The sequence below is a fragment of the Papaver somniferum genome, chromosome 7 (genome assembly GCF_003573695.1).
Source record: "Papaver somniferum cultivar HN1 chromosome 7, ASM357369v1, whole genome shotgun sequence".
NCBI classification, from domain to species: domain Eukaryota; kingdom Viridiplantae; phylum Streptophyta; class Magnoliopsida; order Ranunculales; family Papaveraceae; genus Papaver; species Papaver somniferum.
In genome coordinates this window covers 17,327,859-17,472,037 of record NC_039364.1, presented here as the reverse complement: position 1 = coordinate 17,472,037, position 144,179 = coordinate 17,327,859, and the positions used below count along the sequence as shown (strand labels likewise).

Here is a 144,179-nt window from a genome sequence, read left to right as displayed (position 1 = left end):
TGTTATTGGGAGGGTAGAAATATTTGTCTAAAAAAAATTTATACAAGCCTTGAAAGTTTTGGAGTGCAACACTTTCTTCTCTGATTCATTCATCCTTTGTGAAACCCAATTTTTTCCAACACTTCTAACATCGATGCCTCTCTCATTATCAATATTAACATTGCCAGATGGCGTAGGAAAGGGTTAAGCTCTCCACGCCTGTCACTCCTTCAAAAACAAACCCAATTTCAATCCTTAGATCTTTATATGTTTTTCATGGTAGAGCCACATGGTTTATGCACGCCTATCTTACGCTCATGCCCAAGGCCATCTTGAATACCCCAATTCCATTTCATCTTCTTTGTTCATAGTAGCACTATAGAGGCCGTGCACGCCAAAACTCTTGTTTTTAGTGATATGATAGTGGTCATGCACGCCCAAACAATATCCTTTTCATGGGTAGTGTACGCCAAAGATCTTTCCTCATGGCCATGCCATAGGGGTCATGAATGCATAAACTAGTCTTCATCTTATTTCTTATTAAGTTTTCCATACTTTGCTTCCGGCCATGTCATAGGGGTCATGCACGCCCAAACTAGTTTTCATCTTCTTTCTTGCCAAGTCTCCCATAATTCGCTCGCGATGATGCTATAGGTATTGTGCACACCCAAAACATAGTCACACCACAAGGGTCATGCAATCCCAAATTCTCTTACTCCTTCTAAGGTTATAAGTCATATTCCATCCTCATTCTAATTTTGGGTATCTACATATTAATGTTGAAGGAGTTCATACACACCAATGCCACCTTTTGCTCATGGTAACATTGAAGGGGTTCATACACGCCAATTTCACCCTTTTTCTCATGGTAACGTTGACGGGATTTACACGCGCCAATGTCACATTTTTCTCATGGTAACGTTGAAGGTGCTCATACACGCCAATGTCACCCTTTTGATCATGGTAGCGTAGAAGGGGTTCATACACACCAATGTCACATTTTGCTCATGGTAACATTGAAGGGGTTCATACACGCCAATGTCACCCTTTTGCTCATGGTAACGTAGAAGGGGCTCATCACGCCAATGTCACTTTGTGCTCATCACCATATTGGGGTTCATACACGGCCATGCCACCTTAACTAGCTCATGTCTTTTTTTTCATCAAGTTCTTCACACCTTACTCATGGTCATGTTGAAGGGGTTGTATACTGCCGACGCCCAAATCCAATTTATTCCTTTTACCTCATTAAAAATCTTTCCTCTTCTGCATATTCCATTCGTTTTGGTAGTCTAACTACTGTTATGCCCTTATCCCAATTTTGGGGTATCTACACATGTTCTACCGGAATATTCATTTTCAGTATTATAAATGAGCTAACGTATCTTTATAAATATATTACTTTGGATGAATTTCACTGAATTGAACAGATTTAATAGGATGAAAAACTAAATGGCAAATAACATTATAGAAATTGAGTTATTGGAGAAAACAAAAAATAATTGTACGAGACATCCATTATTTTTTGTCATTACTTTAGGCTTTCATTGTAATGGTCTTCTTTAGATTTGGTACAACATCTTAAGAACCAAAGGCCCAGAACATAGAAAATCCATATAATCATAAAATCTATGCGCTATTCGTTTTATTCATGTCATGTCACACAACAACCTATGGATGCATAACACCTAAGACTTAGAAAATAAAGTGCAATAGAATCCAATTCCACAGAATTAAGGATTGATATAAGAAAATTACCAACGACTCCTTGCTAAATAATCGACCGAAGAAGCTTATCTTTATTTTCCAATGTTGAAAGAACTACTTGATATGGAACCATGGCGAATTTCTTCTCGAGATCCTCATCTTTGTTTAAATCCTATATCTTTACTGATTGACATATTGATTTTCAAATCTTAAAACATAATCTCATCTTTTCTAACTATTAAACATTTAATCTTAACTAAGTTATTTTCAGTTAGTTTGATAACTCTGTGACCCAATTAGCTAAACCAATCACTTATTTTCTCAAAAGGGAATCGTATAGAGGATTCACCGAGAAAAGCACTTGCCGCTCGTTGGTTATTTTAGACTAATTTTAGTTGATTTTCGTAGAAAGAGATGCTAAAGAATACACAGCAGAGTATTTTATTTGATGAGTATTGATTAGGAGATAAAATAGCAAAAAAAATACCTTAAACTTAGTTACATTAGGGGCATAGTAAAACCTCTATTTCACGATAACATTAGACTATATAAGATTATTTTATATATAGGTAACTTTTACAAAGATTAAGACAAGTTGGAACCATAATTTTATTCATATACTTAGTTTATTCCTTTATGGAGTAATTCTTGTATAGAAGTTTTACTATATTACAAGGAATTCGGTTTTTACTTTTTAAGAACTCACGTATAACCCTCTTGCTATTGGTTGATTTGTTCTGAAAAATATAATATTCCGATTGCAAATATGAGATAATAAATCAAGTATCCTATAAAAAGAGGCTACTTGTGCACCTCTGTTTCTAGGGGTGCAACAGTTTACACTCGTACCCAACGAATAAAAAATTTATTATTTATTCACTCTTAAAGTGTACCAGAAGACCCTAGATTTAGTTAGATATAAATGTTTTTGTTCCTCGATCACAATTAACCAACCGAGATTGTCACTATCTCTCCATGTTTATCTTAATTAATTTGATAAATCACACGATTCATGCATATGGGCTCTCGCACCTAAAACATAGAAAACAAAAGCAAGATACAACATACGTATTCTAACAGAGGAAGCATAATTAAATATTAAAAATAAATTAAGGCCTCTTTATATATTTACTACTATGGATGATTCTCAATTCACTCGATTGAACATAGTTAGTTAGGATGGAAAAAGGAAAAAACAAAATGACAGACAACAATATGGAAAATTGAGGTAGTGGAGAAAACTAGATATGATAATCTAAACATATTAAAATGACTAAAAAATGGCTACCAATTTACAAAACTCAGCTTCAGGTTGTATAGAAGATTAGGGAGATCACCTTCACCATCAAGATTATTTCTCAGTTTGTACGTAATGTATTTTGTCATCAATGTGCAACCTACGTGATGCAGTGTGCCTCTTTTTTTATAGTGTAGTTGTTGTCGTATATTTGATTCCCCTGTTAACGAAGCAATGCATGTTTTGGAGGAGGACACTAATGTGTCGTGCGAAGTAATGTTTCGGTTTATAAAAAAGATTGTTGGTAAGATTACGAGACTTCAAAATTTAACATCTAAAATTCTTAACGCATTTACTAACTGAAATGCCAAACCTTATTATAAAAATATTAGAAATATATACAAAGAAATGTTAGGCGTTAGAACGACAAATATGGACCCTTTTTATATGGGCTTTGGACATTGACATTTTTAGCGTGTTTTTTCTTTGTATTTGTAACTTGGATGATGTAAGCCTATAACTATTTAGCTCGTAGTTTGGTTTTTCGTGTCACTACTTCATTGACACTTTTCAATAAGATTCTTCCGTTTGTCTATCAATATTTTTTATTGATTTTTGTTATCCTTGAAAGAAAAAAATATTTTATTTAACTACATTAAAAATCGGCTTTTCTTTTTTCTTTTATATTACATTAGATCCTTGGACAACGAACAAATATTATACATAATCATCAAGTGTTTCGTCAAGCCGTTTAGACTTCAGACATTTACTTAATTTCACTAGGTATCACCCTATGCATCTCAAAAATTACAATGAATGTTTTTGCTTTCCAATTATCATAATTAACCGAAATAGTCGCACTCTCTACCTATTCATTTTAAACATGATACGTCACATGATTTACACGCCCATATGAGTTTTGGTACCAAAAAAATAATAATTTGTGCACCATACATGTTCTTACAAAATAGTTACAATTACATACATGAGTTGAGCTATGTTTGTATATTACTAGTTTAGATTAGGTCTACTCAATTGAACATAGTAAGTCAGAATGGAGAATGGGTAAAACAAAATGGTAGATAACAAGATGGAGATTGAGGTATTGGAGAAAATTAAAAAGGATAACCTAAAAACTAAAAACATGGAACAATGCCAACTGGTTTTATCAATTAATACGAAACTCATGATTGTAAGGCAGAATAATTTCAGGCACAAAATATGTTGAGCTCTGGGGACATCATTCTAATCATAGTCAAGATTATTGATCATTTTGTACATCATAATCCATATTATTAATGCCGAACCTACTGGATGCATAGTCCTTTTTTCTATACTAATTTGTTGTCCACAAGTATATCTTTGATTCTCTCGGTCAGTGAAGTAAAGCATGTTCTAGAGGAAGACATCAAAGTGTCAAGTGAAATAGTGTTTTCGCTTAATGTACAAATTTACATTGGTATGTCAGAAATTATATATTCGATGATCATACTCCGAGTAATTTTTTTCATCATTGGGATGGAGTTTTAGGTCCTCTGTATTCTTTTCTTTTGAGCCTATAATGAACATTTTCCTTTTCCGTTTTGATTGTATGCTAGTGTGTTGCATTAGCTTAGCTTGTATTCTTGTGGCTCTACTATAATTATAATTGAGCACAAAATTTTAACAAATAACCACCTCTTTGGTTGGATAAATGTGTTTTTCTTACTATTTATTACTTTCGCGGCAACGAAAAGAAAAACCAAATTTGTTTGTAAACTTACATGACTTCACAATTTATCATTTAAATAAAAATGCATTTCCTAAAAGCAAACACCAAACCCTGATACAGATATTAAAATATATATAAAGATTGTTCTTCTGAATGCGTGCATTAATCAATGACCATATTAAAGGAAAAACATAACTGTCAGTTAGCCAATTTGATCAGGTCATGTTTTCGTACGTACCGCGAGAGGAAAATAAGGCTGCCCATCTTCTAGCTGCCTATGATGTCAGGCATATGTTGAATGTCAGGTAAAAATCTTCCCAACCTTCTTGTATTTCTTCTCGTCTCTCTTTGGAAGAGATTATTGATTCTTCTGTTTAAGTGTTTCTGTTTTGCTTTGCCTGCTGTTTTAGGCAATCTGTAATAATAAAAAAAAAACATCCATACGCGGCGTTTAATGTGTAGCTAAGCAATTATGTCCTTCGTACATCCGGTATTTTTGTCTTTAAACTATTCCCCATTCAGAGAAAACCACTCCTAAGCTTAAAAGACTGTGTCATTGAAGATATATTTTCAACTATGCAGAGTCTTAAATTTTATGTCATGATTAAAATTAAGATTTTATCTTATTACTGAAGATGCTCTTAACTCCTAATGTGATTATTAGGCCGACCGGGCCAACTATATATATGGTGACTTTGTATCAATGGACTTTTTTTTTCTCCAATTTAACACAAAGAGATTGGATTTGTGTGGTTTGGAGTTATATCCTGAAAATTTCCAAATTGTCCTTCTTTTTTATTCCAATTACTATAAGTGTATCCTGTTTTTTCAGGGGTATAATTGGCAACCAAACCTTAATCTAACATATTTAAAAATCCGTGCTCTTGGATAAAAAACCGTGTCTTAGAATTTTACAAATTTTATGTCGTTGGAATGGTTGTAGAAAACTCTACGCAATGAGTACAAACAACAATATCAAATTTAGAGTTTTTACCAAAAATTCGGAGGTGTTTATCATTTTAGGCATAATTTCTAAAAATTAAACGTATATTCATTGTGCAAACCACCACAAAGGATACATAATACTTTATGTAGCCATATTTTGGTTTACACATCAGTTTCTTTTCCATTGCAACTAATAAAACTATGTACTCCTTCTGTTTTAAAAAAAATAGTGATACTTTCAGTTTACCCACAATTTTCGAAAATTAAATGCCCATTATGCAAACCACTACAAAGGATGCATAACTTTATTTAAAGCAGTCATATATTGGTTTTTGCATCGACTAATTTTCCGTTCCGGCAAAAGTGATATGTAAAGGGAAAACGATACTTTCCCCCATGTCAGGAAAAATGATACTTTCACCCCCTGTCAGGAAGAATGGTATTTTTACGTCGTGTAATGGGAAAAATGATACTTTCCCCCCGTGTTAGGAAAAATGAAACTTTCACGCCGCGTCAGGAAATATGATTCTTTTCCCGACGTGTCACGAAAAAAGATACTGTTGCGCCGTGTCAGGAAAAATGATACGCTCGCGCCGATTTTTTCGGTCGACCGTCCCACCGTGGTAGCGGTCATCTTGTTTTATTGTAAGACTTTAGTGATTTTTTTTTGGTAACTTTTTCCCCTTTGCTTCCGAGATCTTTTTATGAACATGCAATTGAAGGATACATAAATTTATTGGGGGATATCTTTACTATATCCGTCGACATGGTTTTTCAATGAAATCGACATGGTCGATGGATTTCCGGCATTGGAAAACCATGCCGGCGGTTACAGTGAAATATCCCCAATTAATTTATTTATGTATCCACCAATTAATTGCTCTTTTTTATTAATAGTTTTTTCTCATTCGGCTTTTTTTCCATCTCTTTTAATATCTATCAATTGCTTGATCAAGACGTTGAGACTTAGACATACACTTGACTCCCTAGATAACACTTTGGCCACTTAATTTTTGTATTGAATAACTAGTGGTGGTTTTCAGTAATACACTGTATTCTATCCGTATGTATCATAAAAAATCATACTAATCATTCTTTTCTTTAAATAATCACAATTAACAAAAATAATCACACACTCCATTCATTTTATACCAAAAAAGTCACGCAATCTATGCACATGGGCTTTGACACCAAACAATAATAGCAAAATGCATTATACATGTTCCACTAGAGTAATCACATCTAAATATTATAGATGAACTGAACTATCTTTATAAATTTACGACTATGTACGGTGAATTGGAAAGATTTATTAGGATGGAAAAAAAAATGGCAAACATAATGATGAGATTGAATTATCAGAGGAAACTAAAAGCAGATATCTTGAAATTGTAACCATGCTTACCAATTTTATCAATTAATACAACATTAAGAGGTTCATCTTGATGAATTTCAGCTAGAATAGAAGCTTGGCGGACATTATATCCATCATCAACGAGATTATTGCTCATCTTGTATATTTCTATCTTGTTATTAACGTGCGACCTACTTGATGTATAGTGTAATTCCTCTTTTGTATAGGGAATTTGTAGTCAATAAATGTGTTTTGGATTCTTCTGTTAGAGAAGTAATACATGTTATGTTTTGGAGGAAGACATCAAGTACCAAGTAAAAAAGTAGTGCGTTCGTTTATATAAACAAGGTAACCTGTTATAGGTACGGCATGGTTTATTAGAGGGGCGATAGTGTGATAGTAATGTCCCTCTAGTTGGTTAGGAGATGTCCTATAAAGGGTGTAAATTAACTAGATTACCCTCCCCATTTTTTAACCTAAATCAAAGCTAAATTGAAAATTTGTTTTCTTTCTTCTTCTCTTCTCCTCCTCCAATCAACCGTAACCTCCATTAAAACTCAAAATTTCATCATCTTAGATTAATCGACGATTCGAAAATTAATCAAGTGTAGTGTAATGACTTATATGAGGTATGTTTTGAAAACCCAGTTACGATTTGGTTTATTTTGTTCGACTTAAGTTTAATTTCTATCAAAAATTAGGGTTTTAAATGAAAATTGAAATTTCTGGGTTTATGTGAGTTACGATTGATTTTAACTCAATTACGAACCGTAACCGGATATTTTGATGTTGTTACGGTTGGTAATAATTCACTTACCAACCGTATGTTCTTATATTTGAGAATTTTTATCAGTTACGGTTGGTAACCATTTTAGTTTACGAACCGTAACTCGGTTGGTATCGAGCATTTAGTTACCAACCGTAACTGGTTTTACGATTGAGTTTTCTTCAAATTTAACCAGTTACGGTTGGTAGTTCATCTTTTACGAACCGTAACTTTGATTTACGGTTGGTTATAAGCAAAATTCCAACTGTAATTAGCTCTGAAAATGTAAAAAAATTAATTTTTACGTATTTTAGATAACTTTGAGCAACAAAAAGCTAGTTGGGACTAATTTAGAAGTATACCCGATCATTTTCAGGTCCTGATTCTTCATTTTGTTGGTTAATTTCTTCAATTGATTGAGATTGACCTTCTCCTCTAAATTTTTTTTTTAACTCTAAAAATCTGATTTTGATTTTGATTTTGAGTTAATATAAGTGAAATTAATCATTAACACTAAACTTGATTATCATCATTAAACTAGATTATTAATTATGAGGATTAATTTGTCATTTTCAATATTTTTTTTATAAGGGACACCTTGAATGATCATGTGATGATCCTTTTTGTCCTATTAGAATACCACCTCTTTAATAAACCATGCCGCCCCTGTAACAGGTTACATAAAAAACTGTCCGCAAGCTTATAAGACCTCACAATTTATCATTTTTTTCTCTTTTTGATGGATACACAATATATCATCTAAATGCATTTACACAAAAATTTGTACACTTTCCACAATCCGAATACAAAATAATAAAGGAAAAAATAAAGAATCTAGTTTCACTCATAACGGATTTCATGCAAATTGTAGTTTCTAACATCAAGGGTAAGATGTCCTAGATCTACAAGACAAAAAAAGGTCATGAAATAACAATTTATGGTTAACCCTTATCCCAATATTTTTTAAATGTCCAAACTATCCCTAAATAATTAGTGTTAATTAAGTTGGTAAGTTAAGCTAATTAATTTGTTTAAATTAAAATCAGATTTAGGAGTTAAAATTGGGGGGGGGGGGGGGGTCAAGTAGTGTTTTTGTGTGTTGAGAAGAAGAAGAGGATTTTTTGTGTTTTTGGTGCAAATGAAGTTCCCATTGCTCAAAATGAAGGGACCAACCCTCAAAATGAGGAACCCGAAGCTCAAAACAATCAGGAAAACATCTTTTACTCTTCGATTTTGTCTGTTTGTTTCTCCAAGTGGTCGAATCATCCACACTATGGAACAACTCAGTGTAAGGGTCGTCATAGTCGGGGGGTGTATACCCAAACGACTCTATAGTGTCGTCACTTTATTGGCACTACCAATAACGACTCAAACCTGCAACTTTTCCAGGTTATGAAAAATCGTTAGGTTGGTCTGATAAACATTGACGACTCAAACCTGCAACTTTTACAGATTATGAAAAATCGTTAGGGTGGTCCGATAAACATTGATGACTCCAGCTAGCTAACTAGGTCACTTAGCGTCGTTACTTTGTTTTGTTTATACCAATACGACTCTAAAACCAAAAACTCTAGGTAAATGTAACTCTTAGGGTCGTCATTTGTGTAATCATATTCAATAACGACACTAACCAACCATTTCATAGATAGCTTAGAGTCGTCATTCCCGATATATATAACAATAACGACTATGAAGGAGTCGTTATTATGCTATATATATTGTTGACGACCCTTAAGCTTCCATAGTATAAAATCTTATCAGCTTCAGAGTCCTTATTCATTCTAGCCAACATTTATACAAAGAACTTCTAAACAACGTTCTAAAATCTTGGGAAAGCAAAATAATTTCAACAAACCATCCAAACCAAACCCCAAGTATATAATGGACAAAATAGTTGCATCTAAGAAAAGTTAAGAAACATAAGTTCAAGTCAAAAGTAACATAAAACGTAAGTTCATTTCGGCAGCAACCCCTAGTACCTCCCTGATCGGCTAACTTTCCATCTTCTATTAGGACCCTGAGTTGCAGAGCCCCCTGGGGAACCACCATCTTATCTACTTCCTTGTTAATCAAGAGGATGATGGCTACCTTGTCCCTGTTCAACACGTTCTTCTCCTAGTTAGATACATGTTTTCTTGGTCCTCTTACCTTCCTTAGCCAGCCCAGCAAAAATTTTCTTCGCATTGGGATTTTCAACGTGTCTGCAGTAATCAGCGTACCGACGTTGTTTGTCAGGATCGAACACTTTCCCTTTGTCGTCCGAGCAACACAGTGCGTTTGCAAAAAGATTCATTCGTTCCCTCTATTTGCATTCAAATACAAATTCACATTAACAAACTTATATTTGTATGTGGATGACGATGACAATTACAATTATAAAAATAAATACTCACCACAAGCTTAAGAATGGTAGAATCATCCTCTTCATCCTCCTTATCACCAACATCATTACCATCATCATCATCATCCTTATCACCACTACCACCACCATTTCCATCATCCTCATCATCATCATCATTGCCTCGATCCTCCTCCTCCTCAATCTCCAAATCCTCCCTACCACCACCACCACCATCACCTCGACCAGAACCATTGTTACCAGCATGATCATGATCATGATGATCATCATCATCACAAACGACCCTTCAACATAAATGACGACTCCAAATTAGATCATGACGATTATCAAATACATAATGACGACTCCACTTCTTTTAGATAACGACACTTCTAATTATTTGGACAGTAAACAAGTTATTTATAATACAGAGTCGTTAGGTTCTAAAAATGGGTTGTCATAAGGAATCGTTAATGGTTTATATATTAAAACTAACGACCTTTTCAATATTTTAGACAGAGAGGTAGTTTTGTTTAATATAGAGTCGTTTGGAAATAAAATAGGTCGCCAACATGAATCATCATCGGGGTACTTAAAACATCCTACTCTCTAACTTAGGGTCGTTATCTCCCTCAGCATAAACATTAACGATTTTTCATAATATCAACATGTAGATGAAAAATCGTTAAGAAATAAGGACTTAGACTATGACGACCCTAGAACTGAAACTGCAATTTTGCAGTTGATTTCATAATATCAAAATGCAGATGAAAAATCGTTAAGGAATAAGGACTTCGACTATAACGACCCTAGAACTGAAACTGCAATTTTGCAGTTGAAAACCAAAATTTTCAATCAGAAAATCAAATCAAACGCAAAACCAAGTTAGATTAGGGGGTTATAGTTCACATACCTTTTGATTGTAGCCATACGCTTCTCCGATTCCGCCTTAGTACGTGTCATTTTTATAGTAAAAGCTAATCGTGCCATGTTTGAAAGAAAAAAAAAATCGAATCGTTAATGGCGGAGGAGGGAGCAGAGAAAGGAATAGGGGAGGAGAAGAAGAGTTTTTTATTTAGATAGGAAATGAATATGAGGGCCATGAGTTAAGGGCTGATAGGATTTTTAGATAAGTTATTATGAAAGGGCATAATAGTATTTTCACCATCTTTTGAAACTTTCTTTGGTGTGGGAAACATATTGGTCATACCCCTAATTATTTTTTGGGGCCCCCAATTAAACGAGGATATAAAGGATTTACATTTTTCCATACTTTTCCATACGCAGAATCTTTATAGTCTTTGTGACATAAATATTTCCAAGCCCCGAGCCTTTTGTGTTTTCCTTGCAAGTAAAGTGTAGGTGTAACTAGGTCTGCAGACATAGCCCTGGAAACACCAATATCAAATCCATGAAACAAATATATACAAATATTTTTTTTCTCTGCTGGATACGTGCAAAGACAACCATATCTCAGCCGTCATTAACCATATTCACTTGGACTCCTATTAAATATACTCTTAACTCCTAATGTGGTTATTGTATTATAGGACTTTAGTGATTTTTTTTAGTAATTTTTTTTCCCTTTGCTTCTCATATTTTTATCATTAGCTTTTCTCTTCTGTTTCAGTTTTTTTTTCTTCTCTTTTAATAATCATCAATTGTTTGGTCAAGCCATTTAGACTTCAGACACAAGCCTGACTTCCCTAGATAACATTTTAAGTGCATTTACCACGACCAGTTAATTATTTTTTGTTGAATATAGCTAGTCGTGGTTGCAGCATCTACTGTATTCTTTATTATATGTATCTTAAAAATTATACTTCATCCGTCCCTATTATACAGGCTTAGAGTTTAAAATCTTGTAGAATAAGAAATTGTTTGGTTTTTAAAAAACAATTTCAAATTTTATCCTGTTTTTGTTTTTTGTCTTATTCTAAATGCAATTTCCATACAATATAAATAAGGCTATACATGTCAAAACGCATTTTGGAATTAGAATTCCTCCTATTTAGTGGGATTAGGAAAATCCAATATTTCTCCTATATAATAGGGACGGAGGTAATACTAATTGTTTTTTGCTCTTCTAATAATCATAGCAGAAATAACCACTCACTATATTCATATTATACATAAGTCACACAATTTATGCACATGGGCTTTGGCACCTAAAAATAATAGCAAAATGCATCATACATGGTCCACCATAACACTCATATTTGAATATTGTAAAAGAACTTATCTCTATATAAATACTTGGGATGATGTTCACTAAACTAAACAAATTTATTTTATTAGGAAAGAAAACAAAATGTCAAACAATATGAGGGAAATTGAGTTATTGGAGAAAACTAAAAACAATATCCCGTAAATATCCTAACACTAGGACAATACCTACCAATTTTATCGATTAACACAAGACTAAGAGGTGAAGTAGGATGAATTTCATCTACAAGCTCCTGATTGAGGATACATAGTGACATAATTTGTCATGGTATATTGAATTAAGGTAAAAGGTACAAACGAATTATACATGTGCCTGGTCTTATATACAAGAACCAGAGATAAAACAGGAAGGAAATAACTTGGTGTACAAGTCAAGTAATGTACAAATATAACAGATATGCTAGAATAACAAATATGGTACATCTGCATAACAGATTATGCATACTGCATAACAGATATGGTACATCTGCATAACAGATTATGCATACTGCATAACAGATTATGCATCTGCATAATATCTCGTAATACCCCCCCTCAAACTCAACATGGGATAGAGCACATGTTGAGTTTGGAAATTAAGATCTTAAGGCGTGCAGAAGACAACGCCTTAGTAAAAAGATCAGCAGGTTGCAACTCAGAAGAAATAAAGGATAAGTTGATGATCCGTTTCTTGTACTGATGACGTACAAAATGACAGTCAATTTCAATGTGCTTTGTACGTTCATGGAAAACATCATTATGAGCAATGTGAATAGCAGCCTTGTTGTCACAGTACAATGGGGTTGGTTCTGACAGAGTAACTCCCATATCTTCTAGAAGCCATCGCAGCCAAACAATATATGAGGTTGAGTGTGCAAGAGCTCTATACTCTGCTTCAGCACTAGAGCGGGAAACTACGTTTTGCTTCTTGCTGCGCCAAGATATTAATGAACTTCCTAAAAATATGCAATAGCCTGTAGTTGAGCGTCTGTCTGTAATATCTCCTGCCCAATCTGAATCTGAATATGCACGAAGTCAGAGATCAGAAGTGGATGAAAACGTAACTCCTTGATACAATGTCCCTTTGATATAACGTAAGATTCTGAGTACAGCTGCATAGTGAATGGATCGCGGAGCTGCCATGAACTGACTAACTATATGCACTGCATGACTGATGTCTGGTCGAGTAATAGTTAAGTTGTTTAGACTTCCCACAAGCTGACGGTACAAGGTAGGATTAGAAAGAAGTTTTCCATCAGAAGGACTAAGCTTGCTGTTCAATTCAAGAGGTGTGGATGCAGTTTTATTATCCGTTAATCCTACACGTTGAAGAATGTCTGATGCATATTTTACTTGAGAAATGAAACAATCATCAGATGAGTGATCAATTTCTAAACCAAGAAAGTAACGTAAGAAGCATAGATCCTTCATTTCAAAACATGAACTAAGATGTGTTTTAAGAGCATCAATGCCTTTCATGTCATCACCTATAATAACCATATCATCTACGTAGAGAAGTAGAATAACCATACCCCTTGTTGTTGAACGCTTAAACATGGCTGAATCATATGCACTTTGAGTGAACCCAAATCGTAGAACAGCATTGGAAAATTTTTCAAACCAAGCATGAGGTGCTTGTTTGAGTCCATAGAGAGGTTTACGGAGCCTACATACTTGATTAGGTGAGTAATACATTCCAGGTGGAGGTCGCATATACACTTCTTCTTGAAGATCTCCATGAAAAAAGGCATTTTTCACATCCATTTGATGTAGATTCCATTTTCGAGCAACAGCAACAGCAAGAAGAGTACGAACTGTAGTCATACGGGCAACAGGGGCAAATGTTTCTTCATAGTCTATACCATACTCCTGAGTGTATCCTTGAGCAACTAGACGGGATTTGTATCTAACTATCTTGCCGTCTGAGTCAGTTTTAACTTTATATACCCATTTACTTCCAATTACAGACTTTCCTGGAGGTAGTACAACCATATCCCAAGTATGAGCTTCTTTGTGGGCAACTAATTCTTCATCCATAGAGTGTTGCCAGACTGGTAGTACAGATGCTTCCCTGTAAGAAGTTGGTGCATGCACAGATAAAATCGATGATAATGAGCAATGATAGTCTGCAAACCTGACTGGTGGTCGACGATTTCTTGTTGGTAAAGTAACATTGTCAGATATAGGATCCCCTTCTGGAGAAGCTGCGTCAGGACTAACCATAGAGTGCTCTTGTATTGCTTCACTAGATTCAAGAAGAGTAACATCTCTGGAGGGAAGCTGAATGGATGTTGATGGAGAATTGAACTGAGGCATATCCTCAAAAGGATCTAGATAAGAGAATTGTTCTAGGTTGGGAGATTTACTAGTGGGAAGAGCCAAAAGGGTATATTCTCCCAGAATGTAACATGCCTGGAAACACGTAATCTTTGACTCTCTGGATCATAGCATCGAAAACCTTTTTGTTCTATGCCATAGCCTAGGAATACACATATAGCAGTCTTTTTGCTAAGTTTGGTTCTTTCTCTCTCAGTGAGAAGAACGAAGCAGGTTGACCCAAAAACACGAAGCTCAGAGTAATCTGGTTTCTTGTTGTATAACCGTTCATATGGAGACATTCCTTCTGTAACTATGGACGGAATACAGTTTATGTTGTAGACTGCAGTCAGGACTGATTCACCCCAAAAGTTAGAAGGGACTGACACTGACAAGAGTTGTGTTCTAGCTGTCTCTATGATATGGCGGTGTTTTCTCTCTGCAACACCATTTTGCTGTGGAGTTTCAGTGCAGGATAATTGGAGAAGGGTACCTTCTGTTGCAAGGAATTCTCTGAAAGGAGTTGATATATACTCTCCCCCTTGATCAGCTCTGAATGTTTTGATGGTTTTTCCAAATTGGGTCTTGATCATTCTAGAAAAGGTTGTGTAAATTTTTAAAAAATCTGATCTAGAACTGAAAAGATATATCCAGGTAAAACGGGAGAAATCATCAATGAAAGTAACATAATATAGTGCTCCTCCCTTAGAGATAATAGGATATTTTCCCCATACATCTGAGTGGATGAGATCAAAAGGTTTCACAGAATGAGTTATACTATTACTGAAAGGAAGAGCAGTTTGTTTTCCTAATTTTCATGAGATGCAATAAGGTTCTTTATCAACCTGAATAGTTCCTAACAATCCACTATTTATCATATGACTGAGACGAGAGAAGGACACATGTCCTAACTTAGAATGCCATGACATAAAAGGAGACACAGACTGAGAAAAGGAATTTGCAGTTGCGGCAAGCTCACTCTTTCACAGCCTAGGAGAAATCAGTCTATCGAGAAGATACAATCTTCCTACTCTACGGCCTATCCCAACAAGCTTCTCTGTCTTGGGATCCTGTATCACACATCCAGAATAGAAGAAGTGAATGTTAAATCCCTGATTACATAATTTTCCAATTGATATAAGGTTCATTCTTATTTTTGGAACAAGCAACACATCAGATATATGTATCTTGTCAGATATTTTAATTTGACCAATATGACTGGAAGCCAGTTCAGATCCATCTGCAGTTTGGATTGTAGGTATAGTAATAGGACTTTTCTGCTCAAATATGCTAGAATCAAAAGTCATATGGTTAGAGGCACCTGAGTCAAGAAACCAACCATTTGAAAAGTTACTTGTGGAAGTAGATAGTGCAGATGCTGCTGTAGAGTTATTGTTACCCATTGAGAGTGCTTGCTTGAGCATCTCTTGTATGTCAGCTAGATTGTTTGGTGTGGATGCAACTGCATAACTGGATGGTGATGCAGCTGCATAACTGGATGGTGCAGATGTGTATCCAGTTCCATTAAACTTTCTTCGTCCTCTCATATTTCTGGAAGTAGGGGATGTACAGTTTCCTACTGTATGCCCTGGTTCCTTGCAGTAGTTGCACTGGGTTGGGAAGCTTGATCCTTGCTGGATTGTTTGTGTGTTTGAGCTTTGTGATCCACTTTGCACTGATGGCACGGTGCAGTTCTTGGCTAGGTGGCCTGGTTTCTTACAGTTGTAGCACTGGATTTGTGAGAAATCACGATGAGTTTTCTGAGAGTTGCAATGAGTGTTAAAGTTTGCACGTGAATTGACTGCAAACACTGCTGGTATGTCTGGTTTGATTCTTTTCCGAGTTTCTTCAGTGATGAGTTCTGACAATGCGGCTTCGACAGACGGAAGAGGTGATCGATGGAGGATTGAGGCTCTCACAGTCTCAAAGTCATCTCTTAATGCCATTAAGAGCTGAACTAATCGAGACTCTTCTCTGTAATTTTTCCATAACTCTATATCAGCTGTCCAGTTCGGTTCCATTAGTGCTAACTGGTTCCATATGATTAACATCTCAGAGTGAAAATCTGAGACAGATTGTTCCATCTGTTGTTTCATAGATCGAATATCCTTTTCTAACTTATAACGTTGAGCAAAGTTTATCTGGGTATACCTTTTTGAGAGAAACTCCCATGCATCTTTGGCAGTCTCAAAGCTTGTAAGTTGCATGCTTATAGATGTTACTACTGTGTTGCTTATCCAGGTTAATATTTTGTGATTATTGATCTCCCAGATCTCTGCAGTTTTCTCTCCTGTATCTTTTCCTTTGTCAGTGATAAAGACTCCATTTGCAGGCTTCTTAGCTTTGCCGTCAATATATTTCCACATGGCTTTTCCCTTGAGGAAACTTCTCATTAAGAAAGACCAATGATTGTAGTTTGTTCCATCAAACTTCACAGTAATGGGTTGATAATCTTCACGTGACATGTTGGGATGTGATGAAGAAGATATGACACTAGGGTTTTGAGTTTTATGATTCTGATACTGGTTACTGGTTATCGTTTGTTTGTTGCAGCGGAAACACGATTTGATTTAGATCTTGACTTGCTCTGATACCATGACAGAATTTGTCATGGTATATTGAATTAAGGTAAAAGGTACAAACGAATTATACATGTGCCTGGTCTTATATACAAGAACCAGAGATAAAACAGGAAGGAAATAACTTGGTGTACAAGTCAAGTAATGTACAAATATAACAGATATGCTAGAATAACAAATATGGTACATCTGCATAACAGATTATGCATACTGCATAACAGATTATGCATCTGCATAATATCTCGTAATACATAGAAGCTTGTGGGAGATCATCTCCATCATCAACAATATCATTACTCATTGCGTATATTATATATCTAGTTATTAAGGTCTGACCTACTTGATATAGAGTGGCCAATGTAGTTAATATCGGATATCGGTTCATCTCGGCCGGGACCGATACACTGGTACGATTTTATATCGGGGATATTATCGTTGAAATATCGGTATAATATCGGTTCTAGATTTAGAGACTATAATTTTATATTAAACATTTTCTCCACACATTTTCGGATAAGATATAATAGATAACATCAATTTTATCAAAAAAATAAAAGAGTAACTTTAGTAACTTGCTTCGAGAGCTACATGCACCTCTACTACCACCTGGAAGACTTTCTTCGCCAAAATTAACCTTAAACTTTATAGAAAACGATGGTGGGCCCGGGAAAGCGTGAAAATTAAGCGCAATAAAAACGGGCCTACAGTAATACCGCAAGTGCACGGTCGTCAGTTGTAGCTCGTGCAAGTACGGGACGATCCACAGATACTAGGAGTGTTTTGGAGTTTTCTAGCTATTTTGGGCTCCTAAACTGTTGTTGGTTAACTATGAAGCCTTTTGGGCTTTGGGCTTAGGGTACCTTTGGATTATAGGCTTGTTTGACAATGAAGTGAACTGAGCTTGGGCTCAGTTGGTTTTGAAGTGCACTAGGCTTGGCCTTTGAAGTGCACTGGGCTTTGAGTGTCAATGGGCTTCTAGATTAACCCAAGACTGAATGAACTGAACTGAGTTGGGCCTTAGGTTTCTAAGCAGATACAGTGGGCTTTTGTAATGACTGGACTTGTAGCCCAGAATTGAACTGGACCTGGAGCAACAGCAGTGGTGGCTTCAGCAGCAGCAGAAGCAGTGCACAGCAGCAGCAACAGCAAGTAGTAGCAGCTGGGGGAGAACTGGCAGCAAGGCCAGGGAAGGAAAAGGGCAGAAAAGCCAAAAAAAGACCTAGTGCAGCTGGAGCTAAACAAGGCAGCATAGCACTAGGCCAAGGTAAAACATGGATATTTACAATGGCAAAAGCAAACAGCAAACAACAATGATGATGGTGAAGGTGACAATGGCATATACATGGAAGCAACACAGGGAAAAAGGATGCGAATTTACAATGGCATGGCAGTGATAAATCAAAGACAATGGCCAAGGGCCAAAGGCAAAGGAAGAACAGGGCACAAAACAGTTATAAAAACAGCTATAAAAACAGTGATAAGAAGCCACAAAAACAGATAGATAACAAAGAAGAACAGGAAAGATGCTAGGCAGTGGCTGTTTTTGGTTAAATCCTTGTCCCTAATGAAGCTAGGTGGAGGTTCTAGCCTGCCTATGTTCCAGGGCATACATAAATGGAATGGAAGGAGAAGAAGCTTGTCCAACTGTTTTACTCCTAGCATTGACTGTCTTTTAACAGCACAATCAATCACAAGCAACAGTGGACACTAAATTCCTCCATTTCTCAATCAGCTCAATTTACATGAATTCTAACCTAAACTTCCACCACTAACAGTGAACAAACTTAACATTAAACACTAAACATAACAGTGAACTAACAGGGATTCACAGTTAAACATTGAAATTGCACTAAACATGATCAATCAAAAATTAAATTGAAATTAAAAACAAACAGAAATTAAAAGACATAAAATCAAAATTAAAAACAAACAGAAATTGAAATTGAACTTAAATTAAACTAACCCTAAACTGAAACTGCAATTAAATTAACCTAACCCAAACTGGGTGGAAACTTGGCTAGTCCAAGAACACCCTTCATCCTCTACACCATGATCTATTTATACTTCAAAAGCCCCAATAATTTATAAACCCTAAAATTAAAATTAGGTATTTTCAGTTCCGAAATTGCTCACCAAATCCGCTGAATTGGTGGTGACCCATGCCTCTTCTCTTCTCTCTCGATCCTTCTCTGCCCTCAATTTCAATCTATAGCCTCATCTATTTCATCAACTCTTCACGCCTAGGGTTCCAGCGAGAAAAAGGGGTGATGGGATGATAATAGATGGCTAGAGAGTAGGGGTGTATAGGTGATTGAGACAGAGGAGTTGGTGGTAGAGATGGTGACAGGAGCGATGGATGATGGAGTTGCAGTCGGGAAAGGTGGTAGCAGGTCGGGAGAAAGAAGAAGAAAGAAGGAGGAGAAATGATTTGGGTTAGGGTTCTCACTTTTGGGGTATAGGGTAATTAATGTTTGGGTGTGAGGCAGTTTCATCAAATTTCGATGTCTTGCGATGCTTAGCCGTGGGGTGTGGAGATGAAGACTGATCTAACGGCTAAAAGTGAAGAGGCTGGCATCGACCGTTGGATGCAGATATACAACGAAACTAACGGCGCCAGATGGAGTTAGGTGCTGTAGTGTTAGACAGGAGCTTCCGATTTCGATGAACGACGATGAAACGACCATTGGATGATGAGATGGATCCAATCCGACGGCTGAAAATGGAGGCGGTTTTGGTTATAGACAATGGGTTTGGGTAAGGGTTTTGGGCCTTGGGTATGCCAAGCCCATATCTTCTTTAAGAGCAATTCTTCCTTCTTGAGCCCATTTCTAGTCTTTTGGGCTTATGCGCACCATTCTTCGCGGCTTCCTTGCGTAATTTCTTCCGGCTTTTCACTACTTTTCTGCTCTTTTCCGCTCCGCAAGTCATCCAAACTTTATTTGGTACCTAAAAATGCAAAATTAATTAAGAAAAATATTTATTCTTGAAAACAATGAAAATACAGAATATGCGATAAAATGTAGAATTAATGCACAACATATGAGTTAAATGCCAACAAAAAAGGATAAATATATACAATATTTGGCACTCATCAAATACCCCCAAACCTGAATTTTACTTGTCCTCAAGTAAAACAAAACTAAGGAAATCCTAACTATACCACTGTCGCTGGTTTCTCGAATGCATTTAGCGTATGCACTAAGCCTTTTAAACCACTAAGTGTCCCTAGTGGATGATGAGTGCCAAATATTGTATATATCTATCCCTTTTTGTTGGCATTTAACTCATCTTTTGTGCAGTAATTCTACATTTTATCCCATATTCTGTATTTTCATTGTTTTCAAGAATAAATATTTTTCTTACTTAATTTTGCATTTTTAGGTAATAAATAAAGTCTGGATAACTTGCGGAGCGGAAAAGAGTTGAAGAGTGGTGAAAAGCCGGAAGAAATTACGCAAGGAAGCCGCAAAGAATGGAGCGCAAGACCAAAAGGCTAGAAGTGGGCTTGAAGAGGAAGAATTGTTCTTAAAGAAGATATGGGCTTGGCATACCCAAGGCCCAAAACCCTTACCCAAACCCATTTTCTATAACCAAAACCGCCTCCATTATCAGCCGTCAGATTGGATCCATCTCATCATCCGATGGTCGCTCCTTCATCGCGCATCAAAATCTGAAGCTCCTGCAAAACCCATAGTGCCTAAATTCCAAGCCTTCAGATTAGATCACATTTAGATCCTACGGTCGCTTCTTTGCCAGATCATCAAACTCGATATTTCCGCTTAACACTACAACACCTAACTCCATCTGGCGTCGTTGATTTTGTTGTATTATATAATCCAGCGGTCGCTACAAGCTTCACTCCATCTCGCCGTCAGATTGTTCTATCAACTCCACATCCCACGGCTCAGCGTCGCAGATCATCAAACTCGATACCCCGCTTAACACCAATACCAGAAACTATAACCCAAACAACTACCCTTCTTCTTTCTTCCATCGAGCTCTCCTTCACCACCATACCCTGTTTGCAGAACCACCACCACCTACTCTGCCGTACCAGTTCCATCGCCACCTCCTTCTCCATCAACAACTCCCCACAACAACCCAATCCATCATATCCCTCAATACCCCCATCACCTATTAATCTATTTCAACAACTCCACCATCCTCATCACTGTTAGGGTTGGATTTGGTGAATTAGGTTGATAGATGAAGCAATTGGCGCGTGGGAATGGAGCAGGAAGAGATTACAAGGTATGGGTCGACATCAATTGGAAGAAATTGCATCAATTTAGGTGAGGTTCAACAACCCTAATTTCAACTGTCCAAATTAGGTTTTTGGGGATTTTTATAGAAAACCCTAATTTCTGTTAGGGAAAGCCTGGAGACGAATAGAGAGAAACATGGGTTCAAATTGTACTATCAAATTAGGTAGAATCAAATACCTAATTTCTGTGTTGTTTGATTTTGGGATTTGGGTGAAGAACCCTAATTTTGTATTTTGGGGAAATGGGGTCTGCGGGTATAAATTGGGACTGTGGGTGTGTGTGAGAGAGTATGCTGGAATAGCCAGTGTCCAGAACTTTGTTCTGTTAAAGAATTTTCACGCTTTCCCGGGCCTACCAAGTTTTTGGCGCCGCTGCCGGGGACCATTTTGCATTTAAATATAATATCTTTGAGGCCTACCAAGTTTTTGGCGCCGCTGCCGGGGACTGGTGCTGTGTTTTTCTTGTTGTTTTATTAGCTATTTTTGCATTTCACTGCATAGCATTTGCATCTGCATCTGCTTCACTTCATTTGCTATTGGACCTGCTGTTCTGAACCTGTTTTTCCTCTGCTGGGACGCCACAAGGAAAGAACCAAAGCCCAACTGGGTTTTTGCAACAATATCAGAGCAGCTGGGCTGTGCTTAAAAGGTAACCCATTTAAGAGAACCCGAATGTGGGCTTCCAATTTTTAATTGTGGGATTGTAATATTAAAGCCAATTTTTGGGCTTTTTATTTTTTGTTGGGTTTGTAATTAATTTCTGTGGGCTTGTTTGTTTAATTTGTGGGCTTGTATTTAATTTTTGTGAGCTTGTTTACTTTGGACTTGTATTTTGTATTCTGGGTTTTTAAACCCAGCTGAGCTTGTAACCGATCACGCTAGTTGAACTCGTTAGTGGGCCGAGTACCCAAATTCTAGGCCGAGATTTTGGACTCAGTTCCACAAAAAGTTTTCAACCAAGCGGAGCCAAAGCAGACACAAACAAACAGTGGGCTTGCTCCCATTCAAAAACCAAATTTTATTTTCTTTTTCTAAATTAAAAAAAAAAAAAAAAAAAAAATTCTTTTGCTCCCATTCAAAAACCAAATTTTATTTTCTTTGTTAAAAAAAAAAAAAAAAAAAAAAACCAAAGTTTTCTTTTGCTCCCAATTTCAAAACCAAAAATTTCTCCCTAAAAACCAAAGTTTTCCAAATGTCTCCCGACAAAACCAAATTTTTCCCAAAAAGTCCAATCCCATTAAAAAAAAAAAAAAAATTTGTTCCTTTTGTATATATTTGCTAATCCAATATGATCTCGGCTGAAATATGTTGGATTTTTGCCTTGAATAACGGAGTTTTAATTCTGCTTTCGCCGAAATCGGGTATTCTCTCTCCTTTTACTCTACTCAGCATGTCCCTTTCCATATGTTGCATTTTAATTCTTTCCATATTTTGAAACATTGAGGACAATGTTTAGTTTAGGTTTGGGGGTATAGAGTAGATACCATGATAATTTGCCATAATTGAAAACGAACTCTCTTCTTCTTTTTGAAAAAATTGAAAAATTCCAAAAAAATTGAAAAATCAAATTCAAAAAAATTAAAAATTGAAAAAAATCATAAAAATGGAGCTCATTTACCTTGAAATGTTGACTCTTGTGCAAATATGTATTTTAGGAGTCTTAGTCTAGATATTTAGGCACCCTGATTCTAGCACAATTCACATAGTGATAAGAAATTTGCACGCGCACGATCTACCAATACATGTATGGCCTCGATCTTCAAGGTGTTTGATAGGAAGTTACGATTGCCAATCACTTTAGAATACTGAACGAAACTTGACTAGCTTGTTCTTTGGTTGGTTGGGATAGAAGGTGGAGGTTACATTAAGAAAACAACCATCGAATTTAACTGGGTGCATCAAAAAGGGCTACCTCTTGCAAAGTGTCATGTAATTTTTGTTTCCTTTTGTATTGTATCAAAAGTGTTTCCTTATTCAAAAAAAAAAAAAAAAAAAAAAAAAAAAAAAATTATATATTCAGAAAAAAAAAAAATATCAGAAAAATACAAAAAAAATCAAGTATTTATCAATTCCATCATCTCTTGTTCCAAAAATAAAAGAGAATAGTCAATGTAAATAAGAGTCATGTAAATAGTCATTTTGTTGTTTCATTGTAATAAGCAAGGAGGGTGTATGCCATTGATGTACAACGCGAGTAATTGTGAAATACCTCCAACTCATTCACAATTCTCGTAAAGTCCGGACAGCTAGCTAGATTTCGACCTCAGTTCTTAGCCTGAGAAACTATCTCTTGGTGATTAGTAGTCATAACTTCAGATCTTTCTTTACACATGTGTAGATACACTTTACACTCTTATCACATGTCTTTTTTTGTTATCAGTGCTAGGATTGTGCCTTCGATAGCTAGATTGACATCTCCATTTTGCTGTGAGCTTAAACTGTTTTGCACATGTCACATTTGATGGAATCTGAGCTTATATTTTGACCTAGAACTTTGTAGGTACGTTCTAAGCAAACCTTCACGAGACTTCAACTCGTCCACTAGGGACACTTAGTGGTTTAAAAGGCTTAGTGCATACGCTAAATGCATTCGAGAGACCAGCGACAGTGGTATAGTTAGGATTTCCTTAGTTTTGTTTTACTTGAGGACAAGTAAAATTCAGGTTTGGGGGTATTTGATGAGTGCCAAATATTGTATATATCTATCCCTTTTTGTTGGCATTTAACTCATCTTTTGTGCATTAATTCTACATTTTATCCCATATTCTGTATTTTCATTGTTTTCAAGAATAAATATTTTTCTTACTTAATTTTGCATTTTTAGGTAATAAATAAAGTCTGGATAACTTGCGGAGCGGAAAAGAGTTGAAGAGTGGTGAAAAGCCGGAAGAAATTACGCAAGGAAGCCGCAAAGAATGGAGCGCAAGACCAAAAGGCTAGAAGTGGGCTTGAAGGAAGAATTGTTCTTAAAGAAGATATGGGCTTGGCATACCCAAGGCCCAAAACCCTTACCCAAACCCATTTTCTATAACCAAAACCGCCTCCATTTCAGCCGTCATTGGATCCATCTCATCATCCGATGGTCGCTCCTTCATCGCGCATCAAAATCTGAAGCTCCTGCAAAACACCATAGTGCCTAAATTCCAAGCCTTCAGATTAGATCACATTTAGATCCTACGGTCGCTTCTTTGCCAGATCATCAAACTCGATATTCCGCTTAACACTACAACACCTAACTCCATCTGGCGTCGTTGATTTTGTTGTATATATCCAGCGGTCGCTACAAGCTTCACTCCATCTCGCCGTCAGATTGTTCTATCAACTCCACATCCCACGGCTCAGCGTCGCAGATCATCAAACTCGATACGCCCGCTTAACACCATAGTACCAGAAACATATAACCCAAACAAACTACCCCTTCTTCTTTCTTCCATCGAGCTCTCCTTCACCACCATACCCTGTTTGCAGAACCACCACCACCTACTCTGCCGTACCAGTTCCATCGCCACCTCCTTCTCCATCAACAACTCCCCACAACAACCACAATCCATCATATCCCTCAATACCCCCATCACCTATTAATCTATTTCAACAACTCCACCATCCTCATCACTGTTAGGGTTGGATTTGGTGAATTAGGTTGATAGATGAAGCAATTGGCGCGTGGGAATGGAGCAGGAAGAGATTACAAGGTATGGGTCGACATCAATTGGAAGAAATTGCATCAATTTAGGTGAGGTTCAACAACCCTAATTTCAACTGTCCAAATTAGGTTTTTGGGGATTTTTATAGAAAACCCTAATTTCTGTTAGGGAAAGCCTGGAGACGAATAGAGAGAAACATGGGTTCAAATTGTACTATCAAATTAGGTAGAATCAAATACCTAATTTCTGTGTTGTTTGATTTTGGGATTTGGGTGAAGAACCCTAATTTTGTATTTTGGGGAAATGGGGTCTGTGGGTATAAATTGGGACTGTGGGTGTGTGTGAGAGAGTATGCTGGAATAGCCAGTGTCCAGAACTTTGTTCTGTTAAAGAATTTTCACGCTTTCCCGGGCCTACCAAGTTTTTGGCGCCGCTGCCGGGGACCATTTTGCATTTAAATATAATATCTTTGAGGCCTACCAAGTTTTTGGCGCCGCTGCCGGGGACTGGTGCTGTGTTTTTCTTGTTGTTTTATTAGCTATTTTTGCATTTCACTGCATAGCATTTGCATCTGCATCTGCTTCACTTCATTTGCTGTTGGACCTGCTGTTCTGAACCTGTTTTTCCTCTGCTGGGACGCCACCAAGGAAAAGAACCAAAGCCCAACTGGGTTTTTGCAACAATATCAGAGCAGCTGGGCTGTGCTTAAAAGGTAACCCATTTAAGAGAACCCGAATTTGGGCTTCCAATTTTAATTGTGGGATTGTAATATTAAAGCCAATTTTTGGGCTTTTTATTTTTGTTGGGTTTGTAATTAATTTCTGTGGGCTTGTTTGTTTAATTTGTGGGCTTGTATTTAATTTTTGTGAGCTTGTTTACTTTGGACTTGTATTTTGTATTCTGGGTTTTTAAACCCAGCTGAGCTTGTAACCGATCACGCTAGTTGAACTCGTTAGTGGGCCGAGTACCCAAATTCTAGGCCGAGATTTTGGACTCAGTTCCACAAAAAGTTTTCAACCAAGCGGAGCCAAAGCAGACACAAAACAAACAGTGGGCTTGCTCCCATTCAAAAACCAAATTTTATTTTCTTTTTCTAAAAAAAAAAAAAAAAAAAAAAAACTTTTGCTCCCATTCAAAAACCAAATTTTATTTTCTTTGTTAAAAAAAAAAAAAAAAAAAAAAAAAAAAAAACCAAATTTTCTTTGCTCCCAATTTCAAAACCAAAAATTTCTCCGTAAAAACCAAAGTTTTCCAAATGTCTCCCGACAAAACCAAATTTTTCCCAAAAGTCCATCCCATTAAAAAAAAAAAAAAAAAACCCTTTTGTTCCTTTTGTATATATTTTGCTAATCCAATATGATCTCGGCTGAAATATGTTGGATTTTTTATTTTTGCCTTGAATAACGGAGTTTTAATTCTGCTTTCGCCGAAATCGGGTATTCTCTCTCCTTTTACTCTACTCAGCATGTCCCTTTCCATATGTTGCATTTTAATTCTTTCCATATTTTGAAACATTGAGGACAATGTTTAGTTTAGGTTTGGGGGTATAGAGTAGATACCACGATAATTTGCCATAATTGAAAACGAACTCCTTCTTCTTTTTGAAAAAAATTGAAAAATTCCAAAAAAAAAAATTCAAAAATCAAAAAAAATTAAAAAATTGAAAAAAATCATAAAAATGGAGCTCATTTACCTTGAAATGTTGACTCTTGTGCAAATATGTATTTTTATTAGGAGTCTTAGTCTAGATATTTAGGCACCCTGATTCTAGCACAATTCACATAGTGATAAGAAATTTGCACGCGCACGATCTACCAATACATGTATGGCCTCGATCTTCAAGGTGTTTGATAGGAAGTTACGATTGCCAATCACTTTAGAATACTGAACGAAACTTGACTAGCTTGTTCTTTGGTTGGTTGGGATAGAAGGTGGAGGTTACATTAAGAAAAATAACCATCGAATTTAACTGGGTGCATCAAAAAGGGCTACCTCTTGCAAAGTGTCATGTAATCTTTTGTTGCCTTTTGTATTTGTATCAAAAGTGTTTCCTTATTCAAAAAAAAAAAAAAAAAAAAAAAAACGATGTATATATTCAGAAAAAAAAAAAAAAAAAATCAGAAAAATACAAAAAAAAATCAAGTATTTATCAATTCCATCATCTCTTGTTCCAAAAATAAAAGAGAATAGTCAATGTAAATAGTCATTTTGTTGTTTCATTGTAATAAGCAAGGAGGGTGTATGCCATTGATGTACAACGCGAGTAATTGTGAAATACCTCCAACTCATTCACAATTCTCGTAAAGTCCGGACAGCTAGCTAGATTTCGACCTCAGTTCTTAGCCTGAGAAACTATCTCTTGGTGATTAGTAGTCATAACTTCAGATCTTTCTTTACACATGTGTAGATACACTTTACACTCTTATCACATGTCTTTTTTTGTTATCAGTGCTAGGATTGTGCCTTCGATAGCTAGATTGACATCTCCATTTTGCTGTGAGCTTAACTGTTTTGCACTATCACATTTGATGGAATCTGAGCTTATATTTTGACCTAGAACTTTGTAGGTACGTTCTAAGCAAACCTTCACGAGACTTCAACTCGTCCACTAGGGACACTTAGTGGTTTAAAAGGCTTAGTGCATACGCTAAATGCATTCGAGAGACCAGCGACAGTGGTATAGTTAGGATTTCCTTAGTTTTGTTTTACTTGAGGACAAGTAAAATTCAGGTTTGGGGGTATTTGATGAGTGCCAAATATTGTATATATCTATCCCTTTTTGTTGGCATTTAACTCATCTTTTGTGCAGTAATTCTACATTTTATCCCATATTCTGTATTTTCATTGTTTTCAAGAATAAATATTTTTCTTACTTAATTTTGCATTTTTAGGTAATAAATAAAGTCTGGATAACTTGCGGAGCGGAAAAGAGTTGAAGAGTGGTGAAAAGCCGGAAGAAATTACGCAAGGAAGCCGCAAAGAATGGAGCGCAAGACCAAAAGGCTAGAAGTGGGCTTGAAGAGGAAGAATTGTTCTTAAAGAAGATATGGGCTTGGCATACCCAAGGCCCAAAACCCTTACCCAAACCCATTTTCTATAACCAAAACCGCCTCCATTATCAGCCGTCAGATTGGATCCATCTCATCATCCGATGGTCGCTCCTTCATCGCGCATCAAAATCTGAAGCTCCTGCAAAACACCATAGTGCCTAAATTCCAAGCCTTTAGATTAGATCACATTTAGATCCTACGGTCGCTTCTTTGCCAGATCATCAAACTCGATATTTCCGCTTAACACTACAACACCTAACTCCATCTGGCGTCGTTGATTTTGTTGTATTATATAATCCAGCGGTCGCTACAAGCTTCACTCCATCTCGCCGTCAGATTGTTCTATCAACTCCACATCCCACGGCTCAGCGTCGCAGATCATCAAACTCGATACGCCCGCTTAACACCATAGTACCAGAAACATATAACCCAAACAAACTACCCCTTCTTCTTTCTTCCATCGAGCTCTCCTTCACCACCATACCCTGTTTGCAGAACCACCACCACCTACTCTGCCGTACCAGTTCCATCGCCACCTCCTTCTCCATCAACAACTCCCCACAACAACCACAATCCATCATATCCCTCAATACCCCCATCACCTATTAATCTATTTCAACAACTCCACCATCCTCATCACTGTTAGGGTTGGATTTGGTGAATTAGGTTGATAGATGAAGCAATTGGCGCGTGGGAATGGAGCAGGAAGAGATTACAAGGTATGGGTCGACATCAATTGGAAGAAATTGCATCAATTTAGGTGAGGTTCAACAACCCTAATTTCAACTGTCCAAATTAGGTTTTTGGGGATTTTTATAGAAAACCCTAATTTCTGTTAGGGAAAGCCTGGAGACGAATAGAGAGAAACATGGGTTCAAATTGTACTATCAAATTAGGTAGAATCAAATACCTAATTTCTGTGTTGTTTGATTTTGGGATTTGGGTGAAGAACCCTAATTTTGTATTTTGGGGAAATGGGGTCTGTGGGTATAAATTGGGACTGTGGGTGTGTGTGAGAGAGTATGCTGGAATAGCCAGTGTCCAGAACTTTGTTCTGTTAAAGAATTTTCACGCTTTCCCCGGGCCTACCAAGTTTTTGGCGCCGCTGCCGGGGACCATTTTGCATTTAAATATAATATCTTTGAGGCCTACCAAGTTTTTGGCGCCGCTGCCGGGGACTGGTGCTGTGTTTTTCTTGTTGTTTTATTAGCTATTTTTGCATTTCACTGCATAGCATTTGCATCTGCATCTGCTTCACTTCATTTGCTGTTGGACCTGCTGTTCTGAACCTGTTTTTCCTCTGCTGGGACGCCACCAAGGAAAAGAACCAAAGCCCAACTGGGTTTTTGCAACAATATCAGAGCAGCTGGGCTGTGCTTAAAAGGTAACCCATTTAAGAGAACCCGAATTTGGGCTTCCAATTTTTAATTGTGGGATTGTAATATTAAAGCCAATTTTTGGGCTTTTTATTTTTTGTTGGGTTTGTAATTAATTTCTGTGGGCTTGTTTGTTTAATTTGTGGGCTTGTATTTAATTTTGTGAGCTTGTTTACTTTGGACTTGTATTTTGTATTCTGGGTTTTTAAACCCAGCTGAGCTTGTAACCGATCACGCTAGTTGAACTCGTTAGTGGGCCGAGTACCCAAATTCTAGGCCGAGATTTTGGACTCAGTTCCACAAAAAGTTTTCAACCAAGCGGAGCCAAAGCAGACACAAAACAAACAGTGGGCTTGCTCCCATTCAAAAACCAAATTTTATTTTCTTTTCTAAAAAAAAAAAAAAAAAAAAAAAATCTTTTGCTCCCATTCAAAAACCAAATTTTATTTTCTTTGTTAAAAAAAAAAAAAAAAAAAAAAAAAAAAAAACCAAAATTTTCTTTTGCTCCCAATTTCAAAAACCAAAAATTTCTCCGTAAAAACCAAAGTTTTCCAAATGTCTCCCGACAAAACCAAATTTTTCCCAAAAAGTCCATCCCATTAAAAAAAAAAAAAAAAACCCTTTTGTTCCTTTTGTATATATTTTGCTAATCCAATATGATCTCGGCTGAAATATGTTGGATTTTTTATTTTGCCTTGAATAACGGAGTTTTAATTCTGCTTTCGCCGAAATCGGGTATTCTCTCTCCTTTTACTCTACTCAGCATGTCCCTTTCCATATGTTGCATTTTAATTCTTTCCATATTTTGAAACATTGAGGACAATGTTTAGTTTAGGTTTGGGGGTATAGAGTAGATACCACGATAATTTGCCATAATTGAAAACGAACTCCTTCTTCTTTTTGAAAAAATTGAAAAATTCCAAAAAAAAAATTCAAAAATCAAAAAAATTAAAAAATTGAAAAAATCATAAAAATGGAGCTCATTTACCTTGAAATGTTGACTCTTGTGCAAATATGTATTTTTATTAGGAGTCTTAGTCTAGATATTTAGGCACCCTGATTCTAGCACAATTCACATAGTGATAAGAAATTTGCACGCGCACGATCTACCAATACATGTATGGCCTCGATCTTCAAGGTGTTTGATAGGAAGTTACGATTGCCAATCACTTTAGAATACTGAACGAAACTTGACTAGCTTGTTCTTTGGTTGGTTGGGATAGAAGGTGGAGGTTACATTAAGAAAAAAACCATCGAATTTAACTGGGTGCATCAAAAAGGGCTACCTCTTGCAAAGTGTCATGTAATCTTTTGTTGCCTTTTGTATTTGTATCAAAAGTGTTTCCTTATTCAAAAAAAAAAAAAAAAAAAAAAAAAACGATGTATATATTCAGAAAAAAAAAAAAAAAAAAATCAGAAAAATACAAAAAAAACAAGTATTTATCAATTCCATCATCTCTTGTTCCAAAAATAAAAGAGAATAGTCAATGTAAATAGTCATTTTGTTGTTTCATTGTAATAAGCAAGGAGGGTGTATGCCATTGATGTACAACGCGAGTAATTGTGAAATACCTCCAACTCATTCACAATTCTCGTAAAGTCCGGACAGCTAGCTAGATTTCGACCTCAGTTCTTAGCCTGAGAAACTATCTCTTGGTGATTAGTAGTCATAACTTCAGATCTTTCTTTACACATGTGTAGATACACTTTACACTCTTATCACATGTCTTTTTTTGTTATCAGTGCTAGGATTGTGCCTTCGATAGCTAGATTGACATCTCCATTTTGCTGTGAGCTTAACTGTTTTGCACATATCACATTTGATGGAATCTGAGCTTATATTTTGACCTAGAACTTTGTAGGTACGTTCTAAGCAAACCTTCACGAGACTTCAACTCGTCCACTAGGGACACTTAGTGGTTTAAAAGGCTTAGTGCATACGCTAAATGCATTCGAGAGACCAGCGACAGTGGTATAGTTAGGATTTCCTTAGTTTTGTTTTACTTGAGGACAAGTAAAATTCAGGTTTGGGGGTATTTGATGAGTGCCAAATATTGTATATATCTATCCCTTTTTGTTGGCATTTAACTCATCTTTTGTGCATAATTCTACATTTTATCCCATATTCTGTATTTTCATTGTTTTCAAGAATAAATATTTTTCTTACTTAATTTTGCATTTTTAGGTAATAAATAAAGTCTGGATAACTTGCGGAGCGGAAAAGAGTTGAAGAGTGGTGAAAAGCCGGAAGAAATTACGCAAGGAAGCCGCAAAGAATGGAGCGCAAGACCAAAAGGCTAGAAGTGGGCTTGAAGAGGAATTGTTCTTAAAGAAGATATGGGCTTGGCATACCCAAGGCCCAAAACCCTTACCCAAACCCATTTTCTATAACCAAAACCGCCTCCATTATCAGCCGTCAGATTGGATCCATCTCATCATCCGATGGTCGCTCCTTCATCGCGCATCAAAATCTAAGCTCCTGCAAAACACCATAGTGCCTAAATTCCAAGCCTTTAGATTAGATCACATTTAGATCCTACGGTCGCTTCTTTGCCAGATCATCAAACTCGATATTTCCGCTTAACACTACAACACCTAACTCCATCTGGCGTCGTTGATTTTGTTATTATATAATCCAGCGGTCGCTACAAGCTTCACTCCATCTCGCCGTCAGATTGTTCTATCAACTCCACATCCCACGGCTCAGCGTCGCAGATCATCAAACTCGATACGCCCGCTTAACACCATAGTACCAGAAACATATAACCCAAACAAACTACCCCTTCTTCTTTCTTCCATCGAGCTCTCCTTCACCACCATACCCTGTTTGCAGAACCACCACCACCTACTCTGCCGTACCAGTTCCATCGCCACCTCCTTCTCCATCAACAACTCCCCACAACAACCACAATCCATCATATCCCTCAATACCCCCATCACCTATTAATCTATTTCAACAACTCCACCATCCTCATCACTGTTAGGGTTGGATTTGGTGAATTAGGTTGATAGATGAAGCAATTGGCGCGTGGGAATGGAGCAGGAAGAGATTACAAGGTATGGGTCGACATCAATTGGAAGAAATTGCATCAATTTAGGTGAGGTTCAACAACCCTAATTTCAACTGTCCAAATTAGGTTTTTGGGGATTTTTATAGAAAACCCTAATTTCTGTTAGGGAAAGCCTGGAGACGAATAGAGAGAAACATGGGTTCAAATTGTACTATCAAATTAGGTAGAATCAAATACCTAATTTCTGTGTTGTTTGATTTTGGGATTTGGGTGAAGAACCCTAATTTTGTATTTTGGGGAAATGGGGTCTGTGGGTATAAATTGGGACTGTGGGTGTGTGTGAGAGAGTATGCTGGAATAGCCAGTGTCCAGAACTTTGTTCTGTTAAAGAATTTTCACGCTTTCCCGGGCCTACCAAGTTTTTGGCGCCGCTGCCGGGGACCATTTTGCATTTAAATATAATATCTTTGAGGCCTACCAAGTTTTTGGCGCCGCTGCCGGGGACTGGTGCTGTGTTTTTCTTGTTGTTTTATTAGCTATTTTTGCATTTCACTGCATAGCATTTGCATCTGCATCTGCTTCACTTCATTTGCTGTTGGACCTGCTGTTCTGAACCTGTTTTTCCTCTGCTGGGACGCCACCAAGGAAAAGAACCAAAGCCCAACTGGGTTTTTGCAACAATATCAGAGCAGCTGGGCTGTGCTTAAAAGGTAACCCATTTAAGAGAACCCGAATTTTGGGCTTCCAATTTTTAATTGTGGGATTGTAATATTAAAGCCAATTTTTGGGCTTTTTATTTTTTGTTGGGTTTGTAATTAATTTCTGTGGGCTTGTTTGTTTAATTTGTGGGCTTGTATTTAATTTTTGTGAGCTTGTTTACTTTGGACTTGTATTTTGTATTCTGGGTTTTTAAACCCAGCTGAGCTTGTAACCGATCACGCTAGTTGAACTCGTTAGTGGGCCGAGTACCCAAATTCTAGGCCGAGATTTTGGACTCAGTTCCACAAAAAGTTTTCAACCAAGCGGAGCCAAAGCAGACACAAAACAAACAGTGGGCTTGCTCCCATTCAAAAACCAAATTTTATTTTCTTTTTCTAAAAAAAAAAAAAAAAAAAAAAAATCTTTTGCTCCCATTCAAAAACCAAATTTTATTTTCTTTGTTAAAAAAAAAAAAAAAAAAAAAAAAAAAAAAAAAACCAAAATTTTCTTTTGCTCCCAATTTCAAAAACCAAAAATTTCTCCGTAAAAACCAAAGTTTTCCAAATGTCTCCCGACAAAACCAAATTTTTCCCAAAAAGTCCTATCCCATTAAAAAAAAAAAAAAAAACCCTTTTGTTCCTTTTGTATATATTTTGCTAATCCAATATGATCTCGGCTGAAATATGTTGGATTTTTTATTTTTGCCTTGAATAACGGGAGTTTTAATTCTGCTTTCGCCGAAATCGGGTATTCTCTCTCCTTTTACTCTACTCAGCATGTCCCTTTCCATATGTTGCATTTTAATTCTTTCCATATTTTGAAACATTGAGGACAATGTTTAGTTTAGGTTTGGGGGGTATAGAGTAGATACCACGATAATTTGCCATAATTGAAAACGAACTCCTTCTTCTTTGAAAAAATTGAAAAATTCCAAAAAAAAAAATTCAAAAATCAAAAAAAATTAAAAAATTGAAAAAAATCATAAAAATGGAGCTCATTTACCTTGAAATGTTGACTCTTGTGCAAATATGTATTTTTATTAGGAGTCTTAGTCTAGATATTTAGGCACCCTGATTCTAGCACAATTCACATAGTGATAAGAAATTTGCACGCGCACGATCTACCAATACATGTATGGCCTCGATCTTCAAGGTGTTTGATAGGAAGTTACGATTGCCAATCACTTTAGAATACTGAACGAAACTTGACTAGCTTGTTCTTTGGTTGGTTGGGATAGAAGGTGGAGGTTACATTAAGAAAAAAACCATCGAATTTAACTGGGTGCATCAAAAAGGGCTACCTCTTGCAAAGTGTCATGTAATCTTTTGTTGCCTTTTGTATTTGTATCAAAAGTGTTTCCTTATTCAAAAAAAAAAAAAAAAAAAAAAAAAAAAAAAAAACGATGTATATATTCAGAAAAAAAAAAAAAAAAAAATCAGAAAAATAAAAAAAAAATCAAGTATTTATCAATTCCATCATCTCTTGTTCCAAAAATAAAAGAGAATAGTCAATGTAAATAGTCATTTGTGTTTCATTGTAATAAGCAAGGAGGGTGTATGCCATGATGTACAACGCGAGTAATTGTGAAATACCTCCAACTCATTCACAATTCTCGTAAAGTCCGGACAGCTAGCTAGATTTCGACCTCAGTTCTTAGCCTGAGAAACTATCTCTTGGTGATTAGTAGTCATAACTTCAGATCTTTCTTTACACATGTGTAGATACACTTTACACTCTTATCACATGTCTTTTTTTGTTATCAGTGCTAGGATTGTGCCTTCGATAGCTAGATTGACATCTCCATTTTGCTGTGAGCTTAACTGTTTTGCACATATCACATTTGATGGAATCTGAGCTTATATTTTGACCTAGAACTTTGTAGGTACGTTCTAAGCAAACCTTCACGAGACTTCAACTCGTCCACTAGGGACACTTAGTGGTTTAAAAGGCTTAGTGCATACGCTAAATGCATTCGAGAGACCAGCGACAGTGGTATAGTTAGGATTTCCTTAGTTTTGTTTTACTGAGGACAAGTAAAATTCAGGTTTGGGGGTATTTGATGAGTGCCAAATATTGTATATATCTATCCCTTTTTGTTGGCATTTAACTCATCTTTTGTGCATTAATTCTACATTTTATCCCATATTCTGTATTTCATTGTTTTCAAGAATAAATTTTTCTTACTTAATTTTGCATTTTAGGTAATAAATAAAGTCTGGATAACTTGCGGAGCGGAAAAGAGTTGAAGAGTGGTGAAAAGCCGGAAGAAATTACGCAAGGAAGCCGCAAAGAATGGAGCGCAAGACCAAAAGGCTAGAAGTGGGCTTGAAGAGGAAGAATTGTTCTTAAAGAAGATATGGGCTTGGCATACCCAAGGCCCAAAACCCTTACCCAAACCCATTTTCTATAACCAAAACCGCCTCCATTATCAGCCGTCAGATGGATCCATCTCATCATCCGATGGTCGCTCCTTCATCGCGCATCAAAATCTAAAGCTCCTGCAAAACACCATAGTGCCTAAATTCCAAGCCTTTAGATTAGATCACATTTAGATCCTACGGTCGCTTCTTTGCCAGATCATCAAACTCGATATTTCCGCTTAACACTACAACACCTAACTCCATCTGGCGTCGTTGATTTGTTGTATTATATAATCCAGCGGTCGCTACAAGTCACTCCATCTCGCCGTCAGATTGTTCTATCAACTCCACATCCCACGGCTCAGCGTCGCAGATCATCAAACTCGATACGCCCGCTTAACACCATAGTACCAGAAACATATAACCCAAACAAACTACCCTTTCTTTCTTCCATCGAGCTCTCCTTCACCACCATACCCTGTTTGCAGAACCACCCACCTACTCTGCCGTACCAGTTCCATCGCCACCTCCTTCTCCATCAACAACTCCCCACAACAACCACAATCCATCATATCCCTCAATACCCCCATCACCTATTAATCTATTTCAACAACTCCACCATCCTCATCACTGTTAGGGTTGGATTTGGTGAATTAGGTTGATAGATGAAGCAATTGGCGCGTGGGAATGGAGCAGGAAGAGATTACAAGGTATGGGTCGACATCAATTGGAAGAAATTGCATCAATTTAGGTGAGGTTCAACAACCCTAATTTCAACTGTCCAAATTAGGTTTTTGGGGATTTTTATAGAAAACCCTAATTTCTGTTAGGGAAAGCCTGGAGACGAATAGAGAGAAACATGGGTTCAAATTGTACTATCAAATTAGGTAGAATCAAATACCTAATTTCTGTGTTGTTTGATTTTGGGATTTGGGTGAAGAACCCTAATTTTGTATTTTGGGGAAATGGGGTCTGTGGGTATAAATTGGGACTGTGGGTGTGTGTGAGAGAGTATGCTGGAATAGCCAGTGTCCAGAACTTTGTTCTGTTAATGTTCACTTTTTTTGCTGTTCATATTAAGTTCTGTTCTGAGTTTCTCCATTTTGTTCTCTGTTCCTGTTAATGTGTGCTGTTAATGTTTAAATGTTCATGTATTGTTCTGTTGCCGTTTATCTTGTTGTTCACTGTTATGTTTAGTGTTTAAGGTTTAGTTCCTCAACTGTTGTTTCAATTCACTGTCAAGAAGTGATGGAATGTTAGGCTAGAAGCCTTAGAGCATTGTGTTGATTGAGCATTGGGGAGAAACTAGTGCTCACTAGTGACTGTGAGCAAACTGGTTCTCTTCCCACTCTAGTTGTATGCCTAGGCTCACCTTCACCATTTCACCTTCACCATTTCACCTTCACTGTTATGTGCTTCCCATGTTATGTTATTGTGTTTAAATTCATGTTTTGTTCACTGTTAGTGGTAGAAGTTTAGCTTTGAGGCACTGTATTGATTGAGCAGTGGGGAGAAACTAGTGCTCACTAGTGACTGTGAGCAAACTAGTTCTCTTCCCACTCTAGTAGTATGCCTAGGTTCACCTTCACCATTTCACCTTCACCATCTCCCCTGCCCTTGGCTTAGGCCTTGGTATATGCTTCCATTGTTTCATTGTCTTTACCACTGTCACTTTAGTGTTTTTGTCTCACTGCTTTCTTATTCACTTCATCTGTTTTCTTTCTCTGTTTCTTTTCTGTTTTCATTTCACTGACACTCTTTGATACACTATATCTTTGTTACTCTTCCCTACTGCTGCTGTTGTGCCTCTCTTCCTTTGCACTGCTGCTGCTACTACTTGCTGTGCACCTGCTCCTGCTGTGCCAGCCACCACTGCCCTGCAACCCTGTTGCTGCTGCTGCTTTCCTTGGCTTGCTGCCTTTTCCTTGCTGCTGCTGCTTTCTTTCCCCTGCTGCTGCTGCAACTGAGTTTGGCTCACAGCAAAAGCCCACTGTAAACTGTTAAAGGCTAAGAGCCCATTAATTGTCCAAGTTCATTATCAAGCCCAGTTCAATTCATTTAAAGAATACTGAGCCCAATTCAATTCATTACCAAGGCTCAGTCCAGTACATTAAACTAAAGCCCGACCAACTGAGTCCAAGGCTCAGTTCACTTCAAAGGCCCAAGGCCCAAAGCACTTCATTATCACACAAGCCCATAGTCCAAAACAGAAGCTTAATCAAAGCCCATTGGTACTCATAACCCATTGGTACCCAAAGTCCATTGGTACCCAAAGACCAACAATAGCCATTTAGAGCCCAAAATAGCTAGAAAACTCCAAACACACCCAGTCTCTGTGGATCGACCCGTACTTGCACGAGCTACAACTGACGACCGTGCACTTGCGGTATTACTGTAGGCCCGCGTTTCATTACGCTCATTTTTATACACTCCTCCGGGCCTGCCAGTGGACGAGTGAAGTCTCGTGAAGGTTTGCTTAGAACGTACCTACAAAGTTCTAGGCCAAAATATAAGCTCAGATTCCATGAAATGTGACATGTGCAAGTCAGTTTAAGCTCACAGCAAATTGGAGATGTCAATCTAGCTATCAAAGGCACAATCCTAGCACTGATAACAAAAAAAGACATGTGATAAGAGTGTAAAGTGTATCTACACATGTTTCTAGAATGACCTGAAGTTATGACTACTAACCACCAAGAGATAGTTTTTAGGCTAAGAACCGAATTCTAAGCCAAGCTAGCTGTCCGGCTTTACGAGAATTGTGAATGTTCACCCAATGAGTTGGTGATATTTCAGTTTACCCGCGTTATACATCGATGGCTGCACCCTCCTTGCTTATTACAAGACTATTTACAACAAAAAGATGACTCTTTACATGACTCTTATTTACATTGATTACTCTCTTTTATTTTTGGAACAAGAGAGAACTATTGTCTTTAACATGACAAAACATGGAATAAATAAATACTTGATTTTTTTTTATTTTTTTCTGATATTTTTTTGATTTTTCTGAATTTTTCTGATTTTTCTGATTTTTTTTTTTTTTGAAGAAATAACTTTGATCTTTACAACATAGTGACACTTTTGATACATGAACAAAAATAAAAACATAATTACATGACTCTTAGCAAGAGGTGGCCCTTATCGAATGCATCCGGTCAAATTCTATGGTTGCTTTTCTTAACGTATCCTCCAACTTCTATCCCAGCCAACCAAAGAACAAGCTAGTCAAGTCTCATTCAGTATTCTAAAGTGATTAGCAATCTAACTTCCTATCAAACACCTTGAAGATCGAGGCTATACATGTATTGGTAGATCGTGCGCGTGCAAGTTTCTTATCACATGTGAATTGTGCTAGAATCAGGGTGCCTAAATATCTAGACTAAGACTCCTAATAATTACATATTTGCACAAGAGTCAACATTTCAAGGTAAATGAGCTCCATTTTTATGTTTTTATCATTTTTCTAATTTTTTTTTTGGAATTTTTCAATTTTCAATTTTTTCAAAAAGATGGAGTTTTGTTTTCAATTATGGCATATTATCGTGGTATCTACTCTATACCCCCAAACCTAAACTAAACATTGTCCTCAATGTTTCTAATGATAAACATATTCATAACTTGGACAAATCAGAAGAACATGTTGAGTTTTGAGAGAAAGGAAAGAGATTACCCGATTTCGGCGAAAGCAAGATTAGAACTCCGTTATTCAAGGAAAAAAATCCAACATATTTCAGCCGAGATCATATTGGATTAGCAAAATATATACAAAAGGAACAAAAGGGTTTTAAGAAATTTTATCTACTGGATTATATACAAAAAATTCACCATACACTAACAATCTAAAGAGTTGAGGATCAACCCAAAAGACAAAGTGTAGAGGTTTCAACAGTTTCACACAAATATAACAGGAAATAAACGCAAGTGAAACTGTGAAACAAAATGATCTACCCCCAAACCTGGATTTTTCAACGGATAAAATTTTGGAAACAAAATCTCGCAGTTTTGGGGGTTCATCATGTACAAGGTCTAACTCAAAGTGAACTGTGCTAGGGACGGGCAAACATGCTAATTCCAACTGTGGTTCCTCAAATGTATTACACTTAGAAGCAAAATAGTCCAAGAGGACTTGGGAAGCACACAGTTCCAAACCTAGATTAGGGACTCTCAGAAAAGTCGGTTTGACAATATGGGTACAAACCAAATCTAGGTTGGGTGGAAGGCCATCAGATTGTGACTTATGTAGGACGATAGGCACATCATTACTAATCACCTCAACATCTCCTAAGTCTTCTACACGTGTCACAACATGCTCACAATCATCAAACAAATTGGCAAGATCACAATCAGAGTCATCAACATCATCAACAAATTTACTCTCATGCATCGGAAAATCAGGAGAAATATCACAATGTGACCTAGGTAGAGAATCAGACACATCAAATATATTTTCATGCATATTAGCATTAGTGTCTACAGAAGATTCAACTATTCCTATGTCATGCTCATCTTCACAGAATAATTGTACGAATCCCATGTCAATATCAAAATCATATGAATTACAATGAGTATTAGAAAAAAAAACATTCATGAAGGTCGAGGGCGAGAAGCCATATGTTATTGAACCAACAGGTTCCACAATATTTTCATGTTCTTCTAACATATCATCATAATCATCATAATCATCATCATGGTAGCATGCATATTGGTCCTCATTAACAGTGGTGGTGTCATTAGTCGATTCATGTTCCTCTAAATTAGGTTCATATTCAACATCATTTACATGAATGGGACTAGACACTTCATTAGGGACAACATACATTTCCTCATGAATTTCCTCCTTTTGTAGGTGAAGCAAAATCTGATCTAAATATGCATGAATTCGTGATGTAGATCTATCAAAGTTTTGCTTACTGAGTCTTAAAGCTTCTGTGGTGGAGTCTAAATTCATGGGAGTACAAAATTCTTCATGTTCAAATTGTGGTGAATGGTACATGTGTGCATGGTCATTAGGGTTTACAAAATATTGATCGCAACCCTCAAAGGATTGATTATGGTCCCAATGACTACCATTCTCACAATTTATGGGCATTTCATACCTTGGATTTTCTCTAGATTGCCTAAAATTATGCAAAATATGACAATTCTCAACAGGGTGGTCTAAACTACCACATGCGGGACATGCATAGATTTCAGGTTGCCTAAGAAAATTAGATGTGACAGATTCCTCATGTGATTGCATTTCAAAGCTGTGATTCGAGCTTTTAATTGATCGATCAGTGATGATTGTGTGAGTGAGGCACTAGCAAAATGTTCATTTTCACGTTGTGATGAATGATGCATGTATGAATAGTCATTAGGGTTCATGTATTGCGGCTCGGGACTTTGAAAATGTCCATAATAATTCCTATGACTATTGACATCATGGTCCGTGGAAGGTTCATAACGTGAAGTTTGTCCATATGCAAGTTCTCTAAGGATTTGTTGTACTCCCCAACTGTAGAAAAAGATCTATTCATGATTGGCTCAAAAGCTAAGTAAAGAATGTACAAAGCTCAGAATTTGGTTTTTTAAAGGGTTTGGATTTTTGGGAAAAATTTGGTTTTGGTGGGATAAAAGAAAATAAAATTTGGTTTTTGAATGGGAGGAAGCCCACTGTTGGTTTTGTGTTTGCTTTGGCTCAGCTGGTTTGAAAACGTTTGGTGAAACTGAGTCCAAAATCTCGGCCTAGAATTTGGGTACTCGGCCCACTAACGAGTTAACCTAGCTTGATGGTTACAAGCTCAGCTGGGTTTAAAAACCCAGACTACAAAATACCAGTCCAAATTAAACAAGCTCACAAAAATTAAATACAAGCCCACAAATTAAACAAACAAGCCCACAAAAATTAATTACAAACCCAACAGAAAATAAAAAGCCCAAAAATTGGCTTTAATATTACAAGCCCACAATTAAAAATTGGAAGCCCACAATTCGGGTTCTCTGAATGGGTTTACCTTTTTAGCACAGCCCAGCTGCTCTGATATTGTTGCAAAAACCCAGTTGGGCTTTGGATCTTTTCCTTGGTGGCGTCCCAGCAGAAGAAAAACTGGTTCAGAACAGCAGGTCCAACAGCAAATGAAGTGAAGCAGATGCAGATGCAAATGCTATGCAGTGAAATGCAAAAATAGCTAATAAAACTACTAGAGAAACAAACCCGAGTCCCCGGCAGCGGCGCCAAAAACTTGGTGGGCCCGGGAAAGCGTGAAAATTAAGCGCAATAAAAACATGCCTACAGTAATACCGCAAGTGCACGATCGTCAGTTGTAGCTCGTGCAAGTACGGGTCGATCCACAGAGACTGGGAGTGTTTTGGAGTTTTCTAGCTATTTTGGGCTCCTAAACTGTTGTTGGTTAACTATGAAGCCTTTTGGGCTTTGGGCTTAGGGTACCTTTGGATTATAGGCTTGTTTGACAATGAAGTGAACTGAGCTTGGGCTCAGTTGGTTTTGAAGTGCATTAGGCTTGGCCTTTGAAGTGCACTGGGCTTTGAGTGTCAATGGGCTTCTAGATTAACCCAAGACTGAATGAACTGAACTGAGTTGGGCCTTAGGTTTCTAAGCAGATACAGTGGGCTTTTGTAATGACTGGACTTGTAGCCCAGAATTGAACTGGACCTGGAGCAGCAGCAGTGGTGGCTTCAGCAGCCGCAGAAGCAGTGCACAGCAGTAGCAACAGCAACAGCAAGTAGTAGCAGCTGGGGGAGAACTGGCAGCAAGGCCAGGGAAGGAAAAGGGCAGAAAAGCCAAAAAAAGACCTAGTGCAGCTGGAGCTAAACAAGGCAGCAAAGCACTAGGCCAAGGTAAAACATGGATATTTACAATGGCAAAAGCAAACAACAAACAACAATGATGATGGTGAAGGTGACAATGGCATATACATGGAAGCAACACAGGGAAAAAGGATGCGAATTTACAATGGCATGGCAGTGATAAATCAAAGACAATGGCCAAGGGCCAAAGGCAAAGGAAGAACAGGGCACAAAACAGTTATAAAAACAGTGATAAGAAGCCACAAAAACAGATAGATAACAAAGAAGAACATGAAAGATGCTAGGCAGTGGCTGTTTTTGGTTAAATCCTTGTCCCTAATGGAGCTAGGTGGAGGTTCTAGCCTGCCTATGTTCCAGGGCATACATAAATGGAATGGAAGGAGAAGAAGCTTGTCCAACTGTTTTACTCCTAGCATTGACTGTCTTTTAACAGCACAATCAATCACAAGCAACAGTGGACACTAAATTCCTCCATTTCTCAATCAACTCAATTTACATGAATTCTAACCTAAACTTCCACCACTAACAGTGAACAAACTTAACATTAAACACTAAACATAACAGTGAACTAACAGGTATTCACAGTTAAACATTGAAATTGCACTAAACATGATCAATCAAAAATTAAATTGAAATTAAAAACAAACATAAATTAAAAGACATAAAATCAAAATTAAAAACAAACAGAAATTGAAATTGAACTTAAATTAAACTAACCCTAAACTGAAACTGCAATTAAATTAACCTAACCCAAATTGGGTGGAAACTTGGCTAGTCCAAGAACACCCTTCATCCTCTACACCATGAGCTATTTATACTTCAAAAGCCCCAATAATTTATAAACCCTAAAATTAAAATTAGGTATTTTCAGTTCCGAAATTGCTCACCAAATCCGCTGAATTGGTGGTGACCCATGCCTCTTCTCTTCTCTCTCGATCCTTCTCTGCCCTCAATTTCAATCTATAGCCTCATCTATTTCATCAACTCTTCACGCCTAGGGTTCCAGCGAGAAAAAGGGGTGATGGGCTGATGTAATAGATGGCTAGAGAGTAGGGGGATGTATAGGTGATTGAGACAGAGGAGTTGGTGGTAGAGATGGTGGTGACAGGAGCGATGGATGATGGAGTTGCAGTCGGGAAAGGTGGTAGCAGGTCGGGAGAAAGAAGAAGAAAGAAGGAGGAGAAATGATTTGGGTTAGGGTTCTCACTTTTGGGGTATAGGGTAATTAATGTTTGGGTGTGAGGCAGTTTCATCAAATTTCGATGTCTTGCGATGCTTAGCCGTGGGGTGTGGAGATGAAGACTGATCTAACGGCTAAAAGTGAAGAGGCTGGCATCGACCGTTGGATGCAGATATACAACGAAACTAACGGCGCCAGATGGAGTTAGGTGCTGTAGTGTTAGACAGGAGCTTCCGATTTCGATGAACGACGATGAAACGACCATTGGATGATGAGATGGATCCAATCCGACGGCTGAAAATGGAGGCGGTTTTGGTTATAGACAATGGGTTTGGGTAAGGGTTTTGGGCCTTGGGTATGCCAAGCCCATATCTTCTTTAAGAGCAATTCTTCCTTCTTGAGCCCATTTCTAGTCTTTTGGGCTTATGCGCACCATTCTTCGCGGCTTCCTTGCGTAATTTCTTCCGGCTTTTCACTACTTTTCTGCTCTTTTCCGCTCCGCAAGTCATCCAAACTTTATTTGGTACCTAAAAATGCAAAATTAATTAAAAAAAATATTTATTCTTGAAAACAATGAAAATACAGAATATGAGATAAAATGTAGAATTAATGCACAACATATGAGTTAAATGCCAACAAAAAGGGATAAATATATACAATATTTGTCACTCATCAAACGACCAATACCGTCTCATATCGGGAAATGTATAAAAATTTCGTATCGACCGATACGGCCGATATTTGACCGAAACGGCCGATATTCGACCGATACGGCCGATATTATCGGGCGAATATCGTATCCCCGATATCCTTCTTATCGTATCGTTCTGGGCCGATATCCGAAATATCCCCGATATATCGGCCGATACGGCCGATATTGACTACATTGAGAGTGGCATCTTTTTATAGAGGGAAGTTGTAGTCTATTAACGTATCTACGATTCCTCTTTTGATACTTTTTTTTTTTTTTGCTGCATACACAATTTATCATCTATATGCATTTACACAAAATTCTCTACTTTCCACGATAAGGAAAAAACAAAATCCAGTTTTAATGATAACGGACTTTATATAAATAGTAGTTTCTAGCATCAGGGTAAGATGTCCTAGATATAAAGGCTTTACATTTTTCCATACGCAGAATCTTTATAGTCTTTGTGACATAAATACTTCCAAGCCCAGAGCCTTTTGTGTTTGCCTTGCAAGTAAAGTGTAGGTGTAACTAGGTCTTCAGACATAGCACTGGAAACACCGATACCAAATCCATGATACAAATACATACAAATATTATTATTTTTTCTGCTGAATACGTGCAAAGACAACCGTATCTCAGCAGCCACTAACCATGTTTACTTGAACTCCTAACAATGTACCTAAGCAATTCTAACCATCATATATCCATTTATAAACAAACATTTAGAGCATTCTCGTCTTAAAACTCTTCCCCATATACAAAAGAGAATTGTGTTGGGTTATGTGTCACGAGAAGATAAAAAGGAAGTTGTAATTAAAAAGAGTTTTAATTTTGGTAGTAACAAACAAACATTACATTGTGTAAGCAGTTTCACGCTTTATCTCTTCTTCACACCCAACAGCAATAATAACAACAACAACAACGTTATTGGCTTTTTGTCAACCTTTGTTTGTTTTTAGATTTGTGTGTCGTAACAGAGTTTTGGTTGGTTGCGTGAATAAGGTTCTAAAAATTCTGTTTTCAAGTGCCAAGGAATCAAACTCTCTTTTATTTATTTATTTCTTTATCTTTTCTTTTCATCCCACTTTCCTAATTAAGTCCAGTGACACAAGAAAAGGCAAGCATTTTGGTTTTTGTTTGTCTCTCCATTCTTTCTTTCTTTCTTTCTTGGATAGTTCTGTTTTTTAGTTATTTATTGGGTTTAGAGGAAAATTTTGAGCTGAGCAATTTTTGGTAAGTGTTCTTGTTTTAGTGTGTTGTTTGGTGAGGTATGGGGTATGGGTTTCTTGTTGTTTTCATGTTGTGAGTAACCACTGAATTTGATGATTTCAGCAGTTACTTGGGTTTGGTTCGTTTGCATCTCTTCTTGTTAAGGTATGTACTTCTCATGGGTGTTAATCTCTCTCTTTATGTTACTTTTCATTTCTCTCTTTCTCTGATCAGAGGTATTGCCATTTCTGTGTTCCAGTTAACTACAGTAATGGAGGGAAGTTCATCAGAACATTATCATCAATGGATGTTGAGAGAAAATCATGATTTTGCAGAAGAGAAGAAGCTTGAACTGACTTTAGGTCCACCAGGTGATGATCAAGTTCATCATCATCAAGTGCACCAGCCCAACTACATGAACTCATCAAGAACCCACAACTACAACAACCACAATCTTTCATTTCCATGGTGTTCTAGTTCTTCATCAACAACACCATCTCCTTCAACTTTTTTTCAGCAGCAGGAGTATCTTGATTTTGCAGCAGCAACCCCACAACAAAATCTTTGCGCAGGATCTTCTGAAAAAGTAGTAGAGTTGCAGAAGAACAACAACAGTGATAATAACAAGGCATGTTTTGCAGCAGCAACTCCTGCTGCAACAATTACAGCTGCAAACAACAATATTTCCCAGAAAAGGTACTTCACTTTTTCTTTATGCGAAATTTTTTATCTTCTTTTTTCATTTATCAAAGCTGTTTGTTTTTGGCTTTTTATGCTTGACCCTTTCCCAGAACTGAAAAGAGCTTCTCTTTTTGTACTTGCTGCTTTTATGTTGTTGGCTTTCAGGATATTTTGATTCTGTTTAGAAGATTTTGATTCTGTTGTGAGGATTTTGATTCTGTTTGGTGATTATCTGATATGGGTTTTGCTTTATTATTGTTGATAATTGCAAAAAATCAGGACTAGTACTGCTGCTGCTGCACCAGTTGTTGGATGGCCACCAATTCGCTCATATAGGAAAAACCTTGCAAATTCTGCAACAAAGACGGTTTCTGAATTAGAGAAGCGAAAGATGCCCAAGGAGAATTCTGTGAAGATGCCTGAAAATTGCCGGAGGAAAGGTTTGTTTGTGAAGATTAATATGGATGGAGTTCCAATTGGAAGGAAAGTTGATATTCAGGCTTATGATAGTTATGAGAAGCTTTCTTTTGCTGTTGATGAACTCTTCAGATGTCTTCTTGCAGGTAGCTGGTACTACTATCTCTAATGTTTCAAATATTTCTGTTTGGATATCCCTGATTTCGGATACTTCATGAAAATTGTATGGTGTTGTATGGAAATCTTTTTTCCTGCATTAGAATAACATTTTAAAGCAAATTCATAGGATGCTATGTTTATTAAATTCATTTGGATATATAGGCCAGTTCATGCCCCAGTGACCCAATTTTTTTTGAATGCTGAACCCCTTTTCTCATAACCATGACTGAAATCCTGGTGTAAGGTCCAGATTGAGATAGTCGAAAAATAGGCAAATGAATGCTTAGTTTTGTTAAGTTTGTGAGAAGGATTTCAGTTTCAAATGGGTCTTAAAAACAGGTTAGGCACAAATAGTCTGTTACCTGGGGTGTTGTTTTGCATGACTATGATCTAAATTGGTTTTGCTTTATGGCTTTGTTTAGCTCAAAGAGATGCTTCTAGCTGTGGAATTCATAACAAGAAAGTTGAAGTTAAAGCAATAACGGGTTTATTAGACGGTGGCGGGGAATATACTCTGGTTTATGAGGATAATGAAGGAGATAGGATGCTGGTTGGTGATGTCCCATGGGAGTAAGCTTTATATCTCATTAAACTTCTAATGAATTTACTATAACCAACTGAGATTCCTCTTTGAAGTTACTTAAATTGTATGTGTGCTGAAAAAGTTTCTGATTTTAGTCTTATGTTTCAAAATTGCAGTATGTTTGCTTCCACAGTAAAGAGGTTGCGCGTATTGAAGAGCTCTGAACTTTCTACATTACGCCGTGAGTTCAAAATAACCTCCTAGCGATCTCTCGTCCTGTCTCTCCTACTCTCTTTCGGTTTGATATCTAAGGTTACGCTTTGCTTATTCTCAGTTTGCAGCAGTAAGCAAGACAGTACCATACGCGCCTCTACAGTTAAATGAAGGCTAGGAGGATTCTCGCTGTTGGCAGTTCATTTTACATCTCTCGCCTAACAAATATCGTCAGCTTAGTTACAGACTTTTGATACTCTCTTAGATGGAAGAAATTTGTGTGTTTTCTTCTGTTGTTAATGGTTTGTAGAGAGATTAGAGCTACATTGTTACTTCATAGATGCAAAAGAACTCCAAGAATCTTGTCTGTCAAAGAATAGTTCTACAGATAATATAAAATTTTACTAGAGCTTGCTATATGTTAATATCTTGTTATGAACCCTGAACAGATTCAGCATATTGCTTGGGATGCCAGACTGCATAATTGGCACACAAGATAGATCCAAAAATTGCACAGAAGGTTTTAATTGAGAATTATCTTACATGACAATTTTTAAACAACTGGATTGTCTAAATTACAGTTAATCTGTGTTGTTACAATGAATTTGGGCAGTGGAAAAGTATCGGACAATTTTAAATTAAGAATCAAATAAATTCAATAGAAAGAATGAAACAAGGGAAAAGTAAACCTAGTAACAAAAAGGTGTTGTATGATATGATTTACCGGTAACTATATATTTTCACAATTGTCTTTCTTTAATCCTGGGATTGCCTGCGTTGGTGCCGTCGTACCAAACCTCCTGTCAAGTAACTGATGAATGACGCATTTTTAGCTCCTTTGTACCCATAGAGATACTTTCCTGCCAAATCTGAATACCTGAATGCCGATTCTTTCTTTCTGTCAATCTGCATTTACAGTTTCCACTTCAATAGTTAGCAAATTTGTACTGAGATTGCAATAAACGAAAAGTTGCATTCCTAGCACATACCTTGCTAATTTTTCCATTCCTCAAGTGGTATCGAACACCAGACCAATTGATGGACTGACCAAAATGAGATTTTATTGCGGATATAGGGTATAAGAAGTTGTCTACCAACATTGCAAGAAAGATCTGTTTAAAAATAGTACGATTCAGGAGGCCGTATAAACTACAGAATACATTATTGCCTTCGACAATTTCAAATTGAACTTATCTGGTGGATTGGATTACTTACAAGTACCCAGTTATAAGAACCAAGGGAAACAGGGGGTCCTTCTGGAGACAAATCGTTGCAGAGTTGAATCTCCACCTTCGTCAGGTTCCACATTGAAAGAAGTTCTATCAAAGTGGATATCGCTAAACAACCCACAAGAACCAAGCCTAGCACAGACAAAGCAATTAAGAGATGCTCTTAGCAGTGCAGTACGAACTCCAACAAAAAACGAATAAGAGTTAAAACTGATTTTGCTAATAACATTTCTTAAAGCAAAGCAATTCCACTATCCATCTCATTCATTTCTGCTGCATACAATATTTTCACTTGTAGGCCCGGGTACCAGGTCTGTCCTGGTAATGTCATATTTCATATTGTTTTCTGCAGAGGTTCCTTTATAAGGAATGTCAACTGAATCAAACCTACCTAAAAGGGAAAATTAGTTTGCTCACCACCAGTGGTAGAGGTTCCATCAAATGAGTAACCTCTGAAATATACTCGTAATGCTGCAGCCGTATGAACCATTGCCATGATGTATGGTGCAACAAATCCCCATGATAAGTAGAAGTGAACGGCAAATAAAGCACGATTCATGATCCAGTTGACTCTATTGATGTACGATTCAAGTACAAATGTCTGCTTCCTTAAATAATTCCAATACCTACAAGAAAGAACAAAGAGCAATTAGTTAAACTGACAAAATGTAAAATTTAACTGTGCTTGAACAATATACAGACCTGGGGAAACTAAGATCACTTGCAAGAGGGTGGGGGAAGACGGCAACCGGAGGTGATGTAATGAGCCTCTTATGTTGACCTGCAAAAGCATATTGATAAAAAAAGAAGATAGTAGGATGGCCAGTGTTAATTTTCTTATATGAGTAAAAGGTCATAAATGAAACGGAACATATTTGCCAACTACACACCGAAAAAATGGAAATCAAAATAAGGATAAAACGCAAATCAGATTGGACAGTATTAGATAGCTCAGTTTGAGCTGCAATCTCTTGCAGTTAAACGTTGCAGGGATTTGTAAGGGTACTCTCCACTTTGTCTTCTATACACACTAGCATCAGTACCATTAATGATTTTTTATCAGTACAGAAGGTGTACTACAATTAAGCTGGCAAATGTAGAGCACTGAGTTGTACCTGCAATTGCTGCAAGGGTCATATCATCAGAGTATCCACCATCTCTGAGTCCGGTGACTACGCCATACAGGTCCTTTCTGAAGTCATCTGCGTGCATCTGAAAAATATATCAAAAACATGATACGAACAAAAGATAGAGAGCTCAAATTTAACATAGTCATACTTAAAAGAGATTTGAGATTTTACCATCATGCATCCTCCCCACAAAAAGAATGTTTTCCCACCAGTAGCAAACCCCATTGAGCAAGGCTGAGTTTAAACACAAGAAAGTTAACATCAGACGATCAGAGACTAGACTCAAATAATCATGAACATCTCAAGTTCAGTACAAAGAGTTTTCCCATACCATATGATATTCATAGATGCAGTAACTTCCAAATGTTCCAGAAGGCAAATCCAGCGGATATCCAGTTTGAATAAATATCTGCACATAAATGCAACAAAGTTAAATGCAAAAAGAGAATATGAAGATTTCAATGGGGTTTCTGCAATCCATTCAGGCACCAAGATTTTGGCATAAGCATAAATTTAAGCATACACACCCACCAAATGGATAAATGGTCTATGAAATTAAAAAAAAAAAACTAGATTTACAAGAAATAACAGAAATGGATCCTGAGCAACAGAGTATCAGTATCGCAATACATGACCATATCATTATTATCATTTGACATCAACCATGCTCCACTAAAGTACTTGAAAGATAGTACTGGTTTGCTGACTTCATCTATGACTGGAGTGAAGTTCGCATAAAACTAACTCTTTTAATAGGGAGAGTATCAGGAATAACCAATAAACATACATCAGGATTTTTTTCCATCTCGGTGGTGAGGGCTCCAATGGATCCAGGGTGTAGCCTAACATCATCATCCAGAAACAAGACATATTTGGTGTCTTTATGCATTTTCTCGACGCCGACCTGTACAAGAGTGCCGTTAGAATATAACCACAAAAGTTCCAGTGCTGCTAAATCAACACAAATACACAATAATAGAAAATGAACACTTGACACAAAACAGAAAGCTCATAGGTACTTGATACTTCAACTGAACTATCACCCACTTCCACTGCATATGTGCTTGGGTTTTTGCAAGATACAGTTCTTTCCCCAATTGAATGACTACAATGAGTTGAACGTTTTCCATGTATTTACTCATGTAATATTCTAGCCAATAATTTAACAAGTCAAGACGATAAACTTCCTAATCTATTTTAGTTGAATTTTGAAATATAGCCTTTTCAAGCGCAGGAAGCTCTCTGGAAATTGATATATCCAACAAAGAGTCATATAACTTCCACATGTTAGTTTTGCTTATTGATAGATAGAATTACTAAATGGGTAACACTAGACAATTTCAGCTGTCTAACAAATGACTGGTGATAAGGTGTAGACACTTTACATACTAACTGATTGTGAATTTTCTGACTGCATGTTGTCGACAATCCAGCTACAACAATATGCGTCTCAATATCGTCCTGAAAACAAACATAACAAGTCAGAAACGTGTAATAAATCAGAAATGTAATAAATCCAACTAGTAATTGGCAGACATTTAATGAAAAGCATGACTGAAGAACAAAAGACAGCACCCGAAACCCTTGTTCAAACCCCAAATAAAAACGGCAATGGTACGTTGAATCAATCAAATGGGGTGAATGGGTGATAAGAAATTTACGTTAAAATTTTCGAGCAGCATACAAACAGCTTCATAGGCAGGATCTTCTGTACTTTCCACCACAAACAGAAATTCTAAAGGACCACCATAAAGAGATGTGATCTGCATCGCAATATCGTAAACATAGATTCTCAGCAACCAATAGACATATTTATTAGTTAAAATATGAACAATAACAATGGTGGAAAAAACAGTTTCAGAAAGAAAAAAAAAACAATGGTGGGAAAAAAAAAAACTGGCAAGTCAAAAAAAACAGAACTAAAGGTATCCTCTGTTGCCCTGTCCGTGACACTCCACTAAGGGAATGGTGAACTAAAAGATGAACCAAAGTTAAAATTTTCCAAACTCAAACTACGTAATGTGAATGCTCAATCAGGGAAGAAGGAAATATGTTTCATCAAACATACATTCTGACCTGGCTTCTCCAATTCTGTAGATTGTGTTCTCCAAACCCCTTTAGAGGCATGATAACAGACACTCTTGGTAACTTGCTCTGAAAAGAATGCTCGAGTTCATTGATATTATGGCAAAGGAATGCAAAGTTATTACCCTCCTTAAAACTACACCTCATACGTTTAACTTCTCTCTTTCTGCGTAAAACAGTTATTTGATTTCAGATATTGCACCATGAGATGCCAACAAAGACCCTTACAACAAGACCCTGAACCTGAAAATCTCATGTGTTGACTTTTATACCTGACATAAGCAGCCAAAGCCCATCCAAGAGCAAGTGTCAAGCAAATCAAACATCCCTGAGCAGAAAAACAACAGTCAGTCCTTTTAGAAATCTTTAGCCTGCAATGCTTGCGAACATGAAAGAGCTAGATATAATACTACCCTATAATGGTATTGCAGATTAATTATCTTTTAGGGAAGGCCTATAATCTAAGAAATAAAACATTTATTCGTCAAGTTCTTTCCTTCTCAGCAGTAAGTTACCCGAAAAAACTTGGATACTCTAAAGATCTTCTTATTGCTGTAACAACCATGCTGCGCATATATATTTCAACCCAGCCTCTTAACCAGCGCTAGTCAATCAAGGAGATGATAAACCGGGTAGTAAAGAAAACGAATGCTAGTAAAAGTATCAAAAATTAGAACGAATTCTGAACCTGCAATGCTAAGCTTCCTATTAAGCCACAGCTTATCAAAAGTCAACCCCATCAATTTCTATTCCACAGCTTATCAAAAGTCAACCCCATTTTTTCTATTTGATCTTAAAATTACAGAAACATCTCAAATTATAAAATCTCTACAAAAAGATTCAATTTATACAAGGAAATCAAATTAAACATTGAATGATGATTCATACCTGGATCTGGATGAAAACAGCAATAGAACTGCAACAAAATTGACTAGCTGAAAAGAGATAAGGATCAAGAAGTTCGAATAATGTCAACATTGCTAATATGACTTCTTCTTCTCCTCCTTGAATCAACAAAGAAAACCCTAGATTTGATTTATGTTTTTTCTATATATAATATGACGACCATCAATGGAAGAAAACATCTGAGACAGAGAATGAAACCATTTTGACCCACATATATTCTCCTTTAATTGTGGAATTAAATAAGACCGTTAACAACGGTAGTTATTTTTGGTTGTTACTAGCTTCCCAAATCAAACCCTCAATAATAGTCCCACATTGGACTTGGGGACTTCAAGCATCTCCCATATATGAGATTAGGATGGAATACTAATCGCCAATCTGTGGTGGTTTGGATGCCCAATTAATATCCCTACCTGGGATATCAGCCATCCTCTAACCAAAAGTTGTCTTGAAAACAACCAATGAAACCGGGCCTCTCCAACCACTACTGATTGGTGTTTTTTTTTTTGCAAACTAATGCATGTTTATTTTGTGCTAAACTTATGTGCTCAAGATTAGATCATCTTGCACTGTTCCATTTTAGTGAGACAAGATATGAAAGATGAATTTCTGCAGAAGCTTTTTATTAAATGTATAACCTTCAATGTCAACAGCAATCTGTAGGTTCATAGTTACATTTTGCATATAAATGGGGCAGTTGAGCGAAAGCATGATACAAAAACAGAGTTCAACCAAATGTTCTGCTATAAAAAAATTGAAAAGAAAATGCTCGAAATGTGCAGTTCGGGTGGATCATATACATCTCTTAGTTCCTGCACTCCGGTCCAGGTTTATTAGAAGAGAAACTGCAAACAGTGCATTATATCAAGTTCCCGGGCGGGTAAGAGGGTCTTAAGGGCAAAAACAGAAACTCTAAAGCAAATGTAGGAGACAAGTTGATGACGTCGAATTTACTTGACTCATCCTATTACTTTAAACCATAACATAGGCAGAGAAACAATAAGACATGCCAAGAATCAATTTTATATCTCTATCATTGAACATGCCTGCAACAACGGTCTGAAATTAGTCAATTACTAACATTTGTGATGAATTTCATTCCTATTCCTACTAATTTGGCTCTAACTCATGATTCTTGAAAGTTGACAAAAAACTTGCAAGCACAATAAAGAAAAGATGACGTATGTGATTGTCAAGATTAGAATAAAAACCTACAGATTCGAAAAACGATTCTCACTCAAGCACATTTACTTCACTGTTAGCTACTGAAGAGTTGCTGTTGTTGACTCCAACCAAATGATGAAGAAGCACACCAGCAGCAACACTGACATTTAAGCTCTCCACGGCCAGAAAAGATCGAAATTCCTCCCCCGAGGAGGCACGATCAACCTGCTCAGTGTTTTCGTCTTCAGCATCCGCAGCAGAAATATCCTCAGGAATATTTCCAGGGATTCTAATCAAGTCAGTACAAGATCTCTCAACCAAAGGCCTCAACCCAGTCCCTTCACTTCCCAATACAAGAATTGTAGGAACACCCACTGGAACCTCATTCAAAGGAAGAGCTCTTGAAGAAACTGATCCTCCAAGAACCCGCCAACCATTATCTGCAGATGATGCTAAGAACTGCATCATATTCTTGCAATCTCTAAGCTCCATTAATTCTAGAGATCCTGCACTAGCTTTACTCACCACACCACTTAATGGAGCAGAATTTTTTGCACACAGTACTACGCCTTCAGCTCCAAAGAAATAAGAAGATCGAATAATGGCCCCCAAATTTTGAGGGTCTGTAACTTCATCTAAAGCAACCCAAAGAGGGGCCTTTTCTCCTTCAACCGATACAGGTTCCAATTCCCGTACCCTTACCATCTCCAATGGGGAAGCATCTAGTACTAATCCCTGATGCGGCCGATTATCCACAATCATATTTAGATCATGTTTCGGAGTATGTATAACAGTTAATCCCAATTTCTCGGCTATCTTCAAAACCTTCTCGAACCCTTTCTTGTCCTTCTTCTTCTTGTTATTGCTACTCAAATCCAATCCTTCCTGGACATGTAAAGTATAGAACTCTCTTCTTCCAGCTGACAACGCAGCTAAAACAGGTCCAACTCCATAAATCCCTTCACCTACCATCTTCGGCAAGGTCGACTCAGTAGCTTCCTTCCATGCATTTCTACCCCAACTTTCATTATTCCACCTACGAAATTCGGGGTTTTCAGAACCATTCTCCCTATTCCCTCTACCAAATTCAGCTTTTGCAGAATCATTATCTCTATTACACCTACCAGACGCAGGTCTTTCAGAACCATTCTCTCTATTCCATCTCCCCGACTCACGCATTTCAGAACCGCCCTCTCTATTCCATCTACCGCCAGCAGGTCTTTCAGAACCATTATCTCTATTCCATCTACCAGAATCGCGTCTTTCAGAACCATCCTCTCTATTCCATCTGCCAGAATCGCGTCTTTCAGAACCATCCTCTCTATCTGTCACTCTTGTATACCTAGTTCTACCCTTATCCCCTCCAAAATCAGCACCACCAATTTTTTCATCTTTTCCGTCAGAAGCCACCCTATCCTCATCCCTTTCAATCACAATCCTTCCTCGACGATTTTCTCCAGTACCTCCAGTTCTAGCCTTAGCAATCAACTCCACTGACTCTCTTCCACCATGTTTATCAAAAAAATTATCAGCAGCATCTTCCCAAGAAGAACGAGTAGACACTTCAGTACCTGCTTTCTCCAATTTGCTAACTCTATTAGTTCTATTGCCTCCATTTCTACCTCTATTATCACCATTAAAATCTCTCTGATAAGACGAACCCCTAACTCTAACTACCGAGGAATTTCTAGTTCTACTAACAGACCCAGATGAGAATTTTCTAGGTTTCATAGTTTCAATAGGGTTTAAGAAAAACCCATTTAAGATTGAGTGAGTATTGATTGAGGGTTTAAGACATATGGGTTTTGTTGAAACCCTAAAAACTAATGGAAATGCTTGAGATTTCATGAAGTTACAATACATGATTAGCAGTACTATTTTGAAATAGATAAAGAGATAGTTATAATAAGAACCTGGGAGGAGGAGATTAGATGACTCAAGTGAAGACTGTTGAAGCAGACATTTTTATTCAGACGCCATGAAAATTGCAGAGGTTTTGTGGTGAGAGGGTCTGTTTCAGTCTCTTTTTCAAGCCCCTGAAAATTACTGATATCTTGTGAGTGTCTGACTCAGCTGACTTGTTTAAGCTTGACTCACCCGAGTTTAACTCACGTGACTTTTCCTAAATCCCGGCCAGTAAGCAAAATCAAACACCTATAACCATCAAATGCCAAGAATAAGGAGCTCTTCCCTCTCATTTCATGAGTCCTAATCTATGATTCTAGATTATCAAGTATATATTATTAAAAATATATACTTCCTCCATTTCAAATTAGATGAGCCGGTTGGCTTTAAATTTTGTCTCATGAATAGATGAGCTAGCTTACAAATTAAGAAATACTTTTAAACTAGTACAACCGTGTCACGGTAGGAGGTCGACCGAAAAAAATCTGAAGATTGGGTTTATCTGCGCCTACTTTCGCCCCATTTCAGAAAAAGTAATACTTTTGTTCCGTTATTTTCGTCCCGTTTCGGAAAAAATGATACTTTCACCTCGTTCCAGAAAAGTGATATTTTCGCCCCGTTCTAGAAAAAATGATATTTTCGTCCTGTTCCATAAACGGGGCGAAAGCAAAAGTATCACTTTTCCCAAAACGTAGCGAAAGTATCACTTTTCCCGAAACAAGTGAAGATATCACTTTTTTCGAAACGGGGCGAAAGTATCGCTTTTCCGGAAAGGGAGTGAAAGTATCACTTTTCCTGAAACGAAATGTGAATGTATCATTTTTTCTGAAACGGAAAATTAGTCGAGAATTACCTGATGTGCTATGCATCCTTTATGGTGGTTTGCATAATGGTTATGCATTCAATTTTTGAGAATTGTGCCTAAAGTGAGAGTATCACTTTTCTTGAAACGTAGGGACTACATCATTTTATTAGTTGCAAAGGAAAATTAGTTGATGTATAAACCAAAATATGGATACATAAAGTATTATGTATCATTTGTTGTGGTTTGCATAATGGATATACATTTAATTTTCTGAAATTGTGCCAAACATGATAAATACCTACGATTTTTTTATAAAAACTCTAAATTTGATATCGTTGTTTGCACTCATTGCGTAGATTTTTTATAACTTTTCCAACGAGATAAAATTTGTAAAGTTCTAAGGCACGGATTTTTAGATATTTTATGTTTAAGTTTGATTTCCAATTATATCCTTAAAAAAATTGAATACATAAGGAATTATAATAATTGGACTAAAAGAAAGGGATCATTGTGTCAAGTGAAAAAGAGCAACCATGGACACCAAATCCAATCTTTTTGTGTCAAATAATGACTTACAATTTACAAAAAAGTGGTCGTATAGAGGTCCTCGCTCGCTTCGCTCTGTCGGCCCAACTACCCTTTTAATTATTATTGTTACTATAAGAAATATGTATAATTTGATAGCCATGTTTATATTCTTTGCCTATGTGTTTTATAATGTTTTTCAACGGTATAAAGTTTACGAAAAACCATAGTATGGTTTAGGAGATGAATCATTTCTAAGTTTTACTAGTTATTATTCGTAAGAGTGTAATTGTAAAAAAATACTTAAATATACTCCCCTTTCCTCCTTGCCTTAAGAATTGTGCAAACTACAACTAGCTCATTTAATTTAGGACGGAGGGAGTATAATTATTCCTTCATTGATCCTTATAGTTCAATTATATATTACTTCTAACTCACTTGACATGAGTTGAATTTCTGATCGAATTTTTATATAGTGGTAAGAAGGTTGTCGTTCTCTCGGACTTGTGAAGATTGATTTAAGATTTAAGATTATGGAAAGAACTGAGACTATGGATTCCACCATTGACCAATTTTTAAGTGATTCAGTTAACAACAATATTTATGCAATTCATACGTTCAATTTGATTTTAAGATATTGCCAATATTAGATTTCGAAAATATTAATTGTTAATCGCAAGTATGGAACATCAAGAGCTCTAAGCTAAGCATGCACCATCAAGAGAGAACACAACTAATTAATCAAAATCTTATAATCAATTATAGTTCAGTGCAAATAATCATAAAGAAATTGCAATAATAAATTAATAAGAAAATACCACTTTATTATTGGAATAACGCTTCCTCCATAATCCCAACATGTGATTCTAGTTCCTCATTATTACAAAGAAAACTAAACAGAAGAAATAAAAGAAAATTGTGAAACTGGCTACCGGCTCACCGACTCTCCCTTAACTCCCCTGGTTTCCTGTTCTCGACATCAATATATAGATTTCAACAAAATCTAACCTTCCTCTTTTAATTCTCTTCCACATGCCATGTCCACTGGGAGTGTGCCACTTGCCTAAGAATACACAATATCATCTAATAAAGACTCGCCACATGTCCGACCACTTGCTTTTATTTTCATGGGAAAGAAAATATTATATAAGCACATACTGATCTCATGCTCAAAATCAATCTTCCTTAGTTGCAAAAGATATTTAGTTTCCTTTCTTCCTCCACCATGTCGACATACCTCGTACATTAATTATTGAGTAGGATTTTTCATTTTACGTGATACCTCCTAAATCCTTCGAGAAATAATCACCAAGTCCTTCATCCTAAAATCCACGAGACCAAAATGCCCGAGCCTGCTAATTTCTTAAACCAACTTCAGCCCATCATCTCCTTCACTAACTTAAATTGGGCCTATCCCATTTAGATCCAAAAGTATCCACGACCCATGTACTCCGTAGTCCATATTTTCTTCTACGCAGAACCTTGAAAGGCACTAAAGAATCTCCTTGGTTGGCGTACAAACATTGACTATAGGAGGAAGTACCCTGATGCGAAATTCCAATTGATGTACACGAGTTTTCACTCGGCATACTATAATTCATATATAAGTGAAAGGCTCTACTCAGATAGTTTCTAGACATCATAACCGGAGTCAACCAATCACATGGAAAGATTAAGAAGATGGATAAAGAGAAAAATAGATGGTTTAAAGTGAACGGTGTTTCCCATATCTGTCTGAAGACCTCTGCCAAGATGAACCTATCCTAATGGAATGAGATATCGGTCTGACTGATATCAACACAACTGGAAAATACAAGGGAACCAGTGGTTGATAAACCTAACTATAGGTCAAAACAACTGGCATATACAAGGGCACCAGTGGTCGACTTTATTGAATTTATTACGGTTGGTTTGATGGTCTGGTCTCAATTTTTTTGTTCTTTTTTGGAATCTCAGTCACTCTATTTCACCCTAGCAATGGTAACAACTTGAATCTTGTGCCCCACCAAATCACTTAAAAAAAATAAAAACAGAAGGATTAGGATTCAATGAGATATGGCGAAACTACCATGTTTTTTTTTTTAATTCTAACACCTGATCTCTGTGCTTTTATGAATAGACTCTTTAGATGTTTCCATCTAATCAGATTGGTTCCTCAACTCCTACAACCAAGATGTTCCAATCCACTTAGATCGGTTAGTGCCATCCTTAATAAACATAAATTTCTAGGCTTTGGAGTTTATTTATTGCAACTAAAAAGTTTCTCCCATACCCCCAAACTTAAATCTAACATTGTCCTCAATGTTTCTAATGAAAGAACAATACCAAAAAGCAAAGTAACATGAGGAATCAGTAAAGAGAGAAGTCGGAAAGATAGTACCTGGGTGAAGAGAGAAATCAAAAACTAATATACAACATACAATCGCCTCGATGGTCAATCAAGGGTAAACAAGGTCCTCCAGAGGGACCTCCTCAACATCACATGTAGGAAAGGGCTCTAAAAAGGGTTTCAATCTCTGACCGTTAACCTTCGAAGAACTACTACCATCTGGTGTCTTGATCTCAAAAGATGCAAGCGGGTATCATACAGAAAAACTTTTTGACCAGGAGAAGATGACTTTCTTAAAATATTCTTATCATGCACAAGTTTCATTTTGTTCTTATACTCCTTCGCACTATCGTAAGCATCTACACGAATCTCTTCCATTTCATTGAGCTGGAGTTTCCTATGGGCTCCTGCCTTGTCAAGTGAAAAATTTAGCTGCTTAACAGCCCAATAAGCTCTATGTTCTAACTCAACAGGTAAATGACATGCCTTTCCATACACAAGCCGATAAGGAGACATTCCAATGGGGTCTTAAACACAGTACGGTAAGCCCATAAGGCATCAATAAGCCTAGACGACCAGTCTTTCCGATTAGGATTAACTCTTTTTCTCTAATATACGCTTTATCTTCCTATTGGAAACCTCTACCTGACCACTAGTCTGTGGATGATGTGGGGTAGCTATCTTATGTGCAATACCATATTTCTTCATCAAAAGCCTAAAAGGTCCATTACAAAAGTACGACCCTCCATCACTAATTATAGCTCGCGGTGTACCAAAACGTGTAAGTATATTATTTTTCAAGAACTCAATCACAACCCTATGGTCATTAGTCTTACACGCAATCGCCTCAATCCACTTAGAGACATAGTCTACAGCGACAAGGATGTATAAGTTACCAAAATAATTAGGAAACATACCCATAAAGTCAATACCCCACACATCAAAGACCTCAACAACTAAAATAGGGTTCAAGGGCATCATGTTCCTAAGGGAAATGCTTCCTAATTTCTGGCAACGCTCACAAGTAACACAATGACTATGGGAGTCTTTAAACAACGAAGGCCAATAGAATCCACACTGCAATATGTTAGCAGCAGTCTTCTTAGCACTAAAGTAAACCCCACAAGCATGATCATGGCAAAAGGAAATAATACTGGATTGGTCACTCTCAGGTATACATCTCCTAATAATGTGGTCTGGACAATACTTAAACAAATAAGGATCATCCCAAAAGAAGTGCTTCACCTCGGCTAAAAACTTAGAACGATCTTGTTTACCCCAATGTTGGGGCATTCGACCAGTAACAAGATAATTCACTATATTCGCATACCAAGGTGCTTGGGTAACAAAGATCAGTTGTTCATTAGGAAAACTATCCCTAACAGGAGGAGAATCATTAAGGGTATCCACAACAAGCCTAGACAAGTGGTCTGCTACTACATTTTCTGCACCTTTTTTATCTCTAATGTCTAAGGAAAATTCCTGCAAAAATAGGATCCATCTAATCAATCTAAGTTTAGTATCCTTCTTGGAAAGAAGATACTTCAAAGCAGCATGATCAGTAAAGATTATGACCTTAGAACCTAAGAGGTAGGATCTAAACTTGTCTAAGGCAAACACAATAGCTAATAGTTCCTTCTCCGTAGTGGTATAGTTCAACTGGGCATCATTCAGAGTTTTGCTAGCATCGTAAATCACATGAAGTAACTTATTTTCTCGCTGACCTAGCACAACACCAATAGCATAATCTGAAGCATCACACATGATCTCAAAGGGTAGGTTCCAGTTGGGTGCCTGGACTATGGGGGGGTAGTGAGTAAATTCTTAAGCTTCTCAAAAGCCTCTAAACAAGCATCATCAAAGACAAACTTAACGTCTTTTGCAAGCAAATTGCAAAGAGGTCTAGAAATTAAGCTAAAATCCTTAATGAATCGACGATAAAAACCTGCATGCCCTAAGAATGACCTAATATCTCTTACGGTTTTTGGGACCTGTAAAGTTTTAATGAGGTCAACTTTGGCTCTATCTACCTCTATACCCTTCGAAGATACGATATGCCCTAGAACAATTCCTGAACGAACCATGAAGTGACATTTCTCCCAATTAAGCACTAAATTCTTTTCCTTACACCTAGTCAAAACTAATGACAAATGATGCAAGCTCATCGAAAGACGAACCAAACACTGAAAAATCATCCATAAAGACCTCTAAGAACCGTTCTACCATGTCAGAAAATATGCTCAGCATACAACGCTGAAAGGTCGCAGGGGCATTACATAGCCCGAAAGGCATGCGTCTATACGCAAAGGTACCAAAGGGACAGGTAAAAGTGGTTTTCTCTTGGTCTTCTGGGGCATGAAAACCTGATTATAACCGCAGTATCCATCTAAAAAGCAATAATGGCTACGTCCAGCTAATCTCTCTAGCATTTGGTCGATGAAGGGAAGGGGAAAGTGGTCCTTCCTAGTGACCTTGTTCAATTTCCTATAGTCAATACAGACACGCCAACCCGTGGTCACCCGGGTTGGGATTAACTCATTGTTATCATTCTGGACTACAGTAATACCGGATTTCTTGGGAACAACCTGAACGGGGCTGACCCACTTACTGTCTGAAATGGGGTAGATAATGCCTGCATCTAACAGCTTAAGAACCTCGGTTCGAACTACTTCTTTCATATTAGGGTTCAGTCGACGTTGCATCTCCCTAGAAGGTTTGGTGTCACTCTCTAAATAGATATGATGCATACAATCAGTAGGACTTATACCCTTAATATCTGCTATGGTCCACCTTAAAGCTTCCTTGTTATTCTGAAGGACAGTCACTAGCCTACTTTCCTGATCACTATCCAAGTCGGATGCTATAATCACAGGTAAAGTTTCAGATGGTCCTAAAAACACATACTTCAGGGAATCTGGTAATGGTTTAAGGTCCAACTTAGGAGTCTTTTCTAACGAAGGAACTAGGGTAGACTCAGAAACGGGTAGAGGTTCGAACTTAGGTTTCCAGCCATTACTAGTGTCTATCAAAGGGGTTGAATCTAACAAAGCATTTACCTCATTAATCACATCGTCATCATCAAAATCAATCCCAAAGTGGTGTAGACATTTCTCTAATGGATCTTCTAACAAAGTGTTTGGTAATGACTCCTCGACTAATGTTCCTATCATGTTCACCTCTTCTATGCTTGAATCATCTATTTCAGAGGGTAGCGTACTAATATTAAAAATGTTCAGCTCAATATTCATATTACCAAAAGACAAATTCATAATACCATTTCGACAATTAATGATCGCATTGGATGTAGCTAAAAATGGGAAATCTAAAATCACTAGTATTTGGTTCTCTGGGTCAGGGACAGGTTGGGTATCTAGGATAACAAAATCCACTAGATAAATAAACTTGCCGACCTCAATAAAAACGTCCTCGATCACACCACGAGGAATTTTAACGGACCTATCAGCTAACTGAAGTGTCATCTGGGCAAGTTTCATCTCACCAAGTCCTAGCTTAAGGTACACATGGTATGGCAGTAAGTTCACACTGGCTCCTAAGTCAAGCAAAGCTTTCTCGACACGGTATTTACCTATTGTGCAAGAAATAGTAGGGGAACCTGGGTCTTTATACTTAGGAGTAGTGGTATTTTGAATAATAGAACTCACATGACTAGCTAGGAAGTCTTTCTTCTGGACACTAAGTTTTCGCTTTCGCGTACACATATCCTTAAGAAACTTGGCATAAGCGGGAATCTGCCTAATCGCATCTAACAATGGGAGGTTGATAGTAACCTGCTTAAAAACCTCCAATATATCATTAAAGTTGGACTCCCTATTAGTTGGAACTAGCAGCTGGGGGAACGAGGCTCTGTGAACAGAGTTGGGATTAGCAGGACCCTCATTGATCTCTTTGGAGACTCTATCAGTCTCCTCATTTTCTGGCTCAGAATGGTGAAATACAACATGTTCACTATCAGACATTGCAACCTTTTTGTCAACTTTCTTTCCACTCATAAGGGTTGTTATAGAATTCACATGATTGTACGATTTCTCTCCTTTAGGGTTAGGATCAGTTTGACTAGGGAATCTTCCATCTTCTCTTTCACTAAGAAACTTAGCTATTTGGCCGACGTGAAGTTCTAAGTTAGCAAGAGACTGGGAATTATTATTAAAATTATGCCTGGTTTCTTCTTGAAAACCACAATGGTTCTTTGATAACATCTCATGGTTCTTTGCTAACATAGTAAGGGTTTCTTCTAAGTTGGAGATATTTTTCTCATTTTGAAACTGGGGTTGACCTGAAGAGTTCTTAGCATAACCAAAACCTGGGGGAGGCTGAGAATTACTATACTTTCCTTGATTCTGACCCTTAGACCAAGAAAAATTAGGATGGTTTCTCCAACCAGGGTTGTAAGTCTCTGAGTATGGGTCAAACTTCTGTCGGTTCTCAAACCTAGCATTTTTATAGACAACATGGGATTGCTCTTCAATAACTTGACCTTCCCGAAACGAGTTATTGGGTTCTACTCCACAACTAGACACTTGAGAGGCTCTAAACCTATCATCAGGTTCAACAAGAGACCTATGTTTAGGATGATTCAATTCCAAAGATTCTAACCTTCTAGACAAAGCAGCAAACTTAGCATCAGACCCGAAGCTTGTATCTACCACATTGGTGCTACTTCTATTGACCAAGAGTCTTTTGGGGGGTTCAACACAAGACTCCCACTGTTGGGATTTTTCAGCGACAGCTCCTAAGAAGGTAAAAGCATCATCAACACTTTTACTAGTTAACTCACCAGCGCACATAGACTCAACCATGGCTTTGGTTGAATAGTCTAAACCATCATAAATAATCTCTACGAGTTTCATCTTATCAAATCCATGGTGAGGACACTGGGATAGGAGATCATTGAATCTCTCTAAGAACCTATAAAGAGACTCTATCTCTTGTTGCACACTAGCACTAATTTTCTGCCTAACAGACGCAGTTTTATGCTTAGGGTAGAATTTCATATAGAAAGCAGCAATAAGTTCCTGCCATGTTTCAATGGATTCATATGGTAGGTTGTTCATCCAGGTCTTGGCTTTATCTCTCAAGGAAAAGGGAATCATCTTATGTTTCAAGACTTCATCAGTAAGGTCTTTTATTCTAATTGTCCCACAAATTTCCTCAAAGTCCCTAATATGAAAATAAGGGTTCTCATCATCTTTTCCTAAGAATATAGGGATCATCTGCAGAATACTAGGTTTTATCTCGAAATTAGCCATAGTGGCTGGCAATTTAATGCACGAAGCTCGGGTTGACCTAGTTGGGAACATGTAATCTTTCAAAGTTGTCATTGCCGGCACAGCTGAAGTACTAGGGGTATTTTCCTCACGAAGAGATAGATTCTCAAAACTGAAGTTTCCAAAAACAGGGCTCTTAAAAGAAGAGTCTTAGAGCTCCCCGCCTTCACAAGAAGAACTACTAGGTTTATCACTAATCAAACGACCTAGAGTGTTTCTTTTCCAAGCCCTCTCTTTAATAACCTTGGGCATACACTAGAAAAACAAAAGAAAAATAAAGAAATCCTAAAAGGAAGGTAAGTTCTATGCAAACACAAACAAGGCTGACTCCACCAAAGCAAACCTAAATATTTCTAGCAAACGAAAAGCATGATAGATTCACTTAGATTGTTTCTAGACCATCTTCTAATCCTTCGAAAGGGAATTCGTTACAATTTAAGCAAACCCCTCTGGAATCAATCCGAGTTAAAGTAAGTTGAATAGAGACGAGGGAAGCTCAATGGAGCTTTGATACCCAAGGCCTCACCGGCATTACAAGGCGGCGTATTCAACTCACAGAAACCATCATGCATGAACTTTGAAGCATTCTTAAAATAGTAACCAATATTTTTCGAATGACTTTCCTATTAAGCTCGTTACCTTATAGGTCTCGTTCCAGTCAAGTTTTAGGCTTAGGTTCGCGTTTGGTTTCGTTTTCCTAAGGCTGGAAAGAAGGGAACGATGATGAAATACGAACCCTTATCTTGTATAACCAGTCCTTTCCTTTTACTAGGAAATTAAAGCAGCCGTTTTCAAATCCTCAGCATATATGCAAACGAAGGAATACAGTAACTCGCTGACAGGAGATTCGTGAGTGTTTCGACAAACTTACCTCCCGTACTAGACAGGGGATGAACCGCCGAAGTCGACTCGAGCCACGACTCCTATGTCATGTACGAACCCGAGGGGCCGAGGCGATATCGTAATCGCCGTCCTTCTTTGCAAACAGTTTATATTTAAACTACCCTTCTGTAGGGTTTAAAAAAATAAAGTCCCAAAGTCCACAGTCCAAACCCCAAAAATAAAGTGCAAAAGAAAAAGATAATCTAAAAAAAGAAATTCTAAAATAAATAAATTGTCTCTCTCTCTCTTTTTTTTAATTAATTTTTATTCTCCTTTTCTTTCGCTCCTTTCGCTTTGCTTTTACTCCAAATCTTTAAGTATTCACCAAAAGCTTTGGCAAATTTTTCTTTCCCTCCAAATTCAAAATCTGTAAGGAAAAGACGAAAACCCAGAAACGTAAAGAAGAACAAATAAAATAAAAATGAAAAACAAATAAAGATCTAAAAAATATAGCCTAAAGACAAGTCCGCGTCAGCGGCGCCAAAAATTGATTGAATTTTTATATAGTGGTAAGAAGGTTGTCGTTCTCTCGGACTTGTGAAGATTGATTTAAGATTTAAGATTATGGAAAGAACTGAGACTATGGATTCCACCATTGACCAATTTTTAAGTGATTCAGTTAACAATAATATTTATGCAATTCATACGTTCAATTTGATTCTAAGATATTGCCAATATTAGATTTCCAAAATATTAATTGTTAATCGCAAGTATGGAACATCAAGAGCTCTAATATAAGCATGCATGTTACACAATGTGACATTTAGTAACAGTTCAAACTTTTATAAAGTAACAGTTCGTAAAATGCATGTTACTAAATGTTAGATAGTTAAATAACAGTAACACTTTTCGTAAGAACTGTTACATAATGTCATCCAGGTTGTATACTGTAACTGTTTTTATAGTAAGTGTTACTATATACCCATGTTACTGTAACATATTTCGTATGTCGACATTTCCATTACAGTTCTTTAAACCAACTGTTATTATATACCTTTGTTACCGTAACATATTTAATATGTCATCGTAGTTGGCATTATCGTAACGATTTTTAAACTAAATGTTACTATATATCTATGTTACTGCAACATGTTTAATATGTTACCATAGTTGACATTATCGTGACATTTGTGTAAATTATTTATTTGTATAACTAGTTTTTGGGTATCCGGTTCAAAAAAATAACTACTTATGGAAATTTAACATCTTGATTAATTTCTAAGAACGAGAGCTAGCCACGGCTCATATTGATGGTAACCTAAGGTTTGAGAAAAAATCGAATATAATACAAAATAATAAACAAGTTGTAAAAATATGTAGGAATATTAAAAATATAAATTGTGTTGTAGTTGCCTGGTGTGACGACGAAGGTGGTGGAGGTATAGTTTACTGTCTAATGAGAGTAAATATTTTATTTGGATAACATTAAACAAAAGGAAAACATGGAAGAGTGGTCCAAGAGTTATAATTAATGCAATAGGTCTCAAGGTCGAATCTTGTGAAGTGTACTTTTATAGAATTTATATTTCATGTCCAAGGCGACCAACTCATGGTAGTGGACGCGGCGGACATGGTGGTGACGGTTGTGGAGATGCTAGTGTTGATGGTTGTGGCAGTGCTGGTGGTGGAGGTAGTGGTGGCGCTAGTGGAGGAGGTGATGGTAGTCAGTAAAAACTGTCAGTTTTTATGGCAGTTTCAATAAAAACTGTTACGGTTACTCAAACAATAGCAACAGTTTGTTCCCAAACATGTTACAATAAACTGCTAACGGTAACAGTTTTATGTAAAATAGTTACAGTAGAAATTATTCAGTAACATATATTTTATAAAGTGTTACTGAAAACTACCAACAGTAATAGTTTTAGAATTTATGAGTCATTTTTCAATAGCCTTTCCGTAATAGGTTTTATAAACTTTCCGTAACAGGGGCTTTAGTAACACCGCAGAAAAAACTAAAACTGTTACGGAAATAATACAGTAACAGTTTTTAACTGTTACAGATCATCATTTTTCTACTAGTGGCACCATCAAGAGAGAACACAACTAATTAATCAAAATCTTATAATCAATTATAGTTCAGTGCAAATAATCATAAAGAAATTGCAATAATAAATTAATAAGAAAATACCATTTTATTATTGGAACAACGCTTCCTCCATAATCCCAGCATGTGATTCTAGTTCTTCATTATTACAAAGAAAACTAAATAAAAGAAATAAAAGAAATTGTGAAACTGGCTATCGGCTCACCAGCTCTCCCTTAACTCCCCTGGTTTCCTGTTCTCGACATCAATGTATAGATTTCAACAAAATCTAACCTTCCTCTTTTAATTCTCTTCCACATGCCATGTCCACTGGGAGTGTGCCACTTGCCTAAGAATACACAATATCATCTAATAAAGACTCGCCACATGTCCGACCACTTGCTTTTATTTTCATGGGAAAGAAAATATTATATAAGCACATACTGATCTCATGCTCAAAATCAATCTTCCTTAGTTGCAAAAGATATTTAGTTTCCTTTCTTCCTCCACCATGTCGACATACCTCGTACATTAATTATTGAGTAGGATTTTTCATTTTACGTGATACCTCCTAAATCCTTCGAGAACTAATCACCAAGTCCTTCATCCTAAAATCCACGAGACCAAAATGCCCGAGCCTGCTAATTTCTTAAACCAACTTCATCCCATCATCTCCTTCACTAACTTAAATTGGGCCTATCCCATTTAGATCCAAAAGTATCCACGACCCATGTACTCCGTAGTCCATATTTTCTTCTTGGAATCCTAGGTTTAGCCGATTTTCTTGGAAGAGCCCATTTTATTCATTTACCTACAAAAACACAATAAAAACCAAAATAAGCACCAACAATATATATTTTGGGTAGTAAATATGTAAGAATTAATCTCTCATCAATTTCGCACATTTGTAAGTTTGAGCAATACTTATGTCGGATAGATTGAACCAATTCTCGAGGACAAAAATTCTCGTAAAGTGGATACAATGTAAGGATTTACAAGCTCGTCAACGATGTTTGACCGGTCAAGAAACGACTTAACCTCTAAACCTGATTAATAAACATTAACAACCTAAATACTCAGTATTGTCCCTCACGATAGTCCATTAAAATACCTCTTAGTATGATTCTCCTTCTGATAAGTACTTCATTTAAATCTTGTCTTGCATATCTTTGAGTGAACACTTCCCAATTTCGGTGAACGAATTTCTTGAATGCAAAAGATTATTTGTTCTTTCGTGAAATTGTTGGTTGATGAAGTTTTCTTTTGTGCTAGTTTTCTAATAGTAGTTTTCTCGATTTTTCATGCTTGTTTAAATGCATTGAGGACCTGTGTCTTGAATTGCTAGCTTTTAGGAGATAATTACGAAAGTAGTTGACGTAGTTTTTTCAACGAAGTACCAAGATATGTATATGTTACAATACGTGAACAAAAAAAAGTATTTGTAGCTAAACCTTCTGTGTTTCCAAAGGACATCCAAATTTCTAAGAGATGTCTATGCAGATTTGGTCTAGCCATGGTAGTCAATATCGGTTGTACATGCCGATATTAAAGGTTTTTATAGTATATCGAAAAAAATATTTATTATATTGTCGTAGGAAAAATGATAAAAACGCGTGAATCATCATCTACGGACCGATATATCGGTTTCGCTTGTACACTGATAATATAGGTATCACTTATACACTGATATATAACTAATTTATTTTGTCTTTTGATTATGTTATCTTGAACTTTTAGTTCAAGAAAGTAACTCCAATAATTTTGGTAACTTCATATATGATTATGGTGGATGTAATTACTGTAAATGTGATGTTGATGGGCTAAAAGACATTCAATGCTTGGTTTCGTTGTTGATAGTATAAGGCTCTAATCAAACACCTCTTATTTTGTAACGTTTAAGTATGTTTAATACAATTATTATTTTCTATGATGGTTATATCAATATTTTTTTTTGATATAATAAATATTAAAAAAGTCCAAATGATGTATCGCCTATAAAACATATATTATCATTTGTATAGGTATATATGACCCAACCGATACGATACTGATACATGATATTAACTACCTTGGGTCTAACAGATCGATTGACCTCGTTAATGGTGGGAATACCAAATAACTAAAATGATACAACTCCCCCTTGGATGACCACTGTCATACGCCCATTTAATCGCCTAAAATTTTCATGGGACATGACCGGAAATACTCCGTGGTTCAGTGAAGTACTCAGCCTTGCATACTTGCGTCAAAGTATGCATCTGCCTTTACTCTAAAGGCTTTGCACAACAGAAGTCTTTTCTTCTTTCTCTCTAACTCTTCATGCCCCCATAAGCATAACAGGTTCTGCCATGCATCAAACCAATTGATCAACTCACACAAATCAGAACCATTAGAACACAAAGATATACTGCAACAAACCCATTTTATTGCACTAAAGGAAGATTACATAACTCGTCCATCACATGGACCAAAACAGGCCATTCACCCTCTTGGCGAATGCCTAAAACACTCTCTACATTAGTGGTTCTTCTCCCAATTGAACAACACCAACTTTATTGATTCCTAAGATATTTATACTAACTAGGATCAGGCCAAAAATTATGTGCAACCGCTTGAAAAAGCCTTGGACAACCAAGTATCCAAGTAGTTTCCATAACCGCCAATTTCAACCGCCACTTTTTTGTTGTCACGCCAATTGGTGCCACACCTGTTCTTGTTGGTTATGAATACTCTAATATGGTTATAAACACACTTTATAACCGTTCTCACTTGTCTTGCATCATTGGCACGCTTGTGAAGCTAGTAACAAACTCCTAACTGTCATTTTAGACATATTGCACAGTTCCTGCGCCTTATTGAATTGTGCCTCGCTCCAAAGCTCAGCCATCTTGACCCTGCGCGCTTATCACTCTAAGCGAATGCACGGAAAATCCTTATGCTTCAATCATCGAGGCCAACTCTTTAGCTCAATCTGGTTATCTGGTGCCATATGCTTCACTTAGCCAATCTGATTGACAATAGTAATGCGCACTCTTGCATTACTATCTTGTTTGCATTATTCAAGCTTTGGCCAGCCTTGAACTAATGCATAGACCAAATATTGGCATATTCTAACTTCTTGCATCATCCTTGAGTTTGGGCCAACTCAATTCCACGGACATGCCAACATGCCAACATCGTATGTTGCATTTTGCAACTTTGGCTTTGTCTTTCCTTCTACTTAATGAAGCTTCATTGTGTCGGACAATAGATCCATTAATTAGGCAAATGCATTTAAAATTTAATGCTACCCTTTCACTTCATTGGATCTGCTGGGTTATTCCATTCTTAGCACTTGACAGTCTATGCAGCGTCGCGCCATCCTGGCTGCACACTGACTTGGACTGCAACTATGTAACGCGTAATCATTATGCGCCACTTTCATCCTTGTTATAGACGTCCCCCACCTAATATTTTCAACGTCCTCGTTGTACGCAACCAAGTATAATCAATATACTATTTCTTCGGCATTGTACGCTTCTGAGGCACTCTCAGAATTCAACAAACTTTTTTGGCCCTCATTCTTGCCAACTCTTTCTTCCTAGTACTAGATGCCATCACTTAGCTTACTACCTTTCCATTGATCCTACTGACTTATATTGTTGTTTTCACGCTGGCCTATGCTTCAACACCCACTGCAATCGCATATCAACACCCAAATGCAACTTGGAAATCGTTCTTGCCAATTCCTTGAATTGAGATTGAACTTCGCATGAATCATTTGTGCCTAAGTGTACACAAGTAATGATTCCTCCCAACTGATCACAATGATCACTGCCATAGTCTTATGCCTTCATTCTCCGACTTTAGTTGCACCACGCAACATAACAGGACTTATACAAGACTTGGATTCATTCTTCAATCATATGCGCCTACGCAAAATCATGCCATGCCTTAAGGTATGCACCATATCATTTCATACCACTCTTGGTATGCGCCACAATCTATAGCCTTTGCTGCACTTTGCCAACATCAGCATTTTCACTAGATTTGGCTTCCAAATCATATTGCAACCTTCACCTTATTGGACTTTCCTTATCTGTATGCCAAAGAACCCACACCTTGCTGTTCTTTGCATGCACTGTCGCAACATCATGATTGAAATGCATGACTTTTGTACTAGTCATGACTTAGGATACTCGGGGAGTCCACCGTCACTTTCAAAAAGAAGTATCCTCTTCACACGCCTTTGAAACCAGCAATTTAAGCATCACTTTCTCTTTCAAACTGCTACGCTTTAACGCGGTGGAAAAACAACATCATGTTCTTCCAAACTATGAGTTAATCTTAAATCATATACTTGATGGAGTTACATCTTCATTCTTGCTGCGTTACTCCATGCTATTGCTGCCAAATATCGTCGCACTTCCACATAACTCTGAACAACAAACTCGACTATACCACCAACTCATATTTGCTTCTTTCACTTTCAGCGTATTCTATTGCATATTTTGGCTTAGTATATTATGTAGCATCTTCCGCGCGAACTAGCTTTACTTTGAACAAAAGAGGCAATATCTTTCACTTCAAATACCCTCATTCACTACTACCTTACATAGAGAGACTTCATTCCAATACCAAGGTCCACTCGACCCAAACTGAAAGTATACTCAAACTTGAGCAAATACTCATGCCAACTGATTGCAACTTGTAAGACCTAACAAGCGTTGCAATACTGACTTCATCTTCGCTTCTAAGCAAAAAAGGAAGCGACACAACACCTACTATCCCCAATGTAGCAATTCACTTTGCCACATGCACTCTTCCAACTATCAACGTTCTTACGCAACTCCCATAACGAAGCACAATATAATTAACACTTAGTTGAATACTCCTTCAAACTGATGCTACCACGTTGCTTTAGCTTTCATGAAGATTTCTCAAATAATGGACACATGCCATCTTTTTGCATCACCACTACTTTGTCCTTTTTTTTCCCATGCATCTATGATTCGCCTAATTTGCATCTCCAACCGCATCATGCATCTTTGCCATGCCCAAATCTCATTTGGCGCATGATACTGTTGCATACATGCTATGCCAATTAGCACTCAAATCTTGACACAAACTTGTGCACCTTTGCACAACTGGAACGAACTTAACTTGGTGATTCTGAGCATCACCATCGAGCTCAGCAAAGTCATATCAGTCAATGACTTTCGCGGACAAACACTTTGGATAATTGTAAACAAGGCCATAATCCTTGTAAATGAGGCGCCACTGCCTACGTTCCATGAAGGAAGAATGCCGCATTCTTCTTAAAACTTGGAGTTCATTTTCACTACCCACGCACAACTGGCAACTCTTGTCTTTCTCCTTCTCCAAAATCAGTTTTGTAACAATACTGATTTTTAGTTGACAAGAACATCCGCTTGTGGTTATGATCAAATGCAGGTCTTTAGACACTGTTGTAAAATCATATTGATCCCACTCATAAACCAGGTGCAAACACACTCCTTGTGTGTATCTAGCATCAACGAAGAACTCTTTGAAGACGCAAGACCGTGATATACCGGTTTTTCCCTAACTTGCGCTTCTGTCTTCATCCTTTCCATAATCTTTGTTCTAGATAAGAATTGGACATCCAATTCTTCGTTCATGGCATCACATTTCCACAAACGTGATGGTTCGCAACCAGAATTTCCATTAACACCAAGGTGCATATGCATTCGAGAGAGCTAACTATAATCTTCCATCAACTGGACACGATGAAAACACCTTCAATCTATCGCATAGACATGTTCTTCATCTTCTTTGCCACTGCAAAGGCCATCAACTTCTTTGAGTTTAGAAATTTTCCCAAAATTCCCATTACAACTTGCAGTGTAATCGCTACTGATAATACTACGAAACAGTGTATTCCAAATGCATAATCTTCGTATACTTGTGAGAAACATGGACTTTAACACCTGACTTGCACCATATAAGTCAGCATACTCCTTAGTTTTTTCATGCAATCACTTGAAAAACCGGATTCCAATAATTCTCGCATGTTCGTCAAACACTTTAGGCAGGAATTTTGACACATTTGTCATAAACTTTCATGGCATGTTGCTACTTCAAGCTTCAAAGTTCATTCCAATTGATCTTTCCATACAAGACCAACTTCTTGTAGTCGCCATAATAGTGAAGCCCAAATAATTCTTCACTGAATTTGACAAACAAATGACACCAACTTGAGTAAAAAGAGAGAAAATCAAGAACACTGTCCCCAAGCACCGCCATGATACCTTCTGTCACACGCCCATTTAATCGCCTAAAATTTTCATGGGACATGACTAGCAATACTATGTGGTTCAGTGATTCAACATGACCCACAAGTACTCAGCCTTGCATACTTGCATCAAAGTATGCATCTGCCTTCACTCTAAAAGCTTTGCACAACAGAAGTCTTTTCTTCTTTCTCTCTAACTCTTCATTCCCCCATAAGCATAACAGGTTCCGCCATGCATCAAACCAATTTATCAACTCACACAAATCAGCAACATTAGAACACAAAGATATACTGCAATAAACCCATTTTATTACACTAAAAAAAGATTACAAAACTCGTCCATCACATGGACCAAATCAGGCCATTCACCCTCTTGGCGAATGCTTAAAACACTCTACATTAGTGGTTCTTCTCCCAATTGAACAACACTAACATTATTGATTCCTAATCTATTTATACTAACTAGTATCAGGCCAAAACTTCTGTGCAACCACTTGCACAAGCCTTGGACAACCAAGTGTCCAAGTAGTTTCCATAACCGCCAACTTCAACTGCCACCTTTTGTGTTGTCACGCTAATTGGTGCCACACATGTGATTGTTGGTTATGATTACTCTAATATGTTTATAAACACACTTTATAACCATTTTCACTTGTCTTGTATTATTGGAACGCTTGTGAAGCTCGTAACCAACTCCTAACCGTCACTTTAGCCATGTTGCACATTTCCTGCACCTTACTGAATTGTGCGTCGCTCCAAAGCTCAGCCATATTGGCCTTGCATCCTATAACTCTAAGCTAATGCAAGGACAATCCTTATGCTTCAATCATCGAGGCCAACTCCTTAGCTGAATCTGGTTATCTGGCGCCATATGCTTTACTTAGCCAATCTGCTTGAGAATAGTAATGCTCACTCTCGCATTACTAGCTTGTTTGCATTATTCAAGCTTTGGCCAGGATTGAACTAATGCGTAGACCAACTCTTGGCCTATTCTACCTTCTTTCAAGATCCTTGAGTTTGGGCCAACTCAATTCCACGGACATGTCAACATGCCAACATCGTATGTTGCATATTTCAACTTTGGATTTGTCTTGCCTTCTACTTAATGAAGCTTCATTGTGTCGGCCAATAGCTTCATTACTTAGAAAATACAATGTAGTTCTGCCCTTGCACTTCATTGGCCCTTCGGGGTTATGCAATTCTTAGCACTGGACAGTCTACGCAGTGTCGCGCCATCCTGGCTGCACACTGACTTGGCATGCAACTCTGTAACGCTTAATCATTATGCGCCACTTGCATCCCTGTTATAACCACCATGTTGAATTAAATTGCTTCACTAAAAATTTTGCCATTAAAAACCCTACAGGAAAAATAATGGGAAAAGGAAAAAGAGCACAACATCAACATTTTAATTAAAAAATTTACGTCCACAAGATGTTTTCTCGTTAAAAATTTCGTCAGGAAAACCACATGGGACAAAATCTGAAATGAAGGAAAAATAGTACAACTTTTGACGATTTATGGATGCTAACTCAACTATCAGAGTATTATAGAAAACAAGCATCTAAATCATAACTCTAATCAATATCATAGAATAGTTTTATGCAAGCAGATCTAAGGGAAAAAAATTATATTTATGCTGCTAATACGTGGATTTTTATGTTTTTAAGGACTCCTTAAGAGTCCTATAAAGTTGATATCACTAACTAATTATTAAACCAGATTTTTGGTTTTGTACCAAATTTCTAAAAACACATAAAGGATTTTGACATAATCAAGTCAGATGGCTGCCTGAATTCAAATATATTCCTCACATTTTTTGTGTATGCAATATAAGCCCTTAAGGACTACCACGCCAAATGCATCATATAAGGTGAAAAAAGTATTATTCAAACAATCCTAGGGTTCGAGAAATAAAAAATCAAACTCTCAAATCTTTTTTACAACGATCGTATTCCTCACATAACGAATGAAGACTACACCAACCTGTAAATTTTAGAATTCAGGCTTGCACGTTTAAGGTGTTAAGTCTTGGATCCAAATTTTGCGTCATTCAAGAGATTTTAATCCAACATAATTTGGATTTTGTTCCTACCAATCACAGTTGTTTATGTTTATCTGTAGAGGGGTTCACAACCACCATCTTTAATTTACATTGATCCCACATAATTCTCTAATGTATGCATATTTTTAAAAATTCAAAATTTACTGGTACCAATGCTAACGGGCATTACAACTTAATGAGGAGATATTAATTTTGAGAATGTGAATTGTAATATGATAGACTTTATAAGAGCAATATCGATAGCAAGTGCTAAAACATTACATGCTTGCTAAATGTGGTCGGGTTTGACTTTGAAATGGCGTAAGCTTATGGAAAATATAAAATATATATTTTCACGCCTATTTGATGGCATTCTTTATGAAATTTCTCATAACGGGAGATAAATTGACATAACTTTTATAATATTAATTAACACTAACTTATTAGTGTATATCTCCCCCTTAATACAACGGAATTTTTTTCATTTCATACACGAAAACAAGTTTCGTAAAGTATTATCTGATTAATTCGAGAACATATACTTTTAATAATTCTGGATTTTAACAATTCTAGGTTGGACACTAAATTCTGACTTCAAGAGCCATAAGAAAATGTCCTAGTATTGTAGTCCACTAGACATACAAATTCAAAATCAACTATGGATTTTATTGGGTACAGACAAAAGCATATCAAATATGCAAATAAATCTCCAATAATTTCGTGACACTGAGGTCCAACGAAAAAATGATTTAGAAGGATATTATGGACATATTATTTATCAAAATAAAATTATACCAAGGTCAATATAGTCTCTAAAAAGACTAATAAAATAAGCTAACTAGCCGGGAGCGTACCCTTTGATCTTTTATGTCCCACCATGTTCCATCTTCAAGTGGAATGGTTTCAATATTGGAGATTATACCAAGAGTAAAAATCAAAAATTGCTAAATATTCCTCAAGAATACAACAATTCCTCGTTTTATTGTATCTGAAACTCTTTATCCATCATAATAACGATATCTCATTATTGGATCAATAGAGAAAACCAATTTTATTTTGCCTTAACATTTTTATTTAAAAAATAAATAAATCATTATCGTTATATTTTCCGGAAAAAAAATCCATTAGATGATCGATCTTTTTCCTTTACTCGTAACTAGAGATAACACGTATCGTAAAGGTACTCGTTGCAACATTTATCTAATAACTTAATGAACAATGAACCTAACCAAAATCACCGACAACATTGCGTTCTAATATTGTTTAATAAATTGAATATATTGGTAATATATAATTTAATTATTGCCTCTAATGGCAATGTATTTGGCCTCAAATGTATTGCATGGTTAGGCAGAATCCAACATATTTTTGATTAGTTCTTAACAAAATTTTTAAGATAATTTAGATAGCATGTACATGTGTATGACATTAAAACAAATTAATACACAAATAATTTAGAATCCAATACGTCAACTTTCCCTATCATTCCAAAATTAAAATATGAAAATTAGAGTTAAAAAAGGTCAGTACAAGTCATTAAAACAAATATACGTCCAAACGGTATTTTAGCCCAAAATTTAGGTATGCCTTTCTTTCTTTTCTTCTAAAATTACTTTCTCAAACTAATAACTTTCCATCAAATTTTCATAGATCCCCACTGCATCTTTGATTTCACTCCATATGAGTTAGTGAAAATGTTTGAAATTCTCAAGTGATGCAGATCAACTGAATGCAAATCCATTTTGATTTTCCATCTCACATCTAGTGAAAGTTTTGACAAGGGGGATTCGACGATTTTATATATCTTTGTGATCCGGGGTTGAGGAGGAAACATGGAACACTTATTACGTAAGTGTGATTCTTTATACATATTTATCAATTGAAGTGGTTGATTCATAGGAATATGAAAATGGTGGTTGTGATTCTTTGCACCAAACATTTTCATGTCACCAAGGTAATTTCCAAAAGATTTTCTATTTTTGATTTATTTCTCATCTAAGCATGCTATATGATTTTGTTCCTTATAAATGATTTGTATATGTTTAATGTTTTTTAAAATTATTTAATTTGCTTCTTGATGCCTGACTTATATAAAAAGACAATTGGTTTTATGATTAGTGTTTTTATGTACAGTTTTTCACTGATCGGAGAATGACTTAGTTTCCATTTAATTTTGTGGATTGTGACTCTTGGTTTGAAGAACTTTTGATATTTTCTCTATTTGTTTATTCGTAGGTGGAAAATATGACGTAAAAAATATCAAATATGAAATAATTAAATCTAATGGTTTTAATATTTTTTTCACATTTAATTTAGTTTTTGTTTATGATCCTAATTACGAAGGAACCCACTCAAAGTATGTAAGAGAGAGTACAGTAAAACACCCCTATAAATCCTAATCTCGTTCTTTGGGGAATTGATGGAGCTTGAAGAAATGAAGTCTGAAAATGTACACAAAAAATAAGAGCAACCAGCAGCAAACGAACAGTCTGGGAACGATGAAATCAGTATGAAAAACAATTACAAAAACAACGTTGTGGACTCAAATGAGATGGGTCGTCATAAAGGAAATAACGAAAAAGATAATAAACAAGATGTTCAAGCGGTAGTGATAGGCCTTCCTCATCAACAGGTTCCTCAACCTGGAGATTTATCAACCGAAGCTCTCGAACATTTGTACCTCAACCTGGAGATTTATCAACCGAGGCTCTCGAACATTTGTAGTACCAGTTAATTTTTGCGATTGTTGATCACAATTCCTAGTTTTATTTATCAACGTCATTTTAATTTTTCAAAACAGATGTAAACAAGAACAAGATTCATAATCCTAAATCCAAAACTCGTCTTTGTTTTTCTTCCCCATTAACTTAATGGTAATTTTATAGAACCGTTTTTGGACACCATCTCTTTTTCATGGGGACCATCATTTTAATTTTAAAAGGTCATTATGAAGTAAAACCTAAGTCATTCCTTAACTAGGCAGTTATGTTAATATCAAAATTACCCTTTCTAATTAAGTTAGTGTAAATTAATTAGTTAAATGATTAAGTTAAGTTAATTAATGATTATTTGGTTAAATTTAAAAGTAATTTTTTCTACAATAATAGTTATTTAGAGAGAAGAAGAATAGGGTTTTGATTTTTGATTTTTAGTTTTTTGAGATAGTCATTTCGAAATGTGGGTTTTGGGTACATATGTACACTTCAAATTTAGTTAATGTTGCTTGAATTGGCCAAAACTTTTGAAAAAAATGAAAATTTTATAAATTAATATTGGCTATGGCAATAAAGTTCAGCTATGACATCTGAAGAACAAGTAGATGAACTCATCTGCAAGTGGAGTTCGGATAATGTTTCTGAAGACATAGGTAGTCGAACTCAACTTTAATGGAGGTTTTTTGTTTTAAACAAAATTTCGGTTAGGAGAAAAAAATTGCGAGGTAACCGAACTTAATATATAGGTTTTAGGAGAAAAATTCGGTTAGGAGAGAAAAATTGCGAGGTAACCGAACTAAAATTTCGTCTAGGAAAAGAATGCGATGTAACTGAACTAAAGTTTGGCTAGGAAAAAATTGCGACGTATCCAAACTAAAAGTTAGGCTAAGGAAAAAAATTGCGACGTAACCGATTTTTTCTCTAAAAGGAAAAACTCCATATAAGACTCGAGTTGATCAGATATTCGTTGGGTTTGAATTGCAGAAGAAGCTTCAGTTTCAAGCCGAGAAGAACTTTCCGTTCCGACATCTTAGAAATAGCATATGATTTATGGGTTGGATTAAATCGAAATTTGGGTTAATGTGATCAACCAATTCGAGTGAAGAAATTGGTTTGAGTCGATAGCGAGGATTAGGGTTTGGCAGATAAGAAATCAGGGGATGAAGATTTGATCAGATCTGTTATGAAATTGAGTAATTGTAGGCCTGAATTAGAGAAGAAATTGAATTGTAGAAATGGACCTAGTGAGACAGTGAGTTTAATTGTTGGTTTAAATGTGTTGTTGTTGATCGAGTTTATTGGGTTTCTGAACTGAGTTGTGTTGGTGTTGTTACTGTTGAACATGGAGATAAATTAGAGAATTTGGGGAAGATTCAGAATGTTCGATGGATTATGAATTATGGGTTCGATTTTGTTCTTATCGACTGAGATTGAATAATAAGAAGAAGGTGGGATGGAGTTGTTGGTTGAGGTTCTGGTGTTGGTATGTTGTTCAGGTGGTGATGCAACGGTTCAGGTGGTACCTCCTGCTGCATTAAAGTAGGTAAAAGATGGTATAAGTTATTGGTTTGCTTGAAATAGGTTGGAAAAGATGAATGATCTGCAATGAAGGCTTTAGATGTATGTGTAGGATTGTTTGGTTGCTTTAGAGAAGAGATAACTAGTTGAAATTGCAAGAGTGATGAGAAGACATAACTAGTTGCATTGCAGAAGCTGAAGTTGTGAGATGTAGCAGGTACAGTTGTGTTATGTGGGTATGAGATGTTGCATTTGTAATGATGGTTTATGTCATGGTTAAATAATTTGTTATGCAGCTGTGAAAGTGGATGCATAACCTGTTATGCATCTAGAAAAGTTGTTGCATAACTTGTTATGTAGTCCAGAAAACGGTTGCATATAATACGTTATGCAGAAACGTTTTTGTTACTATTGAAACCAATAACACAAAGAATGTATAACTTGTCATGCACCTACAATAATATCTGCATAACATGTTATGCAGTCGTGAAAATGGATGCATAAAGCATTATGCAACCACTTTTTTGTAAGCACTGAAATGAAAAAAGTTGATGCATAACTTGATATGCATCCAAAAATATGGTTGGATAACGCATTAATTATGCATCAACTTTTTTTTTGTAAGCAGTGAAATTAACCAAAACAGTGGATGCATAACTTGTTATGTATTCGAGACAATTATTGCATAATTCGTTAAGCGTCTTTTGTTTTTTGTGATGTTATTTTTTAGGATATATATCGTTTTAGTGATTGCATAACTAAATTAGTAAATGCATGAACCAAAATATGGTTGCACAACGTTTTATGCAGCTTTTTCTTGTGTCTGCATAATGTGTTATGCATCTTTTTTTGGTGGCTGCATAATGATTATGTATCAAGTTTTCGAAAGTTTTGCCTAAAATGATGATTACCTCCGATTTTTTCGTGAAAAACAAAATTTCGATATTGTTGTTTGTACTCGTTGTGTAGCTCTCTTTAAAAGCTTTCCAACGATATAAGATTTGTAAAATTCCAAGACATGTTCTTTTAGATATGGTATATTCTAGTTTGCTTCGCACTTATTGCATGAAAATTGGGATGCCCAACCAGTTACGCACACAATTTTTTGAAATTTCAGATAATTTAAGCTGCTAATTTCCCTTTCGAGATGTACATGGTACATCCAGTAGACTGCTGAATTACTAGAGACTGAACTATGGCATAGAATCTATAGATACCCGTTGGTATAAAAAGAGAACAAATGTATAACTGTGCATGCACAAGCTTTTGAAAGTTTGGAATTACCTAATACAGTTAGTTGATCACTAGTTCATCATTTCAAGTATCTAAATAATGCGTCATCATAGCAAGATAGTTTGCTCATTATGCTAATCAGGATGCACAATCCGTCATGCAGATATTTTTCAAAATTTCAACATAATTACGTGTGTTACAAAAGCCCAAAAATGTTTAGGGCTTGACAATAAATATATTATTTTTTTGGGGCCTTAGTCTAATTTCCCTATTAATTTTTGAAACTTGGGCAATCATAAAGCCCAAAGTGTCTCCAATGCTCGGCTGCGTTTCACTGGGGCGTCAACAGCGTTGGGTGCACATTAGATTTCTGACGTTGCTTCCTCCTGATTTCACAACCGGAGGAACAGTTATCCTAATCCGAAAACAACCGGAGGAACACTTATCCTAATCCGAAAACAACCATCTTTCAGCTTCAGCATCTACGAGGGATATCAATTTGATTCGGGGGTATACCAGGATTCATATACCCCAAGCATTGAATTTGTACACCCCTCAAGAAATTAGGTACCCCTGTTAGCAATGCTGTTTAGACGTGGGGAAGAGGCTTTCAGTTTCAGAGCAGGATTGCGAATCTGAGAGGAAGATGAAAGGCTTCCAAATAATAGTCTCTGAACATCTTATAAATAGGCAAAGGATTAACCACATCTATCATACTACAATTACATTCTTTCTTTTAAGAGTATTATTATTTTCTTTTAAGAATATATTCTTCTTCTTTGTAGCGAAAACAAAAATATGCCAGGAGGAATGGATCAGCCAGGCCTGCTAATGATAAAGTCAGAAAGACTTTTCTTAAATTCTTGAAACAAAAAGATCACAAGATTTGGCAGTCGAGTCTCCTCTTTGCTAATGCACGGTTCAAGCCAATTTTCCTAGGAACTCTTCAACCTAAGACTACTTTGATGAAGCGTGTTCATGATACTCATAAACGCATTCGTGCAGCAGAACCATGTGCTGCATCTAGATGCACAAAAGCCATGTCTATACTAAAAGAATTTGAAGAGCAGTGCGCTACCCCAGTTGGTAAACTTAGACAAGTTGTTGATGCTATGCATGCTGGTCTTGCTTCTGAAGGTGGTAGTAAGCTTAAGATGCTTAATAGCTATGTCGATAATCTCCCTACTGGTGAGGAACATGGTTTATTTTATGCTTTGGATCTCGGTGGCACAAATTTCCGTGTATTGCGTGTACAATTGGGTGGAAGGGATGGGCGTGTTACTAAACAAGAATTTACTGAAGTCTCAATTCCTCTTGAATTGATGACTGCCACTTCAAGCAAGCTATTTGATTTCATCGCCAAGGAGCTCGCAAGATTTGTAGCTACAGAAGGAGAAGGTTTCTTCCTCCATCCTGGTAACCGGAGGGAATTGGGTTTCACCTTTTCGTTCCCAGTTAAGCAGTTGTCAATCTCATCTGGAACTCTTATCAGGTGGACAAAGGGTTTCTCCATCGATGACGTGGTTGATAAAGATGTGGTGGCAGAACTAACTAAAGCCTTAGACAGACAGGGAATTGACATGCGTGTCGCAGCTCTGGTGAACGACACAATTGGTACATTAGCTGGAGGCAAATACTTGAATAATGATGTTGCAGCTGCAGTTATTTTGGGAACTGGAACAAACGCGGCATATGTAGAGCGTGCACACGCCATTCCTAAATCAGGAGATATGGTAATCAACACCGAGTGGGGTAACTTCCGATCATCACACCTTCCCGTGACTGAATATGATCAGGCTTTGGACCAGGAAAGTCTTAACGCGGGTGAGCAGATTTTCGAGAAGGTTATCTCTGGGATGTATTTGGGAGATATTTTGCGTAGAGTCCTCTGCAAAATTGCTGAAGAGGCTGGAATTTTTGGTGATACTGTTCCGTCAAAGCTTAAGACTCGGTTCGTTTTAAGGACTCCTGAAATGTCTGCAATGCATCTTGACACATCCCGAGATTTGAGTGTAGTTGGAAGCAAATTGAATGACATCTTTGGGATATCTGATACTTCCCTTGAAACAAGAAGAGTGGTTGTAGATCTCTGCAACATTGTTGCTACACGTGCTGCCCGTCTTTCTGCCGCTGGGATCTTGGGCATTTTGAAGAAGATGGGAAAAGACACGGTCAAGGACGGAGAGAAGCAGAGAACTGTGATAGCCGTGGATGGAGGGTTATTTGAGCACTACACCAAATTCAGATCCTGTTTGAAGAGCACCCTCAACGAGTTACTCGGAGATGAAGCTGCACGCACCGTTATTATTGAGCACGCAAACGATGGTTCTGGAATTGGTGCTGCTCTTCTTGCAGCTTCTCATTCTCAGTATCACTAAGTTTAGGAATTCTGGTAAGACACAATGCCTGAAACTGTGTAATTGTATAACCTGAAAGTGTCTTGTGATATCGCACTTCGGTCTACTTTCTGCGCATTTTCTTCCTTCTTGCTGTAAATTACAAACTTGGTGTTTTTGCATAAGTTAAATAAACAGTATTTTTTTATTTTCCTACAAAACTTCTACAAACGTAGCAGATTACAAACTTGTAAAATATACTATTTAAGTTCTGCTGCTCACAATGACAATTGCTAACTGTACAAGAGCTCTCCGGTAAATATATAGGATCCTGTGATCTCAATGGAGGCGAAAATGACACAGTGCTATATGGGGGAACTTTAAACTTCCAGGGCGCTGTGATCCACATCTGAATGACGACTAAGAAGAAGAGGAGCGACATCATTATCAGCAGTAACCAGGGCTTTCTTTTCGTATACTTCTTGGGAAGAACAATGCCTGATTAGAAATTGCAATGCTTCTGACATGGTCGGCCTATTGGAAGGTAATGTACTTGTACACATCAACCCAAGTCTGAATACACTAGTCATTTCCGCCACGTCGCAACCTTCTTTCACTTCTTCATCTAGCAGAGCATCCAAAGGTGTTTCTAGAAACCGGTGTGCTGCCCATTCAGCAAGTCTTCTATCTTCATCTCCTTTGTTCGCTTCTCGCCTAGTAACAAGTTCCAAGAGTACTACCCCGAAGCTATAAACATCCACCTTTTCATTTACTTTGAGTGTCCGACCATACTCTGAAAAAAATGAGATCCACCCAGTACCACATTTCTAGGAAGACAGCTTAAAATATCAAATTTGAAAATATGGGTAAAAAATGGTATGAGAAAAGAAGATTACCTGGAGCAATGCATCCGAAAGAGCCTGCTACAATGGATGCTGAAAATGGTTGTCCTGCCTGAACTATCTTAGCTACCCCAAAATCCACAACTTTTTTGCTTTAAAGTCAGAATCCAATAAGATATTACTTGACTTGACATCCCTGTGAATAATCGGCGGAGAACAATTATGATGAATGTAAGAAAGTCTTTGAGCAACTCCTACCGCAATTTTCAACCTCTTCTTCCAATCCAAAGTTCTCCGTCCGTTCAAAGACAATAATCCATTATTCCTCTGATGCAATCATTGATCCAAACTACTCTCATTTTCCCTGTACTCGTAAACAAGAAGCTTTGTATACTTACTGACATATAGCCAATCAATTTCACGACATTATTGTGTTTAATATTTCCAGCGATTTCAACTTCTGGTTGAAACTGTGTTGCATGTTTCGAGTCCTATTTCCCTTTACGTGAAATCTTCTTAACCGCTATAGATTTATCTGGATGCTTAATGGATACCTTGAATACTTCCCCGCATCCACCACTCCCAATCAAATTACTCTTTGTTAAGCCCGGACAAAATCTGCGATTCACTGAAGTCCACTAATCTCTGAAATCTTATCACCTTCCATGTTACAGAATCTTCTTCATCGTCTTGTTTTCGCTTATATATACTTCTTATGGCAACCAATACCAAGATGACTGCAAGAAGTATTGCTACTACAACAACAACAACTACTATCAAAGCGATAAATTTTGGTGACAGCCTACGTGAATTTCGATTAGACAAAGAATTGCAGGACACAAGGTTTGATATTTCAGTATCGTAGCGAAGGCCAGAATTGTTGAAGAAGCTGTCGTCAAATGCTTCTAATCGAAATGGGATCTTCCCGGAGAGTAGATTTGAAGACAGGTTAAGGAAACTGAGCTTTAAGTTGCCAATATCAAATGGAATTGAACCAGAAATTTGGTTTGCAGATAAATCAAGTTTATTGAGATTAGGAAGTGAACCTATTTTGGGAGGAAGCCCGCCGGAAATCCGGTTTCTACTCAAAGTTAAAGTGTCAAGCGACTTCCATGAGATTATATCGAAAGGAATCGTACCCGAAATTTCATTTCCATCTAAAGCAAGAGAAAGAGAAGTCAGCCCCACAGGTAACTCACCAGTAAAGAGATTGTTGCTTACATCAAACACCACCAATTGAGCCGAACTTGCAATGTCCAAGGGGATCCTTCCTGTAAACCTGTTGTTCTCAATTTCTAAGCGCTTTGTTGGAAAGTGAGTTCAATCAAGATTCTATGGAATTTTATCTATAACAGAAAAGTGAAGCTTTTGTTCTATAAGAAACTAGATCCGTAGTTTTTGGTTTGCGTAGGAAGTCTTAGTTTGCTTGCTTAGTACTAATTCTTGTTAGGAAGTTTTAATATTTATGGAAGTCTTTTACACGGTTTGTTTTTAGTGCAAGTATAGTCTTTGAGCCTTTGAGTTTTGTAAGCATCAGTAGAGAGATTTTAATTGAATCTTTTGGCTTCAACTTCTTTTGTTTATAGTTTTCTCTGTAATTTGTGTGCTGCATTATTCTTGATCAGTAGGAGAAAGATTTGGGTTCAACATTTGGCATCGAGAGCCAGAAGATCGTGAGTTGTTAGGGTTGTTAAGAAGATGACATCCAACATGAGTTCGATCAAGGTACCAGTCTTTGATGGCAATAATTTTGAGCATTGGAGAATACATATGGATAATATATTCACGTTTCAAGAAGTTTGGGATATTGTTGAAACATGATATGAAGAACCAGCTGCAGGAACTGTTCTTACTGCAGAACAAACAACTGCTCTGGCTGAGAATAGAAAAAAGAATTCTAAAGCGACGTATATTCTTCATCAAGGAATCCATGAATCTATCATGGATAGAGTTGTATATATCAAGGAAGTTAATAGATCTTGAGATTCTCTAACAAGTTATTATAAAGGATATGACAGAGTGAAGAAAGTATGTTTGCAAACCATAAGAAGAAAGTATGAGCTTTTGCAGATGGACTCAACTGAGTTGATAGCTGATTTCTTCTCTAAAACATTAAGTCTTATTAATGAGATGAAGGCTAATGGAGATACAATTGAAGACACTACAATCATAAAAAAGATATTGCGCAGTTTACCTGAAAAATTTGAGTCAAAAGTAACAGCAATCGAAAAGTGTACTACAGTTTCTGATATGAAGATTGATGAAGTATTAGATTCATTACAAGCATATGAACAGAGAGTACTAGAAAAATATGTCATTCGACAAGTTGAAGAGGCACTTCAGAGTCAGAAAAATTGGAATAACAGACAACAGTATAACTCAACTAAAACTCAAGGAAGATTTAATTCATCTCAAGGTAAATTCAATTCATCTCAAGGAAAAGGAAAAATACAAGAAGAATCTTGACAAAACAAAGATTCACAGTTGGGAATGTGGTGAATTAGGTCACTTCTCTACAGAATATAATTCTACTAAACAGTTTTTTAAACAAGATGGAGCTGAAAACAAGGTGAATCTGGTAGAAGAAGAAAAATCTGAAGTTTTCTTGATGCCCTATCATTCCAGTGAAGAACAAGTACGTCAAAAGTGGTTTCTAGACACTGGATGCAGTAATCAAATGAGTGTATTAAATGATTTGTTTGTTGATTTAGATGAATCAATACGAACAAATGTGAAGTTTGGCAGTAATACCTTAGTACCAATTATGGGAAACGGAAGAATATCTATTATCCTAAAGAATGGTTTTCAAGCTTACATAACAGATGTATTTTATGTTCCTGGATTACATCAATACTTGCTGAGTATGGAATAACTTTCTGATAAAGGATATTAAATGCATATTGAAGGATGTATCTTCACAATCCGTGGTAGAAGAAAGAGACTCATTGCAAAGGTAAAAATGACCAAAAATCGTTTGTTTCCACTAAATATTAATTACAATAAAGAACAATTTTATAGTTCTTCTATAGATGATGATACATGGTTATGGCATAGGAGGATGGGACATGTGAATTTTGATAATTTACAACAACTTGAAAAGAAGGAGATGGTTTCAGGATTGTCAAATATAACTCTTCCTAAAGATAAGTGTGAAGATTGTATTTTTGGAAAACAGCATAGAGATCCTTTTCGAGCTGGGAAATCTGTAAGATCAGGAGAACCTTTGGGATTAGTTCACTCTGATTTATATGGACCAATAGAAGAATTCTCAAGAGGAGGTAACATGTATTTTATTACTTTTATTGGTGATTTCAGTAGAAAAGGTTGGGTTTACTTGATGAAGAAAAAGAGTGATGCTTTTGAGTACTTTAAGAAGTTTAAAGCTTATGTTGAGAATCAAGTTGGCAAAAGAATTAAAGTACTAAGAACTAATAGAGGCACTGAGTATATTCCAGTTAATAATTTCTTGGAAGATAATGGAATTGAGCACCAGGAAACAGCAAGATACAAACCACAACAAAATGGAGTGGCAGAAAGAAGAAATAGAACCATCATGGAAATGGCTAGAACTATGGGAAGATCTAATGGATTTCGAAAAGCTTTTTGGGGAGAGGAAGTTTCTTGTGCAGTTTATATACTGAATACATGTCCAACTAGGAGTGTTTTTGAAAAAACTTCAGAAGAGAAATGAACAGGAAGGAAACCAAGCATTTGACATATGAAGGTGTTTGGTTGTACAGCATACTCACATGTTCCGGATGAGATAAGAAGAAAACTTGATGATAAGAGTGAAAAATACATATTTGTTGGCTATAGTAGTCAAACAAAAGGGTATAAATTTTTTAATCCTACTACAAACAAGAATATTGTAAGTAGAGATTTTAGTTTTGATGAGAAAAATCAATGGGATTGGAATGAGAAAGCTGCACCATCTACAGAGACAACAATATTAGTTGATATTCAAGAAGAAAATACACAAGTAGACACTGAAGTTGTCTTGCCAACACAATATACCACATCCGCTGCTGAAATTCAAGAAAGGGTGTCAAGACCAACTATAAATCGTGTCTTACCAGCACGTTTACAAGATTGCATTCTCAACAAAGATAGTGACAATATTGATGAAGAATTAATCAACTTTGCACTGTTTGGAGACTGTGATCCTGTGACATATGATGAAGCTTCACAAGATCAAGGGTGGATACATGCTATGAATGAAGAAATTCATGCAATAGAAAAGAACAATACTTGGGAGCTTACAATACTTCCTGACGACAAGAAGGCAATATGAGTAAAATGGGTGTTTAAGACTAAATTTATATCTAATGGAGAAGTTGAAAGACTGAAGGCCAGATTGGTGTTTAAGGGTTATAATCAACAACCATGTATTGATTACTTTGAAGTATTTTCTCTTGTGGCTAGACATGATACTGTTAGAATGATTGTTGCATTGGCAGCATAATATAAGTGGAAAATCTTTCAAATGGATGTGAAATCTGCTTTCTTCAATGGAATACTTGAGGAAGAAGTTTATGTAGATCAACCTGCTGGATATGTTTTGGAAGGAAAAGAAGATCAAGTGTACAAGCTTAAGAAATCTCTTTATGGTTTGAAGCAAGCACCAAGAGCATGGTACACCAGAATTGATGAATATTTTATGGATACTGGATTTGAGAAATTCCCATTTGGGAACACTCTATATGTGAAATTTGGTTGTGAAGATGAATTTCTAATTATTTGTCTATATATGGATGATCTCATATTCACAGGAAACAATATGCAAATGATTGATGAATTCAGGGAGGCTATGATCAGGCAATTTGAAATGACAAATTTGGGAAAGATGACTTATTTTCTTGGACTAGAAGTCTTACAGACAGATGATGGAATTTTTGTTTCTCAACAAAAATATGCAAAAGATATCTTGAAACGTTTTGACATGAGAAATTACAAACCAATTCTGACTCCAATGGAAGGAAGATTGAAGTTAGTAAAAGAGGGAGGAGGAGAGCTTGTTGATCCAACAATGTATAAAAGGTTAGTTGGTAGTCTCAGATATCTAACTTCCACAAGACCGGATATTGTGCATGGAGTTGGAATAATTAGTCGTTTTATGGAAGCCCCTAGACAGTCCCATTTGCAAGCAGCAAAACGCATACTGCGTTATCTCAGTGGCACCATGGAATGTTTTACACATCGTATGAAGAATCTGAATTGGTTGGCTATACAGATAGTGATTGGGATGGATATAGTGAAGACAAAAGAAGTACTTCAGGCTATGGCTTTCATATTGGATCAAGCTTCTTTAGTTGTTCATCTAAGAAACAACAGGTGGTTGCTCTTTCCACAGTCGAAGCTGAGTATATAGATGCAACTAATTGTGCTACTCATACAGTATGGCTGAGAAGAATGCTAGACTTCTTAAGACATAAACAGGTAGCTCCTACAAAGATTGTGGGTGATAATAACTCAACTATTGCACTAACCAAAAATCCGGTGTTTCATGAAAGAAGCAAGCATATTGACATTAAGTATCATTATATTCGCGAGCTTGTGACAAATAAAGAAATTAATATGAGTTTCTGTAGAAGTGAAGATCAGATTGCTGATATTTTCACAAAAGCTTTGAAGGCTGAGACTTTCATCAACTTAAGATCAATGCTGGGAATTACAAGTTTACAGAGTCTTGGATTGAGGATGTCTGTTGGAAAGTGAGTTCAATCAAGACTCTATGGAATTTTATCTATAACAGGAAAGTGAAGCTTTTGTTCAGAAGAAACTAGAATATTCCGTAGTTTTTGGTTTGCGTAGGAAGTCTTAGTTTGCTTGCTTAGTACGTAATTCTAGTTAGGAAGTTTTAATATTTATGGAAGTATTTTACGCGGTTTGTTTCAAGTATAGGCTTTGAGCCTTTGAGTTTTGTTAGCATCAGTAGAGAGATTTTAATTGAATCTTTTGGCTTAAACTTCTTTTGTTTATAGTTTTCTCTGTGATTTGTGTGTTGCATTATTCTTGATCTGTAAGTGAAAGATTTGGGTTCAAAACGCTCTATCTTCGAACTCAACTTATCTGGAAGTGCCCTCGAAAACACATTATCATTCATCTGAACACGCGACAAATTCACTGGCGACCAAAAACTAGCTGGAACCTCACCACCTAACATATTCTTATAAAGCAAAACATGAGTTAAACTAGGACACTCCGTAAACGACTTCGGTAATTCACCAGTAAATTTGATTGAAATGCCGAAATCCCGTAGAATTCACCACCAAAACATAAATTCTCTGACAACTTTCCCGGGAGTTTGTTGTCATTAACTTCAAGATACACGAGCTCAGAATGCAACCCCAATTCTGGATGTTATTTACAAACAACCTGATGTTAGTAAGCATTGTTGTCTTCTTAGAAAAAACCATCAAAAATGGTCGGAGTGCTTTAACTAGACACTCATGACTCACCTATAATATGGTAAGAGCGAAAATAGACTTAGATGGGTCTTCGACGGAAAAAGTATATGGCCCAGACAGCATTTGGTGTCCATTACACAGATGAAATTTCTACCCCAAAACAAAAGGGGCCATGGTTCATTTAGGTTTTTTCTTTAAGAAGAAAAAAGATATGGGCTGCAGAGAGTCTGCCGTGTGGTGAAGGTTATCACTGATTCACCCCACTACTTCTCCATTTTCAAAGAAAATTCCATTTTTACACTCTCATAACCCATGCTTTATACTCGCTCACAATAAATATATTAATCTGGTCGGGTATGGATAATAGAGATCTATGGTCTTCACCTGTTAAATGTTTGCCATTGGCACAATAATAATACACTGGGTACTGGTGATACAGGACATCATATACACATACCAGAGGTATATAGGAACATCACATTCATCATAACAGGCTAGTCATCTCGTGGATTATAAGGTATCATAGTGCGCATTATATCATCCAGGTTCAAACATGCATCGGCCCCTAGCACGACCCATCCTTTAAATATGCACTTAGTATGCCACTAACAGGTAGAACAAGGTTGAATTTGGTTTCTTTCTTTCCAAGACTCGAACTGTCCGCGAAATATAAAAACAAGAAATCTTATCGTACAAGTAGGAACTCTACGTACGTAACTGGCCACCTGTTTAAATTCTTGGTTAAGAAATTGTTCTTCACGTTCACGAAAGAAAGTTTATAAACTAGATTCCTGGTAAAGAAATTATTCTTCACGTTCGCGAAAGAAAGTTTATAAACTAGCTAGCTAGGGTTTTGGATCGAAATCATTAATTGTTGATTTCCGTGATGGAATTCCATGGACAGACGCTATGCCCCGACAGAATTGTTACCGATGCTGGTGCTGGTTTTGGAATGGGAGTCTTAGGTGGTGGTTTTTTTCACTTTCTGAAAGGAATGTACAATTCGCCAAAAGGTGAAAGATTTAAGGGTGGTGCACAAGCTATGAGAATGAATGCTCCTCGTATTGGCGGTAGTTTTGCTGTATGGGGTGCTATGTATTCAGCTTGTGATTGTACAGTTGCTCATCTTAGACATAAAGAAGACCCATGGAACTCAATTATTGCCGGTGCTGCCACCGGTGGATTGCTTAATATTCGTCAAGGATTTCTTAAAGCTTCAAAATCAGCTTTAATTGGTGGAGTGTTTTTAGCTATGATTGAAGGTGTTGGTCTCTGCTTGAATAATAATAAGTTACCTCAGTTGGTAAGTGAACAAGAAGATGCTCCTGTTCATATACCAAGTGGTTTTCCAGAGGGTTATCCAACAGATGTTGTAGAAGATGGAGGGTCTTCTTCTTGGTTTGGTAGGATTTTTGGGAAAAAGAAGCAGGAGGAGAAAAGTAGTGAAAGTAAAACAGCGGTTCTGGAAAGTTTTGATAATCCTAGTTTGCCCATACCTACCTTTGATTATAAGTAAAAAATAAATAAATCATATTTTGGTCTTGGGTGCGGTTTTTTTATGTGTACTTCTAAATTTAAAGCCATTTATTTTTTTCGGTTCAATATATATGAATACTTATGGGCGCATTGTGTCGCTGTGTAATTTCAGGACAACAACTCCTTCTAATTTCTCACTTCTCCAGCATTATCAAGTACAGCTTAACCTAATCGGTATTGTTTGTTAAGTTATCGTGAATTGTTTACAACTTTTGATTAATTCATAGCCTAATGGTTTGCCACGACATTATTTTTTTTTTATTGTTTATATTTGTTTTGTAATCTTCCATGCAATGGAATCAAACGGAGGGTCTAAGAAGAAGGTTGAGGAGAAAAGTAGTGAACGTAAAACTAGCTAGATGACAATTTCCTATCTTTGATTAAAGTATAATTTTTATGTTTTGCAATTAACAATGAGAGTCTGATATTGGGTGCTTGTGTTAAAATATAGCTTAGCAATTAATTTAACTTAATCTATTATTCTGTTAAATCGTTAAAAGCATTCATGTTAAACTTATTTTTCTTTTTTTCTTTTCTATTGCAATATGTGAACGAAATCAAATGCACAGCTGCGTCAGCTCCTCTACTACCTGATTAGGCCATTAGGGCTTGAAACCATAGAGGAGGCTGTGGTTAGCTGTTTTAAATTTTAAATTTACGGTCCGCGGGGGGTTATAACCCATCTACAAAAAACCCATCCAAACAAAAGTGATACAAAAACCCCAAATATCATAAACTGTCTAAACTACCCTCCCCTAATTCAACCCAAAAGAAACTGAGAAAGAAAACGACCCACTAACGGAAAAAGTTTCTTAAAACTTCCGCTCCTGTTCGTTCAAAATCAATCTGTTCGTTCAAAAATCAATCCGCTCCTGTATTCATTCAAAATCAATCTGCTCATCCCTAAGCCAAAATCATTCAAAATCAATCTGTATTCGTCATCATCTTCTCGATTTTACCTTCTTCTCTTATTCTATGGTTGCGTATTTCAACCACTGCTACAAAATCTGACTTAATTTTTCAACCACAAATGGTGAAGAAACAAAATCAACAGGCGAAAAAGAAAGATGAAAAGCTAAAGAAAATAGCGAAACCATCTCCTAAAGGTAAGAAATCGAACTTGCTTTCAAGTTGATTTCGAGTTTGAATTCAAAAGATTATTAGGTTTCATTTGATTTATGGGTTGGTTTTCTGTTTGCTTTTAGGTTTCATTTCTTAGGTTAGGTTCTGTTTTCATTTGGTTACATCGTTTCTTTGGTTTAGGTTTAGGTTTCAGTTTGTTTGATGTAACCAAATGAAAACAGATTTCAATTGTTTGTATATTTGATGCAACCAGATATTTTTTTTTTCTATTTGATGAAACCATATTTCATTTGTTGTTTATTTGATGAAACCAAAGTATAATCTGTTTTTTTTTTATGAAATCATTCTGGGTTTCATCATTTTACAACCAATTGGTAAATTGGTTCCACCAATTGTTAATCTGTTACATCATAATAATATGGTCTTTTTGATGAAACCATTTTTGGTTTCATCACTTTTCATTTGTTAGGTTTAGGTCTGCAAGAATGATGTAATAGATTTGCGATGAAACCAGATATCATTTTCTGTTTCTTAATGAAACCCAAAATTGGTTTCATCATTTTTAGTTATTGGTTTACTTCTAGAGTTGTTATTGGTTGTTGATTTGAATTCAAACTGTGGAGATTGGCGCTATGTTACGTAATCTTATGGTTTCATACAAGTTTCAATTATGCTTATGGTTTCATCACTTTGTTCGTGCTTATGGTTTCATCATTACAAGTTTATGTCTTATGGTTTCATCATTATTATTTATTATTCTCTTATGGTTTAATTTTGGTTTCACAATAGGTAAAAAAAGAGATAAGGAACCATACAGGTGCTCATTGCATCATTTGTGCGAGCTAGCAGTGAAAATTAAGGCGTTGATAAAAAACAAGCAACTGCATTTGAAATCTCTTAAATCATGTCCTTTCTGGCGTTTCTTTGAGCCGTTCTATGATGGCGTAATGAACAAAGATGAGCTCATCAAAAAGACAAAAGCAGTAATAATGTTTTTAGGTACAATTGAAAACAGACTTGTAAGCTCCCGTATTGTTTCAAATTAGCAAGATCAAGGAAAATGATTTTGCGGACAATTCCAGAACATTTTGCTGTGACTTTTGGTTTCCAAATGGTGAATTATGTAGAAGCAGACGACATTGATGAAGATCTGGTTAAAAAGGTTAACGTATTTGTGGCTAATTATTTTGCTGGAAATAAAAAGACAAAAAAAACCGATATTGAAAAGCGTATGCTGGAAGCCGCAAATGATGAAACCAGAGCGGATGACTTTGTCAAGTTTTTCGTAATGTTTCTGTTGGTTTCAGTATTTGTCCCTAACAAATGTGGGCAGACTCTCGCAGCAAAGTACTTGTATATGGTGTTTGATATGAACAAGGTGTGCTGGCCGGAAGTCTTCCATGACTATGTACTTGATTCGATAATGACAAACAGAACAGACGTAGAAAATGTTGTTGGTTGTGTAATATACCCTCTGGTAAGTTAAGATTTGTTCTTTTTTTTCATAAGTTCAGTATTTTTTTTCAATAATGGTTGTTGAATAATAAGCGACTTGTTTTTGATGATTAATTTGAATATTGGTTGTTGTTTTTTTTTTTTGCAGTATTGGTTGGCAGAGATGACAAAGATCGCACAAAGAAAGCATGGGCTAGACAAGTATCCGAGGTTTGTTAGATGGAACCTTAGCAACATCTGTCAACAAGTATTGTCTAACTTCGAGAATCTTGAAGAAAAAACAGAACTTTGGTCTAAGGTAAATATTTACTTAGAAGATTTACTTTTCTGATGGAACCAATTTTGATTTCATCAAAAATTCTAGCTGAATTTTTGTTTTTTAGATAACTTCGAGGGTTTTATTTGATATTTTTGTTAGACAATATTCGAAATCTTCGAGGGTTTTATTAGATTATTGCTATGAGTTCTTACCATTACTTGTTACCATTAAAAATGCTTTTCTTGGAATGTCGTCTGTTTTATTTTAAACGAATTTTGGTAAATATTTTCTTGTTCAGATTAACTTTTTTGATGAAACCAGTTTTGGATTTATCAAAATTTTTAGCTGAAACCAATTTTTCTTGTGTACTGCAGGAGAATATTGGTCACCGAAAGGGATCATTCTTGCTTCAGTATGACGAATCAGAAATGCGCTTGGCTGATCCCGTAGATGAAGTGGGAATTGTTGTGCCAGATGAAGAAAATGAAGTGCCGATTAAAGTGCAAGATGAAGAAAATGTTGGTGCTAGCAGTGAAGCTAACTCCTTCAAAGCCAAATACCAATTTGCACGAGCATTGATTGAAAAGCTTAGGACCAATACTACATATGTTCTTTCTAAAGAAGAAGAATCACTGCTGGCAAAATATGATGCCGAGGACAGGGAACAACAACTGGTATAAAGATAGATTTGATTTTTCTTAGTAACAATTGAATTACTCGCATATATTAAAATTTTCTTATACATTTCATCATTTTTTTGATGAAACCAGATTTGGTTCCATCATTCTTTTGATGGAACCAAATTTGGTTTCATCATTTCAAGTTAATATTTGTTTGATGAATTGGCCAGTTCTTTTTATTCTTTCAGAAGTTTTTGATTTTTACAGCATTAGGTTTTGACACAGGAAGATGAAAAAAAATAACTTAGGTATCTTAATATTGCAGGTTATAACAAGGGATGTTAACATGATAAATGAACAAGAATCTGAACAAGAGCAGGTCATATCTTCTTCGTCGAAGACAGTCACCGATGATGAACAAGAAGGAGATGGTACTGAGTTGACTCCAATAATATCGAGGATATCAAGGTGGCAGAGCGGGTTGAATCTGAAATGGAGAAAGCTACTTCATCGATGCTAGTCACCAATGATGAACAAGAAGGAGGGTACTGAGTTGACTCCAAATACCGTTGAGGATATCAAGGTGGCAGAGCGGGTTGAATCTGAAATGGAGAAAGCTACTTCATCGATGCCAGTCACCAATGATGAACAAGAAGGAGAGGGTACTGAGTTGACTCCAAATACCGTTGAGGATATCAAGGTGGCAGAGCGGGTTGAATCTGAAATGAGCAAAGCTTCTTCGTCGATGCCAGTCACCAATGATGAACAAGAAGGAGAGGGTACTGAGTTGACTCCAAATACCATTGAGGATATCAAGGTGGCAGAGCGGGTGGAATCTGAAATGAGCAAAGCTTCTTCGTCGATGCCAGTCACCAATGATGAACAAGAAGGAGAGGGTACTGAGTTGACTCCAAATACCGTTGAGGATATCAAGGTGGCAGAGCGGGTGGAATCTGAAATGAGCAAAGATTCTTCGTCGAAGCAAATTATTGAACAAGAAGAAAACGAAACTCAATTTGTAATTGATGAAGATGTTATCAGGAAAATGGAATACGAATACAATAAGAAAGGTTGTTCTTCGTCAAAGCCAAATGTTGAAAGCGTATACTACTACCCAGCTGTAAAGATGGCGAATGATTTACTTGAGTTAGAGAATGAACAACCTGGATTTGATTTAGGACTGTCGCAGTGTGACAGTCAAGAGAAAGGACAGGGAGAACTCAGTGCTGCGCAAAGGATGAGTAACATGGTTACAAGAATGAGGGAAGACAGAAGGAATTTGGTTCCACCTATCAGAATGCAAGATTACAACACCAGTGTGAAAAAAAGAAGAAAGGTTACAGCTCGTAAGTGCAAGGAGAACAAGAAGGTGCAGGAAGTACAGGGGGTGAAGTTGAAACCAGTTGATAACTTGAAGATCTTGAAAGTACTCAACAAAAATGAGAAACCCCTCGTGACCACTTTTTTCAGAAAGAACAATGAAAGGTAATTGGGAAATAACTGATGTAACCAAGACTGGTTTCATCAAAATTTTGTTCCAAGTTATGCATTGTTTCTCCTTTTTTATCCATCATTGACTAGCTTTTTAAAAAATAAAATTAACAGGTCAACGGCGTGGGAGCATTTAAATCTTCAATTACATATATCGGGGAAGATGATGGATAATTTTATGAGAGAGGGTGACGTCGCAGGAGACATTATAGAGTTCTACATTTTGAAGCTGCAAAACAACATCAAAAAAAATGAGTTGAAACAAGATGGTTCTCCAAAGTACCAGAGAGATGTGTTTATAAGCACATTTGCCTATGTAAGTTTACTCCGAAATTCTTTAATGTAAATTTTGTTGGCATAAAAAATAGTTGTGGAAAACAAAAAATGATGTTGTTTATATGGTTAATTTTTATGGAACAAAGTTTGGTTTCATCAAACTTGCATGTCTGTAACTAATTAAGGAGATTTTATCTGGTATTTTGTTTCAGACATGTCACTCATTAGGAAAGAAATGTGGTGCTGTAATAGAAGGCTTCATCGACAAAATGGATTATAGCGTGCGGTTTTTGTTCGTTCCGTTGCTGACATCACTTGGAGATGTAAACCATTGGACATTGCTTACTTTTGATTTTGAAACTGGGGAATTTTATCACTACAACTCCTTGGCTTCCACGGGAGAGGAGTGCAGAAAAAGTGCTGAAAGCATGAAACAACGTATAATATCAGCATTTGCACATCACGACGCAAAGCTCCCCTGTGCTCAGCAGGCAAGTCAGCCAACAACATACTCTTTGCACAACCCTACATGTTGTGAACAAATAGGGTAAGTTATGTTTGGAAGTTTATAGTTCACATATGCATATGCTTGAAATCATTACATCACTTGTAACCGAATGCTTTACATATAGATACTAATATCAGAACACTCTCAGCTAGTCACTTTGTAACAATTGAGACATTGTTTTGGTTTTTCAGGAACGATTGTGGCCTGCATGTTTGCTATTACATGAAGAGCCTCTTGAAAGGAAACATGTCTACAGATGATATACGAGAAAAGGTGCATCATATGAGACCAAAGTTGGCGTTGAAGATACTCCTTGACAATATAGAATAATACTCGCATGTCGTGCCCGTCCTATTGAACATTCAGTTTTAGTTGAATTTTAAATTACTTTTGAAATGGTTATTGTAATGATGATACTCCTTGACATACAGTTCTCCTTGCAGATTCAAGTTTTAGTTGAAGTTTAAAGTACTTGTGAAATGGTTACAGTTTATATAAAAAACGATTTCGTGCTATTTCAGTTGTATTTCCTTAAAAGCTTATGTCTACAGAAATATGATGTCTCATTTTTATAAAAACTATCCATAAATGATGTGTCATATATTTGCGGCACCAATAAACAATAAACAAAACATCATCTACTGTGTTGTCAAAAAATATAGAAGAAAAAGTGACAGTAAAACAATGGTTCCACCAAAATAAGATGAAACCCTTTCTGGTTTCATCAAAAAAATGATGAAACCTGATTCGGTTACACCAAACTATAAAGGCCTGTAAAAATTCTGAAAAACTTAAACTTAATCAAACTTATTATTCTTAGACAAAATATAAAATGAAAACACCTGCAGCATATTAACTTCTAAAAACAAAAATATATGAAACAGTAAATGAAACACATATTGTAGTCTAGCAAACGAAACTAAGAGTAAAATTCGATGACTTGCAGGAACCACATATTGTAGTCTAGTCGAAATGACTACAAGTTCTCATGAAATCTGACGAGAAGGGCATGTCCGTTTATTATGGGTGGTCAAAACCTTGCAGGAACCACAGGTTCTCATCTTCTTATTGGCAACTGAACCTGTATTAGGAATCCTCTTCTTCTTCGATGGACGTCCTGGTTGTGGTCCATTATTCGGACCAAAAACCATCGATTTCGGCGACACTGTCACGGGCTTTTCGACTGTGGGAACAGGATTGATTGCATGTTTATACGATTCTCGGTAGAACTTTACTGTAAAGTAGTGCTCAACATAATTGTAAGGATCTTCTCCATTCACCATGATGCAACGGACAGCATGGGCACACCGGAAACCGTCAATACGCCAACGGTTGCAAGAACATGTTCTTCTTTTCAAATTGACAGTATGTGTTAATGAAGCATGAACTTCAAACACATATTCCGACGACTTGGTGACTTGGTAGTTACATCCATGCATCTTGTTTTCGTGGAGTAGAGCTTCATATTCTGGACATAGAGTTTGACGCCATTTCATTAAGTTAGCAGAGTCCTCGCGACGTTTACACATTTGGTCCATTAGCTTCACCCTGATCTCATCAACCATGATGTCTATAGGCTTCTCTCTCTCTTCAACGACCGAACCATTGAAACTCTCAGCAATATTTGAACACAACCTACCATATCGTCGACCCTTGAAGAAAAAACTTGCCCATTTATCAAGAGGAGCTCTACTTAGATAGTCTTGTAACTTCTGATTTTGAACCTTCCTCAACTTATCCCAATTCTCTGAAAATTCTTTATGAGTAGAAGCATACGCACATTTCTTAAACAGTCCCAATACGTATTTGTTATAAACTTTGCAACTCTTTGGTAAGCATGTATTGATATTGCATTGCATATGCCAGTAGCACCAACCATGAAAAGCCTCAGGAAAAACAATAGGAATTTGTGTTACCAATCCAATACCTCAATCACTCACAAAAGTAAGCTTTGGTCGCAAAGGAGAAAAGACTTTCTTCAAATTATCCAAAAACCATTTCCAGTTCGCTTCATTCTCCGATGAAACCACACCATAAACAAGAGGGAAGATTTCTGTAACATGAACAGAAAGCATAACACAAGCATAAGATGCGATGAAAACCAAACATAAAAAATGATGAAACCAACATAAAAAAAATGATGAAACCAACATAAAAAAATGATAAAAACCTTACCATCATTTCCGGTTAGACCTGTTGCTGCCATCATATGACCAAGGTACTTGCTTTTCAAGTGAGCCGCATCAACGAATAATACAGGACGACAGAAATTGAATCCATGACTACAAGCTTCAAAACAGATAAACATCCTCTGAAAATTATTGGTCCCTTCTTCAATTTCCAAAACCACGTGAGAACCAGGATTGGTTTCAATCAACTTGTTTTTATACCAGTTCAAGAACATAAAAGATTTCTCGTTCTCTCCCCATGAAGTATTCAGTGCATGCTTCTTACCTGCGTATGCATAATAACGACTAATGTCAAAGCCGAAGTCTCTCGTAAAAGATTCCATAATATGCTTAGTTTTCTTATTAGGATCCTGTTTAATTTCATCAATAATCAAGCTACTAACTAGTTTCTTCGATATCCGTGGCATGTTAACAAATCCACCAACACAAGTATGCTGATTATTTAGTTCCTTGATAATAAAAGGACTTCCTGCAACACCATCAACAGACACAGCATATAAATGCCAGTCACATTTCTCCTCTTTGTTATTATTAGCACAACGTGCACCAATCCTCAACTTCTCATTCCTATATACCATGTATTCATAACCAGCTGCTGCGTGATACTTCTGTAAATCACAACGAACTTGTTCAACACCTCCCGGAAACAACTGTTCAACTCCTTGAAAGAGATGTAACCAGTGAGCAGACTTCAACGGTTCCTTAATTTTATCTGGAACATCATAATCAATCTGTGGCTTCTCAAAAGGTATAATTCCATAACTTTGTGGCTGGTCATCAAAAGCTATAATTCCTGAACTTATTGAAACACAACTCTCAGCTTTGTGACTTACGAGTAACTCCATAATCCCTTCTTTATTATACATACTAAATAGAGCCAAACATTGAAGATCAAAATCAGAATGAATGACCTTTTGCTGATCATCAACCATGTGAAAAATTTCCATAGAAGGAGGAGAGAATTCACACCAACTTGAGGATATACTAGTCTTCAAATTAGAAAAAGACTCTTGGAGGCCAATACGAAGAGTTAAACAATCTTCTTTGTGACATACAAGTGCGAGAACAGAATCCATAATCTACAGAACAAAATGATGAAACCAAAAACAGTTTCACCAGATGTGAATATCAACAACAATTTTTTTTTTTTGAAAAACAGTTCCAAAGAGATGGAATCCTTCATAAGAACATCAACACAAACATAAAAAATCATATGCTAACATCAATTCAGTTTATTCGACAAGAGTGACTAGCAAATTCACACAAACAAAATCAAAAATCAACAAAAAAAAAGAGAATTGAATACCTGAAAAGTTGATTGATTCCTTGAAGACGAAGATTAATATGAAGACGAAGATGATCAACACGAAATTGATTGATTTTTCAGCTGGATTCTTCAATTCGAGATTCAATTTCAACTTGCAAAGCGGAAATATGATTTCAGCTAAACTGAATTGCAACCAGATCTCGAATAACGAATTGGATTCTTCTCTTCTTCGAACAACTACGTTTATCTTCTCTTCTTCGAACAGCTGAATTGGATTCTTCTACGTATCTCGAATAAACAGATCTCAAAACTTGTAGCTTCTCTTCCGGTTCTTCAATCAAACAAACCTAAAATTGCTCTCTCAATTTTTGAATTGAAATTGGGAGAAGATGATGACGAATCTTTGAATTGAAACGAAAAGAACGAAGAAAACTAGGAAAGAAGAATCACACTTTTTCTGAATCTGATTTGTTCGGTTCAGAGAGGAAAAAAATCTTCTTGTTTCCGCCAAACTTTCCTTTGAAAGTGTTTTTATATGCGGAAGGTTAATTTTGGAATTAAGAAATCAAATAAAAACTGAATTTTAAAAATTTTATTTGAATTGGGGTTTTTGTCCCAGTTTTGTTTGAAACGGTTTTTATTTGTTAAAAATAATATGACCGGTTTTTTCTTATCACTAGTTTGTTCACCTAGGGTTTTTGTCACTAGTTTTGTTAAATTTGAGTCTTTGTTGACTCGGGAATATTTCATTGGCGCCTAACTGAACATATGCTAGGAAAATGTGGTTAGCTGGATCAGTCGATCAGGATCAGTAGGTGATGATCCCGATCCTCACCAGCAGACAAGAAATCTTTCCCAGGTACCACTTCGATCCAACCCACTCGAACATGGGGTTAAAACTAATAATTTTACTCAGGCTTGGACTGTCCAGAATTATTCCAGATTTAACTTTATAAACTTCTAATAAACTGCAGTGTACCTTTTTGTGAGACGAGTTTGACTCAAAAGAGTTGGATATACAAACTGAGTTGACTTACTATAGCCTTGTAAGAGTAGTAATTCTATTGAAGGTAAAAGTTAATCTTGAAAGATACAAAACAAGGTCCTTTTATAGACCTGACAAAGATAAACACATGACTCATTTGTTTACAGTTAACATACAATTAACAGAACAATAAATGAGGTATCCGTACAACTAAGACAGTTTGGCAAGCATACAATAAGATGCAATGAGAGCCATTAGATGGTGTAACAGCCCTCCTCAAACCGATGTTCGTACAACAGGCATAAGTTTGGATTTAAGAAGACTAAACTGAGATTTGGAGAGTCCCTTAGTGAACATATCGTCCACCTGATGAGAAGTATGAACATAAGAGACTCTGAGAAAACCAAATCTAACAAGATCCTGAATCATGTGATAATCCACCTCAATATGTTTGGTGCGAGCATGAAAAATGGGATTAGCAGTGAGACTGCCAGCACCCTGATTGTCACAAAATAACTTGCAAGCCAGGGAGAGATGAACTGATAATTCTTCAAACAAATATGACATCCATAAGATCTCTGCAGCAGCATTAGTTAAGCCACGGTATTCTGCCTCTGTAGAAGAGTGAGAAATAGTTTGATGTTTCTTTGAAGATCATGATACAAGATTACCACCAACAAAAACACAGTAGTATGAAAATAGTTGTGAATGGAATTTATTTATTTTTAGTATTACAATGGCAGTAAAATTGGAAAAAATAACTTTGAGGATCGGGCTACCAATGAGTCGGCTCACCAACTTCTTTTTCTCAAATTTTACACTGATTCTTTAACTAATGATCTATTTTAAACTCTGAATATTTGTTATTATCGATTCTTTTGCTTTACATGTTTTATAGATTGTCCAACGATTGTGGAACTGTAACTTCAGGAAAATCTTAGTGCCCTTTTGGTTTTGTTTCGATTCAGTTTTCTTTCCTTACTTTTAATTTTAGAGTCATGATTATTTTATGGAAGCTTAAACCTATTTGTGCAGATACTTTGGCGAGTACGTTGTGGGGAATCCAGTGGTGGAGTTTCAAGATGTTTCATGCACTTGGAATACAGGCAATGGTGTTAATGGCAGTGATGTTCACCATCTTATCATCAAAGGTGGTCCATAAAAGTAGAAATCCTATAGACATTACCAAGATAGATATGCATAATAATCTTGAAGATCATCATGATTTTTCCTTCAAAATCAAACCTGGAATCCTTCTCCAAAAATCCACCGATTCAGTCAAACCCAAATTCAAATTTTCTTGCCACCTAAACTCCTCCATCATTATAGGCATGCTTCCAACCAATTCATTCAATTAAAATTTCATAATTTTGCGTATCAAAGGCTGTTTTTATATTATAGGCATGTTTACAACAAAAAAGGCAATTGTATGCAAGATTACAACTTGACTTCCAGAAAGGAAAGATATCCCATGAATCTCTTCATATTTTCCAAATATTGAAATAGGATACTCAGATCTGTGTAACAAACAATCTAGGAAAGCTCTTCATCTATATAACAAGAGACCCCTTCTTTGAACCCCATCACTTTGTCTTCCCTAAGCAAACTCATCACACGGTTAGTATTCTACAATCTTTAGGAAACCTTATAATGGCTGCAAATAACGAAAATCGCATCAACATCCTCTCTAGACAACTCAGAAATGCAGCTATTGCGATCCCAGCAACCGAGAGAAGAGTAGTGGGTACTTCACACAATATCAATGCTGCAGCAGATGAACTGACTCATGCTCTTCTTTTTCAACTCAAGTCGAAAAACCAAGATCAATACGAAAATCATAAGGGCTGGAGTCAACTCGTTATGGAGACAATATAGAAGAAAGGAGATTCAAGTTATGGGTTATAACTTAATGCTGGTGAAACTCAAGAATGAAGAAGAGAAAGATGAAATCATTCAAAATGATCCCTGGATTGTTGGTGGATCTTTGTTTGAGGTTCAAAAATATTTTCCTCACATCCCTTTACAGGATTATGTTTTCAAAACCCAAGTTTATACAGTTGAGTTTAAGTATCTGAAACTTGAACACATGAATGTCATTGCCGTAGATGAAGCCTTAGATTACATGGGAACAAAAATATCAACAAATCCTGCGAACTCCAGACCCAGATACGGAAATACTGTCTCTGCCCGGTTAGAGATAGATCTCAAGAAGCCTTTGTATCGTGGCGGATGGTGTAAAACTACAGATGGAAAAGAAGCGTGGGTGAGATATCATTGGTGCCTACATCCAACAACATCTGTGACAAATTCTGGGTGATTGATCACGTGGATGAAAAATGCATGCAGACAAATTATCTATTACATCTAGATAGTTTGTCTTCTGAGGAATATGAAGCCTATATGAAGGAAGAAGCATATGTGTATGAAGCCAGAGATGATGAAAGGAGTATGGATAACTCTTTTGCAGAAGAAATGGTGGCTGATGAAGCCAGACAAAGCAAAAGAATGAGAAACTCTACACTTAACCAAGCACCGTCTATGAACCCTCACAATCTGAACGTCTTACCACCAAACTCTAGGGAAATCATTAATAAAAATGTTATGGACAACAATGTTGTTGAGTTGATGGAAGCTGATATTCCAAGTGCAGAGAACTTGAACCCTGCAATTGAAAGCCAAGGAACATCTGCTCAGGTATCCATCGGAAACTTTTTCTCAATTGTCATTCTCAGTAATTGTTTTCCTGCTTGTGTTTACTCTTATTTTACTTACAACCATCTAAAGTTTTCTTCTTGTTTTGTTGTGGTTATCATCATGAAAGTTATCTCTTAGAACTGCAACGGTTATAGTTCTAAAGAAACTAGGAATTATTTAGCATACCTTAATAGAATGCTCAATCCTGACATTGTCTTTCTCCAAGAAAAAAAAGTTAATTCTGATAAAATTCTAAACTATATAAGACCGTTGAACTTCCCCAATAACTGTTGTCCCTTCAGTTGGTAAATCTAGGGGTATTTGTCTCATGTGGAAAGATGGGTTTGAACTTGAAATTTTATACAAGGATAAAAATATGTTACATTGATCAGTTTGTAGTGACCCAACTAAACCAAAGTGGTTGTTATCCTGTGTTTACGGTTCACCATACCCACAAGAGAAAATCACCCAATGGAATTGTATCGAAAATATTTGTGATTTTGTATAACATTTCAGCCCCATGGATCATGATAGGTGATTTGAATATCATTTTGCATAGTGAGGAGAGAATAAACAACAATGGTTCTACTTCTCAAGTTTCCCCTATTGCCCAAACTATACAAAACATAGGTTTACGTGACCTAGGTTTTCAAGGTAATCCCTTCACTTGGACTAGTAATAAACATGGAACTGGAAAAGTTAAATCTAGACTAGATAGAGGTCTCACTAACACTGAATGGTTATTAAATTTTCCTAATACTTGTCTTAAGCACCTACCTTTCCTTGGTTCAGACCACTGCCCCATCTTTCTTGATATGTCACCTAATGAGAAACAAAACGTTAGGAATTGGAAATTTTTTGAATGTTGGTTGCGTGATAATTCTTGTAAGATTAAAATTAATAATGTTTGGACCAAGCAGTTTAGAGGTTCTGCAGCTTATTCACTAGATCAAAAACTTGGTGAAACAAGAAGAGTTTTATCACTATGGAATAAAACTACTTTTGGCAACATACAGCAGCAGTTAAGTAACTTGCAACAGCAGCTCATGACACTTCAGCAACCATTGAGTGACCGAGACAACACTACATAGATATTACAACTAGAACAAGAAATTAATGAATGGCATAGCAGAGAAGAAGAGTTTTATCGGCAGAAGTCAAGGGATACTATGTTTATAGAAGCAGATCAGAAAAGAAAACATTTTCATCTTCAAGCCAACAAAAGAAAAGCTCGAAACAGAATTAAATCCCTTCAAAAACCCAATGGAACCTGGTGCAGTGGAAGGGATAACCTGGAGAATTTACTCATAAACCATTTCCAGATTATAATGAGCACTTCAAATCCAAGCTCTGATGAAGACTTTCTCGATGTTCTACCAACCTGCATCACCAGTGAGGATAATATAGCGCTTACTGAAATCCCAGACATCACATAAATTGAAGAAGCACTCAAAAGCATGTAACCTTGGAAAGCTCCGGGACTGGACGGATTTCTACCAGGTTTTTTGCAGTCCCAATGGGAAGTTGTCAAAAAAGATGTTGTTGACATGGTTAAAAGTTTCTTTGTCTCATGTAAGCTCTTAAAGAAGATGAATACTGCTAATATTTGTCTAATACCAAAGACTCAGCTCCCACACACGCCTGGTGATTATAGACCAATTTCCCTGTGCAACTCAACATATAAACTTATCACTAAGATTATGGCGAACAGATTGAAGCAGCATCTTGAGAAGATTATTTCTCCCATGCAGGCAACATATGTCCCTGGTCGACAGATAGGAGATAACATTCTTCTATCTCAAGAGCTCATTCATTGTATGAAAAGAAATAGAACCAAGAAATGCTTTATGGCACTAAAATTGAATATTAGTAAAGCATTCGATCGTGTTAAATGGAATTTTCTCAATAAAGACATGCAGAAATTGGGCTTTGATAACAAATGGTGCCAGCTGGTTCATGAGTGTATAAGCACAACAGAAATTCAGATTCTCCTTAATGGCACACCATACAGATCATTCAAACCATCCAGAGGCATTTGCCAAGGTGATCCGCTTTCGCCTTATTTGTTTCTTCTCACAATGGAAGTTCTCACGAGGTCGCTGGAAAAGGCAAAAAACTAAAAAAACTGCAAGGAATTAAAATTTCAAGGAATGCCGCACAAGTAACACATCTCCTTTTTGCCGACGATTGTTTATTATTTGCAAAAGATGACTTACAGAAAGTTAATACTTTTTTGTAAGTAATAAACAAATTTAGAGAAGTTTCAGGGCAACAAGTGAACTTTCAGAAATCTGTTGTCTATTTCTCCAAGCATATTCATCCCAGGCATTGTAGAATATGCTGATAAGATTAAGGATGAAGAAAATGTCGTTAGATGAGAAATACTTGGGACTTCCTCTATTCTTAAACATGAATAAAACCAGCTCTTTTTCAGGACTTGTAGAGAAGACGAATTCAAGACTCCCTAGATGGAATGACAAACTTATGAACCAAGTTGGAAGATCTTGATCAAGCCATCTCATCACATGAGCGTTTTTAAGGTACCAGAATCTACAATCAAAGATCTTGATCAAGCTCAGCGAATGTTTTGGTGGGGGAAAAAGGATACCAGAGGGTTATACTTCATATCATGGCCATCTGTTGGCAAAGAAAAACTGCAAGGAGGTAGGGGCTTTCTTGACTTATCTACTTTCAACAAAGCACTCTTGGCTAAAACAGCGTGGAGATTATGCAATGAACAGAACCAACTCTGGTCAACATCAATGAAGCGGTGTTACTTTCCTAACACCAATACAATGCATGCAAAAAAGAAGAAAAAGTGTTCGTGGGCCTGGAAAAGTTTTTTCAATATGCTCCCCTTCATCAAACAATTAAGTTTCTGGAGTATTGGAGATGGAAAAAAAATATGCATATGGGAAGACGTCTGGATACCAGGGAAGTGCACACCACCAATCCCTGATGTACCACTTGAATAGCTTGCTTCTTACAAACAAGTATCAGACTTGATTGATCAAGATACAAAGTCTTGGAGGATACAGTTGGTGCAACAAATTTTCAGCAGGGAAGATGCAGAACTAATACTCAAGATGAGAATCCCACTGCATTGTCAGGATAGGCTGGTTTGGACATTAACAAGGGATGGTCGATTCTCGGTGAAGTCAGCATACCGTAAGTTACTGGAAATCAAACAAAATGGTGCAAACACTTGGACACATGAGAAGCTCTTTTCTGGAGACAGTTATGGAACATTGACACACTTCCTAAAGTGGAACACTTTTTATGGAAGTGTCTCATCGATATAGTTCCTTCATATGAATGGATAGAGTTTTGAATTACACAGGAGAAGACTGCAGTATATGCAATCAAGGAACAAAAACAACACGACACATCCTAATGGAATGCAGTTACTCAACCGCATTGTGGTTTACAGTGCCGGAAGATCTTCACAGCATACAAACTAATGGAGATTCAGTAGGAAGTTGGATTAGAAGCTGGTTTCAGGATGGGATGAATAATCTAGTGGATGATTGGTTAGTACGAATGGCCAATACGTCTTGGGAGATATGGAAAGCGAGATGCGATCATACTTTTCAAGAGATAATACCCAATCCAGTTGGCATTATCAAAAAGATACATCTTTTGAACATGGGAACAGGAAAAGCCATGAGAGAAAAACACAAGAATACAAAAAACATAAATCCGCACAAACTGCCTAATACTCGCTGGATTTTTCCTAATGCTCCATATCTTTCAATTTGCTGCGATGCTTCGTATAAAAAAATAAAAAATAATAATATTTCAGGTATTGGACTGATTGTGCGCAATTTTGCAGGTACATTCGAATTTGGGAGCAGGCTGAGTGCGCCGTACTGCTACATGCAATGGACTGGGCATACAAGGAAGGGATACAGCATGCGTATTTTGAACTTGATGCGCAATTAGTTGTTGAAGCAGTCAATGGGGATTATCACAAGGTGGCATGGGATAACCAAGCACTCATCCTAGATATTAAGTTTATGTTAAGAAAAAATCCTCTATGGATATGCAAGTTTATTAGTAGAGAATGTAATAATCCAGCCGACAAAATGGCTAGGCATGCAAGATGCTTTAAAATTTCAAACTCATGGATTTCAAATCCTCCCAATTTCATTGCTTCAGCTTTGGAAAATGATAGAATCTATGTAACTCAGTCCACTCATTAATAAAATTTCTCTCTTAGTATAAAAAAAACACATTAGCCTAAGGTAGATTTTCTAGTATCAGGGCAGCCTGCCCAATCACTATCATTAAAATATTGTAGTTCAGAACAATTGCCTGCACCAAGAGTAATTCCTTGACCAAGTGATTCCTTGATATATCTCAATATCCTCTTGGAAAGTTGGAGATGAATGTTAGTTGGACAATGTAGAAACTGACTCACATAATTGACTGCATAAATGATATCTGGTCTGGTGAGAGTCAAATACTGAAGACTACCCACTAAACTTCTATAAGAAGTAACATCGGATAAAAGAGTGTCGTCACACACTTAAGCCCTTTGTCCTTGAGAAATAGGTGTCTTGCAAAGTTTACAGCCCATCATATCATGCTTCTTTAAAATTTCCAAGGAATACTTGTTTTGTGTCAGTAATAAGTTCTTAGCTGTAGAATCATATTTAGCCTCAATGCCTGAAAAATAGTGCAAAGGACCAAAATTTTTCATTGCAAACTCAGTTTTGAGATAAGCAATGAATGAACTCATAAGAGCATCTCAAGATCCCACTAGAATAATATCATATATATATACCAACAATATCATTCTTGCATCTCCTTTTTGATAAATAAACATTGAAGTATCACAAACAGAATTCAAGAAACCATAAGCTAAAACATATTTTCTAAACCTCTCATACCATGCCCCGGTGCTTGGTTCAGGCCATAAAGGGACTTTTAAAGTAATCACACATGGTTTGGATGCTTAGGATCCAGAAAACCAGGTGGTTGTTGCATATAGACAGTTTCAGATAAATGGCCACGTAGAAAGGCATTGCTCACATCTAATTGTATAAAAGACCAATTCTGAGATAAAGCAAGACTAAGAACACATTTAATAGTAGTGGCTTTGACAACATGACTAAAAGTTTCCTCAAAATCAATGCCATCAACTTGATGGTACCCTTTGCCAACCAATCTAGCCTTTTGTCTTTTAATGGTACCATCTGCATTAAGCTTAGTTTTGTAGACCCACTTACAACCAAGAACATTCATTGAAGGATAATAGGGAACATGAATAAAAGTATTATTATTATGGAGAGCCTCATATTCATTATGCATTACCTTTAGCCAAACTGGTTTCTTGATGGCTTCTTTAAAAGTTTTGGTATCAGAAGATTGTTCTACTTTGCTAAGAAGAGAAAATGGAACTGGGTGTTTAAGAGCACTATTTGCCACACAATCTTTAGAAAGTTGCTTAGGTAGATGAATACCTGATTTTTATCTTGTGGGCATTCTTGAGACATTTGAAGTATCAGATGAACAAGCCTCAGTTGATGAAGGAATATCATGCAAAGATGTAGTAGATGTATCTGCTGAAGAAGTAGGACTAGAACTGGAGGCATCTGAAGTTGATGTTGGTAAAATGTCCATAGACTGTGCAGAAGCAGACCCAACTGAAATTGTAGGAGTACTAAGTTGTTCCACTGTACAAGGAGGAGAAGCAAAAGGAAATGTATTCTCATCAAAAACCACATTAGTGGTGACATAAATCCTGTGAGTCTTCAGATCCATACATCTATACCCTTTATGATGAATATTATAACCCAAGAAAACACAAGCTGAAGATTTTGGACTGAGTTTGTATATTCTGTAAGGAACTAAGTTAGGATAACAAAGAAAACCATACACCCTGAGTATGGAGTAATATGATATTGTGTGATACAAAGCTTCATAGGGGGATTTATAGTCTAATACTTTGGTTGGAAGTCTATTGATAACAAACACAACAACTAAGAAGGAGTCAAACCAGAATTTTTTTGACATAGAGGAATTAAACGACAAGGTATTACAAACTTCTGTGACATGCCTGTGTTTTCTTTCTGCAGAGCCATTTTGTTGATGAAGATAAGGACATGATATATATATTCTCAATTCAATTCCACTAAGGTCAAGAAATTCCCTGAATGGACCCTTAGTCAGTTCAAGTGCTCCATCACATTGAAAGTGCTTAATTTTCACATTAAAAAGATTCTCAACAAGAGATTTAAACACTTTGAAACACTGAAGGCTATCGGTTTTATTCTTCATAGGGTAAATCCAACTAAACTTTTTGCAATCATCTACAAAGAGAATATAATACCACTACAAGAAAACTTGGCTTTATCGATTGTTATCTTACGAACTGCAGATGGTAGAATTCTTCAGCAACAACCTTTGATAACTAAAAACAGCTCCGGCTGGCAGAAACCTCTAACCACCAGTTTTCCAACAACGATTCTAGGTGGAACTCTTCAGCAACAACGATTTAATAACATAAATATCATATTTGTTGCTACTATCCTCCAGTCATCATTATTGGGTAACGAAAATGTGTCGTCGAAGGTATATATTTTTTGTCACCCGTCTTACCCACAAAATAATTTGTTGGTTGACACATGTACCGACCATCAAATTATTGATGTCATTAGTACTTTCAACCACGAAAATTTGGCAACTAAAAAGTACAGTCGAAAGTAAATAATTCAAGTCACTGTCTGTGGCCACCAAGTCAATATGTCGTTAGACATTTATACCAACCTATCGGTTCGTTGGTGTAGTTAGTAGCTTTCAGCCATCATGATATAGAAACTCCGTAGGTTGATAAGTTATTAAGCCTGCAAAGACATATACATTCAAAAGGTTTTTTCTTTTATAAACAATTGATGGATAATTAATGGGTTAATTGGAGCAAGATCTAACAATATAGGTGTTTGAGGGTAAAACGGTTTCTGCTGATTTCGGTAATTTCGTGTGTTGTGGGTGAGAAACGAGTCTAAACCCTAAAAAATGTACTGCAAGGGAGTACTTTGATTCGAGAGATCAATCTGTACAAATCCGGCCTAAACCAAGAAATGGCTGTTCCATAATTGCTTCGGTCACAAAATGAAGGAGAAGGGTTGGTCTTAGGGAGGGAAGCGAAGAGAGTGTTGATACCAGAATAGTCGATTCTGGAAGAGTAGTTTTTTGATAACTTGTATCAGAAAGTGAGACGCTAGCAGGTTGGAACGCTAGCAAGTGATTTCTGAGTCTGGTCTATTCTCCTGACCAAAAACTTGTCTTTGGTGGAAATAGGTGAGACCTATTTATACAAGTCGCAAGAAACGTACCCTGGCCTCGTAAGAAATGAAAACGGTTGAGTAATGGAAGAAAGCGATAACGGGTAACGCCTAGAATTGATGTTTCCATAATGAAGGAAACGTTTCACTATTACTTCTTGTATTTACTAACCGCCTCACTCTTATGACACTTTCCTGTAACGGGCGTATTGCACGCCGCACGCTGTAAACCTCCAGACCAATACCCTGATGAGCATCCCCCAATGTGTGACATGCTTTGATGTCTCGAGTGATTTCCTGGAAAACGTGTAGCATGTTGCTATTGTTTAGAAAGTTAAAATTGAGAGGCTTTCCGGTTCAGTGACGAACTTGTACGGATGAGATTTGCATCTCTGAAGGAAGGGTAGCCGTTGATTATTGCAACCTTCCGTTTGGTAGCCAGCGGCATGGAGGCATGGCCGGCATGGCTTTGGCGTGGCCAAATTAGGGTTTTGGTACCGTGGCCAAGAGTTGGCACTGTATCCAAGCGATTTCCACAAGTCGTTTGGTGGAAAGTTTGTACGGCTGAGATCTGCATCTCAGGACGAAGGGTAGTCGTTGATTGTTGCAACCTTCTGATTGGCAATCAACGACATGGAGGCATGGCCAGCATGGCTCTGGCGTGGTAAAATTAGGGTTTTGGCGCCGTGGCCAAGAGTTTGTACCGTAGCCAAGAGATTGCCACAAGTCGTTTGGTGGAAAGTTTGTATAGGTGAGATCTGCATCTCAGGAGGAAGGGTAGTCGCTGATCGTGGCTACCCTCCGTTTGGCAGCCAGCGGCATGGTTGATCGAATTTTTATAGTGGTAAATAAGGTTGTCGTTCACTCGGACTTTGTTGAGATTGATTTAGGATTGAATATACAAAATAATTAAAACAAAGAAAAATATACAAAATAAGGTCACAGGATGAAGAGATACTAGGACGCATGATTTCACTACTTTTCATATTCTTGTGGTTCAATAATTAATTCTAAACAATATAGCTCAAACAAAATAAGTTGTGACTCTAATTCTTTGCTAAAAATAGATTTCATAAAACATTAGTTGTAAATTGTGAGCATGACGCATGAAAAGTAATTAAAACTAAGCATGCGACATCAAACAAAATAACAAATAATTAGTAGAAATCATAACGGAATTAAGTCTATGCAAAAAGACATATAAAGAATTAATTCATCAACCACAATCATGAAAAGTTGCTTCCTCCGTTGTCCCAGTAATGGGTTCTAGCTCCGCATGGTGAAAACACGCTCAAAAGTTAATTTCATTGCTCAATAGGTGCTTATAAAGATGAGTAGAATGAAAACAACAATTTGTAACGTTTATTATTGTTGCAATTGTCACTGTTACAGAGAACGATACAAATTATTTGTCACTGACACTGTAGCTAAATGACAGTTCTGATGCGTCTTATGTGTCATCGTGTTCTTCAGTGCACAAGCAGAAAACAGTTTTCCTGCAACTTGATTTTCAGATCTGTTGAATCTCTAAACTGCTCCCCAAACTCTCCATCCCCCACAATGATTCCGTTACAGCCTTTATATAGTCACAGAACCAAGAATATCTTTGTAATTACTCTCAAATCTTCTCGCTGTCAAACCATAAACTCGGGAATATTTTCTTCCGTAATTTATCTTCCCATGCGCCCGATTGATGCTAACACACTCCAAACACGCAGAAAACTCTTATAAGACTGATTCCAACTCGCCTAAGGCATATATATCCACGTAACTTGTAGAAGCACAACTCAGAGAATCCCGTGACTTCTCACAACTCTGTTTCCTTTACTTGCACGTATTCATCCCATTTTGTCGAAACTAAGCCCATTACCAAGCCTGTCTTGGTCAAACAGGAAGGTACCAACTGATTCTCGTGAAGCTCTGTAACTGAATCTCGTGAAAAATCATCGCAGAAGAAAGATATACTTTCTCGCTAAAAACCTTGTCTTTTCTCCCGTTGGATTATCCAGCCCAACTGGATCGAATACAATCACCATATCATGCATGTTAATCCCAAACAGGTCCATCCAATAAGTTTCAGCGATTGAGTCTCATTAAAACACCTTGTATTCTCGAACCCTAATCTGCCAGGGAAGAACCAAACTTTCTCGCCAATTCTTGAATTCAAATGATGAAGAAGATGGTTGCCCCCTATCCAGAGTATGGGCGCCTTTAACAGCTGGGGTGCCTGGGGGTTTCCCTTATCCAAAATGAGGGTGCCTTTAGTACTTTTCCGGGGGTGCCCTGAGCAACTTTTTGAGCCGAATTTTCCAAAAATGTTTATTTCCCAAAAATACCTATAAACACATAAAACACCATAATAAGTACGAAATCGAGTACCAACAATACAGAACATTGAGGACAAATTAGACACAAAAATGTGTCTATGAAATACCCCCAAACTTATTATTTGCTAGTCCTCGAGAAAAAATAATCTAGAAAATAAAATGACTACACTTAGCACGTGCAGCAAGCCGTTAAACCGCTAGGTGGCCCTAGCGGCGGAGTGTTGTCTCCGCAGGGTTTATCAGTTGTGTACCCACAAAACCTTTACTCCAGACCCTATCTATCTACGCAAAACCTTGGAAGGCACTAAAGAATCTCCTTGGTTGGCATAGAAACATTGACTATAGGAGGAAGTACCCTGATGCGAAATTCCAATTGATGTACACGAGTTTTCACTCGGCATACTATAATTTATATATAAGTGACATAGCTCTACTCAGATAGTTTCTAGACATCATAATCGGAGTCAACCAATCACATGGAAAGATTAAGAAGATGGATAAAGAGAAAAATAGATGGTTTAAAGTGAACGGTGTTTCCCATATCTGTCTGAAGACCTCTGCCAAGATGAACCTATCCTAATGGAATGAGGTATCGGTCTGACTGATATCAACACAACTGGAAAATACAAGGGAACCAGTGGTCGATAAACCTAACTCTAGGTCAAAACAACTGGCATATACAAGGGCACCAGTGGTCGACTTTATTGAATTTATTACGGTTGGTTTGATGGTCTGGTCTCAATTTTTTTTTTCTTTTTTGGAATCTCAGTCACTCTATTTCACCCTAGCAATGGTAACAACTTGAATCGTGTGCCCCACCAAATCACTTAAAAAAAATAAAAACAGAAGGATTAGGATTCAACGAGATATGGCGAAACTACCATGTTTTTTTTTTAATTCTAACACCTGATCTCTGTGCTTTTATGAATAGACTCTTTAGATGTTTCCATCTAATCAGATTGGTTCCTCAACTCCTACAACCAATATGTTCCCATCCACTTAGATTGGTTAGTGCCATCCTTAATAAACATAAATTTCTAGGCTTTGGAGTTTATTTATTGCAACTAAAAAGTTTCCCCCGTACCCCCAAACTTAAATCTAACATTGTCCTCAATGTTCTAAAGATAAAATTAAAAGCATGAACAAGGAGATACTGTTACCACTCGAAGCAAAAGAGTTAAACAAAGATATTACCGTATTGCATGAGATTGGGTTACCTCCCAAAAAGTGCTAAGTTTAAAGTCTTCAGCCATACATCGGAAGGAATTAATCATCTCATAGAATCATAAAGCAGTAGCCGGAATAACTGTGGGTCATCTGGATCAAAAAGTGCTAACCACAATAAGATGAAACTACAACAATCCAAGAAGACATCGAACATACCATTATTTAAGACAACTACATCTAGTTGTGGTTCAGGTTCAGGCTCTATAAAAGGGTCAAAATAAAAATATTTCATCGGTTGGATTTCCTCAAAGGCATTCTGAATATCAGGCTGAAGAGTATGGAAATACTCAAATAAGAACATAGAAGCGCATAACAAAAGCCTGAATAATTGGGGATCCTCTAAGTCAATCAGATTTGACTCACACAGCTGACCACAATGAAAGAGGTGGTCTTCCTTAAGAAAATGTGTCGACCCTATTTTCGTAAAGTAATTAGGTTTAGTCTCAAAACTTAATAACCGACACATCTGAAAATCATATGTTCCCACAATTGGAAGAAAAGTTTTTGGTGGGAAAATAAAGTCAATCTTGGTATCATAGCCTGGGTTAACCACATCAACCAGAGGATGGGCTAATAACTGAGCTCTCTTATGGACACAACTAGGTTCAGAAAAAAGTGTATGAAGATAATCTTGTAAGATGGTTGAGGCACAAATGTCAAGTCCTACACGAGGGAACTTTCTAAGAGTTAAAGGTAAGGCACCAGGAAAGTGATAATCACCCTCAAACTTAGAGTTTTCAGTGTCTCTTGGTAGACTAGTCACAATTTCCCTAATTTCTAAATCATTAGATTCCTGAAAATGGTAAATTGATTCTTCTAAGTTGTAATCAGGTGTATCCTCACTCATTTTTACGAGTTTACTTTCTTTGTTTAAGACTATTGTTTCTAAATCGCTAGACTCAAAATAAACTCGTTCCTCTAAACCATCATTGGATTCGTAATCAAAAGGAAGTACAACTTCGTCTAAAACGGTATTATCTCTAGTCAAATCCCCATCCTTTTGAATAGGTGGATAATAATTAAAATTATCGGGATTTGAACCATAAATATCATTATCAAGCTCAATAGGAGTAACAAATTCCTGATCACCATGCCTAAATACTTCAGATTCTTCATCAACATTGTCCACATCATATTCATCATTATCATAACATGGAAATGGTTGAACCTCATCTACAAAAGGAGTGTCACCAATTATAACCTCGATATCTTGATTATGCAAATAACTATCCTCATTTTCAAGAGTATTATTGGATACACTATATTGGAAATTCAAGTCATTTCGAGCAATACTTTCGTTCGTCTCTAACTCAAGTCTATGTGTCGACTCAACTATCCTCTCAAGAGTATCTTATAAAGAAAGCTCCCTAAGTGTTGGATCTAAGTTTTCACTTAACCTATTGAGGATATCTTCCAAAGAAGAATCAGTCATTGCTGCAGTTCTTTCGTCCATAACTACGTAGTTCACCTCATCTAATTTGTATGTCGATTCAGATAACTTACGTGATGACTCAACTAAATTCCTGAGAGACTCTTCTAGAGAATGAATAGGAAATCAAGGATCATAAAAAAAACTAATTTTCAATAGTTTGATTGTATCCTCAAAATACGAAGAACTAGTATTATAATCTTCTTGCCCGTATGACCAATGCGTGTGTGGATAGTAATTGGGCTCACCATGGTATGACCCAAAACCTTGAAAAGGTTTGCGTGCCCAACCACTATTCACACTATGATCATAAAAAGAGTAATGTCCATGTTGTTCAGTTGGATAATCATTGTACTGGCTATACCAGTTCGACATCCTAACTGCAAGAGAATTCTGAACAAGAACAAACAAGGCTGACTCGACCACAACAAGCCTATTTTATCTAGCAAACAAAAAGCATGATGGCTCCACTTAGATTGTTTCTAGACTAGCTTCTATTCTTTCGAAAAGGAATTCGTTACAATCTGAGCAAACCTCTCTGGAATCAATCCGAGTTAAAGTAAGTTGAATAGAGACGAGGGAAGATCAGTGGAGCTTTCATACCCAAGGCCTCACCGGCGTTACAAGGCGGCGTATTCAACTCACAGTATACATCATAAACTTCAAAGTATTCTCAAAAGAGTAACCAATATTTTTCGAACGACTTTCCTAATAAGCTCGTTACCCTATCGGTCTCGTTCTAGTCCAAATTTTAAGGCTTAGGTTCGCATAGGTTACGTGTTCCTAAGGAGGGCAAGAAGAAAACGGTGATGAAATTCGAGTCCTTATCTTGATTTGGCCAAGCCTTGCCCTTTACTAGAAAATTAAATCCGATTTCAGGTCCTCAGCTTATATGCATACGAAATCATCCAGTAACCCGCTGACAGGGGATTCGCGGGTGTTTAGAATTCTTACCTACGGTTCCAGACGGGGGATGAACCGTTGAAGTCGACTCGAGCCACGACTCCTATGTCATGTACGAATCCGATGGGCCAAGATGATATCATAATCGCTGTCCTTCTCTGCAAACAGTTTATTTAAAACTACCCTTCCGTAGGGTTTTAAAAATAAAGTCCAATGTTCAATGTCCAAAAGAAAAGAAGAAAAAAAAATGTCCAAAAATAAAATATTACAAAAATAAAAACCTTAATTATAGTTTATACAAAAAATAAAAATAAAATTATTTAAAAAATCTTCTTCTTCACTCCTTTTGGATTTCTCTTTTCTTTCCTTTTTGGGCTTTTCCTTTCTTTTCAGCACTTTCTCTTTTTCCTTTAGCTTATCTCCAAATCTGAAAGCAAACAAAAAATACCAAAACGTGTAAAAAAGAACAAATAAAATAAAACCTAAAAACAAATCTATAAACAAATCCGCGTCGGCGGCGCCAAAAATTGATTGAATTTTTATAGTGGTAAATAAGGTTGTCGTTCACTCGGACTTTGTTGAGATTGATTTAGGCTTGAATATACAAAATACTAAAAACAAAGGAAAATATACAAAATAAGGTCACAGGATGAAGAGATACTAGGACGCAGAATTTCACTACTTTTCATATTCTTGTGGTTCAATCATTAATTCTAAACAATATAGCTCAAACAAAAGAAGTTGTGACTCTAATTCTTTGCCAAATTTTTTTTTTCATATAACATTAGTTGTAAGTTGTGAGCATGACGCATCAAAAGTAATTAAAACCAAGCATGGACATCAAACAAAATAACAAATAATTAGTAGAAATCATAACGCAATTAAGTCTATACAAAAATCATATAAAAAATTAATTCATTTACCACAATCATGAAAAGTTGTTTCCTCCGTTGTTCCAGTAATGGGTTCTAGCTCCGCATGGTGAAAACACACTCAAAAGTTAATTTCATTGCTCAATAGGTGCTTACAAAGATGAGCAGAGTGAAAACAACAATTTGTAACGCTTATAATTGTTGCAATTGTCACTGTTATAGAGAACGATACAAATTATTTGTCACTGACACTGTAGCTCAACGACAGTTCTGATGCGTCTTATGTTCTTCGTGTTCTTCAGTGCACCAGAAGAAAACAGTTTTCTGCTCTGTTGAAGCTCTAAACTGCTCCCCAAACTCTCCATCCCCCACAATGATTCCGTCACAGCCTTTATATAGTCACAGAACCAAGAATATCTTTGTAATAACTCTCAAATCTTGTCGCTGTCAAACCATAAACTCGGGAATATTTTCTTCCGTGATTTATCTTCCCATGCGCCCGATTGATGCTAACACACTCCAAACACGCAGAAAACTCTTATAAGACTGATTCCAACTCGTCTAAGGCATATATATCCACGTAACTTGCATAAGCACAACTCAGAGAATCCCGTGACTTCTCACAACTTTTTTTCCCTTACTTGCACGTATTCTTCCCATTTTTTCAAATCTAAGCCCATTAGCAAGCCTGTATTGGTCAAACATGTAGGTACCAACTGATTCCCGTGAAGCTCTCTAACTGAATCTCGTGAAAAATCATCGCAGGCGAAAGATATATTTTCTCGCTAAAAACCCTGTTTTTTCTCCCATTAAATTATCCAGCCCAATTGGATAGAATACAATCATCATATCATGCATGTTAAGCCCAAACAGATTCATCCAATAAGTTTCAGCGATTGAGTCTCATTAAAACACCTTGAATTCTCGAACCCTAATCTGCCATGGAAGAACCAAACTTTCCCACCAATTCTTGAATTCAAATGATGAAGACGATGGTTGCCCCTTATCCAGAGTATGGGCTCTTTTAACAGCTGTGGTGCCTGGGGGTGCCCTTATCCAAAATGAGGGTGCCTTTAGTACTTTTTCGGGGGTTCCTCTAGCCGAATTTTTCGAAAATACCTACAAACACATAAAACACCATAATAAGTACGAAATCGAGTACCAACAATACAGAACATTGAGGACAAATTAGACACAAAAATGTGTTTATCAATGGTTGCATAGCCGGCAAGGATTTGGCGTGAAGTGGAGCCGCTGGCGGTGTACGGCTTGGAAGAGAGTCGCTTGCGGCTTGGAAGGGAATCGCTTGCATTGTGCGGCTTGGAAGGGATTCGTTTGCGGCTTGGAAGGGAGTCGCTTGCGGCTTGGAAGGAAGCTGCTGGTAGCGTGCGCCTTGGAAGGGAGCCGCTGGCAGCGTGCGGCTTTGTCTAAATTAGGGTTTGGTATACTGAAACCATAATTAGCGCCCTTTACTAGAATTGTTGTAGAATTCTCGTACAAACTCGGATTTTGATTGTCCTCCCCTCCATTCTGCCCAGAAAAGAATTTCCTATCTCCCTAGCGGGAATATTTAGGTTTTGAGCTCGTTCGGGAGGTGAAAACAGCCCAAAAGTAAAACTCAGGAAGAATTCATGAGGGATGGTGGCAGCCAGCAGCATGGTGGTGTGGCCAAATTAGGGTTTTGCATTGGTCCAGAAGTTGCCACGCGTTTGGTGGCGAACTTATACGGCTAAAATTTGCATCTCAAAAGGAAGGGTGGTCGTTGATTGTTGCAACCCTTCGTTTGGTAGCCAGCGGCATGGCTTTGGCAATGTTTTAGGCACGGACAAATTAGGGTTTGGACGGCATGGATGGCATGCCACTGGCGTGTCTGGCAGGGTTGGCATGCCTTTGGCGCGGATATGTGGCTGGCATGGCATGCCATTGGCACGATGGTGCGTCTGGCATGGTTGGCATGTCTTTGGCGCGAAGATGTGGCTGGCATGGCATGGCATTGGCACGATAGTGCGGATGGAAAGGTTGGCATGCCTCTGGCGCGGAGATGTGGATAGCATGGCATGCCATTGGCACGATGGTGCGGCTGGCATGGTTGGCATGCCTTTGGCGCGGAGATGTGGTTGGCATGGCATGCCATTGGCACGATGACGCGGGTGGAATGGTTGGCATGCCTTTGGCGCGGAGATGTGGCTGGCATGGCATGCCACTGGCACAGTGGTGCGGCTGGCATGGTTGGCATGCCTTTGGCGCGGAGATGTGGCCGACATGGTATGTCGTTGGCACGGTGGTGCGGCTGGCATGGTTGGAATTCCTTTGGTGCGGAGACGTGGCTGGCATGGCATGCCATTGGCACGTTGGTGTGGCTGTCATGGTTGGCATGCCTTTGGCGCGGAGATGTGGCTGGCATGGCATGCCATTGGCACAATGCTGCGGATGGCATGGTTGGCATTCCTTTGGCGCAGATATGTCGCTGGCATGGAATACCATTGGCACGATGGTGCGGCTGGCATGGTTGACATGCCTTTGGCGCAGAGATGTGGCTAGCATGGCATTCCATTGGCACGATGGCGCGGCTAGCGTGGTTGGCATGCCTTTGGCGCGGAGATATGGCTGGCATGGCATGCCATTGACATGGTGGTGCGGCTGGCATGGTTGGCATGCCTTTGGCGCGGAGACGTGGCTGGCATGGCATGCCATTGGAACGATTATGCGACTGGCATGGTTGGCATGCTTTTGGCGCGGAGGTGTGGAAATTAGGGTTTAGCGTGTCGAAACCCTAATTAAAATATACGTTATGTGTGATTGGCACGCTTGGCTAGCATGCCTGGCTGGCATGTGCGGAGACGATGCCTGTCAATACTGAGGGTTCTGCCGTGGAACATATCATATACATATAAAAAAAAGGTACCCTGGTAAATTTCTCGTAGACGTATTGAAAGGCTCAATAAATGTGTTGTTGGAGATATTGGTATTCATGGATCCGTTTTCTTACAGAGTGACATCACTTCAGACTAAGGTTTTACGATTTTAACCCTAAGATAAAAACCACCATCAACAATAGGATACACTCGATAAATAATAAATGAAAAGATAGATAACGAGAAAAATTCATCAAGCGAAACCGAAGAATATGGGTGAAATTTATGAAGAACGAGTGAAAAGTTAGATAACGAAGAAAATTGATCAAGCGAAAGATAGATAAATGAACTATAATCTATGACAATCTTAAATAGTTAATGTTCTAAATATGAATAAAAAAACGAAAATAAACATTTTAATCCAAATTATAAACAAAACGTATAAAAATTTATTCCAATGTACAACTGAAATCCTAAAATATATTCAAATAGGTACCACTCTAGGTTGTTTAGGGAAATACCATGTCAGGCTATTATATTTTGGGAAAACCTCTGGCTTGCTCATTTTAGCTAACCAGGCCATCCTAGGCGGCCCATGACAGGCTGTAAAGCTTTAGGCTCATACGGCTCCAGGTTTGGACGGTACAAAAAGACCGAGTATTTTCCGATATTATTTACGGCCTTAGGTACTTTTACTCTACGACATACGGATGGATCCAATCGTTGATCTAAAAAAAAAACTAGGAATATAATCTCTATAATATGTATCAATAACTCAAAGCAGTAAGATGTTGGTGATGTCAGTACATGACCACATTCTGTTCATAATGAAATATTCTAGTGAATCCAGAAGAGCTGGGTTTTGATGATATTTCAGAACCTTAAACTTTCGATACGACACTTATTAAGTTCTTTCTAGTCTATAACAACTCTCTTTCATATTCTCATCTTGCTTATTTTGATTATTTTATTTTCAGACATGGAAATACAACTTTGTCAACGAATCAGCATGGGTGATTCAGTGAAGACGAGTTACACTGCCGGAGTTACAATGGTGTCTCGAACATTGTGGGTGGTGAAAATGCTAAGTGTATTGATCTCTCTACAACGAAAGAACCAGATATTTGGAATGCCATCATGTTTGGAACTGGTAACTTCGTTTACCTTGTATTCTGTCGTATTGGTAGCGATGTTCTCCACGAGTTTTGCTTACATTAACTTCTGTTTGCCAGTGTTGGAAAATGTGGTTTACAGATATAAATCTGTTACAGGTAACATGGAATTCTATTGTTTCTATAGTATCTATATGACCCATGACAAACCATGTTCCTCCCACAAGCACTCTCGCATATGTTAGGGAATTTTTTATTTTAACTGAGATCTCCCCATTTGATTTGCATATGTTTCAAAAATAAAGCAAAATAGTTTGTTAATGGATGTGTCACGTTATGTTGCAATCTGATCATTATTGCATGTTGTTATCTCTGTTGCAGAGAACACTCAAAGCTGGAGATCGACACTCCATGTGAAGGTGTTCCTTCAGAAACCTCCTTGGATCCAATCATTTCCATAGTGAGAGCTTAGCTAAGTAAATATGCAGACTCTCAGCCACTAGTAGTGAAGATCCAGACTCTCAGCCACTAAGGCCGGTGTCCTCTATGCATTGTAGTTGGATGTTTTGAATATATTTTGGGATACTTAAATGTTAATGAATCACGGTGTTGAGTTTTATTATTATTAAAATGAAATCTAGATTTATTAACCCTATACCAACTGCATTTGCGATAACTCAAACTCATAAGCAGCCGAATTAACCGTGTGCAGAGCTTTTCACTAACTCGCCTAACACTTGATCCAACCAAAAGATGGTGGATAAAAACCTTGACCAATAAAATGGTTGTGGCAGAACCCTTGAAACAACTGAAGAAACATCGACTGAAATTCTTATCCGACGGACAGTATAAAGCTTGAAACTCTTGGGCAATTAAAATACAGTGGGAGGAAACTCTCTTCCGTCAAGAGGTATAGCTGTTACAACCTTTCACCAGCAAGAACAACCACTAAAATTCAGTAAGTTGATACTTTTAGCGTCTGCAAAGTTTATTATTGTCCACCTCAACCAACAACTTTTAAGTCTTCAGCAAAAAATACTTTTGTCGATTCAATCTTTCACCAATAATCCTTCATGTGCTCTACCAACGATAGTCAGTTGTTACCGAAACTTTGTGCCAACTCAACCATGAGTCGCTTCATCGTAGTTGAAAGATATTTACTCCAACGACATGGTTGGTACAAATTTTTAGCAAAGCAGTCTTCAGCAGCAGACCGATTCTGTTGCCATGTTGGTTGCTGTAGAGATGTTCCCTCTAAAAACCCCCATGTACCAACTGAATCAGGGTAGTGACTAAAGCTAATTTTTCTTGTAGTACCTAAAACCCAAATGTGATTTCACTGGAGAAGGTACCCATATATCACAATGCACCATGCAAGAGGAGCATTGGACACATAACCACACTACAAGAAAAGTTGGATTAAGCGACCAGTCATTTTTGGTTGGAAAAGCCCATATTGAGTCGCTCTAACCCTTAAAGCGACTTAATTTGGCTCTCGCTCTCGAGTTGCAAAAGGTGGGATTTCTACAAGTCTAGAGCAGCTAGGCAATCGCTTTAGTAATCAAGCAATTATCACATAGCGTCTTTTTTCTTAATTGCTTCATGGCTAGACCGACCTTCCTAGAGCAAGCAAAATAGTGATCGCTTTAAATCTAGACCAACCAAAATACAGCAAGTAAAACGCTGATCACTTCATAGATAAACCAACGATAATAGAGCAAGTAAAACGCCGATCTCTTCATAGATTGACCAACCATAATAGAGCAAGTGAAATACCTGAAGTTGGTTGCTTACATTTTTGAGCTACCAAATTTTTTGCCCTGAAGTTAGTTCCTTACATTTTTGAGCTACCGAAGTTGGTTGCTTACATTTTTGAGCTACCAAACTTTTTACCCGTTACATCTATTGTTCTAGTGCTGGAAGTATCGGGACGATTTCGATTTAGATAATCCCAAATTGAAATTAAAATTAAAATTACAATTAAAATTGATACTAAAACAAATTATGAACCAAATTAAAAACTGAATCAAGTTTTATTGTATCACATAGATCAATTTACATCATTTCTTTTAAAAAAAAACAATCTTTACAGGAACAAAAAGATCAAAAATACAAACTAATCATTACATTTTCCTTAATTTTGAAACAAAAGATGAACACTCCTTCGACTTTGTAGCACCAAGCTCATAATAAGAGATTCATACTGCCATCATTCTTGTGTTTAAGTTCCTCTCTGATCATTCATCATTCAAGTGTAAAGAAACCAGCAAATTCTGAATCTCCACAACTTGTAGTCTGCTCTTTGCCCAAATGGATAGGTGCAGTTAGAGGATACTTGGTAATTAACACCTGTGGAATTTTCAAGAGATTCAAACAAGTTAGTTTTCACGAGAAACACAAAGAGATGAGATTGATACTATGAACTTAACAAACTGCAGAAAAAAAAAATGAACCAGAATAACAAAAAGCGAAATGCACAGTTAGTTCTTACATATAGGATCTTTGAGAAACTTTTCATTGTTAGGTTGAAACTGCAAAGTTTAAGGATCACTATCAATTAAGCCAACCTACAAACCAAACTACGACCGCAAGATGTCTAAATCTGAAATGAGTAACAACGTAAAATGTAAGGGTCAAATGACTACAAGTCCAATAAGGAACAACAAACAAGAGAGACGGACTCGCTATAAAAATACCCAATATACTGTCTAGTAGCATTTTAGAGGCCATACTAACCATTCTGAAACACCTAAAAAGGCATAATTGTGCCCTTTCAATCTGCAGTCTCGTCTCATATGCATCAACATGTATTCAATAAAACATCAAAAATCACCAGCAAATTCATCCACAAGCACATGGAAAAAAAATCTCAAATGGAATCAATAGTTTTACTAAGTAATTCAGACAAATTGTACGGATTTTCATCATATTTACAGGACAGTTTTTTTCTGTAGCAGATGTTTTTGAGAAATCAGAAAACCATGTAGTAGGTAGTCAAGACCATGTTCTGTAAAGTGATAACTATTTCCATTCACCAAAAGCACTCTGTAACCCTATATGCAAAAGTACTAGTTTAACTGGATTACAATCTAACCACATACTTTATATTCATTGAAACTGGAATGGAGAAATCTCAATTAAAATAAACTAAATGAATATTAGTTGGTTCTCTGGATCAATATGAATATCTTTTAATATGAACAATAAAACAAGAATCGAATCTCTTTGCACATACACAATATGAAGCAATTGAAATTATAGAAGAAAGAAAAAGAGAATAATAACAATATGAAGAACTCAAATCAAGAGCTTTCTCATTCTCTTTTTTATATCAAGGAAGCATGGACTCTCACAAAATGGTGGCGCATCCAACGCACGCGTCCCTTATCGGATACATCAGTAACTTCACATGCATATCTCCCACCAAAGTTTAGTATAAATGTTAAGACAAAGATATCTAAATTTGAATGTTGGTATATATTAAGACAATGATACCTGATTAGTTGACAGTATCGGCTGCCCCTCAAGGCGCTTGAGACGATACTTGTATATTGTATATCCATAAACACCTTTCTCATCCCAATACCCAACAACCTGGAAAATTACAACCACTAAAATCATTTCTAATGCATAACTTATGACCCCAGCCAACTGAATATACAACATAAGTAGATATGTACTTGAATGTTAAGCCTGAAGCTACTCACATGGTATAAACCATTATTTGGTTCAGGAGATATTAATAATTAAAAACAAAACTAGAAGTTAATAGTTGAATACGGGTATGTCCCGTATCCATAGGCAAGCAAAGAATGGTTACAGTGATGCCACCATATCCATAGGCAAGCAAAGAATGGTTGCAGCAATGCCAGATGCATCACCGGCAATAAACCTTTCAAAGTTGGTAGCTTCCTCATTCCCAGTCCATTCATTTTTGAAAATACACAATCTAGTTAAGATAATTCAATCATTGTTTTGAAATTGAAAAACTTGAACAAAGATTAAAGTATATCTTATACCTTCTGCATCTTTATCTGCTTCTTTATCAGCCTCAATTGAATCATACCACCTCAAATCCCTAGATTCATTAGCTGCGTTTACTGCCGATTCCAAGACTTCAATCACCCAAAACAAAAGCACAAAAAACATTTCAGAGACCAGATAAAACTAATTAGACATACTTAAGCAATCAAAGAAAGAAACCTCAGATTTTGATGAAAAAATGAGAGCGAAAAATTAATAAAAGAAGTAAGAAATTGGGGGTTTGTTACCGTATCAAGGAGATCGAGACAGTGCCGATGATAACCAATTATACTAAACCAACAGCTACACCCCATTCTCTGAATCCACCATCAACCTTCTCAAATCAACAACAAACACCAGATTTCTTCTCTGATTTCTTCAATAGCGACCAAATCCAAATCAGTGACATAAAATCTCGTGTAATAAGAATTCAAGCTAACCCCATATCTTGATTCTTCCATAACTCTCATTGTCTGACAAATATATGGTGTCAATATCGAACCCAATCAAACCTAGGGTAACGGATTTCAGAAAAAAATGCAAAATTTTCAGAATCTGATAAGAATCAAAATCCCTAAATGCATCGAATAAGAAAATCCCTAAACAAATTTTGAAAAATAAATTGAAATAACAACGAATCATACTTTATTGATGATACTGAAGTTTGAAGAGAGTTAAAAAGAGTGATTTCGTGTTACTGGTTTGGTTGAAAGAGAGAGAAATACATGTAGGTGGGTGAGTTGTTAGTGTGAGAAACGGGATCTAGTTTAGCAAAAGATGCAGGAGAAGAGTAAATGGAGATGGGATAGAGAAAGGAGGCAGAGAGATAGATTTAGGGTGTTCACTAGAACCCATGAATCTACCGATAGCAGCGACTGCATCTCAATCTTCATTTCCAATCCATTCATCATCAATCAATCGATGTGAGATTTGGTTTCGATTGTTCAGATGTAGAATTTGAGTTTTTTTCTGAGGGAGGGGAAGATGAGAGACGAGAGAAAAGTGAGTGAATGAAGATAAGTGAGAGAAAAAAATCGTTTTATCTAAAAGAATTTGAACGGCTAAGATGTGGTAGGAAGGGCTCATACGGATTATGAAAATATTTGGACGGTATAGATTTATGTTAAGAGTGTCATACGGATCAAGGAAAGTGTGTTTTATTTGTGCTTTCTCTGTGTTAATACGAACTCATGTTTTCGGTTTAATTATAAATCTTTGACATGAAAAAAAATCCAAAAAAAATATTAATAAATTTAGGACATTGTTATCGACATTCTGATATAAAAAAAATCCAAAAGATGTATAAGAATGAATCGGGAAAATGAAAAATGAATTCGATAATTAGTGTGTTTCTTTGTGCTTTCCCTTTGTGTTTTTGTGCTTTCACTTAGTGCTTCCGGTTTGAATTTCGATTAGTCACATAGGTCATGAAGTAATTTTGACAAGTCATACAGGTCATGATGTAGAATTAGTTCACACTGGTAAACTCAGTTATAAGATTCCTAGAGATGGACCACGAAATTCAGAATGGTTTTGTCTTTAAACTTAGCTAGATACATCATCAAAATTGATGAATATAAATCTCGGTGTTGATTCGAACTTCAAATGTGGTATGACAACATATAAACTATGAGCCAAAAATATTCGGGAGGGTTTTGACTTCAAACTTAGCATGATACATCATCGAAATCGATAAATATGAAGCTCAGTGTTGATTCAAACTTCAAATGTGGTATAACGACATATAGGTTATGAACTTAGAAGCTTCGGGAGGGTTCTGACTTCAAAATTAGCTGGATACATCATCAAAATCGATAAATATGAAGCTCGGTGTTGATTCGAACTTCAAATGTGGTATGACAACATACAAACTATGATCCAAGAAGCTCCAGGAGGGTTCTAACTTCAAACTTAGCATGATACATCATCGAAATCAATAAATATGAAGCTCGGTGTTGATTCGAACTTCAAATGTGGTATAACTACATAAAAATTATGAAATTAGAAGCTTCGGGAGGGTTATGACTTCAAACTTAACTGGATACATCATCAAAGTCGATAAATATGAAGCTCGGTGTTGATTCGAACTTAAAATGTGGTATGACAACATACAAACTATGATTCAAGAAGCTCCGGGAGGGTTCTAACTTCAAACTTAGCATGATACATCATCGAAATCGATAAATATGAATCTCGGTGTTGATTCGAACTTCAAATGTGGCCATGAGTGAACTACTATAAGTCGGAAACTTCGTAAGAACGATGAATCCATCCATTTACATGTAAGATTCCTTTGGAATATACCTTAAAACCTTAAAAAATCTATTTTCTGTCATATTAAAAATACATTTACATGTAAGCGCCGACGGTGTGTTTCGGAGGAGAGGAGAGGTTTTTTTCGAAGGAGAGGAAGAAAGAAAGAGAGAACCAAATATGAAATAGAGTTCGAGTGGTTGAGGGATACAACCAATAATGAAAATTAAAATGATCGACGGACCACATTTTGTTTGATCCACTCATACAGATCAAGAAAAAGATCTTGACAGTTGATATTATATTTGGGATGCTCATACGGATTGAGAAGCAAGTGTGTTTCTGTTTGTGCTAATACGAACTCATGTATCCGGTTTTTTTATCAACATTCGACACGAAAAAAAATCCAAAAAAAAATATTAATAAATTTAGGACATTGTTATCGATATTATGATTAAAAAAATCCAAAAGAATGAATCGGGAAAATGAAGTCTGTCTCTACTTCTATTTCTTCGGTCTCGATTTAAAAATAGATTCCTGATTATAAATTAGAGCGTACTTGTTATCCGAAATCTACTGTTTGGTTTATACAATTGCATCTTAATCGATCGACCTTAGTCAATTTCGCCACATAGTTATCTAACAAATAAACCGAATTTTCGTGGCTTCACTTAATTTCACTTGTTATTTGTCAATCTTACCCAATGTCAATCGGCCTCACTCAGATTTTCCCAAAATCATTAGGTTCTTTATTATCTATCATTTTAATTGAATGTTCATCGACCTTAATTAATTAAAGACATTATTTATCAATCTTGTCCAATATTACTGGATCTCACTGAATTTTTCTTAGATTCCATGAGTTTATATGGTTATCGATCAAATAAACTAAATTTCCTTCGTTTTGACTTAATTTAACATGTTATCTATCAATCTCACCCAATATCGTTGGACCTCACTCAGTTTCTCTTAGATAGATTGGTTTATCTAGTTATCTATTATTTTAACTGAATGTCCATCGACCTTTGTGTATTTCACCCTTTATCTATCAATGTTATCCAATTCGCTCGACCTTACTCAATTTCTCTTACATAAATTGGTTTATCCAGTTATCCATTATTTTAACTGAATGTCCTTCAGTAGTTCACCGAGGATGGGAACTACCGATAGTAAATCGGGAAAATTGACCAAGTTCCACCGATTTTTTGAAAAAAAGGAATTAATGATATAATTTTAAAATTTTCAAGGTTTTGATAAAACACCTAAATCAATTTCATGTTAAATCATATGAAACAGATTTTTCCGATTCTTCCTTTTCTCTGTCCCAAATATTTTTTAATCACGAAATTAGGATATAAATAGTATTTAAGATCATACAAAATTGTGCTAATTACAAAACGAACAAGGAATACGATTTTTCAAATTTATCTGGCCAATAGAAAGCCAAGAGCTAGGTAATGATTGGAAACAAATTTGATAATTACCTTCGGTTTTCAGTTAGATAGAATTTCAAGTAATGTATTAGAAATGGACGGGAATGAACAAGTGAATTATTATCGTAGAAAATATGTAGAACATATAAATTTTGGATTGAATACTACGAATGTGTATAAATAAATTGAATGAAAATGATTAGCAAAATGAGAAAGAATGGGAAACCCACCTCGTAAAATTACTATAGAACTTCTATTGGAAACCCACCTCGTAAAATTTCTACAAATCAAAATTAAACATCTCAACATCAAACATCAAACATTAGATTGGTGATCGCTTCCCTTTCCCATTATTAGAATCATCCACTTTCCTTTTCTGAATTGGTGGTTGTTATACCTTGGTTGCTCAGACAGGTTTTTAGCAGCCAAACATATTTTGAATTGCTGATACATGGTAGCTTGAAGTAAATAGCTACTAACCTACTATTCCACTCGCTATGTAGTACTGGGAAAAATGATGGAGCAACCCAAAAATTTAATTAGTAGCTACGATTTAATGGGAGCATGTTAATAGCATCCAAAGTTTTTGGTAATTGCAAACATGGTTGTTTAACTATTAAAGCGACCAAAATTTTGAGATCTTGCTAAGATTTTGGTCGCTTAAACCAAGTTTTCTTGTAGTGCCAGTAGACTTAAAAAGAAGACATTTATTTTTACCCAACTGGCAAGAGCCACAAACAGAATTAACATACTTTGTAGACATCTTGATAGCAACAGAAACATCAGGCTTGCGAAGTATATTTGAAGTAGGATAGCCTAATCTTGAATGCCAGATAGTTGAAGAAGCCACAACGGAGAAGAGAGCCACATTTTGAGCCATATTTTGAGTCAAATTATGAGATGATGAACTAGTTTGTATTGGGTATAGACCATCCTGTATTTTCCCTCTAGCCAGAATATGGTTGTTCTTCAATTACTTGATTTCATAGACCAATAGATAAAAGATAAATGCACAATGACTATCCAATGTAAACTTAGCAACAGATAGTAGATTATGCTGAATATGAGGAACATAAAGTACTTTATTGAGTTGAAATTTAGCATTTGAAGTAGAGAAAGTAGAAGACCCTGTTAAAGAAATAGGTAGAAGCTTACCATCACCCACCATTACTTGCTCAGAACCATAATAAGAAGTAGGTTGAGTCAACAATGTTGGTGTGTTTGATAAGGGCGCCTTTTACCCTCCTATGTGTAAGCGAACCGGTGGTAAAGCGCTAGTGCAGAGCCGTATTAGTATATCATTCGAAGCCAACAACTGTCTGAAGCTTCTTCAGCCAAAAACAATACACAAGTCGGGCTTGCACTATGAGCAAGTTGTGCTACCTTCCCGCTTGGGCTAAATAGGGTTCTACCGGGAAACCATAGATTTTTGAGTTTTCGCCATTTCATATGACTAGAAGCACCAGAATCTGGTATCCAAACATGTCCAGAAGTAGTATGTCCCCAATAACTTCCGGATTCAAAGGCAGTAGAAGAAGAAGGTTGAACATTATAATCAAATTCATTTTGAAACCAAGGAGTAGAATCCATGTTGCTGCCAGCATTGAGGTCGAGACCAAGAAAAGCTTTGTGTAATGGTGGACCACTGTTCTTTGATTACGTATATCTAAATAGACACCTATTAGCCAAAGGAATGTTTGAGTCAAGAACTTGTTTCTGTGTTGGATTAAATTCAGTCTTCTTGAAACCAGTTTGAGATGATGAAGGATGAAATTGAGAAGATAATGAGTTGTTAAATTGAGGAAATCCAGGAGGTATATTGGGTTTACGAGAAGATGAATTTGAAGAGTAATTTTGCTTCTTGACAAAGAAGGCTGAGTTTGTTGGATCAGTGACAAGAGAAGTGACTGATTCAGTTTCTTGCTCCTTTAAAAATTTCTCATAACTAATTAAGCGATAACGTAATTCAGAGAAAGGAAGAGGAGGTTCTCTATTTTGAAAACTAACAACAAAATGAATATACTCTCTTCATTAAACCTTTAAGAGCATACATAACAATATCTGTATCAAAAACTGGTTCTCTAATCTCAGCAAGTGAATCAGAAATATTTTTGAGTTGATGTAGAAATTCACTAACATTAGATGATCCTTTCTTGATAAAATGTAACTGAGATCGAAGCATAGATTTCCTAGCAAAGAATTTTTCAGTAAACAATTTCACAAGATGTAACCACTTATCTCTGGTTGTCACTTTTCCAAGAAGTTCTGATGATAAAGATCTATCAACAAAAGCATTGATACAAGATCCAACAAACTTATCAAATTGTAACCACTCAAGATAGTTAGGATTTGGAACCTGATTGTTGTTGATCATGACGAAAGGTTGTTTTGCAGGAATTGAACCATCAACAAAGCCATAGAGATTCGTACAAATCAAAATAGAAGCCATTTGATCTTTCCAAATAAGAAAATTGGAATTATTCAACTTTTTTGAAACAAAATTTGCAATATTAGGAAAAGGAATACTAAATTTACTTTGAAACATAAAAGGATGATACGTTTGTTGTTGAAATTGTGGTTGTTGTTGTTGAAATTGTGGTTGTTGAGGTTGTGGTTGGTGAAATGAAGTAAATTGTGTTGGTGATTGTGGTGTTAGTTGTTGTAAAGATCTGTATTGTTGGGAAAAAGTTTGGAAAACAGAAGTATGAGAAGGAAATTTTATTGGTGTATGTTGAAGAAAAGATGGATATCTCTGAGAAATGTTTGGTGAAACATGAGAAGTAACCAATGGAGAAGGTAAATGAGTTCAAGAAGGTTGTAGTGGTGGTGGTGGTTGAGATGAAGACGATGGTTGTGAAGAAAAAACAGGTTATTGTGATCTGTTTGGAGATGAAAGAGGTGGAAACATCTCAAGATTTGGTACTTGACGATGAGATTGTTGTTGTTGTGGTGCAGCGGAAGAAGGTTGAGTAGTTTGAGTAGACCTCGTCATGAAGAAAAAGTTACAGGTTTAATGGTGAACAGGTAGGATCATACAGAAGTCAGAATTATCTTATGGTGTCTGATACCATGTAAGAGTAGTAATTGTATTGAAGGTAAAAGTTAATCTTGAAAGATACAGGACAAGGTCCTTTTATAGACCTGGCAAAGATAAACACATGACTCATGTGTTTACAATTAACAGACAATTAACAGAATAATAAATGAGGTATCCGTACAACTAAAACAGTCTGGAAAGCATACAATAAGATGCAATGAGAGCCGTTAAATGGTCTAACATACCTAATAGCCATCAAGCATGTGGTCACTTCAAAAATTACGACTCATTAACACTTTTGTTGTAATAATTGTTACCATCATGTGAAGGCAAATAAACAATGGTGGAAAAAATTCACGCGCCGCATGTGTTCTAACAAAATATCCATACTTCCAATAAACTTTTGCTAAGTCACACCTAACCTAATTGGGAAAAGAATACAACTTGTGTGCTCTTAACGCTCTTAACAAAATTTCGTTATATTAGTTGATTATATAAATGGTTTATATATAAGTCCGACCATTCAATTTAAGGAATTAAACTCTTTATCTAATGATATACACCTTTGCCCATAAAACTCAATGCAGATAAGAAAGAAGAAAGCATGTGGCAGTGGTTATAAAACAAAAACATGAGTCATTGGAGACGACTAAACTTATCAATTAGGATATCTTATGTATCTTAAGTAGTCCCCATGTGTCCGCCACTATTACTGTTGTTATTCCTAATGAGGTTGGTATCTCCATGAGTACTTGACCTGTGTGTTTAGCATATACATCATGTTCCTGTTTGGCCTGGATTTCCTCGTGCTGCTCCGTCTGAGTTAATCTTGATCCAATTTTGTTGAGGTGGTTGCCAGCCAATGATAATGGTGATGTCAATGAATTTTTTCATAGGTCTTACTTGTAGGTTTTGGTGAAGGCATATAGGTGTGAGATGTTATAGTTACCATCTGTATTCTACACACATTGTTAGAATTGTACTCTTGACTTGTGAAACTGAGTGCTTGGTTCTTTGGTAAACTTGAGAATTTCTAGGAAACCACAAATGCCATATAGTGAAACTGAATAGGGTTTGGGTTGTTGTTGGTAGCTTTTTATCGAGCACATCCCGAAGGTTGTTTGGTTTGTCGGGTATTGGAGTTGGGTTCGGAACTCGATGAAGGTGGATGATGATAAGGTTCCATACTTGGGTACCTTGAGAACATGATAAAAGGAGGTGTTGTTCCGTCTCTCAATGGTTTCTGCAAACTGGACATACATTTTTCGTGTGATATTGATGTGATGGAGTTTGTCGAAGGTTGGTAATCCTTCTAAGCGAATTTCCACTAGAAAAGTCTAATTTTTTTTGGACACTGTAGTTCCCATATTTATTTGAAGTCCACTAGGTTGATGGTGGAATTTGATGGTGTTAAGGGTTGGTTATGAGTTTGGTGGGGGGTGGGTGATGATTGCATACCCAGTTTTTGTTGCATATTCTCCAGTTTTGGGATACAACCAAATATATGTGTCTTGAGTTTGACGATTATGTATATGTATATTGATCATATGGTGTGTCGTACTTACATCAAATGGTTCATACATGAGTCGGTGGTTCCATGAATTGGAGTCCAGATGAATGAGAGTTTCCTTTTTCCCTTGGGGCAATTTGGTTGTGAGGTGTGGAATCCAGTTGCTATAGATATTGGTTGTTTGTCCATTTCTATTTCTTTTGATATATTTTTCATGCGAAAAAGAAACTAGTCTAGCTAAGCTCTTCCAATATAGGCTAGCGGAAAGTTTTATGGGAGTCATGTGTTAGTGATCCATTATTGGTTCATTGCGAAGATATTTTTTGTCACACATTTTTCTTCCAAATTGACTGGTTGTTGTTGTGCATGTGCCACACTCTTTTCAGAAGTAGGGCTTGGTTATATTGCTTTCTCTTTATAATTGCCATCCCTCCTTCCTGTTTGTTTTAGTCAGCATATCATATCCAGTTGGGCGCATCTTCTTTGTTTGATTGTTATGACCTCATAAAAAAATTCCTAGTGATTCTTTTTTTTTTTTTTTTGTGAACATGGTATGGAAGCATTTGAGTTTGTATCACATGGTTGGCCGTTGGCGTAAGAGATGTGTTAATAAGTACCACTCTTCCTTCTTGGTTAACACATTTGGTTATCCACCCATGAGATTTTAGTTGAATTCTATCCAGTATATCCACATAAATGTGTGATGAGGTCTCTCTCTTGAATGATACCCCTAGGTATTTAGTTAGTTCTGCCGTTTTGCTGATCTGAAACTCAGTTTCGATTCTTTGGATTGTAAAAGGCCACAACTTTGGGTGATGAATGATGATTAACTCGGCCTTGTTGATCTCTTTCCTTGCTGACGGTGAGTATGCATGGAGGATTTGTTGGAGTGTGGTGCAAGTTTCGGGCTTAGCCATGCATGTGATTAATAGATCATCCGCATACATTAAGTGTAGGTTAGGTGGTGCATTTTTTGAGACTCTCAAACCTTTTAGCTTTCCTTGTAATTTGATATTTCCTAAATTTGTTGATAATACCTCATCACAAATGATAAAGATATATGGGGATAATGGGTCACGTTGTCGTAATCCTCGATTTGGTTGGACGTTTCCTTGTGTTGTGCCATTGATATTTATTGCGTATTATGCATGTCATGATGTAGTCAAGAAATTTCTTTGGAAATCCTAGCTCGATGAAAGACAGATCTCGCATGACACGATTATAACAAAGATATTTTACAAAGGAATGGATTTTGTAATGGTTTCTTTTTTCTTTTTTTCTTTTAGAGTTTCCCAAAAAACAAAATTGTTTCAAATAACTATGTTAGGATTTATGAGTTTTGTACTGACAGGATATTGAGCATGATTATTCATTTCCAATATGAGGGCAATTCCTATGGAATGAACAAACATGACTCAACGAACATGAAAAACGAGTGGCCAAACCATTACGGACCAACAAGAGGCGCACGTTTCATTTAAAACGGCGTGGAGCAGCAAAATTCGTGGGAGGATTTTCTTAAATCTCCAACGCTTCTTCGGAAACTGCTAAGTTCAATTTGGGTTTCTCAAAAATTATTTTACTATTCTTTATTTACTTTATCATATTTTATCTCACCTAAATCTAATATTATGAATTTTAACTTTATCATACAAAAAAATTATATTAAAAATAAACAGTAGTGGGATCCTAAAAAATCAGATTTGTTCATTTTACATTAATTCTCCGTAGTGGAAAATCACATCTGTTCAGAATTCTGAAATGCTTGCGCACAATTTTGTGGCGTTTATAAACGTTGCGCATTTTCTGTGCAACGCATTTGTCCGTTGCACAAATGGATTTGTACAACGTTCATAGAAGTGCACATCAGATGGTGCAACGGTATATTTTTCTTATTTGTGCAACATATTGTTTAATTTGTGCAACGGCTATTATTTATAGATAACACATTTGTGGGTCCCATTGTGATTTTCTGTCAGCGTTTTATTATTTGGTGGCAGTTACATTCGTCGCTCATTTCAGGTGATTTGTGCAACGGATAATTTTGCCATATTTATATAAGTTGCACAATAATTTGCAGGTAAAAAACAAGTTACCGCCGGCACACAAATCCGGCAGATTTCTGCTTCCGAATTACAGTGTATAAGAATTCCAATCAAATTGAATAAAACATTAAGAGGTTAATTATCAGCATTAAAACTTGTGAAATTACAGCTCTAAGCATCAACTAGTATAAATTTCATTGTAAGCAACATTATGATTCCTCAACACAAATTCCTAACTGATTATAAACTTGTGAAATTACGGCTAAGGCGAGAACTGATATGCGAACTGAATCACCCAAGTTAGATATACTGAATTACCCAAGTTAGACAAAAATAAAAACTTGAGTACTCAAATGTTTTCATGTCTTGAGATCAGAAGACATCTACATGTAGGTATAGAGTAAGTCTGAAATGCTTACCGCTGCATTTTCTACATAAAGAATAAGTTGTTGGCGATTGATGATTGTGCATAAAGTCTTCCTCGACTGAGCAACTGAAAATAACTGGCTCCTGACTCGCTACACTAATCTGCACATTCAGAGCAAACAGAAAAGAATAAAGATGCAGTAGAGGACGAACATAATCCACAAACTTACTTATTGAATAAAGAAAAAAAATCCAAAAACGCACCCTTTCTGCGAAGGATTTTAAAATCAAAGTTGGTATATTACATGAGACATTTTCGTGATAGAATCTAAATGGGTAGTTTAGTTAATAAATACATTTTTCATCGCTTGTCGTGTTTAGTTGATCATGGGAAATCAACAGTCCGTGGAGGGGATATTTTCAATGAGTGGAAGAATCTAAGGAAGGTCGTTTGCAGCCAAATTCACTCTGCTCAAGCTTGATAGGATGTAGCAAGATAAGTATAGTTTGAGGCAGTTAATCAACTGCAAAAATCAATTCAGAAACAAAATTGTTGTCAGAATTGAGCAACTGCACAATAATATACACCAAATCTGGTCAAAAGCAAACGGAAGCTATAACACAGAATTGAAAAGTAAATACGAATCACTGGTTTTTGATGTTGTTTCATTTTCAAAAATCTTAAGTTTCTACTTTACACAACAGTAAATATTGATTGTTGGTTGAGGATAGGAATATTGACCAGTTAGCATGGAATTAAACTGCAATCCTTCAACACTCCACAAGGAATTGAACTGCAATCATTGCCACTCCAACAATACCGAAGCCTGATCTAAACATCAATGCTTGAAACATCGTAAACAAAGATAGAAAAACAGTGAGAAGTGGAAAACCATCACCAGTTACAATGATATAACATCAAAGTCACAAACTGGTGCAATGAAAGTCCTTACCTGGAAAAGAAAAGAACAACTCCATATTTGTATATGACATGACATGAGTATAAGTCCTATCCTCGGAATCCAAAACACGACCACTTCCACCAACAGGATAAGTATTGGACCTTTTTTATAGGCTAGGAGTGACTATTCGAGGAGGGTTGGTGGTACTTGCCGGTGTAGACCCATTACTCAACACACTCTCCCATGCAGAGGCAACATAAGCAAAGACCAGCAATGTCCTTGTAAAGAGAACCTTCTGAACGTAGCCTCTGACATCCCTTGTCAACTTCCTGAATATCTGCATTCCAAAAGAACAATTATGATTGATAAATATCACACATAACTCTAAAGTTTTCCAAGGATTTTGCAAATCACAAACCATTCAGAACAGGCCTCCAAGTGAAGGACCAGCAATGTCCAGCCTCTTGTTTCTCTAATGGTCTCGATCATCCTCAGGCCTTCGACCGGGAGAACATAGCAACAGTCAATGAATTGTATATCTAGGGGAGCAGCTAAAGAACTTTCAAGGAATTTCTGAATGCATAATAACGGAAGAATACACGTGAAACAACTCCCTGAACCAGAGTCCGAGTTTCGATGAACATCTGTCAATTCTTTTCTATACATCTTTTCAATCCTTTAACAACCTGAAGTTTTGATATGAGTGGTTGTAGGAAGAGTGCTAACTATATTCCTTAACGTGACCCACAGACCCATTCTTAATATAGCATTACTATTAGTTTTAATAAGTAATGCTTGATGGACCGACTGGATGTTAAAACATACCTAAAATAGAAAGCTTCCTGGAGAATCTCTTTTGCGTACCTGGAAAGCCGAGATATCCAAGGAAATGTGTGAGCATATACAAATCCAATCAGATACAACAATAACCAAGTGTAGTATTGTCAACGAAACATACTTGATCGTCTTTTCTCTTGTCACACCCACAGTGGATACTCTTTTACCAATGTAATCTAGTGCAACCTACAGCAGGTTGAAATAGACAACCTCATCATTTAGCAGCACCTCTATTGGCATCAGAGAAAAGGAATCACTGCTTGTGCTGTAAGGCAACCTGATGTAAAGGGAGATAAGTAAACACTATGAGTTGGTCCAAAATGCAACAAAAACAGTCGTTGGCTTAGAAATTCATCCAACATCAAAATGGAAGTTTTAAACACCTAGAAGGATAAAATTTAACAATAAAATCACGTGTACCTGGAAGTATAATTCTAAAAAAGGTTAACCCCAACACTTAGATGGATGAGATAACAATAAATTATAGTGGCCTCTCCAAACCAAGGTGTATGTTGTTGATAGCTCACTTAACCTACTTAATAAGAAAGTCCACTGACTAGATAAAGGAAGGAAAATATAACCGTTGACTTTACTAGCAGCCTTAGTTACAAAAGATCTAACTGTATACTTGTTGGTTTTTTCAGAGAATTCGTAACAAATCTGCTCCAAAATATCCTTATCACAACAAACTTATAGCCTGAAATACAATAATAATTGTTTTATTTAATGCATGATATGGAAGTCCACAATCAGTTACCCCTTTCGCACTGGCCCGAGAAAGCATTCGCAAAAGCATGCCACTTGGTGGTCTAATTTGAGATTGCGATGGACCAAACTTCAACGATGTAGGCGAATTTGTTAGGCTGTCTCTTCTTGAATACATACACATGTACCTCACACTACGGAACACCAAAAAATCATATCATCTTAAAATGAAGACTAAATAACCACACCGCAATAGATCAATCACCAAGACACCAACAAGAATAGGTCAAAACTTCATCACCAAAACTACCACAAGAAACACCAAAAACCACCCATAACGGCAACAGCTGTGAACCGACCACCACCAACGACGACAAGTAAAACATCACCAACCACTAACACCTGAATCCAACGTCCATCAACAACATCACCAACCACTGCAACAAAGCAGGAAAACCTAAAACTTTCAAACAACATCCATATACATGGTTTTCAATAAAATAAATCTAAAACAACTTCAACAAGACAAACTAAATTAAACCTAAGAATTCACAAAAATGAAATTAAAAATTACACATGCTTTAAAGAAATATGAAAACACAAATAACATACGCAAAATTGCAAAATATTTACCAAAATAAATGCTACCAAGATTAAAGCATTAATTCTGTGAGATACTATTCACAAAACTAAGTCAAAATCAGACCACATCATCAAAAATAAACAAAACTAGAATTGGGGTTTGTACCTGATGATAAATTAGGTAAGAATCAATCAACTTTTGGTTAATAAAAGCATAATCGAAAACAACTTAGAAGCCTAGTTAGCAATTCGGGTACGGGTAGTAGTTCGTGACGGCATACGTACGGGAATTATACGTATTTGGCTAGGTCGGATTCGGTCAAAAATTCGGTCAATTATTCGTTGTTCGGACGGTAATTCGGAACAGCATACGTACGTGCATATTCGTTTTATAAATGTGAGTTCGGCACTTAAATTCCGGCTCCATATATGATAAATTGATAAGTATTATGACCTTATTAGGAGACTAATTTTATTTATATATCAATATATGATTTATAAGATGGAAAAATACATTTTAGCGTGATTATTAAACAAGAAGTAAACAATTTAATCGTATAAATGTATTAAAAAACTAGTTTATGGACTTTTAAACAAAAATTAACACATAAACACTGGTTAAATAACTACCAATAAAAATTTTAACTGAATAATTTTATTTAAATATAAACGACATACTAAATCAAATAAAGTTCTAATTCGGAAATATCATTCGAATTCGGTCAATTCGGATATGTTCGCGAATCATTCATGAGATCCATATAGTACGGAAAATAGGTTCGGAGTTCAAATAGTTCGGAAATATCATCCGGATTCGGTCAATTCAGATACGTTCTGGAATCGTTCGTGAATGATTCGGAGAATTACTAACTAGGCTTAGGAGTCCTAACTTAGGGCTTAGGCCCATGGCTTTCTGACAGCATCCTCAAGAATGGGCTGTACGGAACTACAGGATTCGGCTGTACGGAACTATAAAGTCGAAATTACTGTACAAGTCCGAACTATACGCAGCCCACGTATTTATTCTCGGTTAAGAAGTTTTCTTCGCGATCCCGAAGGAGAAAGCCTAAATCAAATTGTAACAAGAAAAACAATGAAACAAGATAGGTTTTTGGATTGTTGATTACTTTGAAGGAGCCACGGTATGATGCAGATGGGAATGGTCCATGCCCTCACAAAATTGTAAATTTTGCTGGTGGTGCTTTTGGGTTAGGAGCTGTAGGTGGTGGCGTTTATCACTTCGTAAAAGGATTGTATAATTCGCAAAGAGGCGAAAGATTAATCGGCGGTGCACAAGCTGTTAGATTGAATTCTCCTCGTCTTGGATGTTATTTTGGTGCTTGGGGTGCTACGGTTTCAGCTTGTGAGTGTACAATCGCTTATGTTAGAGATAAAGAAGAACGATGGAACTTCATAATTGCCGCTGCTGCTGCTAGTGGATTGTTAGATATTCGTAAAGGTTTTCTTAGAGCTTCGAGGTCAGCTGTAACTGTTGGAGTCTTACGGACTTTAACTGAAGGTGGTTGAATTTGGTTAAATAGATATCCGTCCAAATTTCCGGTAGAACTTTTGAGTACGAAGGAGAGGAAAAGCAGTGAAAGTAAAACAACGATTTTGGATACTTGATTTAAGGTGCACTTTTTATGTTTAGGCCTCGTAAGTATTTCCTCGTTATGCAATTAAAAAATGAGAGTTTGATGACTCTGAGCTTTGATGCGTTTGCTGATATGCCGCACTATTATTAGCTTTTGATTTTACTTTTTTACCAATTTACTTTTACCAACTCATTTACAAATGAAACAAAAATTACAGTACTAATTCAGTTTACCATTTAATTTTAGGGATGCTTGTTGCCCTCTAGCTAAGTCACACATATTAGCTACTCATACGACACTACAAAACAGAGGCCAAAAAACTTTCCAAGAGGACAAAAAACTGTCCAAAGAGGTATTAGGGACGGTTTATGTACTGTCCCCTGTTCCACCGTCACTAATACTATTTGGCCATGTTTTCTTTTTGGAACGGACATATTTTAGCCTTGATTTAAATATTTTATGACTATTAGGGACGGTCAGGTCATCACCGTCCCAAATATCCTTCTTTAGGGACGGTTTTTTCAAAACAGCCGTCCCTAAAAACTACTTGTTTTGTATTGCGATACGACAGGTTCAACACAACAAATGTTCTCGAATTCTTCAAATGGTCCATGTATATAAACATTCAACTGAGAGTAACTAGGTGATCGAGATTTATTTTCAATGGAGACCAAAAGAAGATAAAAACAAACATAGACAATGGGCTATTGGAGAAAACTAAAATTGATTCTACACACAACTGATATGTTGAGCAGGTTTCTATTCAGCATTACGAGCAGGATTATATTCAACACGATCACAAAAGAAATCACTCTCCTCCAACTGCATCTCTGGAATTTCGTAATCAAGTATGGTATGATCCATAATTCCTTGCCATTTGTTTTTGGTAATGAAATAATTTAATCTTACTATTTAAGGATATTTATTTATGCTGGTTGCATAAATAATTATTAAAGTTTATTTATTTTTTGGTATTTTTAATCCATATCTCCTTTAACATTTGGTTGAGTCTCTCTCTGATTAAGGTGAGTGCGCTTTTAAGCACCCCATTTAACCCAGGATATACATTACTCCTCTTCTCAACCCCGATCATTTCTTTTCGAGAAATTTTTTGATGAGGACGGTTGTTCGTGCAAGATTGGCTTGCCTTAAATCACTTGGATTGCTAGTTATACTGGGGACGGTTGTTTCTTGACGGACAATACGTGTTGACGTATGAGTGGTGTTTGGTTCTCGTGTGCTGGTGGGCTCTCCGCTCTGCGCGGCGAAACGCATGCAAGCCCGATTATCTCTTCAGTCTCGTCCCATGCTTTCCTTTGGAAAACACCCGTTTGGTTCCTGTGTTGCTTATCTATCGAGAAGGTATCGATTTTGTCCCTCGCTTCTATTACCTCTCTCCTGCTCTTGGGTGGCGCGGGATGGTACTCGACAAGGGTCTCGTCTTCCCATTGGTCAGTGATACTATTATCCCG

General features: G+C 36.8%; 7 protein-coding genes across 9 annotated transcripts; 4 read left to right on the top strand and 3 right to left on the bottom strand.

Moving 5' to 3' along the window:
• The first annotated feature begins 45,331 nt into the window (after window positions 1–45,331).
• LOC113296441 (auxin-responsive protein IAA2-like) lies at window positions 45,332–47,852 on the top strand. Of its 3 annotated transcripts, none has more exons than XM_026544749.1 (7): window positions 45,337–45,458; window positions 45,558–45,599; window positions 45,694–46,130; window positions 46,395–46,678; window positions 47,114–47,261; window positions 47,391–47,455; window positions 47,549–47,852. In XM_026544749.1, exons 3-7 carry the CDS (start codon window positions 45,706–45,708, stop codon window positions 47,596–47,598), a joined length of 972 nt encoding a protein of 323 aa, XP_026400534.1. In that variant the 5' UTR covers window positions 45,337–45,458; window positions 45,558–45,599; window positions 45,694–45,705; the 3' UTR covers window positions 47,599–47,852. The 3 variants fall into 3 exon arrangements, with proteins under 3 accessions (XP_026400532.1, XP_026400534.1, XP_026400533.1); XM_026544748.1 differs by having other exon boundaries at window positions 45,346–45,458; window positions 45,561–45,599; XM_026544747.1 differs by having other exon boundaries at window positions 45,332–45,599.
• Window positions 47,853–47,948: 96 nt separating this feature from the next.
• Window positions 47,949–52,940, bottom strand: LOC113296440. The gene is made up of 14 exons (XM_026544746.1): window positions 52,760–52,940; window positions 52,144–52,199; window positions 51,863–52,037; window positions 51,448–51,549; window positions 51,176–51,247; window positions 50,574–50,690; window positions 50,118–50,195; window positions 49,958–50,020; window positions 49,772–49,868; window positions 49,359–49,437; window positions 49,074–49,282; window positions 48,643–48,788; window positions 48,417–48,539; window positions 47,949–48,333 (listed from the first exon to the last, which is right to left on the bottom strand). Exons 1-14 carry the CDS (start codon window positions 52,847–52,849, stop codon window positions 48,184–48,186), a joined length of 1,557 nt encoding a protein of 518 aa, XP_026400531.1. The 5' UTR covers window positions 52,850–52,940; the 3' UTR covers window positions 47,949–48,183.
• An 837-nt stretch (window positions 52,941–53,777) lies between these two features.
• LOC113296439 (uncharacterized tRNA/rRNA methyltransferase slr0955-like) lies at window positions 53,778–55,961 on the bottom strand. The gene has a single exon (XM_026544745.1). The coding sequence runs from the start codon at window positions 55,802–55,804 to the stop codon at window positions 54,011–54,013; it is 1,794 nt and encodes a 597-aa protein (XP_026400530.1). The 5' UTR covers window positions 55,805–55,961; the 3' UTR covers window positions 53,778–54,010.
• Window positions 55,962–82,422: 26,461 nt separating this feature from the next.
• On the top strand, window positions 82,423–83,835 carry LOC113294240 (hexokinase-1-like). Its single transcript, XM_026542645.1, has one exon. The coding sequence runs from the start codon at window positions 82,423–82,425 to the stop codon at window positions 83,833–83,835; it is 1,413 nt and encodes a 470-aa protein (XP_026398430.1).
• Window positions 83,836–84,173: 338 nt separating this feature from the next.
• LOC113294238 (receptor-like protein kinase 5) lies at window positions 84,174–86,247 on the bottom strand. The gene is made up of 4 exons (XM_026542644.1): window positions 86,116–86,247; window positions 85,231–85,937; window positions 84,690–84,787; window positions 84,174–84,586 (listed from the first exon to the last, which is right to left on the bottom strand). The coding sequence occupies exons 1-4, from the start codon at window positions 86,245–86,247 to the stop codon at window positions 84,174–84,176; spliced, it is 1,350 nt and encodes a 449-aa protein (XP_026398429.1).
• Window positions 86,248–91,928: 5,681 nt separating this feature from the next.
• On the top strand, window positions 91,929–92,558 carry LOC113294237 (mitochondrial import inner membrane translocase subunit TIM17-2-like). Its single transcript, XM_026542643.1, has one exon. The coding sequence runs from the start codon at window positions 91,929–91,931 to the stop codon at window positions 92,556–92,558; it is 630 nt and encodes a 209-aa protein (XP_026398428.1).
• A 49,485-nt stretch (window positions 92,559–142,043) lies between these two features.
• On the top strand, window positions 142,044–142,639 carry LOC113294236 (mitochondrial import inner membrane translocase subunit TIM17-2-like). The gene is made up of 2 exons (XM_026542642.1): window positions 142,044–142,100; window positions 142,247–142,639. Exons 1-2 carry the CDS (start codon window positions 142,044–142,046, stop codon window positions 142,637–142,639), a joined length of 450 nt encoding a protein of 149 aa, XP_026398427.1.
• The last annotated feature ends 1,540 nt before the right edge of the window (window positions 142,640–144,179 follow it).

What these genes read in the sequence shown, in the direction of transcription:
- LOC113296441 (XM_026544747.1), top strand. Translation starts at nt 45,706, where the DNA reads ATGGAGGGAAGTTCATCAGAACATTATCATCAATGGATGTTGAGAGAA. An exon ending in GTTGGTGATGTCCCATGGGA is followed by an intron (nt 47,262 to 47,390) that starts GTAAGCTTTATA and finishes TCAAAATTGCAG; the next exon opens with TATGTTTGCTTCCACAGTAA. An exon ending in TGAACTTTCTACATTACGCC is followed by an intron (nt 47,456 to 47,548) that starts GTGAGTTCAAAA and finishes GCTTATTCTCAG; the next exon opens with TTTGCAGCAGTAAGCAAGAC.
- LOC113296440 (XM_026544746.1), bottom strand. Translation starts at nt 52,849, where the DNA reads ATGTTGACATTATTCGAACTTCTTGATCCTTATCTCTTTTCAGCTAGT. An exon ending in AGAAAATTCACAATCAGTTA is followed by an intron (nt 50,691 to 51,175) that starts GTATGTAAAGTG and finishes ACTCTTGTACAG; the next exon opens with GTCGGCGTCGAGAAAATGCA. An exon ending in GACCCTTGCAGCAATTGCAG is followed by an intron (nt 49,438 to 49,771) that starts GTACAACTCAGT and finishes ATGCTTTTGCAG; the next exon opens with GTCAACATAAGAGGCTCATT.
- LOC113296439 (XM_026544745.1), bottom strand. Translation starts at nt 55,804, where the DNA reads ATGTATTGTAACTTCATGAAATCTCAAGCATTTCCATTAGTTTTTAGG.
- LOC113294240 (XM_026542645.1), top strand. Translation starts at nt 82,423, where the DNA reads ATGAAGCGTGTTCATGATACTCATAAACGCATTCGTGCAGCAGAACCA.
- LOC113294238 (XM_026542644.1), bottom strand. Translation starts at nt 86,247, where the DNA reads ATGCAGCACACAAATTACAGAGAAAACTATAAACAAAAGAAGTTGAAG. An exon ending in TTGCACTAAAAACAAACCGT is followed by an intron (nt 85,938 to 86,115) that starts GTAAAAGACTTC and finishes TTTCCAACAAAG; the next exon opens with CGCTTAGAAATTGAGAACAA. An exon ending in TTGTCCGGGCTTAACAAAGA is followed by an intron (nt 84,788 to 85,230) that starts GTAATTTGATTG and finishes CTGACTTTAAAG; the next exon opens with CAAAAAAGTTGTGGATTTTG.
- LOC113294237 (XM_026542643.1), top strand. Translation starts at nt 91,929, where the DNA reads ATGGAATTCCATGGACAGACGCTATGCCCCGACAGAATTGTTACCGAT.
- LOC113294236 (XM_026542642.1), top strand. Translation starts at nt 142,044, where the DNA reads ATGGGCTGTACGGAACTACAGGATTCGGCTGTACGGAACTATAAAGTC. An exon ending in ACTATAAAGTCGAAATTACT is followed by an intron (nt 142,101 to 142,246) that starts GTACAAGTCCGA and finishes ATTACTTTGAAG; the next exon opens with GAGCCACGGTATGATGCAGA.